Here is a 144179-nt window from a genome sequence, read left to right as displayed (position 1 = left end):
TATTCGTATGTAGGCTTGACGGTCTGTAAGAAATTGTTTTATGTAGGTGAATGTTTTGTGGCCACAGTTGGTGTTACTGAGGTGGTCCAGGATTACTTCGTGTTTGACGTTGTCGAATGCGCCTTTAAGATCCAAGGCCAGGACCACCTTGTCGTTGTGGGGAAATTCGACAGGATCTAAGATGTCGTGGTGAAGCTGCAGAAGTATATCCTGTGCAGACTTGTGAGGGCGAAAACCGAACATGGTGTCCGCGAAAGTGTGCTGTGTTTCGAGAAAATCGGAGAGTCTGTCGCGCACCGTCTCCATCAGCTTGCCGACACAAGACGTGAGGGAGATGGGGCGAAGGTTCTCCACATCAATAGGTTTGCCGGCCTTCGGAATAAAGGTCACGAGAGCCGATTTCCAATCGAGAGGGAGAGGAGTCTGTCCGTCCCAAATGCTAGGAGCGCGGCGTAGGCTGCGTCGGGAAGGTTGGCCAAGAGCTTGACTGTAACCTTGTCGCGCCCGGGTGCAGTGCGCCGCTTCATTTTGCTCAAGGCCGCCCGGAGGTCGTGGAGCTGGAACGGCTTGTCCAGCTCCGTGTTCTCTTCGCCTGCATACGAGTACGCCGCCTGCCGGGGGTCCTTAGTGGTGTACAGGTAGCGATCCCTGAGCGTGTGCGCTAGTTGTTTTGTCGTTCCTGTAAAGTTGTGCAAGGCGCTATGTAATTGGCGTTGGGTTTCCGTGCGTGTTTGTATTTGATCGCTGAGAGCGCGGAACAGGCGCCACGTGTTGCGGCCAGACATCTGGCGAGCAGCCGCGTTGCACCTGTCCACCCAGTTAGTGTCGGCTAGCTGAGTAGCATATTCCGCTGCCTGTTGTGTGAGTTCGAGGATGCGATTCTTTAGGCGTCTGTTATGTTTCTGTTTCTTCCATCGCTTCGTGAGGCTGCGACGGGCCTCCCAAAGGTGGAGAAGGTGGTTGTCCACGTCTGTTTGTGTTTCTGTGAGCTGTATCTGCTGTTCGTGTTGTGTGAGTGTAGACGTGAGCGATCTGGACCAGGCGTCGTATCCCGACTGGAGGGGGTCTACAATAGGTAGAGAGGTGCGGAAAGTCGTCCAGTCAGGGATACGAGCTTGTTTTAGTGGGCGTTTCAGGGGACGCATGTAAATGGTTGTGGTGATTATACAGTGATCACTACCTAGAGTGTCCTCTGTATTCAGCCAGTCGGCATGTCGTATGTTGCGTGTAAATGTGAGGTCCGGGCAAGTATCTCGTTGAATGGAATTGCCGACACGTGTTGGGTTGGCGGGGTCAGTGTGCAGGGTGAGTCCAAGTGTGGAAAGAAGTTCCGCAAGCTTCCTCCCACGCCTGTCCTCCTGGGGGTATCCCCATAGCCTGCTCGGGGCGTTGAAATCGCCGACGATTAGGAGGCGATCCCTACCCGCCACCTGCATAGCTTGAGTGAAAATTTCATTGAACGTGACGTTCTTAAGTTTCGGTGGGCAGTAAATATTTAGAATGGGTACAGGTGGGTCAGACCGCTTTAGGGGCAGCACTGAAACCATCGTGTATGGGAAAGACGGTGTTGTGGGAAGTGTGACCTCCTGCGCAGTGTATCGCTTGTGAACAAGTATACATGTCTGCGGGTTGTGTTGAAATGTAGTGTAGTTTGTTAGTTTGGCACCGGCGCCGGGTTCCTGAAGGGCAACCACGGCGACGAGGAACTCAAGGTTCTCAAGATAGAGGCGGAGATGAGTCCGCTTCTTGTGCTCCTTGAGACCTCGGCAGTTCCACTGCGTTAGTGTAAGCGGCTGAGTTCTTGCTCGCGACTTAGGGTTGGGGGCTATGGTCGGAGGCGGAGGGTGGGGTCACGTTGTTAAGACTCCCCAGTCCGCTAGTGCCCGGCGCAGACTTGCAGGAGTCTTCCGAAAAGTCAAACTCATCGGGAATAGCTCTATTGAATTTTGAGGGGCGGTTAGCGTCCCTGATGGGTCCTACGCGTTTAAGGACGCGCGGATTATCTTTTATCCATTTTTGCATAATGTGCGTTACGGCTTGTGTCACCTGTGCGATGACACTCTCCACCTGACGCGCGATGGTGTCATGGATAATTTTGGGGAGGTCAGCCAATTGTGTTTCAATTGCGGTCACCCGGGTCTCCAGGGCCGCGGCGCGACTCTCGACAGGAGGAGGGATCTCCCTGTCATGTTTTCTGCTTCGTCGCTCGACGCGGGCGGAGTATGGAATTGGGATTTGAGCGAGTTAAGCTCGCTGGCTAGTTTTTCGTTTTGAGCTCGCAAGAGGGCGAGCTCGCGCTTGAGTTCCTGTGTCTCGGCGGTGCTGGTGGGGGAGGGAGGAGGGGAAGGAGAGGAGGCGGCCCTCACCCAGCTGCCTACCTTGGGTTGGTTGCAGGCGGCGCCGCCAGATGAAGCGCTGAGAGCTACTGCGGGGATCTCTTCGGTGGTTTGTAGTGTTGTGACGTGTTGTTTCTGAATGTTGTATATGTGGTTAGCCCACTCCGCGTAGCCGCCGGAAAATAGTACGGGAGGGATAGTGTGATTCCGGAATTTGTGCCAATCGGTCAGCTTGGCCTGACCCCATTTTTTGCGCGATGCCTTTGCCTCAAGTGTAATCCGGAGAAGTAGGTGATCGCTGCCTAGAGAATCCCCCAAGTTCTCCCAGGCAGCCGCTGTAGCATTTTTAACGAGAGAAAGTTCCCCACTCGAGTGGGATACGCCGGGTCCGTGAGCAACGTGAGGCTGAGGGTGGAGATGAGCTCCGCCAGCTTACGTCCTCTTGCCTGTTCGAAGTGGTAGCCCCAATGAAGGCTGGGAGCATTGAAGTCTCCAACGATCACTAGAGGCTCTTTGACTGCCAATGTTATCGCGCGAAGGAAGGTTTCATTGAAAGTTACGCGCGGCTTCCGCGGAGGGCAGTATATGTTGAGGATATGTATTGACGGGTCGCGGCGTCTGAGAGGCAGTACTCGGACCATTGTATATTCTTGCTCGGTACTCAAGTCTAAGTCGACCTGAACCACGGTGTAAGCCTTATTCACCAGGATGCACGTAGAGGGGCCCCCCTGAAAGGTGCTGTAGCCTGATAATTTAGCGTCTATGCCGGGCTCCTGCAGGGCAATGAGCGCCGGCATGTCACCTAGGGACTGCAGGTAAAGCTGGAGGTGTGACCGCTTTTTCCAAGATCTGAAACCCCTGCAGTTCCATTGGATGATCTGGAATTTTTCAAAGTTTTTAGCATTCCTATTACATCTGCTAGCCATCTTGTATTTATTTAAGGGCGATAGGATTAGCTCTGGCCGGGAGCCGGCGCAACCCCAGTGAGGGGCCGAAGCGACCCACCAGCTGCCGAGCCTGAACCATGTTCCTCCGCTGCCTGACGGGAGGCTGTCTTACGTTTGAAGTGAGGGGATTCGCAGCTTGTGGCGTTCTTAACTTGGGTTCTGACCCAGGGCTGCACGGCTTTAAGGACCGAGTCAGTGACCTGGGCCATAAGGTCGGGAAGTGCTTGCGTTAAAGCTGCCTTGAACATGTCCTGGAAGGACTCTCGGACTGCTTACATGATTTGATTCGGGAGGGCCGGGACTTGCTCCTCCAGTTGCTCGGTTTGGCGCTGCAGTGCCTCTAGGCCGGCAACGCGACCAGTAGATCCAACTACCGTGTCCCCGCTCTGCCGCGAGACGTTAGTGAGGCAAGATGTTACGGATGATCCGTCATCCTCGTCGTCTGGCTCAGCTTCTTGCATTGGTTCAGATGATCCGGCCTGTTTGGCCTCTAATTCCTGAATTTTGCGGGCTAGAATTTGGTTCTGGCGCCTGAGCTCCTCTACCTGCTGCTGTAGGGCGGTTTCAGTAGGGGAGGGACGGGTAGGGAAGGGACGGGTAGGGGGCCCGGAGACTGCCCTACTCCAACTGCTCACCTGTGGTTGGACGGGTGCCAAGGGCGGGAAGTCCCTGGCGTTGAGGACCGGGGGCACCGCCTGGGTCGCGGACTTGACAGGTTTCGATGGCCCGGTTTTGGCCTTGGTTTCCTGATCGGCTGGCGCTTTCTTGGCCTTCGGCGGAGGAGCCTGCTTGGGCCCCGTCTTTGTCTTCGGTTTGGATCCTGATGGGGAGCTGGGTTTGATGGGTTTCCGGAACCGCCCGGCACAGCCAGGAGCTCCGGTAGGGTGGCCGCCCCCGCAGATGAGGCAGCTCGGAACACAGTCATGTTCCGTCGGGCCGTCAGGAGTGGCATCGGGAACCTGGACTCCGCAGCGTTTGCAGCGCCCCGGCTGCGGTCGCGGGCACGCATCGGCCTGATGGCCCACTGTGCCACAGCGGTGGCATGCAGGCACTGTTTTCTTGTACAGGCGAACAGGGAGCCGTTCTTAGCTGTACAACACCGTCCGTGGCACCTTAGTCCCCGCGAAGGTGATCACCGCAACCGGGGTTCCCCCCAGCTTGCGCACAGACACCACATTTGGTTCCGCACAGAGTTTTCTTTTAACGCTTTCAGACGTTTCGTTAGGCGAAACACTCACGACGCCGCGACAGAACGCACCGGAGATTTTGGGGTGTCCCCGGAACGGTAGCTCGCGTTCGCCAACCCGCAGCACAATATCCCGGAGTAGCTTCTCCGCGGCGTCGACTGATTTCAACGCACATACTAGCACGTTTTGGTCCCAAACAGGCCACACCGCAAGTCCTGCATTTGCGTCGTCCCCGAGGATGCTGCGGATTGTAGCGCCGGCTTGTCCGGGACCAAAAGTTGCTCTGAGGTCGACCGTGTTTCGCGGTTTCAGCACCACGACGATGTCGTCTTTTTCGATACGCGGCGTGTTCTGCGGCCGCCACCGGAGTTGGTTGGAGCGCTTCGAGGCTGCGTTCAGCGCACTCCCGCCCTGCGTATGCGTAGAGCTAGCCGGCGCCTGTTGCTGGGTGGCACCAGCACCAGCGTCCCTCGATGCCGCCGCCGCGTTCTTCTTTCCGCGCCAGACGCAGACCATATCTTCATGGTAATCGTCCTCGGTTGGTAGAGGATCCTCGCCTTGAGTCGTACCCTCGGATTGGTTTGTATCCATTGTTACGATCCGCAAGGACTGCGGGTCGTACCCGGTGACTTGATTTGGAGCCGTCGGAGCCATGGGATCCCCGACCGGGGCCATCGCAGGCCCCGGCGCCGTTAGGCTTAGCACCACCGCGGCGGGACGAAGACTTCAAATGGCCGAAAAGTGGTCAAAAATTGGCCCCACCTTTATAAACGTGGTGTAGACGGGTGCCGCTGAGGTTCCTGGAGACGATGGTACCAGGCTTACAGGGAGAAAATCTGATGTATCGCAATTCATTGCGAGCTATCACGGAGCCGACGCGGCATGCAACCGCTCCCGTCACCGACCGCTATCCCACCTCCGAGAAATTGCGTCCTACGATCGCTTACAGGAATACGGTGTCTTTGTTCACTCCCATCTTCCTCCATTTCCTTATGGCGAGGTTCAAGTGTCCACGGAGGTATGCGAGACAGATACATTCGCTTTCCTCAAAAAACAATTTAACGACGAGCAAGGCGTAGAGCCGAACGGGCGATGGCGTTCTATGGACTCCCTGGCAGCGTTGCAAGACGCTGTCGCATTCCACTCTTAGACGCGAAACTTAACATCTTAAACACGTCAGTGACACAAGCAGCAACATTGCGCTTAAGGCTTTCTCCTCATCGCACTTTAGGTAAATAAAGTGCCCCCCTGTATTTTTTGGCACAGCTCATGGCATTGGCAGACACCTATAGGAGATACCTATGCATCATGACTATGAAATCGGAGCTAATTTATACGGCTTAACGCCTGGACGAAGACTGTCACGGTAGCCACGAAGTAAATAGATGGAAGCTGCAAGCACTGTTAAATGACATGCTCACGCGAGTGGGGTAAGTTTGTTTTTCCAACAATGCAAGCAAGATCATGCACTCCCACTACGCTGCGCATCCACAAGTGCGCATTGGGCACCTCTGAAACTGCAAAACTGTTATCTCAAATATCATGAGGCAGCTCACGAAAATCGAAACGGAACCAGCTTAAATTGGATGCCTTCAAAGGCTCTTCAACTCCCTTAAGGCTACGGTCGAGGCCATCCACCGAGGTCTGAGAGAGTTACGGCACCATTTCCTTTCCTCATAAGCAAATTTAATAATGTTGTTATGGTTTATGGGACTTAACGTCCCGAAACGACTCAGGCTGTGGGGAACGCCGTAGTGGAGGGCTTCGGAAATATCGGCCACCTGGGGTTCCTTAACTTTCACTGACATCGCCCAGTAGAGGGACCTCTAGTATTGGATGGATGGAAACAACTTTATTACACCAAAACAAAAATCTTCCAGTGTGTTCCCTACTGGTCCAGGAGTCCACGGGCTTGCGCTTCACGTAAAGCCCGATCCATCAGCCATTTCTGGCCGGCGCGCTGAGGGGCCCGTAAAGCAGCTTCCCAGGAAGAATGAGTGGGATTGGGGATGGGGGGTACTGCCTTTGGGGAAGGACATTCCCAAAGGTAGTGGAAAAGTGTAGATCTGGGCACGCCACAGGTGGTACAATCAGGAGGAAAGGTGGGGTGAAAGCATGAGAGACAGTGGGGGGAAATAAAACAGCCTGTCTGTAATTGTCGCCATGTGGCGCTGGATGAGGGCGACAAGGTACCGTGGGGTGGTGGCAGTGTCATGCGGCTGAGTTTGTAGAATGTTGTAATTTGATGATATGTATACAGGACCGATGTAGCCTCTTTCGCAGAGTTGGGTGCCTAATCATTCGGGGTCCGGGAGGAGAGTTCTCGGGCCAGCGCATGAACGCGCTCATTACCGGGGATCGAGGCATGCCAGGGACCCACGACAGAGTAACCGTTCGGTCGAGAGGGGTGACTGTGGCAAGAATACGATGTGTTGCCGGCGTCGCCACGCCCTTTAGGTAGTGGCGGTACGCGGCCTGGGAATCTGTGCAAATTTCGGTTACGTTTTTGTGAATGGTGGAGTGGGCCAGAGCAAGTCCGCCTGTGCAGGCGAATTAGTTCGAATAGTGGCGGCGGCCCCAACTGTGCCGTCTTCATAGTCTGCGACTGCCGTGAAATATCCTGGTTTCGAATTGTGTGCCGCGTCGACATAAAGGATATCGGAGCGGTTGCTGTATGTTTTCGTGTAATAGCTCGCTCGGGCCTGCCGCCTACCCTGATGGAGACTAGCGCTCATATTGCGCGGTAGGAGCTTCTGATATATGTGATCCTGAGTGCGCAGAGAGATCATGTAAGGTGTAGGACTTGTTGGGGTGGGAATGGGTGGATTGAGACGTAGCTGTCGCAGTAGGCGTTGTCCTGTTTCTGTGCGACTAAGGCGGACTAATTGGTTGGTGCGTTGAGCCTCTATTAATTCGGTCACTGTATTGTGGGTACCAGTGGCCAGGAGACGTTTCGTGCTAACCGTCCGTGGAAGACGTAGGGCGGAGGTGACAGCCGTGCGTATTAGGATGTCTGCCTGTTGTGTTTGCCGCTGAGTGAGTATGTGGTATGGGAGGTGGTATATAATGCGGCTAATGATTAGTGCATTTGTCATATTGAGGGTCTCCCGTTCAGGCAGCCCATGATTGCGTGCTGCCACCCGCCTGATAAGTGCAGCGACCTGTTTGGTCTGTTTTTGCAAGAGCTGAAGGGTGGTGGTTGCATCGAGTGTGTTGCTAATGAGAAGGCCGAGAATCTTCACCTGAGGCGCAATGGGAACTGGATTGCCGTACATGTGTAGTTCGATCTGAGGGTCACTGGGGAGGGGCCTCAGTTGCAGGAGTTCCGATTTATTTGGAGAGCAACGGAGGCCTGTGTTTGCTAAATGAGTGGTGGTGATGTCTATGGCAGATTGCAGGATATCCTGGGCTGTTCCAAGGGATCCTCCTGTTGTCCAGAGGGTTATATCATCTGCGTATATGGCTGTGTGCAGCCCTGGGATAGCAGCAAGGGCCTTTGCGAGTGGCGCTAGGGCAATGTTAAAAAGTAAAGGTGACAGAACCGCCCCTTGTGGGGTACCCCGGTTAGGCAGTAGGAAAGGCTGGGAAGCAATATCCCCAAGGTGGAGTGCTGCCGTGCGTCCCTGAAGGAAGGCCCGAATATATTGCCATATGCTAGTATTTTGCCCCCATCAAAATTCGACCGACGCGGCCTGGATCGAACCCGCGTCTTTCGGGTGAGAAGCCGAGTGCCATAATCATTGAGCCATTGCTGCGGCTGCGACCATTTGCCTAAGATGAAAGTGTGATAAAATTATGACGCAACCGTCAGCCGCACACCAATGCGGGTGGTGTCATACAATATCCCCCTTCCCTATAGCATACGTCTCAGACATGTTGGTGGCTAGCTTGCACAAGTATTCGAATAGAGTGCCCAGGTGTTTAGATCGGACCTCTGTGCATTCAGCTTTTTTGCACAATCAGCGGAGACGCTTCGCAGTTCAGTTTTCAAGCAAAAGCTTCCCTACGCTCGGTAAAGCCAGTTTCGCTGTGCCTGCAAGTTCCATCTTCAAATGACCTTGATCTCCGAAATCAAATGCGCTTAACTGCCCCCTTAGAAGAGTGGACACCTCAGTCGTGCTTTGAGCTCTTTAAGCTATGTGGCGGGGATGATAGGTACACACTGCATGCATAATGCATGCGTCGCCATCGACAACATTGGCGCTGCTCCTTTTCTGAAGTTCAAAATGCACCAACTAGCCCAAAGAGAGAGAGAGAGATGCAGAGAGGGGGAAAGGCAGGGATGTTAACCAAAAAGGTTTCTAGTTGGCTACCGTGCACTGGGGAAGGCAAGAGGGGATTGAAAAGGAAAGAGAGAAGGAACGGGAAACACATTCACAATCTGTCAATGAAGGCAGTCTCTCATAAAAAACAAAACATTGCCTTGTAAGCCTGGATGGTAGTCGACTGTGTGGCCACGGACCGAGGATCTTGGCCTCTGTAAAAGGACGAGGATCAAGGCGGTCCAGAGCACAACGCAGCTTTCGTCTTTCGTTAACGAAGACAGGGCTCAAAGATATGATTGACTGTCTCTTCACAGGCACAGTTTACACAAGAAGGGCTGCAGTTCATCGCGATCTGGAAAGCATACTGATTCGTGAAGGCAGCGCTGAGCCATAGACGGCACAGTAATGTTCCTTCACGACGTGCTCTATGCAATGGAAGATGGAGGCGCAGTCCAGGGTACAATGCCTTGAGGCGGCGGTTGCAGAACTCTCCCGTGTTCCACGCTGAAAGTGAGAGCTTCAGCCTCAAGGAACGAAGCCCACACGCTGCGTCAGCTCTCGTTACAGGGATAGTGACAGGGATTCCGTCACTGTGGGCAGAACGGGCAGCTTCGTCGGCCTGGTGATTGCCATGAATATCGCAGTGGGCCGGCAGCCACTGGAAGATTATGTCATGTCCTTTCAATGTTTCTCTAAAATCATAGTTATTATACATAAACCACAGACTGGGGTATGTGCTCTTGATTGGCTTGTGCATTATAGCCTAAGGATTTATGCAATTGGTATAAATATTTATGCTGTATACGAAACATTATTGCGAAAGCAATACTACTTTCACTTTCAAGCCTCTGCGGTGCGACGGCGGTGCACATGACCTTTCGCATGACCTCTGTGTGACATCACGCCGAAGAGCTGGGCGACCATCTCGCGCCGTCCGTGTGCGACGGCGGTGCACATGAACGGCGGCCTAACTCCCGCTCTCTCCGCCAGGAGCGCCACAGGTGTTGTGACGTCACGCCGATGAGCTGGGCGACCATCTCGCGCGCGCCGTCCGTGTGCGACGGCGGTGCACATGAATGGCGGCCTGTCTGGACTGGATTGGATTGGATTGGATTAGATTAGATTAGATTAGATTGGATTGAATTGGATTGTATAACCGATGAAGCGGATTGCTTGCTCTGCAAAAATTCAGGGCGACGAGAAGAAGAGACGGCCCATTCCATGCTTAGCATGAATTACCCAACCTTCCAGCTGAGAGTGCAGGAAGAAAAAGGAAAAATTCTGCAGAGACTAAACTGAAACTCTCGTAATCACCATGGCAGGACAACAAAGAGGTCAGATCTCAGAAGAGAGGAAAAAACGAGAGACCCTAGAGGGAGAAGACACTACAAGGAACAACATTAATAGAATACAGGCCAACCTCGGTAGATCGTTTAAAGCGAATCAGGCACTACAAGACTATCAGGATGAACATTATCATAACATTTCCGTAATTCAAGAACCGTATCATTTAAACAACGAAGTTATCCCGTTTCACATTAAACACAAAATAATAGCATATAGTAATAATCCAAAAGTGGCAACAATTCTTCATGACAAGGACATAGAAATTTTTCCGATAGTAGTTAAACAATGTCTGGTTGTAGTTAAAGTTGCTAAAGCTGATAAGACAGTCGTGATTATAAATTCATATTGTCCACCGAATGACGACATAACACCCCATTTAAATGAAATAGAACAAATATTAACTAAATACAATCAGGAACAAATTATAGTAACGGGGGACTTCAATGCAAAAACAGTTTGTGGGGTAGTAGAGAAAACGATGAAAAGGAGATCAAGTATTTGAATTCATTACAAGAAATTCCCTCATACTACTTAACGAAAGTTATTCACCACCGACCTTTAAGACGTCAAGAGCTAAAGGTTGGATAGACTTAACAATGACAAATCAAGCATTATACGGAACTATTGCTAAATGGGAAGTATTAAAGGAAGCCAATTACAGTGATCATAGATATATTCAAATAATCATGGAAAATATGAAACAAACCAGTAACATACCATATAACTTTGAAGGGAAATCAAAAAATCCTGGAAGAACTAGGTAAAGATAAATGGTTCGATGAACCATTCAGTTTATCAACCCCAGAGGAAATAGACGAAAACATAGGAAAATTCTACGACAAAATTGAAAAATTACAAGAAAAGCACAAAGCAAAGTGAAAGGAAAGTAAACATAAGTTAAACGCGTGGTGGAACACAGACCTGGAAATAGAAAGAAAGAAAGTACGAGCAATGCGGAAACGATATCAAAAAGCGTCAGGAGAAACAAGGCAAATGTATAAAAAGGTATACTACGAAGAGCACACTGTGTACAACGGTATGCTGAGCGACGCCAAGAAAAAAGCATGGATAGGCTTTGTGAACAAGTAGAGAGCAATCCATTTTCGCTACCGTATAAGATAGCAAAGAAGCAACTAAAAACTCCAGTAATAGTTACAAGTATGACCAAACCAGACGGGGAACAAACACAAACATTAAATGAAACAGACAGTTACATCTTAGATACTCTTTTTGAGACGGAGGAACTCATAACCAGTACAACACAGGTAAACAGTCAGAACAACACGACACTAGAAAACATAGGAAAGGATTTACCAATACGAGGAACAACAGTAGACGGAACAATGCAGTATGGAACAGCAGCAGATGATATACCTTTCTCAGAAGATGGAATAGATGGAGTAGTTGGATCCTTAAGGAAGGATGTAGCTCCTGGACCAGACAAACTCAACACATTATTCGTACAACACATATACAAATCACATAAGAAATACTTTATAACTTTATTTAACGCATGCCTTTCTCTTGGGTATTTTCCGGAAAAATGGAAAATATCTCGATTAATACTCATTCCAAAGTCCGACATACAAAATAAAAAAGGAACAGAGAAATATAGAGCAATTGCAATAAATTCAATATTAGGAAAAATATTGGAAAAAGCATTAAAAAATAGATTATATAATTTCCTCTTAAGAATAAGCTACTTGAAAAACATCAATATGGATTCAAACATCGAACATCCACAGCAATGGCACTGACAGAGATTAAACGAAGAATAACACACGCAAAACTAGATCATTTGGGAATGGCAATAATATCTCTAGATATCAAAAATGCTTTTAATTCTATTAAACCGGAAATAGTAGCTAAAAAATTGAAAAAATACGAATGCCATCAAAACTTAGTTAAAATATCAGATAGCGTATTAAGGAACCGGACAATTCAATATGAAACAAAAACAGGGAAAATAGAGAAGAAATTGAACACTGGGTCCCCTCAGGGCTCTCCACTCAGTCCATTATATTAGAATTTAACTATAGGAGATGTCTTCACAATACAAGCACAACAAGAAATACACATTCAAGCATTTGCCGACGATTTAACAATATTAATTAAATTCAAGTCCAGGAAGGAATTAGAAGAAAAAGCAAATAACATTTTAAAGGAAATAAATGATTGGAGTAACAAACAAGGACTTAAGTTCAACCCGGACAAATCAAAAATTTTAACAATTGGAAAAGAATATGGAAACCATCCACCAACAATAAAAATGAATAACAACAGAAATCAAGGAACACAAGAGCTGAAAATATTAGGAGTAATCTTTGATTCGAACCTTTCATTTATACCACACCTAAACTACATTAAGAGCAAAATACAAACACTCACAAACAATTTAAATAGATATTCCAGCGCCCAACGTGGAATAAAACCATAAACATTGCAGCAAATATACATACGAGGAATAGAAAGACATATAGTGTATGCAGCTCCAGTTTGGTGTGAAAACAAAGTCCTAATTAAAAATAAATTGAAATCAATACAAAGAATACCATTAGTTTTAATAACAAAAGCATACAGAACCACTCCAAATATAGCATTAAATGTATTGGCAAACATTCCACCAGTAATTTTAAAAATTGAACAGAAAAATGAATTGTATTACATCATTAACACTAGTAAAAGGTTCACATGGAAAGACAAAACATTCACGGGGGAACAAATAGTAGACAAACATGATCTTTGGGATTATCATCCAAGTAAAAAACCAAAATTCAAGTACTTAGATAAAATCGATCAACTTTGCGATTATAACATTTACACAGATGGCTCAAAAGATAAGGAAAAAACGGGAGCAGCATTTGTTGTATTCAATGGAGCCGGAAATATAGTTCATCAAAAACAATTCAAGCTCCCAAGCTATAGTAACAATTTTGAAGCAGAAGTAATCGCCATTGAGAAAGCAGTAGAATACATAGTACAGTGTGAACACACACACACATTTCAGATCATTACAGACAGTCTAAGTACTTTAAAGGCGTTGAATAATTCAAACAATGCAAACCCTTTTGTACAATCTGTCAAAAAGAAATTAATGGCAAGTGACCATAACATAACATTTGCATACATTAAAGGCCATAGTGGAGATATAGGAAACGGTAAAGCCGATCAATTGGCAGGGACAGCTTGGAAAACGGGAGAGGAAGTAGAAACATCGCTCACAAAACACTTCATAAAGCAGCAGTTAAAGAAAGAGATAGCAGAGAAATGGAACAATGAATGGAGAGAAAATGGAAAGAACACGTACACATATCAATGGATTAAAAACATCAAATACATTCCAACTCATTTCCCAACAAATCACTACATATCACAAGCAGTCACAGGACACGGAAGATTTCCATTTTACCTATCACGATTCAACATCATAAATAATTCAAAATGCACATCTGGAACAGAAATAGTAGATTTTGATCATTACCTAGATAACTGTCCATTGACACTACAACACCGAAAGAAGTTGGAAAAAATTCTAGGCACTGAGGTAACAAAGAGAAAACCAGAAATTAGCAAAACAACAGCAACAACCCGAATTTTAACTGAAATGATGAAAGTAATTTTAGAAAAATCGTATGACTAATTCCCGGTCCTGCCCCCCGAAGTATAACACCAAAGCCGGGAGGCTGGTGGCGCAAAGACTTTCAGGGGGGCAGGACATAATAATGTAATCAAGTTCCACAACAACACGAATGCCACTCCAAAAGGAATAATAAAGAATGTCCATTTGAAGTGCAATTTTTTAGTAGTTTTGCAGATCCAGGACTTCCAGGACTTGCAGAAGCATCAAACGGGCCACAGGAGAAAAAGCGTACGCAGCTTGGAGCAGCGGAGCCAGAGGTCACGAGTCATGAATGAAGGTCCAGTGGCTGAGGTCAAGTCAAGGACGAGACAACTCATACAGCGGTGACAACCGTCATAAACCTACAACAGTTCCAGAACTTTCAAGAATAGTCCAGAGGAGTGCGCATAAAAAAATGTAAAAAAGAAAATAAATGCCGCTGAGCTCGGCCTGTCCCCTTGGCTGCGGGTCGCTGATGGTAGATCTTCCCCCCTCCTTTTTTTTCCTTTCTTTTTTTTTCTCTCACTTTCTTTCTATACATCCTTCTTTTCTTTCGGAACAAATTCGTTTTATTTTAATGTACTTTTCTTTTCAATTTCCTTCTACCTTCCTTCTAATTTCCTTTGAACCTCAATCTACTTTCTGTATAACCGATGCATCGCCACAAGTCTAACCACAAGCACCTCCACCACCTATACTACCAGCTGAACCATGGCGTAGGTACGGATATTGCTTTCGCAATTACCGGGCTTCACCAAGCTAAGCCACAGCGAATTTTTTAACCGTTATTAATCTGGTATAATATAATTCATTAAGCAAAGTAATACTTCATCAGCATTTGTACCGAATGTCAATTATGTTTCCTATGCGTACAGAACAACTAGCCACCGGCTCTGTATTCTTTGTACGCATGAGATGTAAGTTACTAAACTGAAACCGTAAACAGACAGTAAGCGTGGGTACGATACTAACCAATGCATCGCCAACCAACAATATTGAATGAAAGAAGCCGACCTCCTTGGTATAGAAGTTTGCCACAGCGACGTCATTGTCTTGTGTTAATGCTTGTTTGCATTAAGAGCGAGGGAAGTAACGTATTTGGATGCAAGGTAACCGCGCCGCTGTTGCAATCTTCAACAGTTGTTAGCATATATCCGTCGTGGCTGTCGTCATGATTTCTTTGGTTGGTTGAGCGCGATGTTTTTATTTTCGCCGGCCAAGCAATAAAGTTTCAGTTGAAAGCCAGCGGTTGTCTGTGTTTTTCCTACCTGCGCGTCTTTTTAGCGCGGTCTGACCATGGAGTGCTGTTGTTCATGGAGAGGTATACATTGCTTCTTACGTGCAGACGCTCTCACGGCGCGCATCGTGGGCAGCGACATTTGACTAAAATGTTCTGTAACGCTATAAACTGGAGCACGGGACTTATCCGAAAGTTGCAGTCAAGCGGACATGAAGGAATGCTAATAGTGTGATGGTTCAATAAAAGTCGTTGTGGCGCGAACGGCCAGCGTTCATAGTGGTGGTGAAAATATTTTAATTAAATAGTTTAGGAGCTTGTAGCGGCAGTTGGAGCTCTCAGTCCGGAACCCTATTGGCGTAGGCTGCTGTCCGGGCTCTTTCGTTGAGTTTCTTTTGACTCTTTTCGTCCGAGCTGGACAGAGCTGCCTCCCACCCCTCCTGCGTTGGCTGGTTATTAACAGTGATCGCCTGATTTCGTTGGCAGGCCCATACCATATGGTACAGGTCCGCCTTCTCCCCGCAGAATTTGCATTGTGAGTCAAATGACTCCGGGTCTATGGCATGTAGTCTTCGTGGGTTGTTGTAAGTGTTGGTCTGTATAGCTTTCGAAGGTGCTGTTCCTCCCCTTTATCTAGTGTCTTAGCAGGCGGAGGGTATACCCGACGGGATAATCTTAAGGGCTGAAGTATGTCATTGTAGGTTAGTAGTGGGTAGGAGGTTCGACGGCATCCGCACTGGGTGCCCGGGGAAGAAATGCTTCGGAGCTGGTAATTTGACAAAAAGAACTGTTGACTGAGATCAACTGCTTCGTGCACACGCGTTTCTCGAGAAGCTGCCAGATGACAGCTGCCTGCTTGCACCGTTATCATTTTCCAGCGTATATGGCTGAGCAGCTTGGTGCTACCTGCGAGAACCGCGAACGTTTTCTCGGTGCAGTTCGGCGTAATTTTCATTTGTGCAGCATCTTGAGCAGTCCGTTTAGCCAGTTTTGCCAGTCAGACAACTGCAAAGAGAACCAGTTAAGATCGTGTGCTCCTAAAATTTAAATGTGTGGCGTGCTGCGCGCCCAGGCGTTGTGAAAAGCTTGCGGGCAGTTAAAATGTAAATGGACAGAACAGAAAAAGACTACTGAATTTTTGAGTGTGATGACGATGATGGCCCGAGCAGCAGCAACAGCGACGAAGAACGTTAAAGCTATCCAGAAATAGGCGCTAGATAGAGCGTCGAACTGTAACGAACTATAAAGTAGTCGTCCGAGAATTTCGCTCAAAAATTGAACTGAATATTCCGTTCTCACGGAGGGGCGGCACATTGTCGAAATTTCGAGCCACATAAATACGGTTTTTAAATGCGGTAACGTTTAGGCTTACATTCTCGCCTTCTCCGCAACGGTGTTCCCTGATTGGTCGATTCCTTGATAACTTGGAATAAAGGCCCTTTAGTGAAAATAATTTTGCAAGAACAAAAGAGACGAGGAGAGAGCGGACGGGCGCCTGTCCGTTGTCTCCTCGTCTTTTTTGTCCTTGTGAAATTATTTGCGCCAAGGTGCTATTATTTCAAGTTTCATGTTGTTAACCCAACTGGCCCGGCAACATGCCTTACTGAGCTATGTTCCTCGATAATGTCACCAGAGTCACGTGGCCGAAGTTAACCGATCAGAGAGTGCCGCAAACTTTGAAATTCCCCAGACTCCAAAATTCGAGGCTCCTCAATTTTCAACTTTGGTAATTTCCTCTGATTGGCCTAATGCTAGTCATATGTTGTAGGTGACGTCATAACCTTCTCGATCCAAAGCAAAGATCGCGGGGAATCTTAACACTCCTACTGGCACAGCGGTTAAGAGATGCGCAACTGCGCCGGAGGGTGCCTGTTTTAAACGCAGCCACCGATGTAGCTTGTGAGACCTAGGTTTCTCTTCTCAAACTGACGTAAGGGTCATGCGCGGCGCCACAGTGGGAGGTGGTGGCAACTACATAATATAGTACTCCTCGCAGCTTAGTACGCAACGGTTCCTTTGCTTAGAAGAGCTCATTTTCTACCATTTCTTGGCTGTAGGCTGCCTCAACCATCCACACCAAGCGCAATGTATTCAGTACGTTACTCCGTCCGACTTCGCAAATAGATCGTTTAAGGGACCGATTGTCACAATTTTTAGCCTTTTAGGTTGATACGTTTTAAAAAGGCAGGAGAACAAAGCACCCGAATTACTCCGCTTTTTTAGAACGCATGTGTGGCAGTTCGCAGAATACAGCCACATGCGATAGCTCGGTACCACGTATTTCTAACTTCATTGTTGAACTGGTTCGGTGTGTTCTAACTAGCAGTGTACTGGACCAAATGAAACAGGTTGACGTACTAGGGATTCTTAAAAAGAATGTATTAAGCTGCATGCTACTGCGCACAGAATTCCTGCTCGGAACAAAGCCTTTCGGGACAAGACGCAATCCTCGATGCCCTGACCATACGAGGACTTGACTTTAAGACCACGCTAAAACTTTAACTTTACTTTTAACTCCACTTTGTTCAACCCTTTCTTCACGGCTGGATTTAGTTGTTTAGTTAAGCCGATGCTATTATGCGCCTTTCCCTAATTTGCAACGTACCCGGCCACTGCTTGTGGGATGGATGGATGGAAAACTTTATTACGCAAGTTATTTTGGACCGTACAAGGTCTCAGGGCCACCGCACAGCCCTCACATTACGCGCATGTGTCCAGGCCAAGTAGGGCCATGGCACTGGCACCCCGGTTCACACAGCGAAGTTGCGCGTCCGGGTCCTGCGACGCAAGGAGGGCCTCCCATTCCTCCCATGTACCGATGCTTGTGGGAATGACGTTCGCTTCGGCACGAAATATGTAAACGGTGCCCATATTCTGTACGATTTAAGCGCGCGTTAAAGAAGAATCCCAGCTGGTCGTAATCATTCAAGAGCATTTTACCGCGGCGCGCCTATGACTCTACTTTTTTCTCCCCCTTCCCTCACATAGTAAGGGTGTCCACTGAGAATTCAGGTAGAACCTACGTCTCTTCTTTCTTAAATCATGCTTAATTTTAATTTTCTACGTAAAATAGGAAACGTTGAGCGTGCGGCCCCTTCCGCACGCCCTGTGAAATTTCTTCCTAAACCTTATTACAGAGCACTCATCCACTAGACGAGTAACGCTCACAAGATTACGACACCACTTGTGATGACCACGAGCTTATGTAGGCAATGGCGTTGTGTCTAAGCACAGGTTAGCAATGCTAAAACGGCATTAATTTGGTTTTTCTTGATGACGTAAGAAGACGCAAGCTACCTCTGCACGAAGGCGAACAGGGGAACGAAACAGGGACGAAACAGGTAATGTATTACGCGTACAACTCTTTATTACTAGCACGACGGGGACACCACATGAAGTAGATTTAGGCAGGTCCGTCGGTGTGAGTGACAGACCTCCGGGTACAAGAATGCTGTATTTTAATTTTTTTATTTCTGTCACTGTAATCTTTTTGAAATTTCTTTTATAGCTCAATGCATGCAAACCGTAAACCGCAGTATTTAAAAAAGTTTCACCCTTTGGCCTGATAACCGCACCTGACACCTTTTATCATACCTTGATGGTTGGTTGTGTTATGGGGTTTAACGTCCCAAAGCGACTCAGGCTATGAGAGACGCCGTAATGAAGGGCTCCGGAAATTTCGACGCATCCATATTTTTCTCTGCCTGGAAAGACATTGTTTATAAAAAAGAAACTCATTGTTGATGCAAGCGATTTTCCAAGGGGAATATGAATAACCTGAGAAAATTGCGGTAGCTTCTGAAAGTAAACGAGACGCGAAACTCGAACTTTTTGCGCCGTCTTTGTGACTGCTAGTAGCCTTCCTCTAAAATCCTTTGCATCACTCACTACGGAATGGCAGAAATGCGTGTGACACGCTTAAAAGCACGAAACTAACTTTTAAGGAGTTCTGTGTATTGCCACCCATTTTCGTAATTCATTTCGTAGTCGCAGATCACAGCAGTAGGTGCTCCTAGCAAACGCTAATCCTTTACAAAAAAAAATCCTGGGATATCCTTAAGCTCCAAATTAAAGGTGCACTAAAGAGGAATCTGAACTCATCTTTTTACCGGGCGAGGTCTATCTACACGTTCCGCGCAGTCTTAGAAACTTCAAATTATTGTCCTTATGGCCGATTTTCCTAATTTAAATGGGATTAAATGCCCCGGCTCCCGCCTTTTTTTGAACTCGCCGCAAACGGTAGGAGGAGTCAGCCAATGCGGTGAGTGCACTTTCAGGCAGTCGCGGGGCGGCTTCGCTTTCGCTTTTGTTTTGTTTTTTAGGTTTCCGTGCATAAATAAATCCAGTCATAGGCTACATAGCCTACATTAGGCCCACATAAATAAAAATAGTCGTGGACTCTTTGCTTTCGCCGATCACTACGTATCACTCCACCGATGGCAGAGCGGAAAGCCGCCACGGGACTCGCTGAAAGGTTGGTTCACTCTTCCTGCCGTCTGCGGAAAGTTCAAACAAGGGCGGGAGCCGGGGCGCTTAATCCGATTTAAATTATGGAAATCGGCCGCACAGGACAAGAATTCGAAGCTTCTATAATGCTCGGAACGTTTATATCGAGTTCACGCAGTAAAAATACGAGTTAAATTACCTATTTAGTGCACCTTTAGGAGTGCAGCGCGTTCTCGCAGTCGAGCACCCGTCGATGTAGGCGGCGCATAAGGATTTAGGGACGACCCAGACTCAGAAGAAAGTTCCGCTCTTGTAGGCATAACCTGCTCCATCACACACATTTGCCAGGAGCAAGCAACCGCCCGCTATTTTCATTACTCACGTGACGGCATCACTCCGCACCGTTCCTAGAGGCCCCCGCGAGTAAGCCAAATTGTGGCTTACGCGCAGGCTTACCTCTCACTACGACGGGTGACAAATCTCGGGTGCCTTAAACAATAAAATTCCACCTTCACAGTCCAGGTTCAACGATGCGCCACACTAAATCCGCAACAATACTGAAATTTATTTCCGGGAAATCAGAGAGTAAAGAAATGTGGTTTTTGCATGTTATTTCGAAGAACTGTATTAGAACAAAACTCAACAAGGGACCCATATGGTCACTTTTACGAGAAATGTTTTCTGAGCTTTTTATAATTTTCCGCCGTGGAGGCTAGTGGTAATGGCGCTCGGCTGCTGGCCTGAAAGACGAAGGTTCAATCCTAGCCGCGGCGGCCAAAATTCAATGCAGGCGAAACTCCAGAGGCCCGTGTGCTGTGGGAGGTCATTGCACGTTGAAGAACTACAGGTGGTCGAAATTTGCGGAGCCCTTCACTGCGGCGTCCCTCATAGCCTGAGTCACCTTGAGACGTTAAACCCCAAAAACCAAACCAAAACCAAAACTTTTTATAATCTATATATTCAACTCTAACCATCCAAAGTATCTGCTGTTACAGGTATTAAATTCTGCTCTAATGACACCTATTACGGTATGCATGAACCTCACTTAATTTATTTTTTCGTGCAGTGGATGTTATAAGTTCGGTTTGATTTGCTTAACGAGTTTGTAAGCTTGTTCGTCAATAGTTGTTATGGGACCTAAATTGGGAATAAATAGACGTTGTTCATTGCATCGCTTTGAGTTTCTTAAATATATCATGACTATGAAATTGGAGATGTATTTTGTTATATAAAATTTGTGTTTCTCATCCAGTGGGCCTAAAGGGACTAGCAATAAGTTAATTGAGATTACGTAAAGCAGACGGGAGATAAGCATTCCATCCCTCGTCACCCCAGCGCAAGACTTTTTGAGCTAGCAACAATAACAACGAAGTTATAGGCGGTTAAAAGTTGAGCTCCTCCTCTCCCCCCCACTCGTACACGCGGGGAACCAGAAAAAGTAAAGAAAACAACAGCCCTCGGACTGGGCCCCGCCCATGATTGCGTCATTCCCTGACGTTCGGTTTGCGACTTCCCGCTGTGGCACCCATTACCCCAGCAGCAGCGTCGGCAGCGTCTCTGCGCTCTCTTTCCGCGTTCCTGGATTGCGGCGTGCATCGGATTTCTTTGCTTGTCACTGCGACAAACGCACTGCGAGTGGCTCCCCAACTCCCGACAGAAAGAGGCGGTAGAGGTAAACCGAAACCATATGCGCGAAGGCTCGCTCATATAGGCTCACTCATGCCCGAGGGGGTCGCGCGGCGGAACGAGCAGACAATTTTCACGGCTACCGGAAGTGTGCCCGTTACGTCATGGCAGCCGTGACTCCAGCGAATGACAACTTGTGATGTCCTGCTGTGTCACGGGATTAGTGACGTCTATTTTAACGATTTTAGTTTCAAAATTGTTCACTACGAAGACACCAATCGGCCCGCGAACTTAAAAAAAAAACACGGTATTAAAAATGCATAATAAATTGCCGGGTTGGCTCCGAAGGCTCATACTTGGTGAGAATGCTGCTTCTTCGCATCGTTATTAAGCACTGAAAACATTTACAAGCGACTTCAAATTCGTTGCATAGTCCCTTTAATATGCTTTCGGGGACTACTGGCTTCCGTCATATATGTCAGAACGAGCCCTTTTATTTCTTTTCCCATGTCTCCTCTGATGAAAGTAGGTGGACCATTCTTGAGAGGCAAGGAAGGTTGTTAGAGATAAGAGCCAAACACCTTCGGTAAAAGAAGTCATTTAAAGTTGATTAAGGTAAGTTAGACCTACTAATATTGCTGTCGTTTTTAGCGCGCCTAATTTAGCCTTTTATGCTCGGGCCGAGTAAGAAAGAGGAAGAGAAAATTGTGACAGAATAACGGTACTACCTGACAAGGTGAAAATTCCCCAGTGCCATCACAGCAGTGCTCGACAACGAACTTGTTTTTCCGGTCTGTCATGATAGATACGCTTGTGCCGGACTCGGAGTGATAAAGTGCCCTACGGTCGCTTCGCATTACGTGGAGCATCTAAAATAGGCTATCAGATACGTGGTGCCGTAGGTGCCATAGATACGTAGATAGCACGAAAAAGGTTACGTGTTATCTATGCGGTCGGTCTGAATGTCGCCTTTCACGTCTTTGTGTCCGGATGTCCATATAATCACATGTTTTGCCTGCGATTGGTGCTCCGTTCTGAGGATACCTTTTCGCAGTCTGCCGTTCATAGAACTCCGGCACACGTCGTGGGAATCCGTAATAATTTTCATCGACTTTCGGTTTCTGTGCACTTAGAGACCGCTCGAACAACTGCGGTCTCCTCAGCGTCCCGAAGCGTGAAACCCCGCATAGATGCACCGGCCAGTTGCTTGTATCTGCGGTCGATTACCACAACCGCTGCATTCCTATCGTTTTTGTACATTGCTGTATCCAAGGACAGCAGCTTGGGCGTGTTGGCTATTCATTTGTGACGGAACAGCGCAAAACACCGGGACAAGAGACAAGCGCTGACTTACAACTCTACAAGTCAGCGCTTGTCTCTTGTTCCAGTGTTTTGCGCTGTTCCGTCACAGCTGTATCCAAGTATCCACAGCATTTCCGCAATTTCCACAGACCCGCTCAATCCACCTGGTCCTAGCCGTAGCCTGCCTTTTTCCCATGTTGTGGGTCGAATGTATGTGCTTGGGTACTGGCGCAACCTTAAACGTGGTCCTGACTTCATCTGGCACTTACACCATCCAATCGATATCACTTAATCTGTCGATAGCCCAGTCGTCTCATGAGAGCTCTCCCAGTTGTGGGCTGGAGCCTTTCCCTCGGTTAGATTAGCTGTGCTTCCCTAAGCTTCTCGTACATGTCCGTCAGTCATGGTTCAGTCAGTTTGGTCGTAGTCGTTCGTATTGACAGGCGCAGGGCTGTCGTATTCTCCTTGCTAAGAAAAGCCTTCACGTTCTCCCTTTCCCGTTGATTGAGGAAGTGAGAAGGAAGGCTTTAGGTGGCTCTTCAGTTCACGAGAGGCGTAATCGCCTTAAGCATGTCCGCCTCCCACATTCATTTCATCGAGTTGGTGACTCTTCCAACAATGTTCACACTTCTGCCGCTGGCGTGTACAGGTGCCGTATAATGTGATCTGCTCTATGTTTGTGTTGGATCCACATTCCGAGCATTTTTAGCAGAGGGACCTTTGGAGTTTGAGTTCCCGCAAGCGTGACCTGAAAGTCAGCCTCATTGTGCCGAGGGCTGTGTACACGCACAATCTGGAATTTCTTGGAGGACCACCTTAGCCAGCACGATCAGACATAGCGGTCCAAACATTCAGCCACGCGCTATAACCTCTCATCTTTTAGGTCGGCCGATCATCCAGTCGTCCAGATCGTGATATCACCAGCCCACATTGCAGGCGGTATCCTGTCGAACCGTCTTACCGGCTACTTCTACGACACACTCTGTAATGATACCCGTGAGATTATCGTTCATTGTTTCAACATCATGGTCGTCTTCCTCAATTAAAGCAGAATATCAGTTCTACAGCGAAATCCTGAATTCCTCTACTTTTCTCTTACATGTAACTCGTTAATAGGCTTCTGCTTCACTAGTTTCAACTGTTCCCGCTTCAAATCTAAGCAAATATCGCACCTTAAACTTCTGTGGCCGCTACAGCGGACCTTTCCGAGGACCCACACAACCTCTACGATGCGAGGGTGTATATTGAAGGCTACTTCATTTTAAGTCTCACCAATGCGGCTCTTCTACGTCCACTCCCTGTTTTCTCCTTTGCGGAAGAAGGCATTCATAATCCGTAAATTATTTCTTTCTGCAAACTCTACTAATAACTCTCCCCTGCTACTACAGGAACCTATGCCATAGTCACCTACTGCCCACTCATCAGACTGCTTCTTGCCTAAAGCCGCCGCGGTGGCTCAGCGGTTATGGTGCTCGGCTGCTGACCCGAAAGACGCGGGTTCGATCCCGGCCGCGGCGGCTGGAATTTCTTTGGAGGAGAAATTCTAGAGGCCCATGTACTGTGCGATGTCAGTGCACGTTAAAGAACCCCAGGTGGTCGAAATTTCCGGAGCCCTTCACTACGGCGTCTCTCATAACCTCAGTCGCTTTGGGACGTTAAACCCCAATAAACCAAGCTTCTTGCCTACCTTCTCACTGAATTCTCCCATCAGTACACTGTGATTTCGCTTTGTTCATTGCCGATTCCACGTCTTCATAGAAGCTTTCAATGATCTGGCCATCATGGCTTGATGTAGGCGCGTAGGCCTGCACCACTTTCAGCTTGTAGGTCTTGTTAAGCCAAATTACAACAGCTGTCAACCTTTCGTTAATATTATAAAACCCCTCTAAGTTTCCACCTATATCCTGATTGATGAAGAATACCGCACCTAGTTTTCGCCAGTCCTCTGAATCACCTCGCATCAATCTGTTAGGCAAGGAGACACCTATTCTCGAAAACTGCATTCGTTCCGGAATATAGAATGGTGGTTGTCTACTTTCAAGGGTTGCTGCTTTAATGCCTTGTAAAGATGAAAGGACTTGCCTTCTTTGTGTACGAACGGTATAGATTGCCATTGGATGTTCTTTGGTATTGGGTGTTTTCTTAGCGTTTATGTGTTTTTTTTGCGATATGTAGCCCCTATATATGTATATATATATATATGTATATATATATATATATATATATATATGTATATATATATATATATATATATATATATATATATATATATATATATATATATATATATATATATATATATGTAGCCTGCGCTTGTGTTGTCTTCAGTATCCCAATTTTTGTGTTTCGTAAACTACATACAAATCAACACCCCCAGTTTCCTGTTCTCTTTAGTACAATGTTTCTCTGTTATTCGCGTCAAATTTCTTGAGCGGAACTTGAGCTGACTAGAATGCTTTATGTAGAAACAAGTTCCCCAGCAAAAGTGTCGTGCCTGTGTGCCTTGTTCTCAAATCAGGATATATTAGTTCTCGAATTGCGTAATAACTGCAGCAGGTTCAGCGGGCCTGTAAGAATTTTTGCTGAGGACAATAAAGTTCTGAAGGAGCTTTTCTTTCCAGAAAATTTTGTAGTACTAGAGGTGAAAGCGGATAGTGCCGCTTGTACAACACAGCCGAGCGGTGCTAGGGCAGGTGGGTCTCTTCATTTTCTGTCGCTTTGTGAAGAAAATAGTTGCTCGATTTTCTCGAGTGCGTTTGGTAAACTGGTCTTTATTATTCTTACATTCAAGTTTTTATTCACAGCATTCATCCTCCGGTCACCGACAAACACTAGTTTGCGTGATGCAACATTCGGCGTAGGACAAGCTCAATCAAGTGCGTGGGGCTGTCAAAAACAGTTGATGGTGAAACATCGCATGTGCATGCCTGCGCAGTCGATAACGCCGCGATTTATGTTTAAAATCGGTAGCCTAGGCAAACTAAGAACGAAGCCCCACCCGCCGGAGTGATCAAATTGCAGCCGCGTCAGCTCGCGCAGCGGTCCTGCAGCAGACGCTCGCCTCGCCGCTAGAGGCACCCCCGTCGTCTCCGAAGTTACATTCGCCTGTTTCCTATTGGATTAAAGGCAAGCGGGGAATGTAAGGCCGCTATCAGACATTTCTTCGTAGAATAAGGGTGATATGGAATTCGAATCATATCGTTCTGTCTCGCTCCCGCCGCTTTCTGTGTATAAGAAAGGATCACGTCCGCCTAGACGCATGACGTAATATTCTCGGTGTCAAAGACGCTTTCGAGTAGCGATGTCCCATAAAGACGCGCAGATACTTACGAGCCTATACATCAGGTGATTCACCTTTTCTTAACTATACGCAGGATGACTGATAAGAGCTGCGCTGTGATGGTCCGCAAGCGTTCCACTAAGGCATGTAAAAATATCTGGTTCCATGCTGTTGCTGTATCAGCGGCACCAGAAAATTTAAGCAGTGCCACCTAGCGGCTGTTCCATGAGGTTATCCAGCAAAAATTCATCTAACAGCTGTCCTAATACATATTTTTGGAGCGAAATGCTGACCAAAACGTCTGAATAAGCCGGCACGACACTCACAAGGAGCAAACAACGTTGTACCGCTTGTAACTATCCTACTTGGAATAGTGCGTGGTTCCTCCATAGAGTCGTCTCAATTTCCTCAAAAACCACGAACAGGCCGCTAAGCTCAGCGGCACTGGCTGGCCGCTTGGCAGAATTTCTGGCGATGGTTTCTGATGAATCTGCATAGATCACATGCAGTCCGCATATTTTCCACGTTTCGGCATTCATTTCTGGTATAGCGCGTCTGCAGTCCATACGCTTTATGTCGTGTACGATGAGCCAGGCGAAAATCAATGATTAAGGGAATCGTAGAAAGAAATGTTTAACCAGATGTTCTTATCGTTAAGTGCCTCCTTACGCGTAGGCTCTCTTCTCGTGGCCTGATATCACAGTCAATTCTGTCTACTCAGAGGCTCCTCTATTGAGGGCAGTGAACGACCCTGTTATCATATAGAAACGAGTATACCTGCCCTTAAAAAGTGTTACATCGAAAGACGATTTCTGGCGGGCGGCTGATATGGAAACTTAGTAGTGCGACCGCGCCTTCCAGGGGCGTTATATAAAAATAATTCAGCCGCTGTAGCCCAAGGATCCCTTCAGCAGTAGCATGGACCGTTTCATGGCCGCTCCATGAACGTGTTTTAGGAAGAATGGATCCACTCACAGCTTAAAATGTTAACGCTTAGCAGAGGTAAAATCTCGATGGGACTCAGTCCCTAACTTTGTCATCGCCAAATGTCTAGTGTGAAATAAATCAACAAAAAACACTATTCTAACTACTGTGAAAGGAAACAGGAAATATTTTCCAGCATTTATTCTGTCTGAATGTAATGTTAAATGAAACAAATAAAAAACTTACATTTTGTAAATTTAGAACATAGGGTAATCAGTAAAGATCGCGGACACTTTTTTATGAATGTCTTTCGTGTCTGCGATTCGAACACTCTTTTTTGTCTTGCGATTTATGGAAAGAGAGATAAAAACCCCTCCAAAAGCAGGTACTTACTTCTTTTTATTTATTTTGTTTATTTATTTATTTAAACACACTGCAAGCCCTTTTTGGCCCATGCAGGAGTGTTTACAATGCATCAATGAAATCAAACAGAATAAAAAAACATACCGATATGTTCTCAGATCCAAACATCAAAGAATGGAAGAGAAATAAACAGAAAAGACAATTTTTTTAATATAGTTAGCAAATAATTTCATGGAGGTACCCTTTCACCGCATCTTCAAGTAATTTATTCCAATAAGATATAGCATTTAGAAACCGGGAGTACTTGTTGATATTTACCCGGCTTACCGGTTGACGGTCTTTTTTACTATGATTAGTTCTAGACTAGTGTCAGAAAGTGGGGTGGAAGTATTGTGAAGTTGTTACTTTGAAGTGGCCGTCAAGAAGGGGGAACAAAAACTTTAATCTTGAAATAGTTCTTCACTGTGGCAGGCTTTGTAAATTATGAGATTGTTGCAATTTACGGGTTTGCCTCGTCTCTGAATTTTGTGGGCTATCAAAGTAGTATTTAGTCCACAAGGCCGTTTATAATTATTTGCATATTCCAGTATTTTGTTACCAAATCTGAAACTCAAGATAACATTAGAAAGTTTTGAGGAAAAACAGGCTATATGATGTCTTTGAAGTCTTAGCTTCACTACGGGACCTCGGGCTTTTTTCGCGGCGCTTGCGGTCTTCGTCTTCATTTGACCTTCAAATAAAGCAAAGGAAAGAAGAGTGCATGCCCCTTGGGAGAGTCGATAGCTTAGTCGAGCTTTAAAGGGATACTGAAGAAAAATCTTAAAATTGAGCAAAAACACAGAAAATAGATTTTCGGAATGTGATTGCACCGAAATCTAGTCGTCACTGCGCATATTTTTCAGCGGATGGTTTTATTTTCGATGTTTCACGAGCGCGCGCCAAGCCCTGCCGGCCGGCGCGAGGCGAAGAGCGTGACGTCATGGCACCCCACTAGCATTCCCGCGGCGACAAATATGGCGGCGCCCTTCGATGAATGAAGCCTCGCTTCGGACAGGATTCGTCGTTGTAACTGTCTTCTTCAGCGCAATCAGTGGCCATAAATGGGCCACTGGTCTTTCGCTTCGTCTTCTGACACCGATAAGAAAACATACGGTTAATAAGTTTGCTTTATTTTTTTTTTGTTTACAGTGACGATTCTGCCCCCTTTAGGCTTGAAGGGCGTCGTTTGTTGACAACAATGGTTCCCCTCCTAACCATCAGATGGCGTCACTACTCTAAACATCGTCGCGCCTCTGTTTTAAAAGTGAGAATGTTAGAAATCGGGTAAGGTCGGGAAAAAATAGCTGCATTCAGCGCACGTAAGCGTGCATACGGTTATTATATGTAGGCAGCATCGATTAACATCTGGACATATCTGTGTACGCCGTGACAGACGACAGACAGACGACAAGCGGCCGACGCAAAACTAAAAACTGGAAAACAAGCGAGTAGTGATTGCAGTAGTGCTCCTGCGGGAACAGTGGTTGCGCGGGTGTAATGTCGTCTAGTCGCATCCACAAGCGGCCGCCAGGTGCAACGATACGGCAATAAATCGCGAAAAAAAGTGTTATCCGCCATTTTCGCTAAAATGCTTGTCGCATTTATCAGTTTTAGCAGTCAAGCTCTTGTTTACATGTAAAAGAGGAGCTCCAAAAGTTTGGATTAGTATCCCTTTAAGCTACGAAACCGACGAAGAGCAGGAGCTTCGAAAGCAAAGGAAAGGCGCATAACTGGCCCCCTGGGAGAATGGACACCTCAGTCGTGCTTAAAAGGTACAGTGAGGCTAGATCTATTGATGTTTTGTGTAGCCAAAATCCGATAGTTCGGCATTTCATGGTTCTGTTGCCTCTTGTCGGGCAGTGAAAGATGCATTTATTTATAAGAAATTTGGATTATAAGTTGAAAAACTTTTTGCCGCCCCTCTGATTCAAACTCACGACTCTCTGATGACAACTTAGGACAATGTGACGCGAACCTGACATGAAACATGTCGTGCACACGACGAAAACGCAGACTCCGTGATTTCTGGCGGCTAGCTGTGCGTTCTAATAGCAGCCGAAATGAAAGCTACCACCGGCCGCCCGTTGAACGCATCTATTGTCCGTCGCTACAATTGCTTCGTTTACGTTGCCACCGGCGTTTTGCCAGCGTTGCGACGGATCCCGTTCCCGAACGCGACAACGAAGTTTTCGCAAAGAACTCCGGCCTGGACTTCAGCGACCTCAGCCCCACAGTGCGTGCGATGATTTTTGAGCGCTGAAGTGGCTGGTGTGGCCGAATAGCAAGGATGTGATGTCCAGGCGCCAAGGAGCAGGCGTTGTCGGCAGCAAATGCGGGAGCAGTGCGGCGCCCCGTTTCATGGTACAGTAGGCGGCGGCGACTACCTTTCCCACGGTTGCAAAGGGCCAGAGGTTTTTGCCACAAAAACGGACGGATGCTTAAGGGTGCTCGCAATTAAAGTTGGCGCCTCGAAAGTGAAACCGACGCAGGGCACTTCAACAGGTTACATGAAAACACCCTGCGCGCTCTCTGAGGTATGTCGTCCACCTGATCTGGCTATGGCGCCCACTTGCATGCACCGTAAGATGTGTACTATAAATGGATTAAACTGAGCGAGAGCACGAGCAGAACTGCTCCTCCCAACATCCGAAGCTTTTGGATGGAGCCGCAAACAAACGAGTTGGAGGAGCACGCCGAGTTTAGGTCTCGGCAGCTTCCAGATCGCTTCCAGATATATACTGCCATGCGTGTATCTTCTCTTCCGTCCCTGAAAAACGATTTCCGTCGAGTAGTTCAAAGTTGACTGGCACAACCGGGAACGTTTCGCCGGTGAGCGTGCGATGACACAAGGTGCTCCTCATACTGTTTTTCATCGACCGTGGCGATCATCTGACCAGCTTTAACAGGCTCGTTCAAAAGTTAACTAGCATTTGGAGCGCCACTTGGAGTTCCTCTTTTGTTCCGCGCTTGTAAATCGTTGCGCGTCAAAACCGAAACCGTGAGCATGCAAAGCGCATAGACACGAAGCGCCATAACATACGGAAACGCACCTGGACGCCTGAGGCGTCGCCAAGTATTTGTACTTCGAAAATTCAGGTTTTTTTTTGTCTGTCTTCCCCGTGATAAAAGTGCACTATCGGTTTCAAAACGTAACTTACTTCAATATAAAACGGCGCAACCTATCTTTGTCAGTCTCAGTAAAGAACCAATGGTTCTAGTAATACTGTCGTCTCCTATGACGTCATTACACTTGTACTTGCGAGATTGGCCTGTGGCGGCGATACCTGTATTTTGGTTCTTGCTTTTTTCTACCTTACAAGAGCTTTGTTGTCAATAAGAGTGGCGTTTTTGTGATCAGGAGTGGGTATCCTAACGTTACAAGTTAACTTCAATTTCTCCTCAGCTTTAAGCTACGTGGCGGTCGTGGCAGATGTGCGCTGCATGCGTTAGCGCTGACAACGTTGCCGCAGAAACGCGGCACTGAAGCCGTAGGCCGTCGGCGTGCATTGTGTTCATTGACGTTAGCTTTGACAACGTTTGAGACTCCGACGATTTCAAGGAACGCAAGTGCGGATAACTGGCTCCCTGGGTCAGTGGACGCCTGAATCGCGCTTTAAATACGTGGCGTGATGAGAGAGAGAGATATGGGATGCAGGCATTGACAACGCTGTGCCAGAAACGCGGCCCTACAAGAATAGGCCGCAGCGTTCATTTTCTGAGCGAACTGCCGCGATCAACCATTAACTGCTACTTCCAGGGCGGCAGGGTTGCACCGTTACCGAAGCCAAGCCCCGTACACTTACCCGATACGCCATACCTTTCACTCTCTACCAGATTCAGCAGTAGTTAAACCGCAGCTAAATTTTTATTTATCACTATTAACGTTATTCAAATAAGGCTGATGCTGATAAGGGTGCAGGACATTGCTTCCCAAAGACGCCACAAGATTGGTGATGTCACGATATTAAACGATGTTCCATGCCAGATTATCTTTGGTTGTAGGCGCGAAAAAAGACAGAACCCAAGGCAGAAAGAGGGGACGAAGCGCCTCTCACAAATGATTTATTCGAAGGCAACATGCATAAATATATACCGTCTTACATGCAAGGAATACCATCAACTTCAAAGTTGATATGATAGCGAATGGGTCATAAAATTGTTCTCAGCCTTGTACAAGGATATGGATGTGTCGCTAACGCACATGCTTCCTTTTTTTGTAACCAAAAAGCTTCGATTAGTTCCTTAGCTTTTGTATCTTTGCTTTTTGATAGAATTCGTACACCGGAAAAACATAGCCCAAAAGAGCGTGACGGGCAGGACCTTATATGGTTAGGCAAATTTGGGCTTTATTTATTTTGCTCAACGTTTGTTTCGTGTTCCCTGATTCGCTCGTTAACGCAGCGCCTAGTTTGCCTTATATAGGAGCGGCCGCAGGAGAGGGGAATCTCATACACATCCCCTTCGGCGCACTTCATGAACGATCGCCCATGTTTCGTGCCGCACCCTCTCTCTTCTTTTCGTCCCATTTCAATACAAGAGCAAAGGCTTCCGAGCTTTTCAGGGGCTGAAAAAACAAGCGGCACACAATGCCTGCTCGTGCCCTTTTTCAAGTTGTGGGCTAACTTGTACAAGTAGGGCACCACCACAGGTCGCACCACCTCTTTTCGAGGGATATCTTCCCCAGCTCTCACAGCCTTTCTCTTCATTTTCTGTAGGAGGCTTTCAGCGACAGCCGTTACGAGCGAACCAGGGAGCCCAGCTTAAGACAACCTGGCCAATTGGTTTTGAACGCTTAGATGCATCTTGTGGGCGCATGATTTTCCGAGGGCGGATTCAAGGCAAAGTGAAGCAATCCCCCTTTTAATTAGCTTGGAATGAGCTGAGTCATATAGCAGAAGCCCGTTTTTTGCGCGCAGAGCAAACGCCCAACAAACCTGTTCCTCTAAAAACTGTAAAACATTACCTTCAGGTATTTCACATGTAAACCTTAAGCCATTTCCATATTGTCGAAACAAGGATAAAACATCCTGCACACTTTCTTCGAAGTTCAAACTTCCGTCCGTAGTAAAAATTATTAAAAAATCGGCCACATATCGGAACACTTTAAAAACGTTGCTATCCGGTAAAACCTGGGGCAAAACTTGATCCATTTGTGAAAGAAAAATATTACACAAAACGGGTGCAACACAAGATCCGATACATATGCCAGCTTTCTGCAGAAAACATTGCTCGTTAATTGTTTCAAAGGTGGGGTGTAAGTGAAACTTCAAAAGAAGTAAAAACTCCTCGATGAATACACCAGCAGTACTTTGAAAAGAAACAGAATCTTTACTCTTAGTACACTCTCTGACTGCAGTGAACAAGGCTTCATGGGGGAAAAAATAAAATAAATCCACAACATCTACCGAAAAGGCGCGTCCAACATCACGATGCGATTTTAAGAAGTCACAAACTTCATCCGATTTTTTTGGTAGGGAAAGGATCTTCTACATCAGGCTTACCCAAATTTTCCAACAAGAACCGGCTCAGCAGCCTCTGCCAGGACCCTTTTTCAGTAACAGATAGTTCTAAAGGGCATTGCTTCCTCGTGCGTTTTAAACGAAAAAAAAAACACTTTCAATGCATTATTGTTGCATTTTGCAAACTGTTTACAAAGACGGACTAAACCTAGCTGCTCACACATTGCAACAGCTCTGTTCTTAACTTTCGTAGCTTTCACTCTGATAGGCGAAAAATTCTTTTCAATCGCCCGACCTGCACATTCCGAGAAATTATCTTCAGATAAAACTGCAAATCCGCCTTACTTATCTGCTTGCAAAAGCCTTAGGTTGTTTTTCTTAAAGAAGGCCAGAATGGCTCGGGTTGAAGCTCCCTTATGATGAACAGGTACCTGGTTGCAGGTTTTGAGAAGGCAGTCAACGCTCTCAAGAAGGCACTTTTCATGCTCCTCCGAAGTGGCCTTACTGGCGATTCGACGATTGATGGCAATCAGTTCTTGCGGCGGCACTTGTGGTTCAAGACCATACTCGGGTACCTTCCGAAGAACTGATGACATTTCGTCAGGCAGGTGAATGTCCCCCACAACCACTAATCCTCCCTCACTTAGTCCCGTCTGTCTGCCTTGAGTTCTGTCTTTTTTCGTGCCTACAACCAAAGATGAACAGTTACCAACTTGCCCAACAAGATGTTCTTTCATGCCAGATTAAAGGGAAACAAAGTCTATTTACAAGTTCCCTGATATCTTTGGTCCCACGGAAAGCAAAGTGTGCATTAGTAAACTCGCCCACACTACGCTCAGTTTCAGTTTTATTCAGAATTCAGCGATTTCGGGGTATTTCATAGCTGAAAAGAATTATGAATGGGTACGATGGCAATCAGATACCGGAACAATTAGAGTCTTTCCGGCACTAACCACCTGAAAAGTTAAATTTATTGAAGAGTATCACACCACTCGCGGCCCATATGTTGCCTTTTTAATCTTGCATTACTTTCAGCTTACAGTATACATTATGTCGCTACAACTGATGCGGGCACAAGCAAAAACACGTTTTCGTTTCCTTAAGCATAAAGAACTGCCGCTCATCTCTTAGTCAGGTCACCGCCACGTGGATGCAGCTGCTTTTCAATTGGAACAAAATTTCGACTTAAAATTTCTAAGAAAAGAACACGAAATCTTCCTAAATACAAATTGAGGTTTTAGTGCATACACACAATGACTTCACAGGCAGTTCGTGTGTATTCGTTTACTTATTTTACAAGAACTGTAGTAGGGTATTCCCTCCTATCAGTTCAACTTTCTCTAGGCTGAATTAAAACCGGAATAATGCTGTGGGTTTAAGAGAGACCCGAAAGCTAATAAATGCTTGCACTCCAATTAAAACCAAAATGCGTGATAAGCCCTGGAAGCAGAGCCAGATTTTATCGATATAAAGGCACTATGTACTTTCTTTTATTGTGAGCACGATACAGCCGTCCCCCCTTCGGGAGTGTCCTCATATGTAGCTGTGCTGAGCTTAGATCGCCTCTGTGACATTTCCAGTCTTGGCAAACTTTGTTTCCGCTCACTTTTATCAGACACTGATTGCTGTGGAGGCCATAAGGAGATAGCACTATCTGACATTTCTCGGAAGCGGGAACTATTTGTTCTGGAAGATTGAGTGTGTACGGCGCTGGTTACCGATAGCACGGTTCCTGATAAATCTCGAGGAGCGAGAGTTTACGTGCAGGAGGAGTACTTTCAGAAAACGTAAGTATTGCTTTGCACAGGTACGTGAAAATGGTAACAACTGAAGCACGCTCTTATTCTATCCTTCAACAGCTGAAGCATTGGCATTAGCACAGAGAGCACGTTACCTGCTAATGCTTATTAATAACAAAAACATGAAATATTTATGCCGGTGTTCTTAGTTCTCGATATTTTATAATAAAAATGGCTAAATTACCTGCAAGATTTGTGCCATCCCTTAGCAAAAACTAATACGTTTGGAATATACGGAGGTCTATTTAAAATGTATTTTAAACATATTTTGTATTCATGAATGCACTAAAAATATGTAGGAAATACGTTTCTGAAATTTCATGCTTGGTATTCGAAATATATTTTTAAAATGTGCCAAAAATACCTCACTTAAAGCATACTTCGAGCACTTTTCAAATACATGAAAAAATATGCATGCAGTTTTCGCATCTTGTCAGTGTATTAAAAGTGTATTTTCGGAAATATGAAATTAATTCATCGAAAGTGTACTTCAATTCTAGAAAACGGGCAGCCCTTGTAAACGTATATGTATGCAGTTTTAGCATCTTGTCAATGTATTAAAAGTGAACTTTCGTAAATATGAAATTAATTCATCCGAAATATATTTCAATCCTAACAAACGGGAAGTCCTTTTAAACGTCTTTGCACACTTCTAGCTGCCATGAACAGTCGAGTGCTCGAAATCGTGTTTCGGGAAATGGCATTTGCGTGTCGTCAATGTATTTGAAGTGTACTTCCGTAAATACGTAATTAATTCGTCCAAATAACACTGAAATTCTAGCAAATTGGCAGTCCGCATTAGCATATTTGCAGCGCACTACAAGCTGTCGTTGAACAATCTAATGCTCAAAATCGAGTTTCGGGACATCGCATTTTGGTGCTGGCCATCTATTTAAAGTGTACTTTCGTAAATACGCAATTAATCCGTCTGAAGTATATTTAAATTCTAACAAATGGGTTGTCCGCGTAAACATATTTGCATTACACTTCAAGCTACCGTGGAACAATCTAGGGCTCGAAATCACGTTTCAGCGAAGAGTGAAAACTTTCCCTTTCTTGTCATCCTTTCGTTTATGGTAACTTCTAGCAGGAAGGTGATCACCACTTATACCCCTGCTACACGGGCGCTTCGAATGCCTTCCAGCCGAATGTCATCTAACGATGCTACACGCGTTCTGTCTAAGGGAGTGCTTGAAGATAATATTACGCCAATGAATATTAACCGCGTCAGCATGAAATTTCCCCGGGAGTGCGCCGATGAGGACGACTGCACTCATACTGTTGTTTACATCGCTTGTTTACATAACATAAAACGCAATCTGCGCTTTGGTTCTAATAAACAATCTGTTTTCTTTTTTACTGGTTGTACTCGTGATTGTTTACGCAGTGCTACAATGTGTGGGAAGCGATGATGCGATCGCACGCCTGAGAAAGCCGGGTTGTTGGCATCGCGCAGGACTGGCGCTTCTCGCTTCTTGTCCCGGCTTTCTCCGACGTGACCAGTACTTTTTTTTAAACTACTTTATCCAGAAGTATGTATGGCGACTGTTCGCTTTAACTGAAACGGCCTAACTTGTTATCCACAAGCTAGCGACGGGGACGACTGCTGCTGGCCGTAAAGCACGGCTCGGCAGTCTGGGTCACACCGGCGATTCCCGTTCATCGCACGCGTGCCCTGCGATGTAAGCAATAGTTGATTTCAGGTCACTGTTGCCAAAACTACACCTGGTGACCATTTGCATTCGCTAAAGCTTGTGATTCGCTCTTCACAACCGCCGAAATCACAGATCCAACCCTGCGAACTCGCTGGGCCTAGTCGTCGCGGAAGGGAACAGAGCCGTCGTCGATTGAAACTGATTTGGCAAGCGCTAATCGCTGGTGAGTGTTCAGGTATGCACACGTGAAATATAGCCGTTCGTTTCGCTCATTTAGAAGCGCGAGCATACACACACCGCCGCCTCATCACCGTGCTCTCGCTCAGCCGCCGACAAGGCTGACCGTCCGCTGACCGGATTCGTCGGTGTCGTTGGCCTGAAAAACGTGTCCCTCTAGAATCATATTATAGTAAACTAGATATTTCACTATAATTACATGCTGTTGCTCAGCGTGATATATACTGTCGTTGTCGGACTAGTGTGACCGCCGTCGTCGTCGTCGCTGTACACTGAAAACGAGCTGAGGCTTTCGAATGCGTTTCGAAAGTGTCGTGCAGCACCGCGGCAGTCCATCGAGTCCGAATGTCATTCCTATTCTCGAATGCCATTCCACTCAATGTCATTCGAACATTTTCGTGTGAGAACGTGATAGCATTATACCAGCAAAAGCGCCTTGGGTACTTCTGGGTCCGAATAAGCCAGCGGAAAGGACCCCGTGTGGCAGGGCAGACCGGCTCCCTTACACGCCCATGTATCTGTTGGTTGACAATTCGACTCCTGACCTGTGCGTGACGCAAGTTTCAACTAGCAATTCCGTTCTCAATTAATCCCAGATTCGAACGCGACCAGTAGGGTACTTCTGCGATAATTTGGAAGCCCACAGTATTTGCGCAAAAAAAGGCATCACCGTGCAAAATAGTGCGTCGCTTTCGCTGGGTATATATACGGCAAGCCAAGTATAGCGCTTGTCGTAGGATTTGTTGTTTGCTGTCTCTCTGTCGTCTTGGTATGCTGTATGTAGGTATCTGCCGTTCCCATTCAATCACGTGACCTTATAATATCAGACTCCTGTTGATTAATGATAAATACCCGTGTACGATTTGTTCTCCAGTTGATGAATTAACCCGTGTCATTCCATGGAGCCGCCCAGTAGACTCTTTTTAAGCCCGAGTAAACACATTTTTTAATGTATTAAATGTATATTTTTAGTATATTTCTAATGTATATTTTTAATATATTTTTAATGCATTATAAATATGCTAAGCGGGCAAAAATGTACTTTTCACGTATTTTTAAGAACGTTTAAAATATTATTCCTAGTATACTTAGCAAGCATTCGTATTGCAGTTTAAGCATAGGGACAAAAAAATGCGAAATAAATATGAAATTAATACAATACGTTTGAAATGCATTTTTAGCACATCCTCTTTTTCGCTAAGGGATGTCCGTGTGTGGCTGTAGTTTCAGTTTTTCCACAACTCCCTGTGCTCCCGCTGTCTTAGTGAAAACGACAACCCGAGCGCACTCTGACACCTTGAGCTGACACATTACCATTTGTCTGCAAGCATTATGGAGGAGGCATCGGAAGAAAGTTGCTGGTCAGATGTGCGCGCACGTTTTCATCGATGGTTAGCACGCTTGGCTTTAGAGTTGGGGCTTTCAAATAAGCGACAACTTATAAGGAAATACACGAAACACTCAGTGTGTTTTTATTGGCTAAAGTATCCAAAATTCACAAATCATTACCATAAAACGTTAAAACTCTCTGCGTTTTGACTTGATTGAACCGATGGATAGCAGATTTTCTCTCATCTAGAATCCAGTTCACATCAGTTAACAACTCTAACTCATGTTACGCTAATGTTACGTCTGGAGTTCCACAAGGCAGTGTACTGGGACCTTTACTTTTCCTCATCTATATTAATGACTTCCCCAATTGCGTGACGTCCAGAATCAGACTATTTGCTGACGATTGTGTGCTCTATCGATGTATAACCTGTAACACTGACAGCCAGCCACTGCAGTCTGATATTGAAGCGATAAGCACATGGTATTCTAATTGGTTAATGCCTTTCCAAAACTAAGCTCATGTCTTTCACCAACAAACCACGTATTCCTACCGCCTACTTTCTTAATTACAATAGTGTAGAATTCACCACAAGTTACAAGTATCTTGGCATTAACCTTCAATCCGACTTATCATGGAATCATCATATTAATCTCACTCTTGCCTCCGCTAACCGTACTTTCGGACTTCTCAAACATAATTTAAAAGAGGCCGCGACACATGTAAAAAAACTAGCGTACACCACATTAATCCGTCCAAAACTCGAATACGCGTCTGCCATTTGGGATCCTCATCAGAATTATATCATCAGTAACATCGAAGCCCTGCAAAACCGTGCTGCGCGATTCATCTTTTCTGATTATTCATGTTACACCAGCGTCACCTCATTGAAGACTAAAGCCGAGTTAGATAACTTAGCACTGCGCCGAATAATTTCCCGTCTATCACTCCTCCACAAGCTTTATCACCATCCTTCCCTTCATGATGAATTCTTTCAGCCACCGCCAGTTATCTTTCCACGTCGCGATCATCCTTACAATGTTAAACGCATTAACTGCCAGTCATTTCATTATGCCTATTCTTTTTTACCACGCACAATAACCGAATGGAACGCTTTGCCATCAGGAATTGCCACATAATCTAATCTAAATAAGTTCCAACATCTTATGCACTCATGTTTTAACAACTAAAAAGTTATTTTTTTCAGCGTTCTTTCTTCCGCCTTGTCTTCTTATTATTTTATATTTTTTGTTTTGTACTTCAGCGCACTTTTCCCAGTGTCGTCTTTTTCTTTTTCTAGCGGTGCTGTTATTTATTCTCAAATTTTGCTGTTATGTGCATTGTTGCGACCCTTTCTGTTAATGCCTATTTATGATTAATACTTTGTGATTTCTATTTTTTTAGTGCAATATTTTTAACCTTATAACAATGCTTTGTACTTACTCTCCCCCCCCCCCCCCATGTAATACCCTCAAATGAGGGCCTTTGGGGGTATTTTGAATAAATAAATAAATAAATTATAGTGCCAAAGCACTGGAATTTTGGTACTGTTCGGCCAAGGTAAAATTTCTAGGGTTGCCAGGGCCAATTTTTTTAATTACCTTGGCCAAACTTGGAGATCACATTTGTGTTGGGCACGCTCAATTATAGTTGAACATTAATTTTGGTGTAAATCCGTCAAGTCAAATTTTGAGACTGGCCCGGTCAAAATTTTTGAAATGGCCAGGGTCAAATTTTGAGGTTTCCATCGTGTTGGGCGCAATCAGTTATGAATGTATATTGATTTTGGTTGAAATCGGCTAAGACGAATTTTGGGGTGGGCCCGGCTAACGTGTTGAAATTTCCAGGCCCAAATTTGGAGGCCAATCAGTCAGTAAGTTTTCCTTACAGGAAAATGGCACCTTCTTGCGGGCAGCAAGGATTAAATGCACGATTGTCTGACGGGCTCTCTGCCCACGTGACAAAGGGAGCAGCCTACAGCTGTACATCACAGAGCTGGTACGACAACTGACATCAGTACATATGAAGAGAGAAGCCTCGTTACAAATACACACACGCGTTCTATACAGCATGGCTGTAGTTGCTCAACTACTATGAAGTGGAGTGCCAGGAGTGCCAGGTTCTGTTAGGCGCCCGTTTCTGTGTTTCGCGGCGGCACGTCGCCTTTGCCATAGCTGTTCTCCGTTGTAACCAGCAGTGGACAACTTTTAAGCTGAGAAAGAAAAGGAGCTGGAGCTTGGAAATTAGAAAGTAAAAGCGCAATCTCCTTCCCTCCTTAGCAACAGGCGCGCCAGTGGGGAACGCAGCACTGCATTGCAACCGTGACGTCATACAGTAGCGGTAGAACGAGCGCGCGCCCGTCGGCGGTGGCAGCTACACCGCCGCTCCTTCGCCAGACGTCTCTCGTTGTAGTCGAGTGAGTGAGACGCATGGCTCCGAAACGGTCCAGTGATTCCGTGCCAAGCGGTTCGGGAAAGCGGCAGTGGGTTGACCACAAGGCTTTCGCCAAGCACAGTTTATAATTTCCAAAGTGTCTTCGGTATTTTTTGAGGAAGGGAAATGCGCAGTGTCTGTCTCCCACAGCTGCGAATCCAATGGAGCGGGAGATTGGAAAGCAGAGTGTAAATTTTGTAAGTTGGTTTTTGAGGAAAAAACTGAAGGAAGTTGAACGCTTTACGTGTTCAACTTTAATATCATACCCAATTATGACATAACTTTTAGGTGCATTATAAGGCCATTAATTTTGGTTTCGGTAACGGCTTCCAATACGAATGAATTTAGTCTGCGAGAAGGCGAGTAGTGCCAATTTGTTTAACAGACGGCTTAGGTTTAATAGATGGCTTAGGTACGGCTGCATAATGAATTACTGTCGTGTGTGGCATGGTCAGTTTGAAGGTGTCTACGTGCTATGCCTTTTTTAACTTATCATCTCGTCGCTATTGTTAGCCGACATCACAAGATTCGACAATCGAGGTTCTTGGTCGGTATTGGTGAACACAGTGTGCTTTCGCACTAAACTCACACTAGTGAAGCGAGTTAAAATGCTTATCGAAGAGTACATTTATGAACTCGGTATTCGCTCAAGTAAATATAGGTGAGCGAGAAATGAAAGTGCGGAAACGAAAAATAAAGTAAGAGAAGTGAAATTAAGCGCTGCGAACGTTAAGAACGCATAATTGTAAGTGAGCAAAATGAGGTCAATATAAACCTCTTTGATCTAGCCGTCCTGGAGTAAAACCAATTTGGTCTTCAAATATACGTACAAATATATAATAAAATCTAGGTCAGCGGATGACCACCTTTAAAGTGGCTTTTAGGAGTGACGTTTGGAATATATTTAGTTGGCCTCATCCTAGAAAAAAATGTCCCTAAAAAGGTTGTAAAATACGGCCATACACATTACGCACCATTTTCGAACTGTGCGGTGTATACCACTGCAGATGTCAATAAATTGAAGCTTACTTTGTCAAACCTGAGCTATTACTTTCGAGGCTATCGCACTGGCAAAAAAACTACCAACAACACTAAAGTCGCTTTGCGTGCTATGAATGCGAAAAATTGTGTACTACTGCTGTTTCCATTGGTGTTTGGGGTTTCTGCATTTGTGTAGCTTAGCGTTGCTCATCAAACCGCACAGCACTCGAAGCTCCGTGGGTTATTGTGCATATATTCAGAATTGGTCATTCTCTATTTAACATTCATAACTAGTGGCCAGTCCTCACACCTCGACCAGCGCAGTGGCGCAGCGGTTTATTTATTTATTTATTGTACACTCAGGGCCAAAGGCATTACAGAGGGGAGTGGGTTAATTAGGATAAAGAACAATGAATATAATACAGTGAAAACAGGTAGTACAAAATAAATTTTCTCCAGATTAAAACAAACAACATTCACAAAGCGTAAATAACATAAAATCAATGTACATAACACAATAAAATCATCAATAAAATCATAAATCATAAATGATGCACCACTGCACTGGCAGGTGTCTGTTCCTGTCGCACCCACCCATAAGGATTGTGCGATTTATCTCGGTCCGAACTTACCCAACCTTCCTCCTTTGGTGGCAGCTTGTGTGGAGCTCCTCCGAACTTACCTCACCTTACATCTATTGGCTGGAGTTTCTGCGGCACTCCTCCGAATTTACCCGACCTTACCCGAGTTGCTTCCGAGTTAATCGGGTAAGCTCGGGTAAGTGTCACCACTTTCTGTTAGCGATGTCTGTACACGCTTTCTGTACACACTTTTCGTGGACGCCACGCGTTAAAAGCCTAATGCTGAAAACTTTTTTGATTTGTTTGATTGAGCTGAGCGATTGCTCCTACAAGCGAGCCAAGGAAAACTTGAGCAACACTTGTTGTTGGGCTAGTTGATAAGGCATGCTTCTGAAGGAACCAGCGCAAAAAACACAACGGACAAAAAAAAGGTGGAACACGACGGACAGCGCTCCTGTCCGTCGTGTTCCGCCTTTTTCTTGTCCGTTGTGTTTTTTTTTTTTTTGCGCTGGTTCCTTCAGAAGCAAGGAAAACTGCCTCCTCAAAAATATGTTACAAAAGTAGATTGTTCTTTATCGATTCCTAACCTTCTGATTGTGTATTTTATCCATTGTTCGTGCTTACTTTGAGTGATAAGATATTTTTGTTCAGTGTCAAGTGGCTGGCAGCACTATTGCGAGATGGAAGAGAAAGATCAAATTGCGGGGCTTGTACAATATAACACAATAGTATGATTGTGTGCAGTATATGGCGACACATAATTAAGTTAAGGAGCAGTAAAACCACACGTTTTCCGCGTGCAAAGCGTGATCTGTTGTGGTATTGACACATCATTTATAAGAGCTCAAATATCTCCTGAAGTGTCATTTGTAATTCGCCATATGAACACCATGTGCTTTACTAGAGATAATGATCCAGTTCCACTCCATATTTAGAGGATTTCACTCTGAAACGTGTTGCGACCTGGCGCAACGAATTGTGCGTTAATTGATCTCACTCGGTTTTTTGTACCTCAGGTCATGCGCAGTGCATTTCGAAATGGTTTCTACGTTCTATAGCTTTGACACCGACACTTATTATTTTGCTGAGTTCTCTCACAATTACGAGATTGAATATGGTCAACATAAAAAGCTACTGAAGTTTCTCGCCCGATCCGGGTGCACAGAAAAGCTGGCCACACACCGCGTGCCTCACCAATCATGCTTATTTGCGTGAGTTTTTTTAAAATGAGAATTCGTCACCAAACGAAGCAAAAGGCTCTGCAGAAGAATGTTACCACGAAGTATTCAGAATATTTTCAAGAACAAAGTTATATAAAATACAATGGAGTTGAAATTATCCTGAACACAAGGGCAGCAGCCGCAGCTGGTTTATGAAAACCGAAAATATTAATATTATTTCTGGTGTCACCACTGTGTCGTGGACAGTTGCGTTTATCACATACTGATTGCTCATGTGTCAATGGAAAACACGAAACGACTTTTAGTAATGTAGACTTCATTAGGGCCGAAAGGGCCCTTGTGAGAGCTAGTCTAAGATGTAGTTTGGGTATTGGATTTTCCTTTTTTGGCATAAGCATCTGACTGTTACTTTTTGCCTGACACACTCTGCGACACTCTTTTGCTTTCACTGAGTAAAATTCATGTTGTTGAATTTTTTTTTGTTAAAGCGCCGTCGCGATGCTTCAGTGGTTATGTGTTCGGCTGCTGACCCAAAAGACGCGGGTTCGATCTCGGCCATGGAGGTCGATTTCCGGTTCAGGTGAAGTTCGAGAGGCCTGCGTACTGTGTGACAACTCCAGGTGGTCGAAATTTCCGCAGCCCTTCACCGCAATGTCTCTCATAGCCTGAGTCCCTTTGGGACGATAATACCCCATAAAGCAAACCCAAAATTGAGGTTAAGTATAATGTTAGTGCCGGCACGGCGCGTCTTATAAGGCGCTAGGATGTCCAGTGAAACAAAAAAAATAGCGTCAACGACAGTCTGTTCGTTCCTAATCGAGTTTGGGTGATGGCTTTGATTATTACCAACAAATTATTAAAAATTCGGAAGCCGTTACTCTAATGACTAAAACGTTAATTCTAGTAAAAATGTCTACGCGGCAGAAAGTTCATTATGCGAACAGCTAGCGCAAGAAACGGTTCAACATAAAGGGAAGGACACACCCTCAGCGCTACTAGCAACAATGATTTATTGCAACGCGGCAATAAATAGGAAGGTTGCGTACACGTAAACGAACAGAAAACAGAACCTCAATCGTGGCAGTCAAAAGTTAAAAGCTATCTAAGAAGGCTCTCTCTTAGCCAGCAAACTGACAGATGGAGCACTAACACAATCCGCGCCTCTTTTGCAGATTGCGAAGGCTTCTATAATTTCTCGCGTGAGTTGTACCCTATGACTTTTCAAGACCTCGCAGTGACGTAGGTCTGGCTTTCGCGCGCCTTCTTGGCAATCACGGCAACGAAGCGTGAGGTTGCTGCGTAGGGTTTGTCATTTTGCTGTCTAAAGAGAGCCTTCTTAAATAGTTTTTAACTTCTGACTGCCGCGATTGCAGTTCTGTGTTTTTGTTTATGTGTACTCAACCTCCCTGTTATTGCCTCGTTGCAGAAAAGCATTGCTGTTAGTAGCACTCGTGGTGTGCCCTTCTCTTCCTGTGGACCCGTTTTTTGCGCTAGATATTTACAAGGATAACCAACAGGCCCAAGTTGAGGCCTTAACGAAACTTCACTATGTTTAACCTGCGCGGTTCGTGCGAGCCAGTGCGTGCATACCGGCGGCTCCGTGAACGTTCTAGGCACGGCCGAGGTGGCAGGAAGCTCGAGTGAGCCCCTGTAACTGTTCTGATACTCCCGATAATATGCGTCCTCCACTTGGCAATGATGTCGACATGAAGCGTAATGGCTTCGCGTTCTGCCACACGTACGGCTTGACTTTGCCGTGGCCAGCAATTTTTCTCACGATGAGGAGGGCGCCGAACTCTGCCCCTGTGTTCGGCCTATCTGACGGTCCCATGGCCGCCAAGGCAGCAGAGCCGTACTCTGTAGTAATACCATAAATGTCGGAGTGCTTAGATTTTATCTTCTTTACCAAAGAGTTCTTTGCGAAGTAACTAGCTCCACCATTTTTTTTTACCAAGGGACGTTGGTGTACATCTTCGCACATGGATACGTCAATTTTGGTTTCTGGAATAAAACTTCTGCAGCATTCCGTATTTTTGTATACAAGTAATAAAACTGTTGAAAGAGAACTTTGGTTGTGCTCTAGATTATGATCCGGAGAAGCCATTTAGCATTTCAAACACCTCGTGTCGACAGAGAGAGAAACGAATTTTAATGAGAGGTAAAAGAGGGGAGGTCGGCCTGTGGTAACATTACCCTGGCCTGTTACTCCACACAGGGAAGTGGAAGGGGAGGAAGGGAAACTGCGAATGAAGGTTGATGATGGCAGAGCACAGTGAGTTTCACGGGTGATGGCCGCACACGCACACACTGGCTGGCACTCGCATCGCGGGGAGTGGACGCACGTGAAGTTCATGTCAAACCGTAAGCTCAGCAAACTGTGTAAACAGTGTGAACCTTGTAAGTAGGGCACAGATAGTCTCAGAAGAGTATCTTGTGTAGATCGTCGCCGTATCTCTTGAGTAAAAGGCAGGCGCGTCGAGCGATTTCATTATGTCTGCCTCATACTCAACAGATATGGTGACGACCGCTTCTGTGTTGCAAACGAAGGTGCTGACGTAACCTGTGGCCGAATCTATAAATCGGCGGTGGCTTACCTGGTCAAGATGATTGAGAACACTCGGTAAAAACGCTGCAGAGAGCAGTATAATACAGTAGCGCAAGTGCGCACAGTCTCACGGCTTTTCGCGTGCTCTTTGAAAGCGAAAAAAAGACCATGCATGAGGTACACTCAGAATAAATATAAGAGGAAAGAAAATATTCCTAGAAAACTTCGAATTTTCTCGATATTTCTGGTCTGAATTTGAGGACAAATTTTGGATATTAAACGCAAAGAGAAAAGTTAGTTTGAAAAAAGAAAAAACTAGTGCTAGTCATGCATAGTTATAGAATAAAAATAATTCAATGCCGAAACAATATTTCATGTCACATTTCTCACGACTATGCGTTGTGATGAAATAAATGAATCGGTTGTTTTTAAGCTCTCACCACAAATTTGCTTCATATGTTTCTACCTGCAATTATTAGTTCATTCGAATGAGTAGGCATATCTAATCAATTCATGGTTTAATAATTGCAAAAAAAATGCTCTGAACTTCTCAACGGGAGGGCAAATGAGTCTTTGCGTTAAAGTAACCGCTCACACCTCCTGTGATTGAGCAGAAAGTAGAACACTGCGGATTAATTTAACGCTTCTTCAGTGAACCACTTTATTGAAAGCCTTGGCTGATGTATCGTCGAATGCCGTGCGTATATCGTCCACAGCGTGGGCACAAACCGCGAGATAAGGTTTCGAAGAAAATGATACAAACGCCTTCCACGAACACTCCGATTTTCATTGCTACTCATCTTCAAACAGGCAGGAAAAAGAGCAAGTGACGGTTCATCTGGGATTTTGATAAAGACGTCAGTCATAAAGGAGTTCTGTAACTTATCCTATAACAAAGAGCGCAACGAATCAGGGTCCATAAAGGAGCAGTTGATACTCTTACGGGGACACACATACGGCTCATATAGCGGACGCTCCTGAACGCACGCCGATAGATACGCTATCTATTGTCACATATAGATAGGATTACAGACACTCGCAGGTGAGATAAAAGCGCAGCTTGTGGCTAGGCCACTCTACTTCTGAACACGCAATGGCACCATACGGCATCTCCTCGGCAATGGCTATTATCTCCGCCCCGGCAATATTTCTGATTCTTGTCGACGTCGCGGCTTCGGCACAAGGTTGGTGCAAGGAAGAATTGCTCGCCAAATTTTTAATGTATTAAGTCTACATTGCTCATTATCATTAACTTAGAATGAAAGTTACTATTTTTTAAATGTGTAAATGACTGCGTTTGGAGTGCATTACCACGCCTGCGGTGTTTCAAATATTCTCCGGAGAGCGCATTGTTCCTATGATACTTTGAACAAAAGTAAGGTAGAAAAGAAGTAGCACTGACTGAAGGTGTATTTCATGCTTTAGGAAATCCTGTGTAATGCTTCCAAAGTGACCTCTGATTATCATGCGAATGTGTGACCGAATAATGCAGTCTTCTGTAGCAATCATAGAAACCTACACCTAAGCTTATCGTTTTCTATTCGCGTAGTTTCGTCCTACTCTCAGCGACCTCAAGGACTAAACTCGCCAGGATAGGAATCGAAGCTAACTCAGTTTGCTGCTGCTTGTTTCTGTTGTACTGTCTGCCCTTACAAGTCTCTGTGTTTGCCTCTTCTTGCCTTCCCGCTTTACCGACATCAGGCCATTCTACATTAAATCCTGCGGCCTCATTTGGTGGTAAAATTATTGTACATTCAGGTGCAGGGTTTGACGTACAGGACACATTCAGGGTTGGCTTTCCATCCAACTACGTAGTCACGTATGTCGTTTAGTTGACAAAGCCTAACTTATTGTTATTCCCTCCTTTTGTAAACGGGGCATTTTCTGCCGCGCCCATAAGTTGTTCACATGTCAGTTACAGCCTTGGGTACCTTGTTTCGATCAGAGGTACGAAGCTAAAGTTTTTTCCTACGACGTTCTTTGGGTAACAGGCTCTAAAAGCCATTAATAAACCAATGGAGGTATTGAAAGCTTCTCGAAATGAACCACAGTGTATTACATATGATACAGCCAGTAACAGCAGCGCTCTTTATCCTTTACTGTTTGGTATTTCCAGTCTGCAGTTGTTGAGCTCCTTGCTCATTTTGTAATTCCCTCAGTACTTGATGGTAACAACAATATTTTTATTCCTTTGAAGCGAAGGAAACTAAACGGCAGTTATAAGACATTTTTTTCCCGGGGTGGTTGTTAGCACAGGTCCTCATCGAAGATACGAATTCCTTGAAACAATGTTGGAATTTAAAATGCCTAGCTGTATTCGCTGGGGTGTCTACAAAAATAGAAGTGTAGGGGTGCGTTTATTAGGCGTCCTCAAGAGACCGAACCGCCGTGCAGGATCTGGCAGCGTAGACGGGCGTAGCCAGCACCAAGAGAGCGGGGCAACTTCGTCGTCGTCAGGCGCAGCGTAGTGTCGGCGCATAACTTCGTCGTCGTCAGGCGCAGCGCAGTGTCGGCGCATGGCGGTAGCGGAACCTGTCACAGTTGGCACACTACAGTTTCCCCCGGGTGAAAAGGAGCCATCCTGGCGTCTTAAGGGGAAGGAAGAACAGAGGGGTCGTAGTACGGCTTCAGTCGGTCGACGTGGACGGTTTCGCGGCCACGGCGACGCAAGTCCGCAGCGGGTGCAACAGGCTCAACAATATAATTGACCGGAGATGTTTGCCTGAGAACCCGGTAGGGACCATGATACCGATGCAGCAGTTTCCGCGAAAGGCCGGGAGTTGTGGGAGGCACCCAGAGCCACACAAGGGAGTCGGCAGGGTAGGAGGTAGAGGCCGCGGAAGTGTCGCGGTCATGTTTTTGCTGCCACTGGGTCTGCGTGGTAAACGAGCGAGCAAGCTGGCGGCATTCTTCGGCGTACCTGGCAGCGTCGGACAGTGGCGTGGACTCGGAAATGTCGGGTCGGTAGCGAAGAAGAGTATCCATCGTGCAGGGGGGCTCGCGGCCGTACAGAAGAAAGAAGGGAGAGAATCCAGTGGTGGTTTGTGTCGCAATGTTATATGCGTAGGTGACGAAGGGAAGAACTTGGTCCCAGTTGGAGTGGTTGGCGTCGACGTACATGGACAGCATGTCACTGAGGGTTCGGTTGAAACGCTCGGTCAGGCCGTTGGTCTGAGGGTGGTAAGACGAAGCAGTTCGATGGATAATGCGGCATTCCTTGAGGAGGGCCTCAAGAGCGTCAGACAGGAATACGCGTCCACGGTCGCTGAGCAGTTCTTGAGGAGCACCATGGCGAAGAATCAGGTTCTTGAGAAGAAAGGAAGCCACGTCGCGGGCGGAGGCAGATGGTAATGGAGACGTTTCAGCATAACGTGGGAGATGATCCACGGCCACGATAATCCAGCGGTGACCAGCGGGAGTGGGAGGGAGGGGGCCGTAGAGGTCTATGCCAACGCGGTCAAACGGGCGGGCAGGGCAGGGTAACGGCTGCAGTGGAGCAGGCGAGGTGTGAGGCGGACATTTACGCCGTTGACAGGATGGGCAGGATCGCACAAAGTGGCGAACAAAGCGGTACATCCCACGCCAGTAGAATCGGAGACGCAGACGCGTATAGGTTTTCAACACGCCGCCGTGGGCACACTGGGGGTCCGCATGGAAAGCGGCACAAATGTCGGTGCGTAGATGGCGGGGGATCACTAGGAGCCATTTGCGTCCGTCGAACAGGTAATTGCGACGATAGAGGAGACCGTCCCGAATAGAAAAGTGACGGGCTTGACGTAAGAGGGATCAGGACGAATTATCAGTCGTAGGACTCGAAAGGAAGTTAATAAGAGAGGCGATCGAAGGGTCTTTCCGCTGCTCGGTGGACATGTCGGCAGTGGCAAGCGAGGACAAGTCGTAAGCAGACACAGGAGCAGGCGATGAAGCACTAGGTAGCGGCGAGCGGGAAAGAGCGTCCGCGTCATTATGCTTGAGGCCAGAGCGGTAAATGACATGAATGTCATACTCCTGCAATCGCAGAGCCCAGCGAGCTAGGCGCCCTGACGGGTCTTTGAGAGAGGCCAGCCAGCACAGGGCATGGTGGTCGGTTACTATACAGAACGGGCGACCGTAGACATAGGGACGAAATTTTCCAATGGCCCAAATGATGGCCAAACATTCTCGTTCGGTAACAGAATAGTTGGCCTCCGCTTTGCTCAAGGTCCGACTGGCGTAGGCGACCACATATTCACGGAAGCCAGGTTTGCGTTGGGTGAGAACGGCACCCAGTCCAATACCGCTGGCGTCAGTGTGGATCTCAGTAGGCGCAGACGGGTCAAAGTGGAGCAGGATGGGAGGCGAAACCAAAAGGCGGCGCAAGGTGTCGAAGGCATCATCGCAAGCAGGCGTCCAAGCGGAGAGGCTGGAGCTGCCTGCGAGAAGCTGGGTCAGAGGAGCGATGATCGTGGCGAAATTCAAGATGAAGCGACGGAAGTAAGAGCAAAGGCCAACGAAGCTACGGAGCTGCTTCAGTGAGGTGGGCTTCGGAAATTCGGCAACTGCACGAAGTTTGGCGGGGTCCGGAAGAATGCCGTCTTTAGAGACTACATGTCCTAAAATGGTGAGTTGTCGGGCAGCAAAGCGACACTTTTTCAAATTCATCTGGAGCCCAGCGTCAGTAAGACAAGTCAGAACGCGCTCGAGGCGGATGAGATGAGAAGAAAAGTCCGCAGAAAAGACGACGATGTCATCGAGATAGCAAAGACAACTCTCCCAATTGAGTCCACTAAGGATAGTGTCCATCAGGCGTTCGAAAGTTGCCGGGGCGTTGCAAAGGCCAAACGGCATGACGTTGAACTCATATAAGCCGTCAGGTGTTATGAAGGCAGTTTTTGAGCGATCAGCGTCAGCCATGGGCACCTGCCAGTAGCCTGACCTCAAATCCAGCGAGGAGAAATACTCAGCTCCCTGCAAGCAGTCCAGGGCGTCATCGATGCGTGGCAGGGGATAGACGTCCTTGCGTGTGATGTTGTTGAGCCGGCGGTAATCAACACAGAACCTGATGGAACCATCTTTCTTTTTTACCAAAACAGCAGGGGACGCCCAGGGACTGTGGGAGGGCTGTATGACACCCCGACGGAGCATGTCGTCTACGTGATCAGAAATGACGCGGCACTCAGAAGCCGAGACACGATAGGGGCGCTGGCGAAGAGGGGCGTGTGTACCGGTGTCGATGGTGTGCGCAACGACAGACGTACGGCCCAAGGCAGTGTGAGGAAGATCGAAAGAAGAACTGAAGCGCTGCAGGAGAGCGACGAGTTGATCACGTAGCGCGGGTGGAAGGTCGGCGTCAATGGCACGGTGGAAGATGTCGGAGGGCGGTGGATCATTCTTAACATCACAAGAGCTGAGCACATCGACATCGAAGGAAGCGGTGGTATCAAGAATAGGGTAGGGAAGGCAGGAATCAAGTTCTTCAATACGCCCGAGGCATTTACCTCGGAGCACTGCTGACGGGCACGAAGATGGGTTCGAGACGTAAATTGCACTTTGTCCATGGCCGATCGTCAGAACAGCAGAGGGAAGCAGGAGGCAGGGATGGCGGGAAGCGGTTTCGGAAGGCGTGAAGAAAACAGTTGAATGAGGGACGCCGACACAGGAGAGCGGCACGAGGGCAGCAGAAAACGGAGGAATGTCGGTATCAGTCGCGACCACAAGTTTGGCAGACTGCGTAGGTACGTCGTAAAAGGGAGCGTCACACAGCGGAGAAAAGGCGATTTCAGCTCGAGCGCAGTCAATAACGGCACGATGAGTCGAAAGGAAGTCACATCCCAGGATGATGTCGTGTGAGCAGTGAGACAGCACAATAAACTCGATGGTGTACAAAACATCTTGAATGAGGACACGGGCCGTACATGCGGCTGAGGGATGAATGCGCTGTGATGAGGCGGTGCGAAGCGAAAAGTCAGAAAGTAGGGTAGTCACTTTGCGGAGTCGGCGGCAGAGAGCTTCACTTATGACAGATACTGCAGCGCCCGTGTCGACGTGGGCGAGAACCTTGGCACCTTCCTCGAACACTACGATTACATTAGCGGGACGATACGGAGGACTTGAGGAGTTCGAAACAAGCGCAGTTCTTGCCCCCGGAACTGCGGCTGTTAGTTTCCCTCAAGCGCGGAGCTAGAACGTCGCAGCATCGGAGAAGGGGACGGCGTCGAGGGGAAGGCGATCGGCGAGTGGTGTAAATTTGGCGATCAGGGGAAACAAAGGGGGGACCAGGTGGCCGTCTCGGCGAGGATAGTTCGGCATCGTACGGGTAGGAGCGCAGATCAGGTCGAGAAGGCGGAAGGCGCTGGCGGCAAAGCCGCGCGACATGGCCGGGCAAACCACAGGCGTAACAGATGGGTCGGTTGTCTGCAGTACGCCAGGGATTCGTAGGATGTGGGCGAACCCTTGAGAACGGAGCTTGAGACGGGGGCTCAGACGGCGGTGGAGGACGGAAAGAAGGGGCGGCCTGGTAGGAATCGGGTGCCGGCGTATGTCGTGGCCTGGCCACCGCTTGGGCGTACGTCAGGGGTCCTGTCACAGGCGGGAGCACAGGGCTGGACGGTAGCAGATCAGCGACTTGGTCTTGCACGACACGGCGAATGGTAGGAGCCAAAGACGGGGTCGAGTCAGGAACTTGGCGGGCGGGGTCTTGAAAATGGGATATGAGGGACAGCTGGCGAGCGACCTCTTCACGAACGAAGGCTTTGATTTGGTTGAGAAGAGGGGAGTCCTCAGGATTAGTACCGCCCAGGGCCAGAGTGGAGAGGGCTTCGTCGCAGACACCGGCACGCCGTGTAGAAGCGCGCTGCTTGCGGAGCTCGTCGTAGCTCTGGCAAAGCTTAATGACCTCACTGACGGTGGTGGGATTTTTCGCGAGGAGCATCTGAAATGCGTCGTCAGCGATGCCTTTGAGGATGTGGTGGATCTTGTCCGCTTCTGGCATGGCGGCGTTGACACGTTTGCAGAGGTCAACGATGTCCTCAATGTAACTTGTGAAGGTCTCGTCGGTGTGTTGAGCGCGGTCCCGTAAGCGCTGTTCGGCACGGAGCTTGCGCACCGCAGGGCGGCCGAACACTTCCGCAAAGCTCTTCTTAAATACGGGCCAAGTGGGTAGGTCCGCCTCATGGTTTCGAAACCAGAGGTTCGCCACGTCCGTGAGATAAAAGATGACGTTACTCAGCTTGATAGTGTCATCCCACTTGTTATAGCTGCTCACTCGCTCATACGATGACAACCAGTCGTCAACATCTTGGTCGGCAGTCCCACTGAAGAGGGCAGGGTCACGCTGCCGGATGGCGCCAGAACAAATGACGGTGGTTGAACTGGCCGCCGGTGTTGGGGCAGTCTCATCTGGCATGGTTGACACAGGCGGCAGCGTACGGCTCCGGAGTTCCAGGTTGGTAGGGGACGAACTCAGCACCTCCACCAATTGTAGGGGTGCGTTTATTAGGCGTCCTCAAGAGACCGAACCGCCGTGCAGGATCTGGCAGCGTAGACGGGCGTAGCCAGCACCAAGAGAGCGGGGCAACTTCGTCGTCGTCAGGCGCAGCGTAGTGTCGGCGCATAACTTCGTCGTCGTCAGGCGCAGCGCAGTGTCGGCGCATGGCGGTAACGGAACCTGTCACAGTTGGCACACTGCAGAAGAAATGTTTTCCAAGGTGAAAGCCAGGGCAGTGTATTCACACCCATGAGGTCCGGTTCTTTAGAAAGCGACACGGAAACATTTGCATTTTGTATATACTTTCGAATCACTAATATCTTCCTGTGCAATCGTGTACGCCGTTGGGTATGTAGAAGGCCACATCAGAAGCTGCCTACGAGACATAACGTCACAGGAATACTCAGGGAGCGCTGCATCCTTTGGTGGTAGCCTGTGTGCCGCGCAGTTGGGTCCGAAGGACGCCTTCCCTGTTTAATTAAACGAGCTTTAGAGGAAGATTACGATTGTTCACCCTAGAAGCAGAGGCGAATCAAAATTATCTAATCATCTTAACATCGATGTCATAGATTTTGGCGCTTTTACAGGACCAGTTGCAGCAAAACACTTAGTTCTCCTTAAGATTGTAACAGCCTAATATGAGAAAAAAAATACACTTCTTACACTTCCGTTAATTTGCTTAGACATCTCCACATTAAGATTCTCTGCCCAGGTTGCAAATATATTCATGGCATACAATTCTTTGTTCTGATTGCAGTGCCATCCCAGCCAGATGCTTGTTCGTGGATGGGGATGAGAAAATGTTACTTCGAGCTTGGTTTTAGCAACGCCATGGCAAACTTGGGCCCAGGCCTACAGATTAATGACAAATTTTTCACCGAGCTTTGCAAGTAAGAGCACGTTCAATCTATTTTGCGATGCGTTGCACTGTAAGTTCCATGTTAGATGCGCGCTGTGATATTAGTAGATATCATATTTGAGCACCAATACAAGAGTTTTGCCTTTAAACTGCCGGCTACCATTGCAGAACGCTTGCTACCAGTAGCTGAATGGGGGGGGGGGGGGGGCAGCAAAGTGGTGTTACCAGTCGTGAGCTATTCAATACTAGAAATTGCAAAGGCAAAACAACGTAGCCGCTGTGATTAAGGGACACCGGAATGTTTCGCCTAACATACTCAGAATAATGAAAAATTATAATTCTGAATTTTATTTACAGAAAGATGAATCTGCCATCCCAGTGTTACAACCAACTCAGTGCCTGTCCAGCTGAAGTGAAGGCCAATCTCAGCTCTTTGGAAGAGGGCTACCGGCAACTTCGGGATATACATTGTGACAAAAATGCCTACGAAAGTAAGTGAACAGAAAGATACGCGTAATCAATTCATTGAAACACCCGCCATAGTGGTTCAGAGGCTAAGCTGTTCTGCTCCTGAGAAGGAGACCAAGGGATCGAACCCCTAAAGCAGTAGTTGCTAACGCTAGCCGCTCGTATTCGATAAGCATACATACGCCTCGGCTTCTGTAATGTCTTCGAGCAGATTCTGGACGCTAAAACCCTCATGCGCTACGATACCATAGCATTATTTTTCTCAAACTATACTATCCGAGGAACTAGTACGTTCTGAACTTCTTTTATTGGCAACAAATATATTTGACACCGTAAGAATGCATAATAAGTGTGAACGCCTAGAAAAGTACAAAAAACAAAAGCGCAGTAAAAAAAAACATCACTGCGCCATCAAGCACGTCGTCTTCATATGGTCTTCAACATAACTATTTCGTGGTTTCTGTGCTATTCAGCGGCACAGCGAATTTGAGTCAGAGTTTGGGCCAGGCACAAACTGATTTATCGCGCAAGTTCTGAAAACAAGGAATTGGAGAAGAAAGAACCGCACAATGTGCCAGTAAGATGTTATTTTTAAAACATTTGGTTCCCAGCTTTAGCCTACCATTCCCACAGGACGCCAACTAGCACTCGTCCAAATTGCAATCGAAAGCCTGAACACAAGGCAGAGTGCAGTTCTCGAAGTGCAGCATGCCGTTTCAATTTGAATTTGAGTGTGCCCACAACAGAACAATTCATGAATGCTCAAGATCAGTGCTGGAATTGATCTAGTATGAGTTAACTTTTTTCCGGCCACGTGCTTTCAAGCGGCGCCTATGTTCAAGTGATACACCAGGAGTTTCAGCGAACACTATCAAAAATGATGAAAAATAGGCTATTTAAGGTAGAATTATAGCTTGGACGGCAAAGTATTACTAGTATTGGCGGACACCAGAAAATATTTTAATCGTCTTAATTATTAGGCTGATTAACTAATTTTTGATAATTATCTTTATAACAAGTAGAGTTGGGCGGCTGGTTGCAATTAGATATTTGAAGCCTGTCGTAAGTAATAACCATATAAGTTTTTAGAATTTCGGAAACTTGACTACCCTCGCCGCTGTGGCACGACAAAAATTGGCTGCATTGCAGGGAAAATACATGCGCTTTCGAAAGCCTGCAGGCAACCCAACCCCTCCAGTGCACGTAACTTTTCGAAAAAGGCAAAGTTTGTCGAGCCACAGCGCCAAGGATAATATCGTTTTGGAAATTGTAAAAACTGATGTTGCGGTTACTAACGACGAGCTACAAATCCTTATTTGCAACTAGGCGCCTAGATCTACTAGGTAAAAAGTTAATTGTTAAAAATTAGTTAACCAACTTACTTGTTTACCATTCACCCGTTTTCTGGTGTTCCGCCAACACTGGCAATACTATGCCGAAAAAAGCCACATTTTTACCTCAAAAATCCTATTTTCGAAAATTTTTGAAAGAGTTCGCTGAAACACCTGGTATATTAAACGGTTGATATTTCAATGCTGCGGATTTGCACACTGTATTAGGACTTGCTAGTTGTACTTTTGCGTTTGAATCGAAAAGAAACCTGAGGTTATGGGCAGCATTATTTTTTTCTTTACCCACCGTAGTGCAACTTGCTTTTATGACATCCGCTCCCTGAGAACACTATATATGCTTGATCACAAGGCGATATACTCTCAGTTGCTGTTAAAAACAAATGAAAAATGTCTCCAGCACCTGTGTTTAACTTTCTTTCACTTTTCCAGATCAGCTTAAGGTTCTTTCTTGCATGGATCCATTGTCATTGGCAGCGTGCACTCAAAAATATATCATGAAACAGTCCGACCCACTCAAGATAGATGAATGCAGGTAAGCAGAGTCATAAATATACATGAAAAAGTTTCAACCAAATAAATCTGGAAGATCCGAGCGCTGCACGATGTTAGTAACAATATTAATTTAGTCGCTGAGAGAATTGAATCCTACTACTACGCTCTATTCAAACACTTTGAACTAATTTTTCACATCTCACTTACATGAGTAGACGGTTTAAGCATAGAAAGAGCAAATTAAGCCAAAAAACGTCCATGTATGGAGCCGAATGCCAACACGGAGTGTCCAGACATGACTCCGACTGGCCTTAACCTTCGCAGCTTAGTGCCTGTAATCTTAATGTTTTTGTTCTTTTTTTACCACCTATGCATGAAATCTTATGCCACTCATTTGTAGTCATATTTCACTGCAAGTTATATGTTACTTGGAATCTTTAGGCATTTATATTTAGGAGGTACGCCTCGTAGTCCCTGGCAAACTACTACAAGCGGCGCCAGTGAGGAAAGGGTGTTATAAATATTGGGGTCATGATTGCGTCTCAACTTACCAACATGCACATGCTGTGAAACTTGACCGCTTTTTATATTTAAGGTTACCCAGAACCTAATCACTTTTTGACTGTAAATAATAAAATTGACAAATGCTTTCCTCTTTTTTGTTACCTAGAATAAAATTCGATTGACCCCGCATATCAAGCAAAAAACTAAATTAGAATGCTTCGCCTGTGTTTTGAGTTGGCTAAAGCACTTGACTATGCGGCAGCTTTCCACCTTCTTTATCTGAAATTGCAGTCCTTGAAATAGTGCAACAACTTCCTTTTTTTATACCCCTGTTCTTGCCAGTTGCTGCTAATTATCTTCGTTTCTTTTAGTTTTACACCATATGGCGCAAACCAGCTTCAGCCACCACTAATCACTTGTGATTTAAATCGATTAAAGAACACAAAATGTCACCAATGTGCAAATGGTGCTGAAGACTAACAAATTTTTATGTCAATGAAGAGTACAGTTCAACCTTGATTTTAGGTTTGTAAGGGACCGAAAGCTTGTGAAGAAATTTTGAGACGTCAAATCACTTTAGCTCTTTCCTACAATCTGGATTCATTAGCATTTCGCATTGCGCATAATTGCCTTATTCAATATCTGCTAAAAACTCAACAGCATGCACACACAACACAGGAAATGACTGTGTAAGCGAATGGCCTGTGTTTTTTTATTTCAATAAATGTGAAATAATGTGTCTTATTTAAAATGAACCTTATTCGTACCTCCAGTGCTAGAACAGCATTAATGTAATGGCTGCGGCAGCACTATACAAATATTTATGAGACCGCGTCAAAATCAATAGCTTTTGAAAAAATACGAAAGCTTTACTGCAACATTTTATTCTCGCTCAGTGCGATTTACGCACGCTAACTTCGAAATTAAATCTAAAAGTAGTAAAGTAGTCTTTTTCACTATTATCAGACCTCAACTTAGGTACTTTCAGTCTGGCTTTCTCTTCATCATTCCTTATTCGCAATACTTATGGAATGAAAAACAGGTTAATTGTCGGCTGAGCATTATCCTTTTATCTGCGCAAGTTCGCCCTACGGCATAAATTAAAGTCAAAACTACAGGCTGATTTCGTTGATGAAGGCCAACTGGGCTTGATGCCGCGTTGTCTAAAATAAGCACAACTTCCTCTACAACCGCTAGCGTCGGACCCCATATTTTCTTTCTCTTTCCACTTAGCCGTAAAACAACCTCACCGCACCACTCGTTCTCTCTATAGACTCAAAAAGAAGCGTTAATTAAAGCCGCATTCAAGGCATTACTCACGCTTGGGACTTTATTGGGCTGCCTTGTAATACTTGTCCACGAGACGGAATTGAAACATGCATCACATAGCTGCAAATTTTGGGCGCACATCGTGATCCCATAGTCCAAGGTTTTGTCGTCTATTAACCCACGTCTTCGTTCTTCCAAAATGATGTTGTGCGCCCACCGAACAACCCTCGGTTACTAGCTTTACTTTTTTTTTAACTAGATAATTAAGACTGATAGCACGGCGAACAAGTTTTTCGTCGCGCTAAATCCCTGAACTATGTTTTTCTTGCGTCTTTATCCGTTTAGTTCGGCGAAGACCATCTTAACGTGTGCCGAGGAGATTTTCCCCAAGAGCTGCCCTGCCGACCATAAAGCGGTCACAGCTTTCTTCAAGCGGGCCATGACTGCATCACTGCTGATGAACGGCTGCGAAAAATCATCGCAGGCTGGTCTTGTTCCTATGAAGTTCACCATGGCCCTTGTCGTGTCTATTATTCTAATACGTCTAAAGGCAACATAGATCCATCAAAGCGTACCTGCCCTTGTGGTGCTGTCATTTTGTCACGCGTTGAGAATTTACAAGCATTATTACGTTGAAGTTGCAGATTATATTTTTCGTTATCACTGCATACTTGCCGGTTATTTTGTGATTATGCGATTTTATTCGTTTTACTGACCACTGCCGCTGCATGCTAGTTGAATAGGTGGCTTGAAGCTAATCAAGCGGAATCTTACGCTCTTTATTGAAGCCGTCTTCCTCCTCCTGTTGCTTTATTGCTGAAGAAATAAACGCATTGTTTCATTGAGTGATTTGTTGATTGAGTGGTCGTATTTTTGCCAAGAATTGTAGATACTTTCATCAGCTTCTACCACAGGATGTTGCATGACTTGAACGCTAACTGTTGCTCCCATGAGCACAAAAGAAGGGAGTTTGGAACACGAAGACACATACGTTAAAAGACATTTTATTGCGCTCTGACAGCAAAAATGAACACTAATTCCAAAAATTGTGCTTGAAAAGCAGCAGCTAAATAGTGGCCTGTAAAGGAAGGAATTTTTTCATTGTGCCCTTCAATGGCAGTTCAGTTACTCTCAATGCCGAAAATAATGTAACCTGAAAATGGAATTCACTGCCAGTGATTTTTCATAATAAAACCAACGAGGAAAAGGCGGAATAAGACGTCAATAGATAAAATGCTTTCTTTTTCTCCGATAATACGATCTTCCAAACTACAGTTTGCTTGGAGATCACTTTTAATAGTGAGGGAACTATGGCATATTATACGGTACTGTTGAGATCACATTTATGCGAAAACATCGCAAAATATTGGTTTTAAAGGTTGCAATAAAAGCCAAGTGAAAGCCAACGGGGTGGGTTTTGAAAATAAGTACCAGAAAACTACAAGCCTCCCGAAGAGTCATGTGCGAATAACATTGATTCTGTGTGGTGCAGTCTTACGACATGGAGGCAAACTCCGTTCACAAACAACTTGCTGTTGAAAATATTAGCTTGTCCAGAATTTCTCGGCGAGTGTTCCAACAACAAATAAAGTACACTCTTGAGGCACGCCGCGAACAGTGCTTTGCATCCTTCCGCTTTACGCCGACTGAGAATATCAGCAGGGTCATTAAAACATAAATCCAAAACTTTGGAACCTCCTCAAAAGCCATTGCTGTATCTCTATCTGCCTTGCAATGTCGTCTGGAGAGGACAGAATGGATCGAATTATATATAAAAGAAGGCACGAAACAAGAAAAACAAAGCACCGCATTAGAAGATTCACGAAACCCGGCCCCCTTGAATAAAAGTCTGCTGTATTATAAATGCACATAAAAAACACTCAAGGCGGCAACAAGTTTTCATCATAAGTGATACATATAGATTTCAATGTCAGGATGTCGTACATGTGTTGCAAAAAGTAATCGGTTAAATTAATGCACTATACATAAAAAAGATGTAATGAACGCAAAAATATAAGCACAAAAATAAGGGGAGAGGCAAATGGAACAGACATTTGGGTTAGGGCAGCAAAAGTAACTGAAAATGGAGACATTGCTTAAGAATCTATCCGAAAGAGGATGCATTACCATTCAATTCTTCTGAGAAGTGACCACGTTCACTAGGCCGGCGATGTGGCACATTATGAACTGATTCCCTTATGTTGTGTAGCATAAATTTTGAATCGAATAATTGTTTTGTGCGGTGTTATGGATATGATTTCGAGTAGCAAGGTTGAATAATTTAAGAAAAGAGCGATTCTGAGGGCGAACAGCAGCCTTGTATAGGCAAATAAAGGGGGATGAGCACACGGATTCAACAAGAAGCATGCCTTAGGATGCGAAATGTATTGGTGGTTTAACGTCCCAAAGCGACACAGACTATGAGAGACGCCGCAGTGAAGGGCTCCGGAAATTTCGACCACCTGGGGTTTTTTATCATGCACTGACATCGTACAGTACAACGGCCTCTAGAATTTTGCCTCCATAGAAATTCGGCAGCCGCGGCCGGGATCGAACCCGCCTCTTCCGGGTCAGTAGCCGAGCGCCGTAACCACTGAGCCACCGTGGCGTGTGGGTGCGAAGCAGTCGAATGTGGGGTCCGGATATGAAATATTCGCAGTGGCTCTAATTGCGCGTTGAAGGCATGATAGTTTATGAATGTTTTCTTAAGATGCCGCGGCTCATATAAGACCAGCGATTTCACTTGCGCTTTTACCTCAATTCATACTCTAGGAATAGGTTTCCTGTGAGAGTGACAGCGGTGTTTCTTGTACGAAAAGAATGATGCTTGTGGCTGCTTCGTATTTATTCTCGTTGGTTATTTTCGGACCAATGCTTAATAAAGTGCAGTGTTAGGTTTCCCGTGCATATAGTTTTTTTTGCGTATTCATTCGAGTCAACAATGAAACTATGAAATCAATAACACACTTAGGAAGCCAGTACCGGATTTAGGAAGCTAATACATTATAGCTGAACACACACACAGGGTAGTTCAGTTTGTTTGGCAGATGTTAAAGAAATGAAGAGGAACCAAAACGCGGAAGACTCCTGCCCTTTGTAGGCAATCCACGGCATTATCAATTCAGGGGAAAGGGTAGACTATTCTTGCGTGATCTCATTACGGGAGCATTAATGAATGTAGAAACAAACGGAGCTACCTTTGTATTTTACGAGGTGAACGGCTGAGTCCTACGGGTGTTGATCACACCGCTTTGAAGCATGGTGGCACCCTGTTTCTTACACCTTTTAGGCCATTGGCGAAGACACAATATCGGCCTGACGCAGTGGTGCATGGCCATGATTGTCGGTGGAGCGGGGATGGTCTACGCGCGGCTGAAATCGGGATGGTGAAGTCTGGAGCTGTAGCAAACTAGATAAATCAGCGCATAAATGGTAAGTTGCAAGAAGAGGGACATGGATGGAGCGAAAGAAAGCGTCTGTAGGGGAAGCTTTAAGGCGGGAACAGAACGGCAAAAAGCATCTACATCGAGGGACTGTGAACCGTCCTTCTGACCGCGATGACAAAAGGAACCAATGCGCTGTATGATGCCGAGACACCACGGCGCAGGCCGGAAGAGTAGTAAAACGGTCGAGCACAATAAACGCTCCAAGGGCACCTGATAGGTGACTACGGCGTAAGGTCGGGGTAGGAACATGCAGAGGAGAAATATGAGCGAAAATACATTGACGTCGCGAACAATGCCACGAGTGCTAGGCACAAAAGCAGAAGAGCATACTGAAAAGTAAGCGGTTTCGGCAACGCCGGTTTCGGGAGAAACAACAGAAGCGGCAGCGCTCGAGGGGGAATTCCTGAACGCAAACAACTCCGCTGCGGCGCAATCAAATCATCTATGCTGCGCCGCATTTCCTCGCGGCATCTGGCTCCAAGGCCGGCTTCTGAAGCATTGCGCCAGGGATATTAAACTTGACGGGGCAATTAAGCTCCGCCTTAAGGGCATGAAGCGATAGCGTTATTGCATCCCTTAAGCGGCCTAAAGTCCTCTTTTTGTGTTTCACTGCGCAGATGCAGCCGTTCTCTACTTTACATTCGCAGATCGCGGAATGTACTCATGATGCAGTGGTTCCACGGTTAAGCGATGGGTCACTGGCCCGCTAGGTGACTGTTTCAAAGCCACCGAAGGGGCTTGCGAGAACCAGGCTGCTCTCGCCGAGCCAGCTCTTGTGAAAAGTCATTGTCACATGACACTGTCGCCAGTTTGCTCACAATCAGTTTAGCACGTTGCCTCCTTCCATGGAGGGGAGTATGATCCACCAGATAAGGAAGCCCCCTACTCCCCGTCCCCGGCACGCAGGCCTTGATGACGGGGGCCAGGACCTCCGCGATTAGGAGCAGGCGAAGAGGTCTTGACTCCTCGCGGCTTCTTCCGCCAGGCGGATGGCTTGTTGCTGTGGAGCAGGGGCCTCGCTCCGCAGCAGGGCTTCCCCGTTTTTCTATTATTTATATGGACCACTTGCTTTTCGCACAGAACGGGAACCAAATGGTCGCGTTTTCTGCAGAACGCGAGCCTCGAAGCCATCGCTTCAAAAGTAGTTGAAACCTGCACTCCGCCAGTTTGCTTCCGCCATTATGGCGCCCGTTATTGCTTATGGAAATAAGGCGCCGTCTCTCCACAGCATGGTGAACCCGGACGTGAAGGCCGTGAACTGCGCCTCCACAGGTTCGGAGTCCGTTCCCCACATTCTGGCTCAGGCATCGTCTGCAGGGGACATCGGCACCGTCCACGTTCTCATGTCGTCATTTTGACCTCGGAACCTCGTCGTGTTGCTCACGCAAGTCAAGGCTATGTTCGACCATAAGCGCATCACTTCACAACACATGAAGTACCTTCACGTCCTCTAGAAACTCTCTCCTGAGCTGATTGACGAGTTTGATAACGTTTGGAGACTGAAGACACTTGACCGCTCCTTCTCGTACGGCCACTTCAAAGCTACGGTTCTCACCTATGCGACCATTATCGAGCGCAGCCTCCTGCAGCAGTTGCTCCGTGCCGTAGAGGTTGGCCACCACCGACCATCTGAGTACCTGCACCGCATCCATCAACTGCTCCACCGAAAGCCCGCAGAACGTCGGCTGCATTTGAATTGGTCGAGTTGGAGTGGTCGCCAGTTTTGAAAATTCAGCGCGAAGCAAAATGCAGATGCAAAGGAGGAACGCCTCCTCCTTTTCCTTCTTCCGCCTTTTCGTCCAGCTCTCGTGTGTATCCCTGCTTTTCGGCTTCGTTTTGCTTCGCGCTGAATTTTCTAAACTTTCGTCTACTGCCCGCTATTCTGCGAGCAGTTCCTTTATCGCCTTGCTCTAGACCTTGTAGCCATCCTAGCTGCTACAGGGGAAGCTCCCTTAGAGAAGCCGGTAGAATTGGTAGACCACGTACCCGACTACATCGACCCAAGATCTTTTGCTGCTATCGCTTCCGTTCCTTCATCTAGTCTCGCGAACGAGCAGTCTCGCCTCGAGGTTAATATCCACCAACTCGTGGGCACCGCCCTACTGAAAAATCCCGTATGAATTTTAAACCGGAACCGCATACCGGGTTATTGTACAGGATTTGCGATACCGGATTACCGGAATATCCTGTATAAAACAGGATACTTCGGTAATCCGGTATCGCAAATCCTGTACAATAACCCGGTATGCGGTTCCGGTTTAAAATTCATACCGGATTACAGGACAGTCCTGTATTCTACAGGCTAGGCCCGTATTATACAGGAGGGCCCTGTATCACAGGACAAAGGCAGGAATAAAATGCTTGAATATATTCCACTTGGACTAAATCTGCCCAAAAACTGGGGCCATAAGTGTACATGCCAAATGCTGCAATATACAGAGCCTCAGACACTGGTAATCTGCGATTATCAGCGACTCGTATTGCAGTCGATGTGCAATTGTGTTATTTGCTCCCAGCTTTTACCAAGTATTGGTAGCTTGGTGAGTATTATAATGCATCAAAAACTCCAAAAGATGTTTATTTTTTTTGCATGTCTTGAACCAGCCCACTGAGGTAATAATTTAACTCTTTGCGGCGATCTACCGGCGCTGGGGTCTCTACAGGGTGCTGGCCAATGAAGTAGTGAAAAGCACCTGCAGAAAAGAAAATATGATTGGTAGTACATAATGCCCCCACCTTATCATTTAATTGGGCACTGACACACAACATAATGCATTGAGCACTGTGATATGCAACTTACGGCCAATGGCTTGTAGCTTTTCAGGGGTCATTGGCTTCCTGCCCACTGTCGAGGCTTCTGACTTCAGGTTCCGATGGCAAGCTTGCCCTGTAACGCGCCTTTCCAGGAGTTGTGGAGTCGTCGAAGGCTGCGTCCTTGCAGAAACGCGAATCTTTGGGTGCCACCATAACTGCTGCCCACGTTGCCGAAGGAATAAAAATTCCATTCCCGAGGTACACCTGTATGCAATAATTACAAATGCATGCCCTAGCAGCACAAACAGGGCTCTGAATTGCGGGCCCTCGTGGGCCCAGACAAGCCACAGACTAGCAAGGCGTCTCAAGACGCCAGGCCCTGAGCATTTGCAATGCTCAGTATCGTGAATGCACCTCACGCATTCCATATTTGAATCAATAATGTATTGAAACTCTGCGTCGTAACATTGTTGGTGTGTAAACAGGTTTGCTCGGACGTTTCCGATGCTTGCGTCGTCATCCTCCATTATTTACGGCACATACCGCAGCATCGATGCGATGCTTGATGTTTGTTCAAGGGCTTGAGCCGCTCCCCCTCAGGACGCTTATCGATGATTGCTCCCGCACGTGTACACCACATGCCTCTGTAAAGAAAGAATACAAACTATAAAACTAATTTTAGTCGTGTTATCATGAAGGACAAGCAATTTCGGTATGTAACTGAAAGAAAATTTTGCGCTATTTCGTCCCTCTACGCTGTGCAATCTACAAAGTTTTAGTTAAAAAGACACTGGACAGTTAGAACGTTTCTGTTGACGCCGAGCATATACCCGAAACGGAGGCAGTACTTAAAGAACAGAGTGATTTAAAATGCGTACTTACGTCCTAGCAGCACGACGTCGCCGTCATAAAATCCGCCTTCACCGCCGTGGCCTCCACCGGTCAAATGTTCACCACTCACGTCTTTCGGAGCGAAGTCATTCATCACTGAGACAAGGATGATAGGGTTCCACCATATTTGCACTGGACGTACGCATTGAAGGCGATGTCATCTTTGATCATGGATTGATCAAGGCAACACGAAGAAAGGCGCAAAAAATTGTATAACACAAATTCAACGCCAACGAGCGAGTGCCAGCGTGTTTTCGCGGCTACCTTCATCGCTTGACACTCAACCAGCCGGAGGAGAAAAAAACCTGTTCCAAACAAAATCAGGAAAGGTGGGGGCGGACTTCTGCATAAAGTCACCGCGCTGCGACCGGGCACAGTGAACAAGCAGAATCGGAACCTCCTCGCCACTTCATGGAAGCCTCGCGGGGAGCGTGGTCGGGAGGGCGGCTTAAAATGCTCGGTCGTGGGTTGTAGAGTGAGCGCCCCCGCGCCGCTTCGGGGAACGGCACTGGAAGGGACATGACAGACACAGAGGAGCCCAAGGGGAAGGAACAAAGGCCGATAGAAAAGCCAGGAATGCGCAGGTTTTTTTTTTTTTGCGACCGGACCCAGGAAAAGGCAAGGCGGTGAGGAGAGAAAAGAAAAAAGCTTTAAAAAAATTGCGCGAAGACGGGTTACTCGTGGCAGGTTTCTACAGGTGGTTTTTGTTTTTATTTTGTTCTCTCGAGCGCTGTATCTTTTAGCTAGCACGAAGCGTCGCCCTTAAGGGAACACCCCAAGCTGCCGGCTCCGTTGAATTAACCTTTTCTTGTTCGTCGATAGAAATGTTCTGGGCGATTTGTGATTAGTATGTGTTCCTGATAGAGTGAAGGGTGGGGCCGCTGGCGATGACGCTTGGACAAGTTGCGTTATCAGTGGGCGATCACTTGAAGAAGAAGTGCAAAGAATTCCTGCACGAAAACCAAGAATTTTCTTTCTTCATCGGTGCGTCGCTAGAGGCTGCCGCTAGCGAACATTAAGAAAGCTGCTGCAATGAACTCGACAGTAACAAACCTTTTTGAGCCTCTGGCGCAGTCACCGGAGGCTCGCCATGTTTATCAGCCAGTCTTGAAGTTCTGCACTGTGAAATCCAGAGTAATCTTCAAAGGACTTACGAAGGCTGCCGTTTGCCCGCACACAGCCGCTCTGGCTTTGTCAGGGTGCTGCACAGGAAGCCAATATGGCGGTTGCCCGCAATTCCCCTTCATGCAGCCCCCGCCTTTCATGCACAAACTGCATGTTTTGCCACTGCGAAGCTCACGCTTAGCCCTTTTCTTTTGCTAGCCCTTTCAGCAAAACCGTGTGTGTGTTGATTATCGCACTTATGCGCACGCTGCCCCCCCCCCCCTTCCCCTAAAAAATATCTGCTGGCGTACAACAGTCAATCTGCAGACCAAGCACCAGAACCGCAGCACATATCGCTCTGAATACAGGCTGGTATGTCCGGTTTGAGCTCCGTACCGGACTAGTCTGTCCGGTTTGAGCTCCGTACCGGACTGGTCTGTCCGATTTGAGCTTCGAACCGGGAATGGACTGCCCGGTATGAGCTCCGTACCGGAACGGTCTGTCCGGTTTGGGATCGATACCGGACCGGTATGAACCGGTATAGCGATCTAACCGGACGGGTCTCGCCGGTATGAGAGTCATACCGGACCGGTATGAAACCGATATGTTCCGGTAAAATCCGGTTTGCCGCGATACCGGATTTTTCAATAGGGCGTTGCCGCAAAACAAACACAATACCTCATCACTGCCCACTTTTCTCTTGCCGATCGTCGCGCCATCGGTTCCTGGCCGTGACGCGTTCTACTGGTACCAAAAACAATTATCCACTGCCGTTCGCCGGAACCCCCTCCGGATGTAGGTACATAGTCCAAGTTAAATCCATAGAAATACGCAAAAACAACATTTTCCTAATAGTCTTTCGTTTCAGAGTTTACCCATGGAGGCAGCCAATTCGCTAGCAATTGCGGTGGGTTTGAAAGAACAGAGCGACAAAGTATGCAACTTCATTTTAAAGCTATCATTCAAAAACGTTACTACAAGTGTGTGTTGTGAAGTCGAAGATAGCCCCAAACGAGCGGTCCATCACATACGTGAATTTCCGAGTCGCACACCCTCGCGTGGACTCCGACATGCCTTCGCATGGACAGCATTTAATCACTAATAGGGCAGTTAAACCTAGACATCCCTGGCAGCTCTACATGAAATGTAGTTCTCAAACAGCGTAATATACCTAAAAAAGCGAAAACCGCGCTGTGGAAGACAACACCCCCTCCCCCCCCCCTCCACATCCGACGACCGCGAGCGCCCGCTATACTTTTAAATGCTTGCATGCGCGAGATGCGGGGTTCAATCCCCTGTGCTGCCAGGTACCCACTCGGGAAACAATGGGTAGAAGCTTTCCAATGCCCCTTGCTCGGCTTTTTTAAGTTGAAATGCTTGGCAGATGGGTGTTTGACCCCACCTCGAGCAGAAGAAACAAATTTGTGCCATGGCACTCTTAAGCCACAGATGTCCTCGGCCATAAAAATTCGTCATCATCAGTTTCATATTTGCAAACACGCTGTTTTTCTGCACTCACGAAGCTCTGTGACGATAATAACACTCGAATACATGTAGTGGCAACATGCCTGGATTCATTGAACAAGTAATAAACAAACATTTGAAAGTGATTTTGAAGTGCAATATTATTAGTGGTCGCATGATAACTCCGCCGATGTGCTGGACAAAATTGGCTCACTGGTCCAGTGAGATCACGTAACCTTGTGACGTCACGCAGCCAACCAGGATAGGCCGCCCTAATTAGTGTAGAGTAGATACGTCACCTTGCGACGTCATCACAATGTTCCCACCGGGCAGCCGGCAAACTAATTCATGATCGCGCGAGAGAGGTCACGTGACTGTGCGTAATCACATCCTGCTCACCGGGTTGAGCGCAACTCAGTTTCGAGACAGCAATTCGGATGCAGAACTGACATCGAAAACTAGAAAGCGATATATGAAATTTCGGCCCCGTTGCATCACAGCGGATACCTGCGAATACCAGGTAACAGTGCGAATATGGCAATTGACGGAAATTTCAGCAGAAGCTAGGAAAGAAGCGAAATTTAATGCCGTCGCATTACAGTCCCAGTTAACGTAAGCGCCCTATAGCCTATCAACGGGTCACCTAGAATTCCAACCAAAGAACGCTCAGACTTTGTGGCTGAGGCATGCGTTGCCAGGCTGCATATCAGTTGAGGTACGGACAGAAAAATAGTAGAGGAAGTCTCCCCACGCAACTGCAGAGGGACATCAAACCAGCGCCCAACAAAGTGTTCCTCTTTTAAGAACCTACTAGCATGGTTTCGGTGGCCAAAGAAACTCAAGAAACTTGCATCGAATCTTGCCTCACAAAATATGTTCCGCGCTTGGCGTATGTCACGCTGGTTAGAAAAACTACATAAACTGACGGCGACATCGTACGGAATGGATCGACGCTGACGGTCGCCCATCTGCGAGACAATTCTTCACAAGGTCGGCCACTTAAAGCAAGTAAAGGCCACCTGTACCTATATTGCCATTACTGTGCATTTCGGGCTTTAACGATTTTTATCGTTACTCGACTGTGCTACTTCGAACTAGCTCCTGTTTTCTCACGGAAATCTCTGCTTGCGATCTAAAAGGTCAAGTAAAACTCGAGTTTGGGCGAGTTAGTTCATGTTGAAAGAAAAAAAAAACTGGTAATGGCGCAAGAAACGAGGACACGGAGGGCACACAAAAGACAGGACTGACGCGCACTTGCAAGTGGAATTTATAGCACCAAGCCTGCCTTTCGTACTACCGGGTTATTGTTGGTCGTCTATTTTTCATTTTTCACGCGGCTTTATGACATATTCGTTCATCCTTGCTCTTTTTCGCTTTCACCACTCGTTTCATAATTTGTTAGGATAGACTTGTCATGCCCTAGTGCCCTGTTTTTTGCTTTGGTTGATGTTGTTATTCTTTCTGCTGGCCAGGAAAGAAGTTGGCATCCCAAGCTCTGTTTAGGGTAGATTCTGTAGTGATCAGCGATACTGTGTTAGCAGTGTTCGCATCAATTGCCGATTGATATGTGCAAAGTTGATGCATTTGTTGATACGGCTTGATTGTAGTACAAAAGGCAGGATTGGTGCCATAAACTCCAGTTGAAAGTTGGCGTCAGTCCTGTCTTTTGTGTGCCTTCTTTGTCCTCGTTTCATGCGCAATTACAAGTTTTTCTTCTTTCGATCGAAAAGGGCCTGGAAGTTCTAGTGCACAGAATAACGTTAGTCATATTGCCGCAACAGCAAAACACATAAGAGCAGTCCACGATGAAATCAACAGGAATCTCACCGGCCTTCACTTGGAGGTATTTTAAACTTCAACATTATCCTGAAACACAAATTATAGCGGCCCTTGTATTGTGCGATGTCAGTGCTTATTAAAGGACCCCTGGAGGTCGAAATTTCCGGATCCCTTCGCTACGGCGCCCCTCACAGCTTAAGTCGCTTTGGGACGTTAAATCCCCACAAACTAAACTAAACTCAAACACATCACATTCTTGGCGCAATCATTCTATCTCCGAAAGGCTAGGCAAGTTAAGGTCGGTGTAAATAACCAAAGAAAAACAACCTAATCAGTGGTTCTCGAAACTCCATTGTAAATGCAGCACGATTAACAATACACTTAATTATGAAACCGCAGCAGCACGCAGAGTTCACTGCGAAATATTACGACAAAACAGGCCGGAGAAAGGCGAAGCGTAAAGGACGACCGCTAGTGAAACCCACGCTTTTGTGACACGAAACGTTCTCGAGCGGCTGCGGGTTGAATGATCAAACTGTGGGCAATTTCAAGGCAATGGCTGAAACATGTCCCGACGCACTACTAGAGCAAAGATAAGAGACGGCAGGATGTTTTTTTTTTATTCGCTGGGCAGCCTTGGCGAACCATTTATCTGTTGGCCTAGGGTGACATCCACGCTTATATCTGCTGTGCCTTCCCGTAGTCGGATTCTGTCCTCTGTTTGGGAGACAATCATTTGCAAGGAACGATTTCCTACCTCCTCTGGTTCTAGGGAAATGCTCGGCAGAGGGCAAGTGGCAAAGCCATGGCCTGGCCTAAAAGAATTGTTTTTACGCTATATTATAAGCGCCCAGCATAGGGGCGCAACAAAACCCACTTTTTTCTTTACGCAAGCATTACCATGGAAGAACCAAACCTGGAAGCGGGTGTGCCTTTTGAGTTTTATTTGAGCCTGGAATAAAAAGTATGCCCAGTCAACACGACGAAATTGAGTGTGACATTCGAAATTCTAATGCAGCAAAATAAAAAGAGCAGCCCACTTTAGATGTTTTTAAATTTTATTCACTGCTACTTTGTCTGCATAATAAGTAACTCGTAAATCATGGCAACGAAGTATTTGTAATGATGGCGTGTTAGTCATTATCGTCGAAAGGTATGTTCTGAAAGGGAAAACGAAAGAATCGTTGTAAAAAAAAACAACAACGCTGAGGGAGCAGCCAATAAAATTCGGCAAATACAGCGCTCACTGCTGTACAGCGGTGAGAATTCTGTTAGCATGCAATGCCTGGAAACTCCTGGCTTGTCGCGTTGGAGGAGCCTGTCACAGGAAGGCACAGCTATAGCCGGTCCGTACCGGTCTAAGCACATTAGACCTAAAGTGCCTAATCACCAAGTTGAATTAAAAAAAAAAAACACCGACCACACTCTGGCACCTGCGTGCGGCTGTTTCATAGATACTGTGTTTCTCACGCAAGCAGAAGATCTCGCACACAACGCCGCGGTGGGTCGTTGCTGATGGTGTCCGGCTGCTGAGCTCTGGGACGAGTGATCCAATCCAGGGCGCGGTGCCCTTATTTCAATATAGGTGGAGTGTGAAAACGTATGTGTGATGTCTGAGGTAACTGTATGTTAAAGAACCGCAGGTAGAGGAGATACATACCGATAAGTTCACTAGAACTTTTCTCATAGCTAACCGCGCTTTTGGGACCTTTAATATCGCAGACCATATCACACCACAGTGGCGGCCTTTATAACCTCTTCAAAGCTTTGAAGGGGCTAGTTGGCTGTACATCTCAGCATAGGGGTGCGCTAACTATAACAGAAGAGACGACACAAGACGACAATCGCCACTCCTAATGGCCAGATTATGAAGGAACCAAAAAAACATTCATTGCCTGCTGATTATACTTCAAACTGAGCGAATATCCAAAAGCCTAGTAATATTTCCATAAGCGACGATCCGTGGTGCTGGTCCAATATTTGTGATAGGCGAATTCGACAGCCTCAGACCTGCACAAAGGCCCGGACACTGAATATAATTTTTTACCCACCCATATGTTCCTACATTTCCCCAACAGTTACCAGAAAATGAGACGAGGAATCGTATGATGCTAGCTAGTCGTCGCGCATTCGAGTTCGTTTTTTTTACACTGTTTCCTCTCAGTAGCACCAAACACAGCAACTGGAATGCTCTGGCTAGCGTGGACATTTTGATATCAAACCTTTATACAAAATCAAATCAGTAACGACTGCGCGGGGTGCAAATCGCATGCCGGGAATACGCAGCAGTGCTAAAACGTGTGTGCCCACTCGTTTTGTTTGCTACTGCTAGGATAACCTTAAATAGTGGACAACGTTTCGTCCTGCGGCAGACTTAGCTAGCTGGAGCTAGCTGCAAAGAGTGCCTTGTTCTTTCAGGGGGACAAGGATTCTCACTTCAGGCGCAGGGGAGAGTGCCGCGAAACGCGACACGAGCCGAAACGCGACAATTTTTCACGTAGCGCCCCCTCACTTATCAATGATATCAATACTGACTCACTATTCAGGCGGTATGACTACTAAAAATGAGTTGACCATGCTGGCATCTTGTGCGCATAGAAAAGGTTTCGCAGAAAGTTTTTGTGAACAAGAAAGCGGTTAAACAGGCGGAGGCCAATCACCCTGGCGTCTTAGATGAACGCAAGCACTTAGCTATTACAGTTAGTTATTGGTCTTACAGGTATGTTATACAAAGTTAAATGTTTCTTTTTCGTTGGGTTTAAGGGGAAATTCTTTTAGCAGTGGGTTACCAGTAGGGCAAAAATCGACGTCGTGATGTTCTGGAGTAGCTAAAGCATATGTGATGGTTTTATTAGTTGCTCTAAAGCTGTACTAGTGTTTTTTCGCTTTCTGGGATGGACTCAAGATACAAGAGAAAAAGAATGATTGAAAACTAGGCGGTACACAATAAGAAAAAAGCTCTGGAGAAAACCAAGCAGCGCCGGTGCCGTCAAGGGGTATGGAGACGCCCAAGGCGCCCAAAACAAAGCAGTAAAAAAAACGAGAGACCCTCTTACGAGCCTCAGAGTCCCACTTTGTATGATGTGCATGGGCATATATTTACAACACATTCTGACAATGGAGCAAGCTCTGTTCTGTCTCTGCTACAATCGCGTTTAAGAACTCGCGTTGACGCGCTACGAATCGAAGCAAATTTGATGTCCATTCAACAAGTCTCAGCAACAAAAGCAACAACCGTGACAACGAAACAGAAAAAAACCCCGATTAGGGCACGAAATTCAGAAACATCGCTTTACGAGAATAGAGTCATATCCCGGTGGTAGAACTGCCTGCACTGCAAATCAGAGCCCCATCATCTGGAAAATGCTTGCCCTTCAAAAATAAATTTACTGTTGGAAAGGGTTGGATGTCGGATGGCGCGGGATCGGATGAATTAGGGAGATGCGGTAGAATTTAAAGCCCGCAGCAGCGTGCTTCTATCTGGGCAACATGTGAGATGTGAATTGGGGGACGCCATTCAGAAGTGGGCACTCCCTAGCTGAATGCGTGCAACTTCGGTGAGAACGCCACGTCTTTTCGTTTCGAGGGCCGCTCGCTATTTCCGCAGAAGTAAACAGTAGTATGCTGAAGTAACCGTGATGCCCTTTGCTAGAAAATCCACCCAGACTACCTCATGCTATTCCCAAAAGAAGGTGAAGACGACCTTAACAGCGGATGTTTGGGCTCGTGCCTTCTTTGGAGGCGGTAACTCCAGACACTTCCATTACATACACTGAACTCTGGTCTCATGATTTTATTAAATGACCGAGCTTTAATCCTGTATGATAAGTCCATTGAAAATGTCGCCATAGATTATGTGGCATGCGGTCAAATGAACCTGAGAACATTCTGCGCATGCCTGCTTTTGGAAAGGTGTGAGCACACGGTGAACCCAGGTATCTGACACTTTACGCATATGAAGAAGGTCTTGAATTATTTATGATGCGAAAAAGTGCTTTCAGTGGGTCAACCCAGAGCAAGATCTTGAGATGTTTCTATGCTAGCGCGGTTTGGAGGTTTGTACCTAGTGAAACTAATAAATAAAAAAAACTGAGAACCGAACAGGCGGAAGCGCGAACAGATTAGCTACGCAGGCGGCTGCGTGAGAGCACTACGCTATCATCGCTGAACACGCTTCGTGTTAAACTTCAACACACTCGTCCCCTGGGCATTGTACATTGTGCTCTTCATCAACTAATAATAACACTACTATCGAACTAATATTCGCGCTTTGAGCTATGCGGCGGTAGTTACAGAAAAATGTGCGCTGCATGCGTTGGCGTGGGCAGCGCTGTGGTAGAAGCACGGCGCTAGAGCAATACGCGTTCGCACTGAAAACATTGCTGCAGAAAAACGGCACTGGAGCGTAGGCCGTCAGCGTGCATAAGATAAATTGGCATTGGTAATAAAAAAGTTGAAGACGCGCGCACATAGCTCCAAGGGCAGTGGAAACCTCAATCGCTCTTTCAGGTACTTGGCGGCGGCGTCCGTCAGCAAAAAAAGAAAATGTGGTTTCGCACAATATTGTATGCTTAGGAGTCCTAAAGCGACAGCTATTTAGTATCCACTGACACACAGTAACGATGACATTTTGATCATTTTGATCTTTGTCTGAATGGTTACGTGTCCAGTTTCCAAACCAGCGGCATACACTTGCTGGATGATGTGTTCGTGGATAGCGCAGCGAGGTTTCTCTGCAATTGGAGTACTATCTACGGAGGGGCGGCCATATTTGGACTGACAACGTGAAATCCTGACAACCCTATATGATGGGAAACCCTCCCCTTCAACCTCTTTCATGTCATCGAAAGCCTCTGTTGGAGTGCGGTTTTTCGAGTAAGAAATCTTAATGATTGCTCTGTAATTGCTTTTCGCCCCACTTCAACACCAGTAGAATGACGACCGTTATGGATTCATAGCTGTAAATTGGCGGGCAACATATAAAAACAAATATATTTACAGATGCACTCTTGCCGTACATTGTGACAGACAGAACCGGGTCAGAGCAAACCTTTACTGAGCACTCCTCGTAGATTGTTGTCTGCATTCATCTATTTAAAAAAAGCTGCCTATTCTTGTCACTTAATACTGCTGTAATCAAATGCCGTGCAACTCACGCCTGCTTTGCCTCTAAGAGAAGACACAGGACTACTTGTAAACAAATACGTAAATAAATTAAACAACAAGGGTGGCGTTCGACGACAGTCGAGTGGCGTGGCGTGCGTTAGAACGTAAAGCTATTAAGCCGTTTTGATGTTTGTGTGTAATAGACGATTTTAAATACAAGAGCAGATCTTCCCGATTTTTTCTTTTTATCGCAAGGGAACGCCCGTATTAAACGGTTCTAAATGACCACGTAAGAAGAGAAAAAAAAATTAAGTTCTTGTGCTCATCCCTTCACTTTAAAATCACACAAACGTTTCAACTGGGATCCTTTGATGAGATTTCTCTTCTATCAACTAAATGTACGGAACACATTTCAATTATTTTATATTCAAAGCTATTTTGAATACACACTACAGTGTGAGTGGTTTCACCCAAATCTAGTTTTTGTTTTCCTGCTAGCATTCTTACCTCTACCAAATATAGTCATCTCACGACAGATAGCAGAACGATGTGATAGTTGTTTTATTTTGTAGTTACGACAACTGGCGCTGGTGACAAGATCTATGAGAGACTTATACGCATTCGCAGCACACGTTGTATATCAACATGCGTTGGTGTAACAACAATGCTGCCAACCCAGCAGTTTCATAATTGAGGGAATAAAGTAACAACTTTAAGGTGCTGCATTAGCCTATGCAGAGACCCCCGCTGAATGGACACTTGAAATGAAGAGCAGTGTAGACTTACCAGGTAGACATTGTTGACCACGAAGTTGGAACTGAAATGGGGCACATATTGTGCACCATCCCTTGCCAGCTCATTTTGAGGGACTGTCGTTGCCATGGGCTCATAATCAGTCATGATCACGAAAGATCCGACGTTTCTTCTTACAGTAATCGGTATTTCTGTTTTGTCTTGTGGGGAACCGATGCTCCTATCTTTTCCAGCGATTTGGGACTTGACCATAATCCTGGAGTGAGAACAGCAAAGTCGTTCAGAGAAACGTTTAGCTTAGGCACCGTGTCAGTTTTAGAGTGGTGTTTAAATTGTCAACTCTGCGAAAGTTTCTCGGCATCCCAGGGTGGTCACAAACAAGCACAGTCCGAATCAATGTACAAGTATTCCAAAAAAAAAATAGAGCACACAAACGTGGAGCGAACGATACGCGCAGCAACAATAGACGGTTTTTGGCAACCTACTTTCCTCGTTCCGACGACCAGCGTGAAATTCGACGAGGGACAGAAAGACAAGACAACAGAGCGCAGAGAAACAACTGAAAATTTACTGCAAAGGAACGCGAATATATACGGGAGCGGATAATCTTCAAGACAAAAAGGAAAAAATGGCTGAGGCTTAGCTAAGGTTAAGCCTAGTCAGATGCGAAGCATATTGGTGGCTAGGCTTGGTAATACATGGCTTTCCTTGGTTGAATACTTGGCCATTTTAATACCACTAGAAGCCTTCGTCGTGGGGGAAGACAACGGCATGGCTACAGCGGAACGCCGACTAACCCCGAGACGCGCGTTGGGTGAGCGCCTGGATTGCCACGGAAGCCACGTCTGCCTGCCCGGTGGAGCGAGCGTTACACCGAGTGTGAACGCGCGTTCGAAATGCGCGGGAATGCCGCTCCGGCTTCTGTGCGATGGCATCGTTCTCCCTCTCCCAGCGCGTGACGGCGATCTGTCGTGACGTCATGTGTCACGTGGTATGTCACGTGGTGTGACGTCACTGTACCACGTGGTCTGCACGGCGTGCAACCACAGCGACAGCGCGAGGTGCACCCCCGTCTTCCTCTGTCGTGACGTCATGTGTCTCGTGGTATGTCACGTGGTGTGACCTCACTGTACCACGTGGTCTGCACGGCGTGCAACCACAGCGACGGCGCGAGGTGGACCCCCGTATTCCTCTGTCGTGACGTCATGTGTCACGTGGTATGCCACGTGGTGTGGCGTCACTGTACCACGTGGTCTGCACGGCGTGGAACCACAGCGACGGCGCGAGGTGGACCCCCGTCTTCCTCTGTCGTGACGTCATGTGTCACGTGGTATGTCACGTGGTGTGACGTCACTGTACCACGTGCTGTGTACGGCGCGTAACCACGGCGAAGGGCTGTAGTGTACACCTCTAGTAATATGCTTCGCATAAAAGGAATATCATTCAAGAACGTTATCGGAGACAGTAATGCAAAAAGGACAAAAACTCTTTCTCTAGCAGGGCGACCAAAGGTTTCGCCACGCACTTGGCCCGACTTTAGGCATGACATAGGCTAGAAATTTGGTTGCTGTTACTGCAAGTTGTTTCAGGAATTACGAAAAGACAAAGGCGCTTGGTTCATTTCTTGCAATCACGGTGGTGTAGCACGAGATTGTACGATGGGGCCTTTTTTCTCGTCCAAAAAGTCGTAGTGACCTATAAGCCTCACATTCAAGAATTTTCCCGTCTGCCCACTCTAAAATCGTCCCCAAGACAGGCGTAGAAATTCACCGACGTCAAAAAAGGACTCGTGTACAGGGTCCTGTTTTCTTCCGGTAGGTTTTACCGAGGACAGACAAGAATATGCTTGGGTGTGAACATCAAAGAAAGCGCCAGGATTTTTTGGACAAGGAAAAAGCCCCATCGTCCGACTTCGTGCTTCACTGTCGTGATTGCAAGATGCAACTAAGCACCTTTGACTCCCAGACCTAAGGAATTCCTTAATAACTTATTGTAACAAGAAACAAATTTTCAGGAAAATCTTTGAAGCTCATGTCTTCTACAAAATTCAGGACAAGTGCGTGGCGAAGAAGCCTTCGCTCACCCTGCTAGATAACCAGTTATAGTTTTTGAATGAGTGTCTCCGATAGCGTTTTTCAGTGATATTCTCTTCTTTTCTGTCTTGTAGATTATGTTTTCCCGTATCCAATAAATTTTTAGCTGTTAGCGCACGTGTCCTTTCTTTCTGTCCCCTGTCGAATTTCGCGCTGGTCGTCACAGTGATCACAAACCAGCTCGCCCACTATAGCGTGCTTTTTTGCTCTTTAAACACTGCAATTTGCCCCAAAGTCAGCTTTCGATTTCAATTTGAAGGTAAATAAGGTTGTTGCCAACTGGAGGCCGCCTATTGTTACCACCGCGAAGGAAGGAAGCCTGGCATACCGCGTTGCGGCAGTAATAGCAGTTGCAAGAAGGACCCTCGATAGCGTTTCTTATCACTATATATAGGCTATGCACTACTACACAAATAAAATTAGCGACGCTTACAGTATGAATGTACTGAATCAACAATGGGCCAACTCCGGAGTTCATACTTCTCACTAATGTTAACAGACATCATAAGCAGGTGCACATGACCGTTTTCTAATCATCATTGGTATCCTGCTGCTAGCAATTCAAAGATCTATGCGGAGTTTTGCACTGGATTTTACTGGAACAAAGTAACATGACAGCTCTTCAACCTTGTTCTTTTATCTCGCTTTAAACAATGCTCACAAATCCTTACAGCTGTATTAGAAGAGGCAGCGTGACCATGTTACCAACACGACATGCTCAGAAAAGGAAACGACTGTTATAAACACTGGCGACTCCTCAAAGAAGCTTCGAATGCTAATTACTGGGATCAAATTACCACTAAAATTAATGATGCCTAATGAAAGCTGAAAAAAGACATTAACATCGCTGTTGCATTTAAGTCATTCTTCGTAAGAAGTAGTTGTATTCCAGCCGCTAATTCTTACCAGAACTGTTGTTCACACTACTTTTACATGATATCTATTACCCCAGTACGGGTTAATTCAGGCATGCAGGCTATGAAAGATACCAGACCAGTCGGATATAGTCAAAATATCATTGTCGACCTTTTAAAGGGCAGTCCTCGTAACTATAATATTCCACACCACAGCAATTCGAATTTGGCCCTAAATACTCCTCAAAAGATTCTTTAGTGTAACTCACCTACAATATTGCCGCGAATATTTGTAGCGTTTGTTTGTTGTGTTTATTTATTCATGCTTCAAGGCTGTAGGCACACCGCTTTATCGCTTCGTATGTGGCACACGACGCGCCTAGATTTATCTCGATTGATTGCATCCAGGCAAAACCGATTCTACTTTGTGCCAGAATGTTCTAGTAACTTCCCAAGCTTCATCTCGAATGTTCGCTATCAGCTTTAAAGAGAGCACGGCCGAAAGTGCCGGGCATTCTGTTCGACGACCGCCGACCACGCTAGTTGCTGCCCGAGCTCGTCCAGAACCAGCGAAGTTTTTTTCGGCGCTGGCTTCCTGAGAAGTTTCAACGACAAGTGCAGGCGGGCCCCGGATCCACTGCGACCCGGAGGTTCCGCAACCAGCCTCCCCGCCCAGGCGCCGTGCCTTTGCCGGTGCTCGGGCAACTTCGTGAGCTTCAAGCTGCAGCCCAGTCGGCCGCCCGTGACGTCATGGGAGGCCCGGGACCTGCTGCCCCTCCGGTGTTCCGTGCGCCGCCCCGAAAGGCGCACTATTTCCAGTTTTCAGTTACTTCCGACGCGACTGCTGACGACATCGTCGACGGCATCGAGTCGGTTGTCGGCCCGAAAGGGCTAGAGAGCCTCCAGCACCATGGAGGCATGAAGTTCTGCGTCGCCATGGCCTCGGCTGCGGCGGCGGAGAAGATGCTCGTGGAAGGCGCCTTCAACGTGAACGGCACTTCCGTCCCAGTAGCCTGCGTGGGTCCTGCCGTGGTCCTCGTGACGGCTTTTCGTGTGCCGCTGTTCGTGGGAGACGCGGCGCTGGCGGCGGCACTGAGCTCCTACGGCAAGGTGCTTGACATCACCCATCCCGTCCTCAAGGGCCGTCGTCACGTAGGCAACGGGACGCGCGTGGTCCGGATCGAGATGAAGCAAGCGGTGCCGAACTTCTTGACCGTCCAGGGCCACCGCGTCATGTTTGACTACAGAGGCGTCCGGAAGGTGTGTTCCCGCTGCGGGCAGGACGGCCACATCGGCGCGGCGTGTCGAACGCCGCGGTGCGCTCGCTGCGAGGTGTTCGGCCACGACACGGCCGGATGCGGAGCGGCTTGCAGGCGCTGCGGTGGAAGCCACGCCACAGCGGACTGCCTGCGGCCACGGTCCTATGCGGCGGCCGCCGCCTCGAGGAAAGACCTCAGTAAGGACAACGTGGCCGCAGAAACACGGAGCACACCAGCCGTCCGGACGTCGGTTGCCGACGAGCACCCAACGACCAGCCGCCCGAGGGAGCCCGAATCCGCTACCGCGACGGAGGTGCCCAGGAAGGAGCAGCACCACGAGGGGTCACCTTCAAACAAAGTGGAGCCGTTCGCTGCAGTTTTCGCCGAGCCCTTGGCGCCGCTTCCCAGCACAGACAACTACGACACCGTGAGCAGCAGCGATGAGTCGAGCGTGGCGTGGGGCGACCTGGTGGACGTACCGGACAAAGTCACGCCGCTCCGCCTGACAGGCGACTTGACGTGCGGGCAGGTGTCAGGGCCGACGACTCCTCGAGGTGCGGACGACGCACGCTTCCCGTCACCAGCCAGCCACACACTACCATCGGCGACCCTGGCGTCGGCATCGGCTTCAGCTGCGAGCGTCGCCTAGACAACGCAGCAACCAGTGAGCGAGGCCACAAGCGCCGACAACCCCGAACAACTTCGACAACTTCTCAAGACCCGACTACAAACGTGCCCACCCCCAATCATCGGAATCCGAAGGGACTGTTAACGAACGTTCTAGCAAAAAAGTGCCGCGCGCGTCAAGCGCCGCCCATGGCAGCGCTCTTTAGGTTGTATGCTATGCCGTCGGTGCTCTTGGCAGTCATGGCGGTTGTGCATCTCCTCTCCCTGAATGTTCGGGGATTTCAATCCGTAGACAGACAGAGAGAGGTGATGCACTTTGCCAGGGCTAGGGGCGTCGACATCCTGCTTTTATAGGAATGCAACTTCCGTACTTCACTTCATGTGCTGAATTTCACCACCCGGTTTTCTGTTTTTGCTTACTTTTCGTTGACTGATTTTCATATGTGCGGTGTTGGTGTCGTTTTTGTAAACCCCTGCCTGCGCGCGGGTGCTCATTGCACTTTCGGGCTGGATGGCCGCACTCTTGCGGTCGACTTCAAACTAAACCAGCGGCGGGTACGTGCGTTGGTTGTATACGGGCCAGCACTGCAGACTAGTAGTTCAGATTTTTTTGAGCGCCTCGACTCCTTCCTCCTTGATCCTTACCCCATTTTCATCGTCGGTGACTTCAATTGTGTACTTAACATCGACCGTGACGTCCGCGGACCGGGTCATGGTCGCCGTTATTCCGGTGCCCCCGCGCTCCGCGATCTCGTGACTCAGTTCCGCTTGTCTGACGCGTGGGTGCAGCTTCACGGGGATGCCTTTGGAGTGACGTGGGAGAGAGCGCAGTCAGCCAGTCGGATAGACAAATTCTATTTTCCACCAGAACTCGCTTCTTTCGTCGTAGCTGCGAGGTTCTCCCGTTCCCTGCAGGCACGCCGGTAAAATCCGATCAACACCCCTTGTCAGTCAGGCTCGACTTTGGTGAGGACACCCCACGTACTCTTACGTGGCGCATGGACACGACCCTACTGGCAGACCCGGAAAGCGTGGCGTCGCTGCGTACGGCGTTGGCCTCATCGTGCAAAAGCTTCGCTGCGACTGATTCATGGGAAACACTCAAGACTCGTTGGCAGGCAGCTCTGGTGGCGGCCGGTCAAGACCGCAGACGCCGGGTAACTCATGCACTGAATGACACCCTCAAGCGCATCCGTATAGTGCAGAGGGGAGCACCCTTAACCTTAGCAATGAGCGATTACCTGAGCCTACTTAAAGCACGTTACCACGTGTTGCTCTGCCAGTCATCACGGGCAGCTAGTCGCGCACACCAGCTCGGGCGGCCTATATCAGACCCGGCTGTGCTACGACACGTACGCGCAGGCACGGCAGAGGAATTCGCTCCCGCTACTGTGCCTTTCGTGACACTCCCAGACGGCACCCAAAGCAAAACCGCGTCCGATATCTGCACGATCTTTGCAAGTCACTTCTCGAATCTGTTCTCTACGGACAGTTGGCTAAATCTTCAAGATGGTTATGACGGGCTTCTACAAAGCTTTTTTGGAAACTTGCCACGAGTAGCTGAAGAGCTGCATGAAAACCTTTGCGCACCAGCCACAAGCCAAGAGCTGCACGCCATCCTGCAGAGTATGAATGCAGCCTCTGCCCCCGGTCCAGACGGCATTCCAACAAGTTTTTATTCAACGATTTTTAAGAGATCCAAGGAGCACTGCTGAAAATGGTCAACGGCTTTTTCGCAGATGGGTTACGTCCGAACTCTTTCCGTGAATGCCGCATCATACTCATTCCGAAAGCGGGCGGTGACCCCTCCGACCCGCAAGCATGGCGGCCCATAAGCCTCTTAAACACAGACTACAAGATAGTCGCATCTTTACTAAACAGAAGAATGCGGACGACCCTGCCTCACCTAATCCACCGTGCTCAAACCAGCAGCGTGTCTGACCGCTCTGTGTTTTCTGCATTGGCACTCACATTTGCCAGCAGGACGGGCTTCACCGGGTGTTTTGTTTCACTCGATCAGGCGAAAGCATTCGATCGGGTGGAACACTCGTATTTGTTCGGAGTCGTCGAAGCCTTTGGATTCCCGCCGCAAATTGTCAGCAGGCTGCGCCTACTTTACGGAGACCTGAACGCTCATCTCTCCGTAAACGGCCACCAGAGCGCTCCCTTCTCAGTCACCCGGGACATAAGGCAAGGATGCCCTCTCTCCCCAACATTCTTCGTGTTATGCCTGGATCCACTCATCCGGCGCATTAACGACAGTCCATCCATACGCGTCTTCCCTCTGCCTGGCCAGGGCCAAATCAAAGTTTCGGCCTACGCCGACGACGTGTTGCTTTTCCTCAAGGACGAGGATAGCTACGCCGCTTTTTCGCGGCTGTTTCTCGAGTACAGCGAGATATCAGCGGCCCTATTGAACAGGGGAAAAAAGAAGGCACTAAGGTGTGGCACCTTCACACCGAGCCTTGCGGGCGAGGTGGAGTGGGTGCAGGGAGTGAAAGTCCTGGGAGTAGTATTCCTCGCCAGCGGAGAAGTAGCCCGCGAAACCTGGACTAACCTCCGCACGAACGCTGAGAAACGCCTCTCGGTGGCATCAACGTTCCGCCTTTCAGTGGCAGAGCGCTGCTATATAGTTTAGCTACAATCCTAGCCGCATGTTTTTTTGTCGCCCGCGTCGCAAACCCACCGCGCACGTTTGCTCGCAGGCTAACCTCGGCCTGTGGCTCTTTCGTTTGGGCGGGCAAAACCGAACTTGTGTCACGAATGTTCATGCGCCTTCCATCGTACATGGGTGGGTTTGGTATACCTTGTATCCGCACTATGTGCAATGTGCTCGCCTTGCGAGGAGTACGAGATCTTGTACGCAACCCAGACTATCCCGGGAGAACACTCCTCACCTACTTTCTGGGTACAGCGCGTAACGTGTTTTTTACACAACGCGTGGTTGGCCCTACAGAAGAGCGGCCGCCGGTATTTTTCGTTAACGTGCGTCACACACTGGCGTCGTTGTCTGCCAGCGTGCCCGATCTGGATGTTGATGAAACCCCGCCCTCCAGGATGTGTGAAGCACTAACGGTAGCTCAGCTGACACGCGAACAACTCCCGAAATCGAGACGGGCACGCTGGCGACAACTGACCTCAGCTGCGCTTCCTGCAGATGTCAGGGACTTCGGCTGGCTGCGAGGCTGGCGGGTCCTGCCCACAAGAGACCGCCTTGCGGCGTGGTTCGTGGCGCCCTCCGCCCATTGCCCGCAATGCGGTCTTTTAGAAACGTTGCGGCACGCTATGTTCGACTGTGTAGTGGTGCGCACCTTTTGGGTACTAGTGTCACGGATGTTTTTAACCCGCCTCGAAGCGCGCACTAGTTCACGCGAACTGTTTACAAATATGCTGTTGTGTGTCGGCATGTTCGTTTTGTGGCGGCAGCGTGGAGCGGCTTCCTTAAATGGGCGTCCGCGAAGAGCAATGTTTCCAATGTTGCAGCGCCTCCGCACGCGCCTCTTTGAGCAAGCATGCGCGGACGCACTGACAATGAGCGAGGCTGAGTTCTTGCGCAAATGGTCGACATACTTTATCGTCCTGCGCGGCGGTCGAGTGTCGGCTTTCATACTGCCATACTGACGTGCTCAGTGCTGCGTCACTGCGCATGTGCTTGAAAGATCAGACTTCAGTTCAACTGTTTTGTTTCGTATTTTTGTTCCTTTCGAAAAAAATAAACTCTTTCTATGCCCGAGCTCGTCCAGAACCAGCGAAGTTTTTTTTCGGCGCTGGCTTCCTGAGAAGTTTCAACGACAAGTGCAGGCGGGCCCCGGATCAACTGCGACCCTGAGGTCCCGCAACCAGCCTCCCCGCCCAGGCGCCGTGCCTTTGCCGGTGCTCGGGCAACTTCGTGAGCTTCAAGCAGCAGCCCAGTCGGCCGCCCGTGACGTCACGGGAGGCCCGGGACCTGCTGCCCCTCCGGTGTTCCGTGCGCCGCCCCAAAGGCGCACTGTTTCCAGTTCCAAGTTACTTCCGACGCGACGGCTGACGACATCGTCGACGGCATCGAGTCGGTTGTCGGCCCGAAAGGGCTAGAGAGCCTCCAACACCATGGAGGCATGAAGTTCTGCGTCGCCTTGGCCTCGGCTGCGGCGGCGGAGAAGATGCTAGTGGAAGGCGCCTTCAACGTTAACGGCACTTCCGTCCCAGTAGCCTGCGTGGGTCTCGCCGTGGTCCACGTGACGGCTTTTCGTGTGCCGCTGTACGTGGGAGATGCGGCGCTGGCGGCAGCACTTAGCTCTTACGGCAAGGTGCTGGACAAGACCCACCCCGTCCTCAAGGGCCGTCGTCATGTCGGCAACGGGACGCGCGTGGTCCGGATCGAGATGAAGCAGGCGGTGCCGAACTTCTTGACCGTCCAGGGCCAGCGCGTCATGTTTGACTACCGAGGCGTCCGGAAGGTGTGTTCCCGCTGCGGGCAGGACGGCCACATCGGCGCGGCGTGTCGAACGCCGCGGTGCGCTCGCTGCGAGGTGTTCGGCCACGACACGGCCGGATGCGGAGCGGCTTGCAGGCGCTGCGGTGGAAGCCACGCCACAGTGGACTGCCTGCGGCCACGGTCCTATGCGGCGGCCGCCGCCTCGAGGAAAGACCTCAGTAAGGACAACGTGGCCGCAGAAACACGGAGCACACCAGCCGTCCGGACGTCGGTTGCCGACGAGCACCCAACGACCAGCCGCCCGAGGGAGCCCGAATCCGCTACCGCGACGGAGGTGCCCAGGAAGGAGCAGCACCACGAGGGGTCACCCTCAAACGAAGTGGAGCCGTTCGCTGCAGTTTTCGCCGAGCCCTTGGCGCCGCTTCCCAGCACAGACAACTACGACACCGTGAGCAGCAGCGATGAGTCGAGCGTGGCGTCGGGCGACCTGGTGGACGTACCGGACAAAGTCACGCTGCTCCGCCTGACAGGCGACTTGACGTGCGGGCAGGTGTCAGGGCCGACGACTCCTCGAGGTGCGGACGACGCACGCTTCCCGTCACCAGCCAGCCACACACTACCATCGGCGACCCTGGCGTCGGCATCGGCTTCAGCTGCGAGCGTCGCCTAGACAACGCAGCAACCAGTGAGCGAGGCCACAAGCGCCGACAACCCCGAAAATATGGACTTCTCAAGACCCGACTACAAACGTGCCCACCCCCAATCATCGGAATCCGAAGGGACTGTTAACGAACGTTCTAGCAAAAAAGTGCCGCGCGCGTCAAGCGCCGCCCATGGCAGCGCTCTTTAGGTTGTATGCTATGCCGTCGGTGCTCTTGGCAGTCATGGCGGTTGTGCATCTCCTCTCCCTGAATGTTCGGGGATTTCAATCCGTAGACAGACAGAGAGAGGTGATGCACTTTGCCAGGGCCAGGGGCGTCGACATCCTGTTTTTACAGGAATGCAACTTCCGTACTTCACTTGATGTGCTGAATTTCACCACCCGGTTTTCTGTTTTCGCTTATTTTTCGTTGACTGATTCTCATATGTGCGGTGTTGGTGTCGTTTTTGTAAATCCCTGCCTGCGCGCGGGTGCTCATTGCACTTTCGGGCTGGACGGCCGCACTCTTTCGGTCGACTTCACACTAAACAAGCGGCGGGTACGTGTGTTGGTTGTATACGCGCCAGCACGGCAGACTAGTAGTTGCGATTTTTTTGAGCGCCTCGACTCATTCCTCCTTGATCCCTACCCCACTTTCATCGTCGGCGACTTCAATTGTGTACTTAACATCGACCGTGACGTCCGCGGACAGGGTCACGGTCGCCGTTATTCCGGTGCCCCCGCGCTCCCCGATCTCGTGACTCAGTTCTGCTTGTCTGACGCCTGGGTGCAGCTTCACGGGGATGCCTTTGCAGCAACGTGGGAGAGAGCACAGTCAGCGAGTCGGATAGACAAATTCTATTTTCCACCTGAGCTCGCTTCTTTTGTCGTCAGCTGCGAGGTTCTCGCGTTCCCTGCAGGCACGCCGGTGTTTTCCGATCACCACCCCTTGTCAGTCAGGCTCGACTTTGGTGAGGGCACCCCACGTACTGTTACGTGGCGCATGGACACGAGCCCACTGGCAGACGCGGAAAGCCTGGCGTCGCTGCGTACGGCGTTGGCCGCATCGTGCAAGAGCTTCGTTGCGACTGATTCTTGGGACACACTCAAGACTCGTTGGCAGGCAACTCTGGTGGCGGCCGGTCAAGACCGCAGACGCCGTGTAACTCATGCACTGAATGATACCCTCAAGCGCATCCGTATAGTGCAAAGGGGAGCACCCTTAACCTTTGCCATGAGCGATCACCTGAGCCTACTTAAAGCACGTTATCACGTGTTGCTCTGCCAGTCATCACGGGCAGCAGGTCCCGCACACCAGCTCGGGCGGCCTATATCAGACCCGGCTGTGCTGCGACACGTACGCGCAGGCACGGCAGAGGAATTCGCTCCCGCTACTGTGCCTTTCGTGACCCTCCCAGACGGCACACAAAGCAGAATCACGTCCGACATCTGCGCGATTTTCGCAAGCCACTTCTCGGACCTGTTCTCGACGGGTAATTGGCTACATCTTCAAGATGGGTATGAGGGGCTTCTACAAAGGTTTTTTGGAAACTTGCCACGAGTAACTGAAGAGCTGCAGGAAAACCTTTGCACACCAGTCACAAGCCAAGAGCTGCACGCCATCCTGCAGAGTATGAATGCAGCCTCTGCCCTCGGTCCAGACGGCATTCCAACAAGTTTTGATTCAACGTTTTTTTACCAGATCCAAGGAGCACTACTGAAGATGGTCAACGGCTTTCTCGCGGATGGGTTACGTCCAAACTCTTTCCGCGAATGTCGCATCATACTCATTCCGAAAGCGGGCGGTGACCAATCCGACCCGCAAGCATGGCGGCCCATAAGCCTTTTAAACGCAGACTACAAAATCGTCGCATCTTTACTAAACAAAAAAATGCGGACGATTCTGCCTCACCTAATTCACCGGGCTCAAACCAGCAGCGTGCCTGACCGCTCTGTGTTTGATGCACTGACACTCACAAGAGACCTGTTCACATTTGCCAGCAGGACGGGCTTCAGCGGGTGCTTTGTTTCGCTTGATCAGGCGAAAGCATTCGATCGGGTGGAACACTCGTATTTGTTCGGAGTCCTCGAAGCCTTCGGATTCCCTCCGCAAATTATTAGGAGGCTGCGCTTACTTTACGCAGACCTGAATGCTCGTCTCTCCGTAAACGGCCACTAGAGCGCTACCTTCTCAGTCACCAGGGGCATAAAGCAAGGATGCCCTCTCTCCCCAACGTTCTTCGTGTTATGCCTGAATCCACTCATCCGGCGCATTAACAACAGCCCATCCATACGCGGCTTCCCTCTGCCTGGCCAGGGCCAAATCAAGGTTTCCGCCTACGCCGACGACGTGTCGCTTTTCCTCAAATACGAGGATAGCTACGCCGCTTTTTCGCGGCTGTTTCTCGAGTACAGCGAGATATCGGGGGGCACCTTCACACCGAACCTTGCGGGCGAGGTGGAGTGGGTGCAGGGAGTGAAAGTCCTGGGAGTAGTATTCCTCGCCAGCGGAGCAGTAGCCCGGGAAACCTGGAATAACCTCCGCACGAAGGCTCAGAAACGCCTCTCGGTGGCGTCAACTTTGCGCCTTTCAATGGCAGAGCGCTGCTATATAGTTAAGTCTACAATCCTAGCCGCATGTTTTTTTGTCGCCCGCGTCGCAAACCCACCGCGCACGTTTGCTCGCAGGCTAACCTCGGCCTGTGGCTCTTTCGTTTGGGCGGGCAAAACCGAACTTGTGTCACGAATGTTCATGCGCCTTCCATCGTACATGGGTGGGTTTGGTATACCTTGTATCCGCACCATGTGCAATGTGCTCGCCTTGCGAGGAGTACGAGATCTTGTACGCAATCCAGACTATCCCGGGAGAACACTCCTCACATACTTTTTGGGTACAGCGCGTAACGTATTTTTTACACAACACGTGGTTGGCCCTACAGCCGAGCAGCCGCCGAAATTTTTCGTTAACGTGCGTCGCACACTGGCGTCGTTGACTGCCAGCGTGCCCGATCTGGATGTTGATGAAACCCCGCCCTCCAGGATGTGTGAAGCACGAACGGTCGCTGAGCTGACCCGCGAACAACTCCAGAAATCGAGACGGGCACGCTGGCGCCAACTGACCTCAGCTGCGCTTCCTGCAGATGTCAGGGACTTCGGCTGGCTGCGAGGCTGGCGGGTCCTGCCCACAAGAGACCGCCTTGCGGCGTGGTTCGTGGCGCCCTCCGCCCGATGCCCGCAATGCGGTCTTTTAGAAACGTTGCGGCACGCTATGTTCGACTGGGTAGTGGCGCGCACCTTTTGGGTACTAGTGTCACGGATGTTTCTAACCCGCCTCGAAGCGCGCACTAGTTCACGCGAACTGTTTACAAATATGCTTTTATGTGTCGGCATGTTCGTTTTGTGGCGGCAGCGTGGAGCGGCTTCCTTAAATGGGCGTCCGCGAAGAGCAATGTTTCCGATGTTGCAGCGCCTCCGCACGCGCCTCTTTGAGCAAGCATGCGTGGACGCACTGTCAATGAGTGAGGCTGAGTTCTTGCGCAAATGGTCGACATATTTCATCGTCCTGCGCGGCGGTCGAGTGTCGGCTTTCTTACTGCCTTACTGACGTGCTCAGTGCTGCGTCACTGCGCATGGGGTTGACTAATCAGAGCATTGAGTTCAGCAGTTTTGCTTTGTTTTTTTTTGTTGCCATTAGAAAAAAATAAACTTCTCTTTCTACGCCGCCGCCGAGTGATTCAGTTCATTGCTGCCGCAAGTCAGCCCGAATAAAGAGTTTCGTTTCGAAGACATTCTCGCTGTGTACCTGATCGCCGGACTGCAGTCACCACTAGGTGACATCTGTTAGAGGGGCTGACCTGCTATCCAGCTATTCCCCTCACAATGGAATCTGGTGCACAGCCAACGCCCGTGGTGTTTCGCCAGCCCCGTGAGCATCCGTCTTTCCGTGGAAAACCACACGAGGATGTAGAAGACTGGCTGGACATGTACGACCGTGTGGCAGCGCTGAACGCCTGGGACGACAGCAGCAAGCTACGAAACGTTTATTTTCCATTGGATGGCACTGCGAAAACGTAGTTTGAAAACGACGAATCTTCCTTCACGACTTGGGCGACCTTCAAGAAACAGTTAGTGGGTACGTTCACTAGCGTCGTACGGAAGGAAAGAGCGGAGCTCCTGCTGCAGTCACAAATTCAGCTTCCAAACGAGACCGTGACTGTGTATGCAGAAGAAATGAAACACGTTTTCAGGCGCTCCAACCCTGACATGACTGAGGAAAAGAAGCTCAACTTTCTGATGCGTGGCGGTAAGGAGGAACTGTTCACCGATTTGATCCGATATCCTACAAAAACTGTCGCCGAGTTTTTAGTTGAAGCTTCCACCATTGAAAAGGCCCTTGACGCCGAGACCCGTCACTACAATCGACCACTTCAAGTGCTGACGGCAAGCCGCCCTGAAGATACCTTTGCAAGCGGGGATAAGCTGCAAGAATTGATACGCGAAATTGTTCGCGAAGAACTCCGTCGTCTGCTGCCATCCCCAACGCAGCAGACGCAGCAGACTCAGGGGGCGTTGCCCACGGACATCATCCGTGAAGAAGTGCAGCATGCACTTGGCTCCCCGTCACAGACGACACCAACGGAAGTTGACGCCATGAACTACGCCGCCGCATTACGCAGTCCTGCGCCCCGACGAGACCGACCAAGCCCTCTTCGACAGTCACCAGCTTTACAAGAACGACGACTTATTGCTCCCGCCCGCCCACCATACGAGCGAAGCAACGAAACTAGGAAATGCGACCAGTGGAGGACTTCCGACAACCGCCCACTCTGTTTCCATTGTCACCATGCCGGGCACATACTCCGCCACTGCCCGTAGAGACGCATCACCCTGCGAGGTTTCGCCATCGACGCCCCACGACCGCTCCCCGGCCAGCGACCACGGGAAATCGACGACTACTTGCGCGGAGGGGAGTACGTGTCGTCAAGCCTTGTTTCCCGCTCCCCGTCGCCGTCCACCGCACGTTTTGCATCACCGAGCCGCACCTGCACCGCGGCTGTCCAAGGAAGGTCCCCTATCACCCGTAGGGGAAACTAAACAAAGCAATCTGTGGAGATCAGGTTGCTTGCCGAGGAAATGACGAAGATTCTCCAACGATCACACCGTATGAAGACGCCGCAACCATTACGCCAAAGCCGCATACGACAACCTCGACTACGACGCGAATTACCTTCAAAACGACGCCGCCATCAAGAAAAGCTTCGACCACACGCTCCACCCACGATTCACATACCCGATGAAGCCGTGACCCGACGCCGAGGACGACGTGCAACTGCACAGCCAGGACATCCTACTTAGAAGTGGTTATCGACGGCCGGAAAGTCACCGCCCTAGTTGACACAGGAGCCGATTATTCGGTGATGAATGGACCATTCGCTGCGCAACTGAGGAAAGTAACGACCGCTTGGGATGGCCCACAAATTCGCACCGCAGGGGACCACCTCATTACGCTCTCAGGACGATGCACAGCGCGAGTGACTCTCAAGGGGCATACCTATCCCGCGACCTTCGTAGTGCTACGGCGATGCTCCCGCGAAGTGATCTTGGGCGTGGATTTCCTTAATGATCATCAAGCGATCATCGACCTGCGATCAAAGATGATCACGCTTTCCACGGACGAGGTCATCCCGTCGATGAGAACTGCGGAACATCACGTTACGCTTAGTTTTCTGGAGGACCAAGTGATTGTCCCACCCCGCTCAAGCGTCATCATCACCGTAGGCGCCACGGAAGCAAATAACACTGAAGCCATTATCGAGGGGAACATGCAGTTGCTTCTCGGCCGAGGAATGGGCATCGCAAGAGGCATCGCACATTTCCGCAAAGGACAAGCCGAAGTACTGCTGACTAATTTCAGCGAAGAATACCGGCACGTTAACAGAGGAACGGCGATTACATTCCTCGAAGAAATATCTGACGTGCGAGACTTCTTCGCGCTCTCCTACCCATCCGTAGAAGATTTGCCTGACCAAGAGTATTCGGCCACTTTCGACATAAACCCAGCCCTGCACCGGAACACACAAGACCAGATCCGCAATCTCCTTCGAAGCTACAGCGAGTGCTTCTCGTCACCGCCGAAGGTCCGACAAACGCCGATTGCCAAGCATCGTATTATAACCGACCAGCCCGCCCGACCTTCTCGCCAGAGAGAGAGAGAGAGAAACACTTTATTATAGCAAGTGTGTTAGACCCCCTTTGGGTCCCTGAACCACCGCACGGAGCCCCTACAGAGTGTCGCCTCGAGAACGACAAGCCATTCGCACCAAGTGGAAGAAATGCTGCGCTACGACGTTATTCAGCCTTCAAAGAGCCCCTGGGCGGCACCTGTTGTTCTGGTGAAAAAGAAAGACGGTGCTCTTCGATTCTGCGCTGATTACCGGCGCTTGAACAACATCACAAAGAAGGACGTCTACCCCCTCCCTCGCATCGACGACACACTGGACCGGCTCTGCAATGCCAGGTATTTCTCATCGATGGACCTCAAGAGCGGCTACTGGCAAATTGAGGTCGATGGAAGAGATCGCGAGAACACCGCATTCTTCACTCCAGATGGCCTCTTCAAGTTCGAGGCGATGCCATTTGGTCTCTGTTCCGCACCAGCCACATTTCAGCGAGTAATGGATACAGTGCTGGCAGGCCTGAAGTGGCAGGTTTGTCTGGTATATATAGATGACGTCGTTGGCATCGCCTTTAACTTTGAGGAACACCTAAAAAGGCTGCAAATAGCACTAGACGCAATAAGATCGTCCGGCCTAACCTTGAAAGCAGAGAAGTGCCACTTTGCCTATTAAGAGCTGCTGTTTCTAGGCCACATCGATAGCAAGGAGGGAGTACGGCCGCTGATATCGCAATATTTCCATCCTCGGCCGATAAGAAAGCTGTTCGCGGATTCCTCGGACTGTGCACGTACTACCGACCACTTATGAAGACCTTTTCGCGCATCTCCGAGCTACTGACCCACCTGGCAAAGGCAGACATGCCATTTAAATGGGAAGCGCTCCACGTGAAAGCCTTCAAAGAACTTCAGTGTCGTTTACAGTCTCCACCGACCCTCGCGCACTTCGATGAAAACGCCGAGATTGAAATCCATACCGAAGCAAGTAGTGTGGGCCTGGGCGCTGTCCTCGCTCAGAAAATTGACGGAGCGGAGAAGGTCATCGCGTACGCCAGCCGTTCCCTGTCCAAACCTGAAGCTAATTATTCTACTACTGAGAAGGAGTGCCTTGCCATCATCTGGGCTACATCGAAATTCCGCTCATACCTGTACGGACGACCGTTCAAGGTGGTCAGCGATCACCACTCACTGTGCTGGCTCGAAAGTTTGAAGGACCCCTCTGGCCGCCTCGCTCGATGGAGCCTGCGGCTAGAGGAGTTTGATGTAACCGTCGTTTACAAGTCCGGACGCAAGCACTTTGACGCCGACTGCCTGTCACGAGCCCATGTAGATGCGCCACCGCCGGATGACGATGAGGACGCCTTTCTGGGACCCATCAGCTCCAGCTCTTTTGTAGAACAGAAACGCGCGGACCCCCACATAAAATGGCTCAACGAATACTTGGAAGGCAAGGTTTCTTCACCCCCGGCCTCGTTCAAGCGAGGATTGTCTTCGTTCTGTTTACAGAACGATCTCCTCGTGAAGAAGAATTTTGCTGCGAACAAGACAGCCTACCTCCTTGTTGTACCTGTAAGTCTGCGCGGAGAAGTTCTTCAGGCCTCGCACGACAAGCCGACAGCTGGACATCTCGGGTTTTCTCGCACCCTCCACCGCATTCAAGACAAGTATTACTGGCCCCGACTGTCTACCGATGTCGCACAGTATGTGAAAACCTTCCGAGATTGTCAGCGACGAAAGACCCCTCCAAGCCGAGCAGCAGGATTTCTGAACCCCATTGAACCCCCCTCGAGGCCCTTCAGCACGTCGGCATGGACTTGCTTGGCCCTTTCCCGAAATCAACATCTGGAAACAAGTGGATCATTATAGCGACTCCCAGGTGACGCCATTTAGGCTCGTCAATGGCAGAGAGACCACGACCACGGTGGACGCCATGCTGCCGAACGTTAGCGAGGAAGATAACGTCGACGTCGCCGCCTACCTACCACGCGCAGAAGAAGCCGGAAGACTTGCCCGATTAAGGATCAAGGACCAGCAGCGGACCGACGCCACACGCTACAACCTACGAAGACGCAACACGGGATACAAGCCACGAGAACGAGTCGGTTTGAACGCCTATTCGCCGCCGAGGATTGAGTGAAAAGCTTTTGCGCCGTCATTTCGTCCCGTACAAGGTCCTTCGTCGGCTAAGTGAATTGGACTATGAAATCGTTCCTAACCAAATGACTGCATCCCAGCGACGCCGCGTACGACCACAAGTAGTCCATGTCGTACGCCTAAAGCCCTATCATGCACGCTAAAAGACATTCCACATTCGGTGTTTATTTTTGCACAATCCATTTTTTATTGTTAATTAGCCGCATTACGAGGTCTGTTAGAAAAGTATCCGACTTTATTTTTTTTGCGAACACCTGATGGATATGAAACAAACGCGCTTACAGCAGCCGACCTTGAACCCTCGTGCGCATGCACGAATTTTTTCCCGCCTGCCGATAGCGTCAGTAGCTGGGAAGCAGCGTTTGAGTGAGGCAGTGCGCAGTGCTCTCGTCGGTTTTTTGTTGCAAGAAAAATGGCGGCGCGAGAGGAGCAGCGTTACTACCTCAAATTTGGCCAGAAACTTGGCGATAGCCAAGTGGAAACCATTCGAAATGTTCAGGCGGCTTTCGGTGATGATGCTATGAGCAGCACACAGATTAAGCAGTGGTGCAACTGGTTTAAAGACGGCCGCACATCCGTGGAGAGAGAGCCACGCTCCGGTCGGCCATCAACATGCCGAAATGACCAGGTAATTGCCGAAGTGAACGCTGTGGTGATGCGGGACTGTTGTGTGACTATCCGAGAAATTGCGGAAGAGGTGGACATCAGCGATTTTTTTGCACATTCCATTATCACCGAAGATTTGGCCATGGAGAGAGCTGCGGCGAAGTTCGTGCCGAAGCTGCTGACGGTGGAGAAAAAGCAGCTTCGTGTTGAAGTCTCACAGGAGATGCTGGATTCCACAAACAGTTACCTTGACTTTACCGACGCCGTAATCACTAGTGACGAGTCTTGGGTGTACGGGTACGACCCGGAAACCAAATCCCAGTCGTCACAGAGGACGCATTCCACGTCACCAAGACCAAAGAAGGCCCGCCAAGTGCGCAGCAATGTCAAAGTGATGCTGACTGCTTTTTTGACTCCCTCTGTGTGGCACACCACGAGTACGCACCCCACAGGGTCAAAGAATGACTAAAGAGTACTACAGGAATGTCCTCCATCGCCTACGTGGTGCTGTGCGGCGCAAGAGACCGGAATTGAGGTCAACAAGAAATTGGCGCATCCCTCGCAGCATTGCTCCTGCACATTCCTCGCATTTGATTCAGACTTTTATGACGAGAAACCTGACTCCTGTAGTTCAACTGGCTCCTTACTCTCCTGATATGTCCCCCTACGACTTCTGGCTGTTTCCTAAAATCAAGATGCCATTGAAAGGAGCGCGATTTCAGAAAAGAATGGACATTATGGCTGCAACGACAGCAGAGCTAAATTCCATTCCGAAAAGGGCCTTTTCAGAATACTTCCAACAATGGCAGCACCGCTGGGAGATGTATATGGAGTCCCAAGGAGACTACTTTGAAGGTTATTAGGTTTTTAGCGCTCCAGTTAAGCCAGTTTTTTTTCTTCGGGCAAAGGTCGGATACTTTTCTAACAGACCTCGTATGTTCTAAAGCGTCGAGTCCATGCTTCTTTCAGAGGAGAGTAATGCCGCTCCTTAGTGTAAAGGTGCACTTAAAAGTAAATGAAAGGCAATATTCACGAATAAATTTAATCATTGGCCCCCCATTTCAAGCATCCTTGAATACATATGGGCAGCCTGATTGTGATTTTGCGAATTGCAATGTGCACCAACAAGCGTGGACCACTATGCTGTACATTTAAAGAAATTAAATTTTTTTCACAAAGTCGCCTTTCATTTACTTTTGCCTGCACCTGTACAACTAAGCAGCGCAGCATTTATGAGAGAGAGAGAGAGAGAGACATAACTTTTATTTTTCAGCTCAAGTCCGAGCCTTCTTAGTTGCCCGTTTGGTGGGCGCTATTTATCGGCGGTGGCAGAGTAGGGCCACGTGTCCCTTGGATGCGTCGGATGTAGGCGGCGAGGAGCGGCCAGAGGGTGGGCTGCAGAGAGGTTGGTGGAGCGGTCCATCGGGCCCACGTGAGGTGAAAGGGGGGAGGCAAGGTATGCGAGGAAGGTATGGTGGGAGAGTTAGTTGCGCGGGGGCATAACCAATATGTATGAATGTTGGAGGGATGCTCTCCGCACACGAGACAGGCGGGTTTGCCAGGTTTATGAAGGATATAGTGGGAATACAGTTCGCAGGGAAGGGAGTTAGTCTGTGCCTGTCGAATTAGAGAGGCGTCAGCACGGCAAAGGAAATGGGAGGGTGACGGAAGGGTTCGTCGCATGTGCCGCAAATTGCGAAGGTGTTCGCGGCGGTCCTGTCGGTGTGTAGCGCGGTCTGCCTTGGGATTATAATGGGCTGGCCAGGCAGTCGGAGGGCCCGGTGGTATTTTTTCACGGGCCAGAGCATGAGCAAGCTCATTCTCCGGTATACCTTGATGACCAGGAATCCATTCAAGGCGGACATGGAGCGTAGGGTGGGCTGTTAGGTATTGCAGCAAAGTGTCTAGGATATGGGGAGGGAGTTTTTGAGATTCGAATGAGCGTATGGCAGCCTGAGAGTCTGCACGTATGGTGATGGTGGAGGACAGGTGGTCGTGAAGCGTAATCGCCTCTGCTATGGCCAGAGTTTCTGCGTCGGTTGAGGAGGGCACTCCTGTGTGGAGATGTGTGGAGGTGCTTCGAGGGCCGACTACTGCAGTAACTACTTGGTGCTCGAGGATATGGGCATCGGTATAGTAAGTGTCGTGGCCCAGTACGGGTAAATGGTTCGCCAGTGCTTCACGCCGCCCGGGATTTATCGTTGGAGACATGTGGCGTGGAATGGGTTTTACAGTAAGACGCGGGAGGCTTTTCCACGGGGGAGCAGATGGTTGAAGCGGGGGTAGTTGGGAAATGGTGTGTCCGAAAAGGCTGAGGAGGTCTCTGCCTTGCTCGGAGGTAGAGAGACGGTGTATCTGGGCTCGGTGGTGTGCATTTATGAGAAGTAATGCCACGAATCTTTGTAGCGTTTGTTGGTTGTGTTTATTTGTTCATGCTTCAAGGCTGCCGGCACGCCGCTTTATCGCTTCGTTTGTGGCGCAAGACGCGCCTAGATTTATCTCGATTGATCGCATCCAGGCGGAGCCGATTCTATTTTGTGCCAGAATGTTCTAGTAACTTCCCAAGCTTTATCTCGAATGTTCGCTATCAGCTTTAAAGAGAGCATGGCCGACAGCGGCGGGCATTCTGTTCGACGACGCCGAGCACGCTTGCTGCTACGCCACCGCCGAATGATTCAGTTCTTTGCGGGCGCAAGTCAGCCCGACTAAAGAGTTTCGTTTCGAAGACATTCTCGCTGTGTACCTGTTCGCCGGACTGCAGTCACCACTACGTGACAATATTACACAATTTCTTTACAGGGAGCGACGCGCAGCTGCGGTATTTATCTGCTTCAGAGAGGCGCCTTGCTAGCTGGCGAATATCTTCGGGACCTTGTAGAAAAGTGGCGACGTGACATCGAGCGTTGTCGTTACCGTTTATCAGTAAACTAGGCTGAACGGTGTCATGCCGATTGTTTTTTTCGATGACTGTATTGTACGCGGTTATGACATAAAGTGACACTTCGTTCTAAGTTTTATGGTCCACGTTTACGTAAATCGACAGAATGTCTGCAAGTGCCTTCCTTAGACGTTCCGTCAGTGCGTTTGTTTGGGGGTGGTATGAGGTCGTCCTGAATTGGTGTGTGCAAATTAAAACAGGAATGTGCCGCATTAGCTCAGCAGAAAATGCATTCGCTCGGTATATAATCAGAACATCTGGTGCGGTGGGCCCCAGTACAAATTTGATGAACGAAGAATTTGGAGACCAGGACATCTCGGTTACTGCATTGCTCTTCGGCGAAGTTTGTGCGACTGAGTGCATTCACAAAGGCGTCGTCGTCAACAGCGGCTTCCGGAGCTGAATGAGCCGTCACGGTAATATTATATTCTTGGAGTCGGAGGAATCCTCCGACTCCAAGAATATAATATAATCTTGCGAGACGCGCTGAGGGATCCTTGAGGTTAACTGGCTATCGAAGTGCCGGATGGTAGGTCATGACTTTGAAAGTTCTACCTTTGAGGTACGGTCGAAACCATTTACCGCAAATTTACCATACGATGGCGAGGTGTGGCAGAGTAGCTGACTTCGCTCCTGCCCAAATCCTGGGTTGGGTTGTCAATAACACCTTGTTGTGATTTCTGTACCTGAACCAAAACAGTGCCGAAACCTACATTTGTCGCATCGTGCGTACATTGTCAGCTTTTTTTTTGTGAAAATGCGCCAGAACAGTTAGTGTCTGAAGGCCACATTAGAGTTTTTGAAACGCCTGCATCTTCAGGTCACTAGAAGAACGGCACATCAGCCTCGGTCAGGAGGGTAAGGGGCGTGGCGATTTTCGACTATTTTTTTCGCAATCACTGGCGCTTCCTTCGCTCATAAGACTAGGAAACGCCCAAATTGTTCGGGTCACGCGTGACCGCGAAATTTGCAATGGAAGCTGCTTTATTTGGATACTGGAGGACGCCGCCCGACTTCACTACTGAATAAAACTTCAGTTGGGCCTAGTTGGTACATGTTGTGTTGAAGGTGTAGGTTGCGCAAGCACGAGACCAACCACAAAGAAAAGACACAGAGACACACACAAGCGCTTGTGCGTGTCTCTGTGTCTTTTCTTTGCGGTTCGTCCTGTGTTTGCGCAACCTTCACCTTCACTACTGAGACCTGAAATCTTCAGCTCCCAGAACGCGAAATGACATTTTTGGTTTCATTGTAAGGCAAAGTGACTGCGTGAAGGCAACGTCAGGATTGCATCAAGGCGACGAAGTTGCTCGTTGAAGTTCATGGCGAAGCCAATCACGTCAACCAGGTATACGAGACAATTCTGCCACTTGAGATCGGCAGCAACGTGTTCGTTGCTGGTGCGGTCATTGCTGGTGCAATGGCGAAAGAGAAGCAATTGGAACTCTCAAATTCTGTCTGATTCGATGAAATACGTCTTATCTTCGTCCCTACCGTCGACCTCGATCTGCCAGCAATTCAGGTCTAAGCAGGAGAAATATCTGGCGTCAAAGAGGCGGTGCAAGGCGCAGTGAGTTCTGGGCACGGAATAGACACATTCTTGTGACTTCGTTATATGACGATAGGAGGCGCAGAACCGCAACGTCCCATCTTAATTCTTTACTAGGACTGCATGTGCTGCCCATGGGCTTCGATATTGTAGAATGACGTCTGTATCCAGCTTTGCCTGGACTTGAGTCCTGATAGCGGCGTCTTCTTTGGGAAAATCCGCCAGGATGACGGACGAAGCGGTCAGACAGCTTCTTCTGTCAAGACACGATACCTCTGCAGAATGTGTGCTTCCTACGCGTGCCAATAACGCAAATGTGCTGAGTTAACGGTTCAGTATGGCCCGCAGTTCTTTTTGGCCCTTTTGGTGTAAGGCCTAATTGACCTCGTGTTTCAGGCCAACAGGGACGTTGCATTCCATTGGCGATGCGCTAGCTAAACTGTGCACGCATTTGTGTCCTGTGTTTACTTCAAGAAACGTCGTAGTCCTTCCCTTATTCAGTGTTGGTGTTCATTGCTGGAACTGGTGAGGACAGCAGTTTTACCATCTTCGAGGAGGACAACTGCCAGGGAAACTGCAATACTTCTTTCCATAACCAATACCTGCGTTCTATAGACGACACCTTCAAGTTGCGGTCAATTCAGGTGTTCCATATCTCCAGCGCGATAATGATCTTCAGCGGTGCGTATCTGTGGGCTGTCCCAAGCTGTGGTAACATTTTTGATTGTTGCGGCAATACTTTCCTTTCGACATACAACGTTAAACTCTACTTTGAGTGCTCGATGCAGTTCTGTAGAAGATGTTCCACGTTTTCCTTGCGAAACATGTTGGCGGAAGCATGCAGAAATTCCGCCTTGAATGTTCATTTTGCTACGGGTCGACTCAGAGAAGATGAGGCAGACGAAGTGAGAGGGCGCTTGGCGCGTGCTCGGGCTCCGAATCCTGGGCAGTGGCCTGTGTTTTGGCATCCGGTGCACCCTGTGCTTGTGTTCTGTTCAGCGTGAGTGCACCAGTGTTCTGCGTGGCATGAACGCCTCCTGCCACGTAACATCTTGGTGGAGGTGAGGACTTTCCCGTTCCTCTCGTTCTGGCCTATCCCAACACGGAGCTTCGCAGCGGTCGCTACACCGGGACCGCTACAATGAAGAAGCCCGGCGACTGGCCAAGTGCCACTGCCACTACATTCATGGTCATGGCTCATCCCCGTGACCCCGACATCTTTTCCGGTGCCTCAACTGGAAACGTCGAGAGATGGATCTCCATGTACGAACGTGTCAGCACCCATAACAGGTGGGACCCCACCGTCATGCTGGCAAACGTAATTTTCTGTTTATCTGGCACAGCAAGGCAATGGTACGACACCAATGAGGACGAACTAACCAGTTGGGACATCTTCAAGGAAAAGCTTCGTGCTCTGTTCGGACCTCCAGATGCTTCGAAGCTCGCAGCCCAAAAACACCTTGAGTCGCGTGCTCAGACCTCCAGTGAAGGTTACGTCACGTACATACAAGACGTACCGATGCATGCTTCTCAATTTAGAAACCGCGTTCTCGCAGTCTGCAATCGCAAGGTAACTTGACACTGCTTGGAGTTAGCGTCCCAGGCACTGAAAACGGCCATGAGTTGCATTCACTGCAGCAAGACCTTGGCATCCTTATGAAGAAGGGCGGTGAAGCGAGCTGGTTCAGCGCTGATGGTGAAACAAAAACAGCGCTCTCAATGCTGGCGGATGCATTGTGTCAACGCCTGCGTTTCTGGTTTCATAGCGGTCAGGGAGATGTCCAAATTTGGGTGACAGGCCTTTCAGTCCGTTACTGACCTGATTGACTCGGTCTGCGCATTAGGGGTGCGTCCTTGACTGGATTCGCGGCTTGTAGGGGGCGTCTGGTGCATGAAAGTGGCACCAATAATCTCGACCAGTATGTTCAATAAAGTGAAACTGAAACTAACGTCACTGTACAACTAATCGAAATTATTAAACATAAAAATAAAAGTGGATATAAAAAAAGGTTGGTGCGTGTGATACGTTTTTGAAGTTGACTGTTTGGAGGCACTTCCTCTTGTCGAGAATTAACATCATATCAGCCAAGAAACATCGACCACTGAAGAAAAATAAAAATATTGTCAAGCAGCTAGTGCAGAGTCTTTAAGCATTTGCTTTTATTCAGTGGTCGATGCTTCTTTCTTAATCTTTCTGACAAAATTCTGAGAACTCCTTCGGGGCTAACTTAACAGATGGTTGCCTCGAAACCACGGCGAAGCCGACGAAAGATGCACAAGAATTCCTTATTTCATAAAAATTAGTTTTCCTAGGTGTCGAAGTGTCTTCTAGATATCAGGGCACTTTGCAAGCCCTATACGCCCGTATGCCGTCATGATTCCTCGTTTTGTAAGTCATTGCACTGATTTGTGGTGCTTTCTATAGCAGAAAGAAATGAAACAAATTACTCCCATGCTAATGCCTATGATTAGCGCAAGTTGGTCGGAATTGTGCTTTGACAGCTGCTGCATGTCATTTCAATGCTGCTGCCACGCAGGAAAGTTCGAAAATTGTGTTTGTTTTCTATAGGTGCCAGATTTTTTTGTACCAGTGAAATTGTGATGTAAACCGCATCGATGCCCTTACTTACGGCCCCGTGCCCTTCTTGTATGTCCCTTGATATAGCGCCCAAGCGAAGGGTCCAAACCTAATGAAAATGTCCATTAAATGGTCCTAAGAACAGAGAGGAAACACAAACAGGAGTTCTTTTAGAAAACACGGTGCACCAAGCGGGCGAAGCGAGAAAAATCCTGCAATTTCGCCGTACTGTTCTCAGCGTGAAATGTGATTAATCTTCGAAATAAACAAAACAATCCATCGAGGGACTTCTTGAAGACAGCGCAGTATATAAAGGATGTTACACCTGAGACTTTACACAGCTTATAAAAATGGGCTTTCTGAGTTAGAAGAGCACTTTTTTCGGCATAGCATTGTCAGCGGTGCAGAGTTAGTACATCAGAATACGGATAAGACGTGCTAACGAGAAGGTTCGTTAACTGAAATTGAATAGTTAACTTATTAACTACTTCCGTCAAGCTCTTTTTTAATGAGGGGCGTGTAGCCCACCACAAGTAATATCCATATAAGCTTTTAGAATTTCGAATACGCGGATAGTCTCAGCGCTGTAGCTCAACAAATTTTGGCTGTTTCGACTTCCGTGCACTGGAGAGGTTGCTTTTCCTGCATGCTTCTCGAAAGCGCATTTCAGCCCGATATAGCCAGAATTTTTTGCCACATATCGCAAAGGATAACCGCATATTCGAGGTTCTGAAAACTGATATGGATATTAATTACGGTGGCCTCCAGGCGTATCAATAATTAAGAAACCTACCGGTAATAGTCAAGAAGTTAACTATCAAATGTTACTTAAGCAGCGTGCTAGTTAGCATGTCTTAACTGTATTCTGATGTACAACTCCCTTGTCAATGCTATGCCGAAAATGTGCTCTCCTGACTGAAAACGCCGATTTTTAAAAATTGGGAAAATCTTAGGTGAACTACCTTCTATGAGCGCTTTGTGACGTATTTTTTCGTGCACAGCAAAATAACATAAATTCAAGTAACAGCAAGTCTTCCGCGAGGGATTCTTCGGACACTCACTCATTTCTGGTTTTACTCATGAATATCAGTCATCATGTCACACAGCATTTCCGGATTGGCCTAAAGAATTCAACTCTGTTCTTCATCAGAGGTGTCGGAAGAAACTAATAGAGCTTAATAGTCATCCTCATGTTCTGGCTTAAAGGGAAGGTTTGTTCTGGTGTGGAAATCAGTTGAGATCATTGGCAACACAAACGTATTTATTCATATCACGTCTCCAGTAAATGAATATAATGTGCTTGAGAGCTCGCTTTTTCTACTCTACTAATCATCTATCCTACAAAGCGATACGTCGTATTTGAATATCTGCGGCATTTGTGTCATATACAGCAACATTTTTTTGTGACAGTACTGAGTATCCTTTCTCAGACCTTCATACAGTGAGCTCATCGTTCTCGGCCTGGTTAATTTTCCACACCTGTCTAAACGAAAAGTGACCTTTTTCCACAGCGTATTCATTTCAAACCGTTGAGTCCATTATAATAAATAATATGTAATTTAGGAATACATATGTGTACTTTCTGTTGCTCTTTCTATTTTGCCGAAAGGCACATTTTCATATTCACCTGACCCTAACACATGCTAACTATTCCCTCGGACTTCTCATACGTTACCTTGAATGAGACCCTTACAATCGATTCATCTAACTATTCTTCAAAGCAAAAATTGATTGCCTTTCTATAGCATAGGGCCTACTTGTGCGGAAGTAACAATTGCCCTTGTTGCGATCAACCCGTACGTAACAACCTTTTGATACTCAATCCCAGCTCTTCATCCATGACTGTGAGGAAGTTTCCGTGGACACTCCTTTACAGTGACTGCCAGTGTGCAGCTCAGTGATCCGCACGAAAATTGTCACTGCCAGGTTGCTTTGATGGTAACCGGTGGTAGCAGCATTTGTGGTTCATTTTTCGAGCCTGTCTGGCTTCTCGAAGCTGTGTTTTCCGTGAAGGAGCGCCTTTGAACGAATTAATGTTGCACGACAGGCCAACATAGATTTGTTTTCAGTGACTATTTAAATGAGCTTCTATGCGCGTAAAACAAATTTGCCTACAGCAATCTCTCCCACTCAGCAATAAATCTGACTATGCTGAAGCCCAAGAAAGCTTGTCAAACGCTTCGAGTATGCGCATCTGGCATCTTATGCCGCGCGAATCCGCAAACTCAAGAAATGAAGATAATTACTAAAGAAACTTTACAGAGATAGTACAGTGCTATAATTATGAGTATGTAGCTTTGGATACTCGCTCATGACATCGTAACGCAGAAACCGTGTGTTACAGGCTTTTGTTTCCATGTTTTTTGCATAAATACTATTTTGTACATTTTTTTCCACTGTAAATTTCTGAAATGTGACCAAAGAATTTGTTCTTCGTAAGCAATATATCCTAATATTTATTTTACGGCTTGAAAAAGAGACCTCCTTAGCTGCACTTGGATACTCTGCAATGAATTAAAGTTTTTATATTTATGGGTAAATAAATTACTTGCGCCCGATAACGAGGAATGGCCTATTTTCCAGTGGTATGGAAAGATCTAAAATACTGAGATAGAGCAGAGTAGTTAAGAGAACAAACGCGAGCTGAATGCATACTAGGTGAAATCGGGAAAGGTAAATAGACATAGGAAGAGCATGTAATGCTGGTTACTAATTGAGTCTTAGCGTAAGCGACTGGATTTGAGCACGAGGCATCCGTAGCAAGAGGTGGCAGACAATTTCTTGCGTTAGAGGGGCCCCATCTTACTCCGGACGACGTGAATTCTAGATAATGGAGAGAGCCTGTTCTTCTGCAGTAGGCGCATAAGAATTAATTGTCATCATTACGCTTGAAGGTAACGCAAATTCAGGAAGAAAATTGAAATGGAAGATTTTAACATATTGATCTTTAAAATGACAAAGCTTTTTTTTTGCCCTTCGCTTAGCACTGAGAAAGTGTAATGTTTTACGTTTTGCCAATGTTATGATCGTAGTTCCTCAGAGACACGTGGAGCGATTGCGCCAGTGTTGCTTCGCATAAAAAAGTCCCACACCCCCTCAGACACCTCGCATACCAAATTTCCGCATCCTCTAAGGAAATCTGTAATTCCTTCTTTTTTGATGCAAGGTCGCAACACGACTTCTCTCCTCTCTGGAAGCCTCCTGCCTTCCAGACATACAGCGGAAGCGAGATCCGGCATTACGGAAAATGATAGCCTTAGTCAGGTTCTGGCGTTTGTCGTTGTTCGGCGAGACCAGTTGTTTCCTTGAATTCCGGTACTGTCATGGAAGTAGCTTTAGTTGTTAAAGAGCATACAAGTGTTGTGCTTCTTGAGAGTGACCAGGGTATCTGTAGGGATGAGGCAAGGTTGAGCACCTCCTAGTCTAGATATTGCCGCCTATTGAGCAACTGCCGAACGCTGGTAGATGTTCCACCTGATCGCATGATGTAGAGACCAGCCCCTAGCTGAAGAGATATCATAGATTGAAAAAGTTATGATAGGAACTGTACTACGACCTAGATAAAAAGATTCGAGGAGGGCCTCATTGATCGTAGATCTGACGCTGAGGCTGCGGCTGCGGCTGCATAGTGCTCACGCTTCTTACACTCTCTCTGCTACGCGGCCTTTCAACAACGGACGTCCTCGCAGATGTCAGTTCAAGGTCTACCCCTTTCGGCGTAGAGGGTGTGTGGATGCGTGTGTCGAACGTCATTGCATTTTGAGCTGCACATCAGTAATGTCTGCGAGGAACTATACCATGCATGTTTTGTACTTTTTCAAGCGCGACAAAACGTTCCTCTAAAAATGATCAGAGTTGTATACTTCGCAATTCATTCTCATCTCACATACTGCGTTGAATCATGTGGCTGTACCTATCCTTCTTATCTAGAAGCACGCATCATTCTGCAAAAATATGGTCTGCGCATTTTAACCTTTTCAGGTTACAGAGAAAACACTGCACCACTTTTCCCGAACTCAGATTATTCCATTCACAGTCGCACGTGATTACAAAACGCATGTGCTGTGCATACAATTGTGCCAAGTAATAACCTGTTTCTCTCCACCATCTTTATACCCCAAAAAAGGCACGCACGAAGTGAGCAGCGTTACAATTTTAACATATCCGACGTTTGTAACATGTAAAGCAGGCGATTATTAACATATACTGGCACAAAAATCTGGTACGCGCTTCCAGTAATGTTAAATGAAGCCCAAATTTTTCTTGCTTATTAAAGGACATTATCTATAAATTTAACTTTCAATCCCTTGCCGAAATTTAGTGTGCCAAAAAGTGTATTACTTGGCTTGTATAGAATGATCTAATAACTTCTAATACTCTTGAATCAGTATTTACGTACTATTCAATATTTGTAACGAAGGTCCTCTGTTGTCTTTTTCTTGGTTGCATTGGTTGCATATGCTTACTTTAGTCGATTGTTAGTTTTGTGTAACATCTTCTACGCAATATAAATGTACACATTTTTTTTACGTTGACGATTGGGTACGCACAGCGTACGCTGTGCACTTAGTGGATGGGCCCGAACTAGAAGCTTGCTAAGCGCCCACATGCTTTTATCACCTTCTTTTGTGTAACCCTCACCCAAAGTAAATAAAACTGAAACTGAAAAACTGAACTGACGCCACAACGAGCTCGCCATCGATGGTAGTTGCACTCAGCAACTGGAGAAAATTGTAACTGCTAATGCTTTAAGTTGGGCTAGTTGGTAGTCGGTATCACACATATTGACTAGCGAAATTCACACACTGGACAGAGAAGGCGACAGAACACACGCTAGTACGAGAAACAGTAACTGCTAATGCTTTAAGTTGGGCTAGTTTGTAGTCGGTATCACACATATTGAGTAGCGAAATTCACACAAAGGACAAAGAAGGCGACAGAACACACGCTAGTACGAGAAACAGTAACTGCTAATGCTTTAAGTTGGGCTAGTTGGCAGTCGGTATCACACATATTGAGTAGCGAAATTCACACAAAGGACAAAGAAGGCGACAGAACACACGCTAGTACGAGAAACAGTAACTGCTAATGCTTTAAGTTGGGCTAGTTGGTAGTCGGTATCACACATATTGACTAGCGAAATTCACACAAAGGACAAAGAAGGCGACAGAACACACGCTAGTACGAGAAACAGTAACTGCTAATGCTTTAAGTTGGGCTAGTTTGTAGTCGGTATCACACATATTGAGTAGCGAAATTCACACAAAGGACAAAGAAGGCGACAGAACACACGCTAGTACGAGAAACAGTAACTGCTAATGCTTTAAGTTGGGCTAGTTGGTAGTCGGTATCACACATATTGACTAGCGAAATTCACACACTGGACAGAGAAGGCGACAGAACACACGCTAGTACGAGAAACAGTAACTGCTAATGCTTTAAGTTGGGCTAGTTTGTAGTCGGTATCACACATATTGAGTAGCGAAATTCACACAAAGGACAAAGAAGGCGACAGAACAGTACGAGAAAATTAGCAGATTTAGAACGCAGTTGTGGGTTTTGAGGTTCTTCTTTTTGAGCACGTTTCTGAAAAACCAGGAGGCTACAGAAGCAAAGTTGACGGGCCGTTGTACAGAGGGTCATAAAGCAGCTAACACCAGGGAACCGATAGTTCAGTGGTTTCTATGGCTATTTTATGAGGCCTGGTAGTGCAACTAATATTCTCCTTCCCTTCCCCACTCTCCAGGTGGAGCCCTTCGAATGGGTTCCTTTGGAAAAAAAAACGATGGAAATTGCAGGAACGGCGGTTAGACGACAGCGAAAAGTTGAGGCCTTGAAACGTTGCTTACTTCCCGCTAAGCACAACCAATACGCGGGCTCCACGGGTTTACTGAAAGGCGTGAAATGTTGCAGTTCAGTGGCATACCGCGTGACGAGGACAAGACGTTCGAGAGCTGAACAGCGAAGAAGCAAGCGCTGACAGAGCAGTCGGTGTGCGCTATCCAGGCTGCTTATTGCTCCCTTGGGTTGCCGCTGTCGCTTTGAGCGAGTGGTTTGTTGTGTAACAGCTTGTAAATGTCTACGAGGAATGCAAGCGGCGCTCGCGAGTGAACACCCTCGTGCTGCTGATAAGGTGACTTTATGGCACCAAAAGGGGAGACTCGACTCTGCTCTTAATGGAGTGACTGTCAGAGCGCGCAAACCCAAGCTTGGTGCTTCAAAAAAGAAAAAAAAAGGCGTTTAAAAGAACTCACGGCTTAATGAACTGCAAAGCATTCGGTTAAAGGGTGAAACGGTAACACTCATACCATAACACTGATTCCATACGCTTAAGCCCAGTGAGAGGCTCGCAGTCTCTGAAAAGGCACTGTAACCTGCATTCTTCTGCTGCTGCGGCAGAGCAGCATTAGCCCAAGGAGCGACAGCGACCTCTAATAGGCCAAATCGATTGCCTACAGTGCCCCAGATGGGACGACGTATCTTTTCAGACGCATGGATTGTTTCAACGGCTGGCGTCACAGCGAATATGGCTGACGATAGGCCGCTAGCTAAGAGAAATTCGTCGTGTTTTCGTTCGCATTCACTGCAAGCTCTCCTTCCAAAAAGATAATAATTGTAAACAGCTCAGTTTGGAATGCATGCGCAGCTTTTCTATATCACGCTACCTCTCTAGCGTTCGAACGTGCCATCCTGGCTTCAAACGCACGCACTTGTCGCGCTGGTACGCGCTTGCTTCCCTTTCAGTGTGCGGTTTATCTATTGCCGAGAATTAAACCTTATTGCATGGGCCAACACCGGCCTCCTCTTTCGCTCTCTCCTCCGTAACTGGCTCTTTCACAGTGTGACGCGAATACACTTGACCGCGTGTAACCGAGACTTCTCACGCAGTGCACACACAACCATTATATCGGCGTATTCGGACGCCCAAAGTACCTTCCTTTCTGCTGATTCATTACTTACTATGCTGGCCGCACTCATAGTAGCCTTTCCCATCTCCTCACTGATGTGTATGGAGATGTAACTGGTGGCTCCGTTGTGAAGGTGCTCGCAGGCCCGCACACCTGGAAACGAATGCAGAACAGCACTTGGCAGGAGCTAGCTGTTGCATGTGCACTTATTCTGTGTAGCGATTGCAGGGAAACATGAACGGAGCTATTTTATTGTTTATTCCGTTGTTGCAGAGGAGTGCCATAATCTGATGCAGACGTCCCTGCCTCAAAGCCATGGCGAGCAGAATGCTTATAAATATAACTTAAAACAACTTAGACATACTTTCAATAGCTGGAAATCCAAATATGGCTGTTCTGCAGCACTGAGCCTCTGTGCAGGCGCGAGTAATAAAGATTGGCACAATAACGTCACCGGAGGGCCCAAGATCATACCGAGTGGCTGGCATGGTGCCGTGCTTTGGGAAGAAACCTGACACTTTCGTTTTCGGGCTGCTTGTGATGGCAGTGCCGATTGTTAATGTCTGCCGCTTTGGTGGCATGTCACTAGGGCTATTTCTTTTCTTGGCGAGGGTACATATCACCAGCCGCCCTCTCTGCATAACGGGAGTAGTTATTATTGAATTTTCCTGAAGATTTCTATATATTTCGTTTATTATTTGGAAAAAAACTCAAATTAATAGATCTGCTGTTTATAAGTCCAAGTATAATAAAAAAGACCCATCTAGAATAGTTAGTTTTGATATAATTCGCATTCTTTGTTTCCATTTTTCAAAGGTTTCTGAGGCAGCGACTACTTCTTACCTTTCCAGGGTAGATGAACTGTATTGACTTCTTCGTCTTTGTATAAGCACTGAAAAATAACAATCGGGTAATAAATTTAAAACAATATCACCTGACGTTCAGTTGGGAAGCCGGACAACTTTGCCGGGTAAGATAACGCTGCTAGGATTGGATTGGATTGGAGTAAACTTTATTTGTGCCTGCAGTTGGACGCTCGCGCGCCCCGACGAGGGCCTACGTCGTCTACGAGGCTGCCGTTACTCGGCGCGGGTCTCCGCTCGCCGTTGCCGGCTCGCTGGATCCCTGCCTTTCGAGCGCTAGGAGAATGCCTGCTGATCCTATAGCTAGATAGAAAGAAGGGAAGAAAGAAAGGAAGAAAGAGAGAAAGAAAGGAAGAAAGAAAGGGAGAAAGAAAGGAAGAAAGAAAGAAGGAAAGAAGGAAACAAGGAAAGAAAAAAGAAAGAAAGAAAGGAGAAAGAGAGAAAGAAAGAAAGAAGGAAAGGAAGGAAGAAAGAAAGGAAGAAAGAAAGGAGAAAGAGAGAAAGAAAGAAAGAAAGAAAGAAAGAAAGGAAGAAAGAGAGAAGGAAAGAAAGAAAGAAAGAAAATAAGAATGAAAGAAAGAAAGAAAGAAAGAAAGAAAGAAAGAAAGAAAGAAAGAAAGAAAGAAAGAAAGAAAGAAAGAAAGAAAGAAAGAAAGAAAGAAAGAAGCTCGAGCTACCTCCACGAATCAAGATGACACGTTCTTCACAAAACTGTTCTTCTGCTGGTTATCTGCCGACTGGTGGCTCAATGTGACTGGTATAAAAATAACCCTATACAGCTGCTTCATCTCGGCAGCAGGTGGCGCCTGTGGCCTTTTTGTGTTTTTGGAGGGATCGGGAATGCTTGTGCAGGTCCGTCCTTTACATAGACATGTCGATCTTTTTCTTTTTTTCTTTATTTTTTTCGCTGTTACTCCGTGTTCAGTTCTGCTCTAGATGCCGCGATGGTGCCTGCTTTCAACTCGCTGAATACATTTATTCCGTCCAATATCTGTCATTGCATTACGACGTTGAATTGAACCCGCTTTGCTCTGGTGGAATTTCAATGGAGGCGAAACCAACACCCACGTATGCAAAGGGATGTTTCAACATAGGCGGTTCAAATTAAAGTAGAGCCTTCGACGATAGCGCCTCTGAGGCCATCACTAAGGCATCTCTGATAGCCTATGAAGGACGCTGTCGTTTTCATTTCATTTTCAACACAGCGCACTTGTGTGCCCGAGTTGTAGCCAAATTTCACGCAGCCGTCAGAGGATGTGGCACATACGGTCGTACTCACAGCAGCTTGCACCTTGGTCGCTAGTTATGTCCTATAGCATGTTAATTTCTACCACTGCTTTTTGATCGTAAAGACCTTAGCCGAATATATAGTCCACCTTACCCACCACCTCTTTTTCACGCACATACATTCATAGTGCTCCCATTCCTTATGGCTTAATTTTCTGTAGCCTTCCCATAGAAAGATTCGACGTCTAGCAGGTTAAACGTCTTTCCTTCTCGAGCCAAGAAACCCTTGATATCGCTACAAAAAAGGCCTATCGCGTTCATTTCGCGACAGTAGGGTGGAAAGCGCACAGCGAGGTGGCCAGCAGCTTCGGCAATGCAGTTCAACTGGTATCGGTCACCGTCTGTCTTAGTGGCTTCACAAACTTCATCAGTTTTACCTTCATCATCTCGACGTTGCATGCAAACCCCTTTGCTGAGAGCCTGTAGAGAGTATGTCGTTTCTGGGGGTGCTTCTACGCGGCCCCGTATCTTGCTTAATCGATTGGTAAGGCGAGTAATCTACTGCAATAACACTGTTTACTAGTACTCGAGGCTTCACCCCAGAAGCACAGCTAACCGGCACAATATTCGAAATGTATTGGTAAAGCAGGCCGTACGAAGAACCACACAAAAGAACAGCCCATTGCCAATATTGGGCTGATTGCCTGTTCTGCTTGGGCAGGTCCTGTTTTAACCACTTATCGTAATGGCCGCCATTCATTTCTTTATTGTAGTTGCCCTAGATTTTATTGGAATGGAACGTTTCACCTGCTCCTTCCGCAAAAATACTTTTTCTGCCCCTGTGGATCACAATAACCCGGCCCCAATTCCTGCGGAATTTCTAAAGGCCTGTTAGCTCCCTTCATTACGTGATTGGTGAGCAAACTTTACAGTCCCTTTCACCCTACTCGACCACACGTGGCGGGTGTGGACCCACGCTTTGTTCGTGTTCGTGAACAGGTCAACGCTGGCGTCACATATAAGTTATGTAGCACAGGTGCCGGCAGTGATATTGCACAATGTGCGTCGATTCTATATGCAGTCCGTTCGTGACACGCTTCTTATACTGATTCCAAGTTTAGTCGAATTCCTGTGCATCATGGCTGTGGACACTGACGGAAGCGTGGTGCACATTTCAAAGCGTCGCATCAGCTTGGAGACAGGAGAAAAAGCTGCCCATAACCGTCTGCAAAACACTAAGGTCGAATTCGCCCAGCTTTTTTGCCCGAACACAACCTCTTCCTTAGGAATACTTGTTGAGAGTTAGCACTGTTTTTTTCTTCTTCCTGGGTGCCCACTGGTAGAGCGTTCGCTCGCAGACCTCGATGAGTTCTGTAGTCCTTCTGATCAGCGAATGGATGCTTGGACTGCTTCCGCACTCCATGTGGAGTGCTTCTAAAACTATCATTACAAGGTGCATCGCCACCTCGGAAAGGCAGTGCACTTTCGACGGACGATCATAGGAGAAAAGACCGACTCGTCGGCGCGTCACTTCGCAGTAGCAAGTTTCCGCGGAGTTTTGTCAGTGCATAGTACGGAAGAAGCGCAGCTTGCTGGGCCAGTTGGTGCATGGTAAGTAGGTAACCAGCGAAAAGGACGCATTCACAAGGAGGAGAAGTACACAGGACAACGCTGGAAACACAACTGAAAATTCTTTACTTGGTGGATTGCCAACATCAGAACAGGGCGCACATGCGCGAGAGCACCACAAACGCTATCAAAACAGCAAACACAAAATTGATTAAGCCAGCGAAGATTGCATGTGGCAACCTATGTCACATTCAAGAAATTGTACTCTTTTGCCGTGAACCTAACAGAGCTGTCGCTGACGCATTCAGTTCCTAATTGCTTGATTTTAAAAGCTTCTAAGATTTCTCGTTCTATCTGTGTTTTGCCGCGGCCGATGATTTTGACATCATCGAACAGAAGGGTGCCCTTTTTGCAGTGGTTGCAATGTCTTGGCAGATTTGCTGTGTTCATGGCTGCAGCGAAGTGCGATGCTGCCTCATACGGTAGTTGACGCATTGACCTGTTTGACCTATGTAGGCCTTGCCACAGGACAGTGGAAGCGAGTAAACATCGGCTGTGCATTTAGTGAACTTGGTCTGGTGCTTGACATTACATTTATTTTTTCTGCTAATTTTAGAGATACGTGAACAAAGCGACGGCAGTTAGGTGGGCGCAGGAAAGACAACCTTAACACGTATTTCAAGCCTACCGTCTTAACGTTATGCGACACTTTATGCAGGTATGGCATTACAGCGGGTCCGATTCTTCACTAGGGGTTTCAACTTTTTTGTACTGTGACTTAAACTTACTGGTCAAGGTATCAGCAATAGAAACGAGGACGTCTTCAGGGTAGCCCGCTGTCCTCAAGCGGTCAAGCTGCGCTAAGAAACTCTTCTGCATATTGTGTGTACAAGACATGCGCAGAGCATTACCAAGGCAAAGGTTGGCAATTCCTCTCTTCACAAGTTTGGAATGTGAGGAGGAGTAGGGCAGCAGGCTTTTCTTGGTCCGTGGAGAGTAGCTCCAGCAAACATTGCTTTCTTAAGGAAAGGTGACAGTGAAATCTAAAAACCTAATCGAGACATCAAGAGGCAATTCATGAGTAAAACTCAAGTCAGGACAGGTATCGGTAAAGAAGGTCAAAATGTCATTTGCGGCGGCTTCGACACTGTCACGGGAAGTTAGTTTCAAGAAAAGTAAGAAATCGTCTACATACCTAAACACTTTCGCTACTCGATCGTCAATAAGCATGTCATGCAACACATTGTCAAAATGAGGTAAGAATATGTGGCACAAAATAGGAGCTACACACGAGCCAATGGGAACGCCCTGCTTCTGTATGTACCTGCAGTTTTCATGTTCTACCACAGTGGAAGAAAGGTAGCAACTCAAAAGTTCCTAAAAGGAATTCACCGATATGCCCGAGCAGTTCTGGAAGACCACTGAACCTCGGTTTTCGATGAGATCTCGCCCAGTAACCAACAAGTCCTTTTGGGGAACTGAATAGAAGAGGCCTTCGATGTCCACGAAAAACGCGGAATTGGCACTCATACTGGTAGTGGATAAGTAGTCCACGCCGTCCGTCGAGGTCCGAACAATGAAGGGGTCGTCAGGTGCCAAGGGCTCCAAGGATCGTTTCAAAAACTGGCCGACTAATTTCTGCCACGAACTGTCCTACGAACTGTCCTGGACTACTTATCCACTACCAGTGTGAGTGCCAATTCGGCCTTTTGCGTAGACATCGAAGACCTCTTCTATTCAGTTCCCCAAAAGGACTTGTTGGTTACTGGGCGGGATCTCATCGAAAACCGAGGTGCAGTGGTCTTCCAGAACAGCTCGGGCATATCGGTGAATTCCTTTTTTGAACTTTTGACTTGCTACCTTTCTTCCACTGTGGTAGAACATGAAAACTGCAGGTACATACAGAAGCAGGGCGTTCCCATTGGCTCGTGTGTAGCTCCTATTTTGTGCCACATATTTTTATGTCATTTTGACAATGTGTTGCATGACACGCTTATTGACGATCGAGTAGTGAAAGTGTTTAGGTATCTAGATGATTTTAATTTTCTTGAAACTAACTTCCCGTGACAGTGTCGATGCGGCCGCAAATTACATTTTGACCTTCTTTACCGATACCTGTCCTGACTTGAGTTTTACCCATGAAGTGCCCCTCGATGACTTAATTAGGTTTTTAGATTTGACTCTCCCCTTTTCTGAAGAAAGCCACGTTTGCTGGAGCTACTCTCCACGGACCAAGAAAAGCCTGCTGCCCTACTCCTCCTCACATTCAGAACTTGGGAAGAGAGGCATTGCCAACCTTTGCCTCGGTAATGCTCTGCGCAGGTCTTGTACACACAATATGCAGAAGAGTTTCTTAGCGCAGCTTGACCGCTTGAGGACAGCGGGCTACCCTGAGGACGTCATCGTTTCTATTGCTGAGACCTTGACCAGTAAGTTTAAGTCACAGTACAAAAAAGGTGAAACCCCTAGTGAAGAATCGAGACCCGCTGTAATGCCATACCTGCATAAAGTGCCACTTAATGTTAAGAAGGTAGCCTTGAAATACGGTGTTAAGGTTGTCTTTTCTGCGCCCACAAACTGTCGTCGCTTTGTCCACGCATCTCTAAAATTAGCACAAAAAAAGAAATGTAATGTCAAGCACCAGACCAAGTTCATTAAATGCACAGCTGATGTTGTTTACTGGCTTCCACTGTCCTGTGGCAAAGCCTACATAGGTCAAACAGGTCAATGCGTCAACGACCGTATGAGGCAGCACCGCACTTCGCTGCAGCCAGGCAACACAGCAAATCTGCCAAGACATTGCAACCACTGCAAAGACGGCACCCCTCTGTTCGATAATGTCAAAATCATCGGCCGCGGCAAAACACAGATAGAACGAGAAATCTTAGAAGCTTTTAAAATCAAGCAGTTCGGAACTGAATGCGTCAGCGACAGCTCTGTTAGGTTCACGGCAAAAGAGTACAATTGCATGAATGGGACATAGGTCGCCACATGCAATCTTCGCTCGCTTAATCAATTTTGTGTTTGGTGTTTTCATAGGGTTTGTGGTGCTCTCGCTCATGTGCGGCCTGTTCTGATGTTGGCGATCCACCAAGTAAAGAATTTTCAGTTGTGTTTCCAGCGTTGTCCTGTGTACTTCGCCTCCTTGTGAATGCGTCCTTTTCGCTGATTATCTACTTACTTTGTCAGTGCATTTTTTCTCTGTTGATAAATCGGTCATCGGAGAAAACCCTGTAGTTTAAGATCACTAGCGTGGAGAGCCTAGTAAGGCATTCGAAGAATTGATTGAAAAAAGTCGAGGGGACATTCAAGCTGGCCTTAAGGGTGTGACCTGATAGCTTTAAAGTGTTAAAGCCAGTGTATGTGGATTTAGGTATTGGCTACATGTGTTGATCCCTGGGAGGTGCTCATATCCTTCCCGGAGCGCTGGTGCAATGGTTAAGTGATAAGCCACTAACTACCCTGCGATGGTAGGCGCTCCGACCGAGGGTGCTTATATAGGCCTGGTTTCTCTTCCTGAGGAACCTGTGGCGACCAATCAATAATTTAGCTGTCACCTGATAAGCTGGACAGTTTGCTCACATTCCGGCGGCTAGGCTGTGATGAAAACACAACAATTCGTCAATTGGCTGGAACACCTGCCACCTAAGTTGCTTATTTGAGGAATTTTCAAGGATTTTCGCTCACGGTAAATGGGATTTCCTGCGGTATGGGCTCCCTAACGCTCTCGCGTTAAAAAGTGTGTTAAGGGAGCTCGGGAAAAGCAGTTACGCTCACACAACACCCACCGCGGATATGAAATTATCAGCGCACAGCCTTCCTGAGCAGTGCCGCATCTCTGAACCGCTGTCCACAGCGCTAGTAGTGGTATTGTGACGAAGACGAAGCTGGCAGTGGCGCGGGACGGCACGCTCGCGCTAGTCCAGCGGCCATTAAATCATCTCTTGTTCATGGTTCACCACGCCTCATTCTTGGACTGGCCGCCATGTAACATTTGGTGTGAGGTGCTGGGGTAATCATCGGCATCATGGTCCTGGGGCTTCGGCGTCCTGTGTCAGCCGTGGTCGTCAGCCGTGAGTCCTTGGCCTGCGTCGTCCGGCTTGCCCCAGCCTCTCCGACCTGAACCGACCTCGCCTTTGCTCCCCCGCCCCGTCCTCCGTCCTGACCCCCAAACACGACGAACTGGAAGCGACCCTTGACCGACGCGACCTGCCGACCCCACCGACCCAAGAGGCTGCACACTCATGAAGACACCGTTCCACTGCCCCGGCCGTTCGGCGCGTCTTAGAGCCATGGCTCTCGGCTCCTGGCGACCTGCGGCCCGGAAGCTTCATGGACCGGGACTCATTCTCTCATCTTTCTCATCGTGGCGGCCAGCACTGCACCATCTTCTACATACTGTTCAACCCTCCACTCAAGACCATCGCCATTTCGCGCGTCTGTTCGTCATCGATCGGGACGATCGCTCGGTGGCCCCGGGTAGCGTGACGAAGACGAAGCTGGCAGTGGCGCGGGACGGAGCGCTCGCGCTAGGCCAGCGGCCATGAAATCATCTTTTTCATGGTTCACCACGCCTCATTCTTCGGCTGGCAGCCTCGTAACAGTATGGCGACTCCCCGAGATCTGTGACTGTGTGAAAGAGAAGCACGTGCGCGGGAGGGATCTGCAAAGCCATTGCATTGTTCTGCTGAGGTATGTCAAGCGTCGTCCCAGCACTTTCTGTCACTTGGCACTGATTGCACGAGAGAGCTCTACCTTCCACAGCAGTGCAAACGACTTGGGAGATGAAGACTATGCTGTTTTCATTAAAAAGACACGACTATACTGTGTAAACGATTCGTCGTAGACATGTAAATAAATTTGTATTGGGGCTATCAACCCAACGCAAGGACCTTCAACTGCATTTCACCGATTCCACAGACCCAAACGACCCTCTTAATTTTCTTCATGAGCGTCATAAGCCCGAATACGTCGACTGCAGCAGAAACTTACCTTCCATTGACCTCAAATCAGCTCTCGCCTGCCAACTGAGGACAATCTATTTGGGTATCTCTCCCATGGCGCCCTGGCGCCTTCTTTCGGCGCGGCACGGAAAACTTTTTCAGCAAGGCTGGAAGATGGTAGAGATTTTGGACATTGTACTCGGCAGTTCGAGCGACGCTGAGGATGAATAGTTTTGCTCGCACGAGACTAGACCTTTCCAAGCAACGACTTTTTGTCTATAGGTTGTGCTACGCCGGTACGGCAAAGCATTTTATGCAACTGTCTAGAACGAGATACAGATCATTTCGTTTAGATATCCGTTAACTTTTATGAAAATCGTGAAGTCTGGTATTTTTGTATTTCACGCTCTCTTGATCATAGGTTAGTGAACTACAGTACTCACTTTGAATGTCTCCTGTCGCGCATTGTCGTACGCCGCTCTCACACCATACGTAAAATACTCTTCTGCTCCAATCTGTACGTTTTTCATCTTGGAATCCTCCTCTTCAAAGGGTTCTCCCTCAGCCTTCACAGTACCCCGGGGCTTCCCACGAAGCATCTCCATAGTAGCGTACCCCTTCATCTTGCTCGCTATGGCTAGCTGGTACCTGCGTGAAGGAGAGAGGCATGCTCACACGCGTTCAGCTCGCAGTCGCCGCTGTTCTCACCTGGATCACTGTCTCTTGGCAAAGGTGGCAGACTTCAGATTTTTAAAAACAAACATTTAGTACGCGCAGCTGTCCTTAGATGCCTATAGCCTCGTCCCTGGAGCCGAGGGGCAGTGTTAAGCACACAATGATAAAACAATAGGCGAAATTAATAGAAGGTTCCCTGAAACGCTCTGGAGCAGCCTAAACAAGGCCGGCACGCGGTTTATGTGCCTGCCTTCAAACCGCTCACCGGCTTCCCGCTTACGAAAAGCATCCTTTGCTGATGGCGAGCTCACGAATTAAAGAGATAAGTTCGAGGTTGTTTGAACCCAGCCGCTATTCGAACAGCGCGTTTTAGGCCCGAACTGTTCTGAGACTACGCTGGTTTGAAACCGGCGCCCGAGACGAGCAGAGGTCACGCCATCGCCTCGCGCTGTGTGGAAGACAGCGCCGCATGAGACCCTACTTGCGTACTCTACATGTAGGCGGCCTCTTTCAACAGGCCGGCGGCCTCCTTGGCACTACGTAACCCTAACTTGCTTCGCTCATGTCAAAGAGGAAAGGGGGCAACGCATTTCCCCTTAAACAGTGTCGCATTTTTTTGTAGTGAAGACTGTTTCACCGCCTCCTGTTCAACTTTAATTGAGGTAAAAAGTTTAATTCAGTGGTTATGAATATATAAATTGTGTTTTCTCTCATAGACCGTGTTTCTTTACTGAGTCGCACTCTACACAAGATTAACGTCATTTCATTTGATATTTTCACAGTTATATTTGTTGTAAAAAACATGTATCAAAACTGACAGTAGCGCCAAAAATGGCAAGTTAGCTCTAAAATGCTGAAATAAATAAACTGTACGGAAATACGTAGCTGTACTTGAGAACTATTTTAAACAAGGAGAACAGCATTGCAACCAATAGTGAAGTCGGAAAAATTGAACTGCTAAAAAGTGAAAAAGAAACCTGGTATGATCACACCTATTAAAATAATGCATGCTAACGTCATGATGATGGCCCTGATGTCATACACTCCAGTTTCTTGCAGGAATTTATCTGCAAGTATGCCCCACAACTTTTCTTTCCAAATCTTTTCCGGAAAAATGTTGAAGTTACCATAACACGCTGTTGAGGAAAATAATGTTTTGCAAAGAGAACAAAACAAAATTGATGTTTTGAAACCACTTATAAAGGGCACAAACTGATTTAGGTAGATGCCAGTTGGGAACCACTCAGACACTGCAAGGCCTTGTTAAGATCGACGAACACGGGCCTGGGAAGAATTAGTACCGTACGTGACTCATGCACAACGCAAGATGCAGATGCAAAACGCTACGTGAAATCGTGGGATGCCTACCAACGCGTCGGTAAGTTGGAAGAGACCTGGAAGGCTCCACTAGAAATTGTGCCATTCATCTCGGAACCTTTCCGCCGGCTTATAAGTGTATTATAAATGGGGCCTTTGCTTAAAACAAACAGTACACCTGCTCATATGCTTTGTCCCGCCACAAAATTTCCCGAAGGAGTTCCTTTGAAGGATTTGAGCTCCGGAGAAATAATTGCCGCTCATTGCCAGTGTTCGCGCGAGTAAGATTTCCGGCCGAAATCCAAGCCAATCAAGCGAAAGTCTTTACAAGCGCTTTTGACGACCACGTTCCAAGAAAGGTGCGGACTAAAACTGCTCTACAGCTCGGTGTATCATCCGCAGTCTAAAAGTGTAGAGAAATGGCATTCAGTGCTGAAGCGGATGTTACGTGCTCTTTGTTTCGAGCACAAGGCCGACTGGGAGGACTGTCTGCCGGCCACACTGTTCCCTTTACGCACAGTCATCCCCACGAAGCCACGGGGTTCACCCCAGGAGAACATGTATACGGAAGAACCCTCCGCTCTCCCCTCCGAATGCTGATAGAATTGTGGGAAGGCACAGAAGAGAACCAGACAGTGGTTGAGTACGTGCTTCAGCTACTGGACCTCCTTAACGATACAAGGGAGTTAGAAAACCAAAATATGAAAGCTGCCCAGGAGGCCGCCAAGGACTATTATGACGAAAATGCCCGCCTTCGAGCCTTCACCGCGGGCGATCGCGTGATGATACTCCGGCCATCGAGAAAAAACAAGCTAGAACTTCACTGGGATGGTCCAGTGGAAGTTCTGCAGAAACTTTCAGACACTGATTATGCGCTAAAGGTTCCAGGCAGAAGAAAGCAGGTGAAAATCTATCACTGCATTCTCATGAAGCCGTTCGTGGAACGTAGCGGGATCGCCACTCTGACGCTAAATGAACCAGAAGAGCTGGACGGCGGGAGTCAAGATTAGAACGAAAGTGCGTACGCTAATGGCCATGTGGAGAACATCTTGGCTCTTTCCGTAAGTGCAGAATTTCTAAGCTCGGCCCAGATCGACGCACTAAAGCAGTTGTTGAGTGAATTCGACGACCTATTTAGCAGCCGCCTAGGAAAGACACTCCTCCTGACGTACGAAATAGATCTCACGTCTGATGAGCCGATTCGGTCGAAGCCCTATAGGGTATCACCTCGGCAAAAAGAGATAATTGAAGGTGAAATTCAGCACATGTTAAAGGTAGGGGTTATAGAGCCACGCGACTATACCTCACCGCTGAATCTTGCTGAAGCCCCAGGGAAAGATCCTCGCTGATGCGTGGATTAGAGAGAGCTCAATGCGATTACCAGGTATCAGCTTTACCCGATTCCCAACATAGAGGAAAAGTAAGAAAGGCTGAGCTGCGCCCAATTCATTTCCACCCTCAATCACGTACGTGGATATTGGCAAGTTCCCCTCTCAGAAAGCGCGAGCCGATATGCTGCTTTCATATCTCCAGCAGGCACATTTCGACCCTTAATGCTTAGTTTTGGGTTGATGAATGCCCCCTTCAGCTTCTCGAAACTCATGGACATCGTACTAAAGGATAGGCAGGGCTTTGCACTGCCTTATTTAGACGATGTCATTAATTTTTCAGACACCTGGAAAGACCATGTAGAACACTTAAAGAACGTGTTTTCTAGTTTGCGACAGGCCGGACTGACGTTGAAAGCGGAAAAGTGTAGGTTTCGTTGTGGTCATGTGACTTACTGTAGGCCAGGGAACTAGGAGCCCATCCGAGCGAAAAATTGACCCGATCGTGGAATTTCCACAGCCACGGACGAAGACGGACATTCGCTCCTTTCTGGGATTGGTTGTATATCACCAGCGGTATATCCCGAGGTACTCACAGCTGGCAAATCCCTTAACTGACGCCTTACGAAAGTGAGCACCAACTGGCGTACACTGGGATTAACTGAAAGAAAACTCTTTCAGGAGCCTGAAGGAAGCGCTTGTGTCCCGATCCTTGCTTTGGACCCCTGACTATAGTGGGGACTTCATAGTCCAATGTGACGCCAGTGATAGAGGATTGGGTGCTGTTTTGAGACAAGTTGGCGACGACCCCAATGAACACCCGATTCCGTGCGTCAGCCGCAAGCTCACCTGTAGAGAGGAAGCGTACAGTACACCAATGTTTTGTGCCTGCACGTCCATGCTTCAGGCAAATGCACGGCTTCGTTGTCAACTATGCGCAAGAGTGCTATAAACACACATGGACTCATCCACAGAACAGCTAATCGCTCTGTAGGTGCCCGTTCAGACACAGCTTGTCGACTTGTTCGTACTGACTTGCAACCTCGGCTCCTATAGCAGGCTCAGTTTCGACAACTTACGAAATGACAGTGGTCCACACTTGAAACACTCAACCGCGAAGCCATGCGAGTCATTACTGGCCTACCCCGAGCAGCTCTTATTTGTCTGCAGCAGGAGTATGCGCTGCTCAACACACTGGAAGATTTAATTGCCCAGAGACAGACGAATAGAGCACGTAAAGTTTCTCTTCGTCCGATAATCGAGCCTCAACCACCTCCATGGGACTACTGTCACATGACATCAAACAAGCCTGCTCGTCATAAGAAGTCGGAGTTCTCCTCACCGCCGTTACCACAAGCTTTTCTACGCAACGTGATAGCTGTATTCTTTAGACAGATGTCGCCCTAACCCCAAAAGGAGGATCAACTGCTTCTATAAGCCCCACATACCCTGAAATATACAGCCGACAAACCTACTGAACTAACACTTCATCATCTCTTCCTGGAGCTGCACGCGATATTAAATGCCATAGCAGCTTTTCCTGACGGCCCTCCTTATAACCAGGTGCAAATATGTACTCATTCACAAGAAGCTCTGAAGCACCGAAAGAGAGTCCGTGCTACCCTTCGGGTTTCCCAGGCCATACATGCTGCTTGTAAATCTTACGCGGTCCCTTACTCATTCACTGGGTTCAAGCTCCCACAGATGTCCATAACATCGCGCCGGACATGATAACTCGTTCGACTGATGTTCCACAAACTCCACCTGCCTCTTCGGCACCAGATCCACTTCTGACACATCTAACATCTTCAGCCTCCCTCAGGCAGCGTACATGTGCTCTAATTCCCCCGTTTACCTACCCCCTTCCCCCCAACCCATCGCGGGTGGAGGAGGTCTCTCTGAGGCGTCTGCGGGTCGGAGTGGTACTTACGCCTGCAGTTCGCAACCAGTGGCAAAGTGAGAAGATTCCTGCTCCGCAAAAATTCCCCCACTGCGAAGCACCCGCTTCCGACACCAATGTGCACCACCTACTGTGGACATGCCCCGCAACTTCGCTGGTGCGCGCTCGCGTTCTTCAAGAGGCAGGCCTTTCTTCAATCAAACGACTCAAATTTGCACTTGTGGCTATGAAAAACATTTATGCCCGAAGCTTATGTGACTTTTTACACACAACCGGGCTTTATACTTTTTTGTAACATATTATACCGTTATTCACTAAAATAACGTTTTATGCCGTGCCGCACACTTAGCGCCACAAATAAAGAAATAAATAACTACCCTGCCTGTAACTCTTTTATCTCGTAGGGCATAGTATGAAAAAACAAAGTGGAGGAAATAAAGGAAATGGGAGGGAAAGTGCTTCCCTCGCTCCGGCTATGCAACATTTTTTTCTGGTGCCTTCAACGTCAAATGGTGACTCAAAGCTGTAAAGAAATGCTGAAATCGTTAGGCCAGCCACCTGAACAGAAGGCGCGCGCGCCTCGTGTTCCTGATCCCTGATATGCACGTTGAGCTTCGTGAATCCAACCAAAAGCTGCGCTGCTATCATCAAAAAACTAACACGCTAACCAACCTATTATTAGTAGCATCAGTTATCTACATAGTTAAAGCATGTTAATCAAGGCCCCGCTTAGTACTAGACTGTGTGACCTCGCATCGTATGTAATAAGAAACTGAAAATCATTTATAGTCTACTCACGGCATATCCGCATCAACTGGGTAGGCGAACACACGGAACGTGAGTCCTTCCTGAGCGTCAAAACTTTGAGGGTACGAAATTGGGTATTGCCTCGTGTTCTGCAAGCAACAATCAGATTTATTGTTCCATGAAACGTTGCTTTCCCTCACTGTAATATTGAAAAGGTGCTACAATTGCGCCTTGCAGCAAGAAAATAGGGGTAAACGCGCTAAAATTGCAACGCTAATTCCGTATGAACGGAGTAAACAGTGATTGTAATGAAGAAAGCGAACCACATAGAAATATTTTATTGGCAATTCCTGTGTTGATAACCAGTAAATTATTATTTATCCGTTTTACAGCTGAGGAATAGTTATTATAAAGCAAAAGGCAATAAACCTTTATCCTTCAAGAGAGATCCGAAACCACAGCGTCTGCTTGTTGTATTCGGCTCTCTACCAACAGAGCTAGGTGGCGGCTGTGCGATATTCTGCATTCGTGAATATTCGTTTTGTGCGCAGCGCAACTTTGAGAGTGTTCACCAGCGCCATCCTGAACCAATACGGCGGACGTGGAACGCAGTACACTGCGTTCCACGTGCTACGCCAAGTGCTACATAGCACTACATACGCCAAGTGCTACATAGCAAGCGGTCGACCTCGCAGCGTTGGAGCTCTCCACAACTCCTTCATGCTGCCTATACATACTCGATATGTGCACTTTCAGTAGCACCGCTAGGAGTTGAAACACTATGGACCTCCCAGCGGCCACGAATTACAGAAGGTAGCACCAATTCATCCTAATGACTGTGGGCTCCAATGTGCTCCAGCGAAATCAGAGCTTCTGCATGTCAGAGCGAACCCAAAGGATATGACAGCAATACACATCTCTCTGTCAGGAGGTCCTATTAAAGAGGTGGAGGAGCTCCGTATTCTGGGCCTTTTCATTCACCAGAGACTCAGACCGGACTCCACTATTGCGAAACTCAAGAGAGTAGGCGAACAGGTAGGGCGCATGATCCGCCGCGTTTCCAACAAGCGGGGTGGTCTGCGGGGCAGGGACGCGCTTCGGCTCGTCTATGCCTTCGTGACTAGCCGGATCCTCTACGCCGTGCCATATCTCCGCACTACTAAGCAAGACGAGGCGCGAATAGACGCCATCATCCGCAAGGCAACTAAGCGAGCCCTGGATCTCCCGGTGGCTACCTTTAATGCCAAACTCAAGGCATTGGGGGTGCTAAACTCCTACCAGGAGCTGCGGGAGGCCCACCTCGTGAACCAATACACGCGGCTCACGCAGACGGCTCCTGGGCGCCGCCTGCTAAACCGCTTACACATCCAACACGACTGCACTCCAGAGGAGGCGGAGCGTATCCCAGTACTATGGCGCCATATGCTCTGGGTCTCCCCGCTCCCCCGTAACATGGACACCGACATGCATGAAAACAGACGACAAGCGCGGGCTCGGGCTCTTGAGAGACAACACGGCTCCCGACCCGGTGTATATTATGTAGACGTAGCAGGGCCATCGCCCACGGGATTTTACTCGGCCGCTGTCGTTCACCAGGAAATGCACGTTGATGGACTCTCCTTTCGAGCCCCGAATTCAATGCGGGCCGAGGAAGTAGCGATAGCGCTTGCTGCCGCCCACGCCAATTCGAGAATAATCATCCCGGACTCCCGAAAAGCATGTGAACATTACTTGGCAGGGGAGATCTCCCCCTTAGCTGCTTGTATTCTACGACGGACTGCCACTGATCCAACACCCAAACGAATCATTTGGGCTCCTGGCCACCAGGGCTTACGAGGTAATGAGGCCGCTGACGCGGCTGCCCGAGCGCTTACTCACCGGGCTCCTCATCCCAGCTCTTCTGGCTCGGAGACTAACCAGCCGCTGCTGCGATTCAGGGAAATATTAACACATTATAGCGACAACCACCGCCTTTTCCCGGCCCCTGCAAAAGGGCTGAGTAAGACGGAGGAGCGAACTTTAAGGCGCCTGCAGACAGGTACTCTACTCTGTCCTGCAATAATAAAACATTACGATCCTAACACGGATGGGCGATGCCCACACTGTGGGGAGACCTGTGATATCTTCCACATGGTGTGGGCATGTACTCAAAATCCCCACCTCCCCCCTTCCCCTACCCCTTCCAGAGAGGCATGGGAGACTGCCCTCCTCAACTGCTCCTCGCTTGAGTCCCAAAGGGCTCTGGTGAAACGGGCGAGAGACGGGGCCTCGTCGTGCGGTGTCCCGGACTAGGGACGCCGACAATGTAGCGGGGCCACTCTGTGGCTCCCAAACTCTTTTTCATAAAATAAAAGTTTTCACCACCACCACCAATTCATCCTTCAGTTGCGTTCATAATGGTTGGCGGCGGAGTTAAGGTGTATTAATCCCCATGACAACGGACGACAGAAACACGCGAGCGTGGGGTGTGTTCGCATGAGATCTGCTTCACGCCCGGACTGGTCCAAAATCGGGGCCGCTAGAGGAGGTAGGTGATTTATCGTTTTCCGCCTGCTACGCACGCAGCCGCTCACCGCGCTTTACTTGGGTTTTTGTACACGCTTTCTCTTCTGTTGTGGCTTGTTAGACTTAGTCGCGCTGCTGGTGAACGATGGTAACCGCAGCACTGGGCCAATGTACGGAAAACAGAGAATATATTTTTCATGGTTTTATCGACACATATATTGTTCCCGTTACCTTCAGTCTAGAAGAGAGATTTCTCAAAATACACTATGTCTATGTTACAGCATCCCGTACAATACAGATAGAGTACAATATTTCGTACAATATTATTTATAGTGGGTTGTGATTCTTGTTTTGCTTGTCTGTTTGTTTTTCACCCTGCTAATCTATTTCATTCTCATTATATAAATATTACTTATTTCAATTACCATTGTTATTACTACTAATTGTACCTGTCTGTGATGCTTTTTTTATTCAAGTTAGTATTAATCAACCGGTGGTCCCGTGACAGTCGCTTGACCTTGGGACCCTCGCCTGTATACTGAATTTATGTAACCAATAAGTACCCAATAAATTCTGCTTACCTTAAAAAAAAGTGTGTGGATGCACCAGAGGTTTAAGTTTATCTCAAACGCCAGAGCTGACATTTTCAGTGCATCGTTTCGTGCATTATTCACGCGATAATTCTGTGCTCAGTGGTTGCACGCAATTTAATGAATGCATGTAGCAGCTTAGAATAGGATATAACTGCAAAAAACTTGTTTAGTAATTATGTGTGCGCGTGAAGACAAACTACTACCGTGCAGTAGCCTTCACTGTCCAAGCTAATGTGAGTGACACCAATACAATTCAGTTGTCATGCAATCGCATATTCGGTTCCTACTATGTGCTGACTCTTCTGCTGACCAAACACGATGACTGCTTGGTCAACAGCAATTGACCAACGGTACACGGCGCCGAAATGAGCCATGGTTTCTGAGAAAGCGAATGGAGGTAGCAGTTCCCGTCCTATCGGTGCGGGTCTCAATGCACTCTTCGAAATTTCTACCGTCACGACCGCGAAACCAAACACCACCGTATTATCGCACCACCGACATCTTCAACACATGGAGGAACGCAAAACCAAAGTATCTGTGACCGGCTCCGCAACGCGGGCGACACCCCCCGTACAACGCTGCTGCACATTGTGACGAAGCACACTTGGGGAAAGCTCAATTTTGAAGAAGGGGCTTAGGAATTTGATATCTTAGCAAGTTTCCGCGGTCATAACCTGCAGGAGAACTGAAAACGCGGCCGGCGCGCACGCCGTTGCGCACGCCGTGCCTCTAAGCTGCGGTAAGGAATATATCTGCCAGACAGGTCAGTGCTTCAATGAAAGAGTGAGGCAGCACAAGATTGCTGTAAAAAATGGCTATGGCAGACACATGGCCACACATTGCAAAAGCTGCAAATGCCGTCCTGGTTTTGAAAACACTAAATTCATGCAAGGTCTAAAGCCAGAATAGAGCGTGAAATAATAGAAGCTTATTACATCAAGAAGAGGGGCCGTATCTGCATAAGCAAGCCATCTGTGTCACTGTAAGATAAAGAGATTAGTTTTCTTAGTGGGTCTTTTTCAGCGTTTTAATCATTGCTTTGGTCCTTTTGGCACGTGTGTCTTTGTTAAATCACCCCTTGTATCTGGATCGTCTTTATTTTTTTCCCTGCCCGTACGGTTATTAAGTGTTTTTTTCTGTGAATAAACTTAGTTGGAAGTTGGCGCCAGTCCTGTCTTGTTGTGTGTGTTGTCTCTGTCTTTTAGCGCCAGTAGGCTTTTTGTGTAAACATGCCATCTAATGGTTTGGCCGGCTGTACATTCCACTCCATGGTACCGCTCGCTCGTGGAATGAACACGTCGATTATCCCCAAAATCTTTAGCTCAATAAAGAGGGAAACTAAAGAAAAGCACCACACTTTAGAGTACGTTATTATTTTAGCTGGTTTAGGCAGGCGCGCATAGAACACTGCAGGGGCGGGACACATTGAAGAAAGCAGGTAGCGGCCCCGTCTTCGTCCTTAAAAAGTTTCTGAAAATGTACAGAGTTCCTGCTACTATTCCTGACAAACTGAACGATTGCCTGATATTTCACTCCTTTTACAATAAGTTAAGCACTTGCTAAGCTACAGTTAGCTGGGGAGTAAGAAGCTATATCTAGGAGTCAAACACTACGTCAGTGGAAGCTAAAAACTGAAACGCCGAGTGGGCAACCGCACCGCGGAACCCGTCGACAGAAACCGGTTTCGTTAAATCTCTAATGTCGCTTTTTACACAATGTTGTTTTTTTAGGTGAAATTAGTTTTAAACGCAGTAATTTGGACCACAGCAGAATGTGTCAACCTACCTAATAACCCAAATTACGTCACTGCATGATATCGGCGACAACTGAGGAGGCGATAAAAATGAGCGGTCTAGCAGGGCTTAAGGCCTATTTGAGCGTACATTCCTTTAAGTAAACAGTCATTCAGCAAAGCTGCAATCATGAGGAAAGAACAGGCTACCAAAGGCGGTCTACCCTGTGGGTTTCTGGAAAGCGGTAAGGTTCAAGGCGGAATCTCTCTAGTGGTACAGCAATAGAATACAGTATTCTACGGTGACACACCGTATTCTATTATATATTCAATACTTTCTGCACATTGCGACAATTTATGTGATTTATAGTTTTACTAACGTCCCAAATTCGACCGTTTACTGGCGACACAAAGGTATCTATTAAATGAAACCATATTCTTGCGGGCGAGGTCTCAGAATTAAACTTAGGAAGCCTTCTTTCTTTCTAATACACTTTTAACGGACTCGTTCAGGTAAGTCATATTCCGACAGGTGAAAGAACATGAAGCAATGCCGCAGAGCACAGCATAGTGGGGAGACCATAGAACCTAGGCCTTTGTGCACGCGTTTATGCGCCACTGAAAACTGAAAAAAAAAACTTTGCAGAAAAACTAAAACGTATTAAGCGAGTGCAGAAATCCGCATTATACCTGAAGATGCTTTACGAAGAACGAATTAAAATATATAACGAAGAATGGGGGCGGCCAGAGAAACAGGATGTTCGGCAAGGCGGCATTGCCTGTCGGTTGTCAAGAATCTCGAAAGGAGGCCAGCTGTTTTGGAGGCGTTAAACAGGTGGTCTCTCAGCGTTAGCCAGCACCGAGAGACCACAACAGGTTATCACGCCTCGTATACTGAATAAAAAACCCCAAATTGGAAACGTGCATTATATTGCTTGTTGTAAAGTTTGATGCATAAAAATATTCACATTAAATTATTACAAATGTACTCCACCTTGGGGAATTCCCCTAAACATTGGGCCAACATTAAACTGTCTTGGCGAAAAAATAATTTCGGTGCTATAGCCCCCCCCCCCCCCCCCCCCCTACCATGGCAGACGACGTAAGGGAAAGTTGGAGAAGTGTTGGTCAAATGTTTAGGGGAATCCCCCTGCGATCTCGGTGTGACTTACTTTCACTAATCCCCACTATCATTTAGAACATTCTACGGAGTGCAAAAAATACTTAACTGGCACAATTGTCCAGGCAACACATGAATATTGGGCTAGTGCTGTTTCCCAGAATGCACACCCCGCATAGCAACTCTTAGAACGAATCGTCTTGTATCCTTTAACCAGGCCATTTTTTCAGCTAATAAAATAGCTTAATCAATATTTGATTAAGAAAACACGCCCTAATAAGCGAAGATACATATGTCACGAATTGCACATCTATTGTGAATCCTTGCTAAGTTTCGTTCTATATAAAGTTTCACCGCTAAAGGCCGATTCACACGACGGTCCGTTCGCCCATGGCCCACGCACTACGTGTTCATGCGTCACCACATTGGGTGGCGCGGCCTGGTCAGCGCGCCTCTCAATGTGTTGACGCATCAACACGTGATGCGCGGGCCGCGGGCGAACGGACCGTCGTGTGAATGGGCTTTAAAGGGAGAAGCGGGAGATCTTTTTTTACAAAGAAAGAATGGGCCCCACCTTTCACTGACAACCATACGAGGTCTGTTAGAAAAGTATCCGACCTTATCTTTTTTTTGCGAACACCTGGTGGATATGAAACAAGCGCGCTTGCTCCAGCAGACCTTGAACAATTGTGCGCATGCACGAATTTTTTCCCGCCTGCCGATAGCGTGAGTCGCTGGGAGGCAGCGTTTGAGTGAGGTAGTGCGCAGCGCTCTCGTCGGTTTTTTAGTGCAAGCAAAATGGCGGTGCGACAGGAGCAGCGCAAATGCATCAAATTTTGCCAGAAATGGGGCGACAGCCAAGTTGAAACCATTCGGAATATTTAGACGGTTTTCGGTGATGATGCTTAGAGCAGCACACACATTAAGCAATAGTACAACTGGTTTAAAGATGGCCGCACATCGGTGGAGAGCGAGCCACGCTCCGGTCAGCCATCAACATGCCGAAATAGCCAGGTCATTGCCGAAGTGAACGCTGTGGTGATGCGGGACCGTTGTGTGACTATCCGAGAAATTGCGGAGGAGGTGGACATCAGTATTTTTTCTGTGCATTCCATTATCACCGAAGATTTGGCCATGAAGAGAGTTGCGGCGAAATTCGCGCCGAAGCTGCTCACGGTGGAGCAAAAGCAGCTTCGTGTTGAAGTCTCACAGGACACGCTGGATTCCACAAACAGTGACCCCGACTTCATCAACACCATAATCGCTGCTGACGAGTCTTGGGTGTACGGGTACGACCCGGAAACCAAATCCCAGCCGTCACAGTAGAAGCATTCCACGTTTCCAAGACCAAAGAAGGCCTGCCAAATGCTGAGCAACGTCAAAGTGATGCTGACTGCCTTCTTGGACTCTCGCTGTGTGGCACACCACGAGAACGCACGCCCCAGGGTCAAACAATGACCAAAGAGCACTACAGGGATGTCCTCCGTCGCCTACGTGATGCTGTGCGGCGCAGGAGACCGGAGTTGTGGTCAACAGGAAATTGGCGCATCTATCACGACAATGCTCCTGAACATTCCTCGCACTTGATTAAGACTTTTTTGGCGAAAAACCAGACCCCTGTAGTTCAACAGGCTTCTTACTCCCTGCCACTTCTGGTTGTTTCCCAAAATCAAGAGGTCATTGAAAGGAGCGCGATTTCAGACAAGAGATGACATTATGGCTGCAACGACCGCTGAGCTAAACTCCATTCCGAAAAAGGCCTTTTCGGAATACTTCCAACAGTGGCAGCACATCTGGGAGAAGTGTGTTGAGTCCAAACGAGACTAATTTGAAGGTAATTAGGTTTCCAACACTCCAGTTATGCCATTTTTTTTTCTTCAGCCAAAGGTCGGATACTTTTCTAACAGACCTCGTATTGCCGCGATTGTTTGTAGTGTTTGTTCATTCTTCAAAGCTGCAGGCAGGCCGCTTTATCACTTTGTGATGCAAGACGCGCCTAGATTTATCTCGATTGATAGCATCCAGGCGGAGTCGATTTTATGTTGTTCCAGAGTGTTCAGGTAACTTTCCAAGCTTTATCTCAAAAGTTCGCTATGAGCTTTAAAAAGAGAACAGCGGAGAGCGGCGGGAATTCTTTTCGACGACCGCCGAGCATGCTTGTTGCTACGCCGACGCTGAGTTATTCAGATCTTTGAGGGCGCTAGTCAGCCTAAATAAAGAGTTTTGTTTCGAAAACGTTCTCGCTGTTTTCCTGTTCGCCGGAGTGCAGACACCGCTACGTGGAAATTTTATCAACCGAGCACTTAGAGATGTATTGTAGCTAAGTCGTATTTCAGTGTCAAACATGGAACAGGAATCCCTGATTTGAACGATCTTTATTTTAATGTTCTAAAATGAAACACAAGACTTCACAACAATGAATGAAAACATAGGCGCGTCTGAAATTACACCGCCTGAAGGTTGTTTCTTTCGCATTAGAATGAAGAGTCAATAATAAATTGGTTGTCCAGCGCAAAAAAAAAAGTTCAAAGATAGGAGGGAAAGAGCCCGTTGTTTCAAAGATGCTGATTTTGGCTGTCGCTTCAGATGTTCTAGCGGGGGCTCATAGAAAAGTCACTCAATGAGCGCCTGCGCACGCAGGTACGGGGGAGTAGTAAACATCCATCGGTGAGAGTAGGTACCCATCGGCCCAGGGGGAAATCCTCGATGCGTCCTACCATCATCGCTACCATATCTCGAATTCCGTTGTCGGCTCCTGGGCGGCACCGTAAACCGAGCCTCCTCGCACACCGACACCTTTCTCAGCTCGAGAGTTGTACTTCGCTCGTATGTTTTGGTGGTCGCGGATTTCGGGGCCGTGGGCCTCCGCGATGGACATTAGAATTTTAACCTCTGGGTATGTGGCCCGCTGAGTGTCGCCGAAACTGTGTTATACATCTTGGAAGCCGCATTAAGCATACGTGATTAGTTTTCTTAACGTGCCAGTTGCAATCTTCATTAAAAGGGACAGCCATCGAACTAGAACAGTATATTTGCGCACTAGAATGCTGTTTACTCCTATAAACTTTCCTGTAACCTGCCAGTAACCTTTGTTAAAGCGAAAGTAAAAAAAAATTCTTTACAGCCACTGTAGCAACAGTAACATCGTTTCTTGTAACTGGCATGCAGTCTGCAATCAGGTGGGTGTTCCCCTTGTTGAAGCCGACACCCACTCGGTTTCAGCCAGCTGTTCTGGAAGAGTGCAGTGACTGCGATGTATGAAGATATTATGCTAAGCATATTAACGTAGGTTTCGGACCATCGCGCGACGCCCGGCGGTGGTCACCATTGACCTTCAAGTAGGTCACGTGACATGACGTCACGTGATGACGTCACACCGGCTGCAGATGAGGCCTCATATCGCGCCGTCGGTCGCCTCCCGGCGGTGGCCACCATTCACCTTGAAGTGAGATCACATGATGTGACGTCACGTGATGACGTCACACCGGCTGCAGATGGGGCCTCATATCGCGTCGTCGGACGTCGCCCTGCGGAGGCCGCCACGCCTCGGTTCGCGCCGTCGCGCGCGACGCGGCGGCGGCGCCACCATCGCTGCATCACGTGATATGTGACGTCACGCCAGGGATGAAGCGGCGCGCGCCCGCCGTCGCGTCAGTCTCTGTGCCCGCAACCGCGCCAGCGTCTTTGCGCCGGGCGTGTATGCGGTCAAGATGCCTCCAAACGCTAAGGACATGCTTCGCATCCACTGGGCTTAACCTTGATAAGCCTCCAATTTTTTCTTTACGTGATAATGCCAGGTAGTAAAACTTTATATACTTTCATCTCAAACCACTTTTTTTTCCTGTAGCAAAAGCCTTATGCATGGGTTGCGCAGCGGTCAGGTGCAGTTCGCGATCAAAAGCATTCTTGGTCCGGGCAGCCGTGAGCAATCTTTCTGATACCATTCGAGTTGGCATCTGGCTTTAGTCCTCTTCTCTGGGCATACTGCTGGATTAAGCACCATGGACTTTTCCGAAGTCTTTCCCGTGTTAAGAGTTCCTCTCTGAAAACTACGTATTGAAAATTGCCATGAAGACGAATATATGAGCAGGGTTAGAAGATCGCCACTGCCGACCTATTGTACTAAGAGTTTTTTAGGGACAATTATTGGTGTTTTCTTGGTCTCAACGTCACCTTTACTACAGTGCAGGAAACGAAAGGCTGATAATTTTGCATCTTCATCATGCAGGTGCCTTTGACAGGAAGGTATGCAGATTTCTGGAGGATAGATTTGAGAGCAACGAAACAGATATACATAGAAGCGCACACGACGTTGTGGTTCAGCAGTGCAAGAGCAGCTGAGAATGCATGCCGACGTGTCCATGATATGAAACAGATGTTTTCACTATGATTATCGAAAGCTGACTTGTGCAATTTAAGACCAGCTGTATTTATGCACTCGCTGCAACTCTTGCCGATTATGGTTCTTTGTAAAGTAGCAAGAACATTTTACACATCCAGTATGCTTCCCTGCATGATCATTAGCTGCATCGAGATTACGGCGTCTTTAGGACAATGGCCTGTCCATCTGATCTTCATCTAGACCAATGGTCAAAAAATTATCCTTGGGACACGAGGTCACATCTTGGAAAAAAGCAGGCTGAGAGTTCCAGCTTCACAGAAAGTACGCAGTGACAGCACACTGCGGGGAAAGCCACCCGTTGCCAATCTAGCCTAGACACGCGAACTGTTGATGTGAAATATGAGAAAGAGCTGAACTCATTAAAAAAAGAAGCCATATTCATGTTCGTCACATATTCGAGCTTGCCGTGAATTACAAAGGATGTATTACGCAAACGCAAGAGAACATCAGTTTCGCGCCGTTCCGGAACCGTTGTTTGAGATGTGCTATTGCTGCATCAAGTGGTTTGTCGATAGACAATATCTCATGGCATGGCTTTTGACAGGTCCTGCTTTGTTAATTTCTGCCGGATGAGAGGCATGTGGAAGTAGCTCATAGGTTACTAATTGTAATGACCATTGCTGTGCTCATAAACTCATTTCAATACTTGCTTACTCGTTCTAGCTTTAGGTAAACAAGCCATAAGGCGTCGAATCTCCAACATATGAGCTCTGAACGGCAAGAGGAGTGGTAATTTCGCCAGTGCTTTATGTCAAGAATTTTTTAGATACTTTTTGCATGTATTTTGGAGAAAGGAAGTTTGGGGATTTAGGCGTTGTTAGCTAGAGTAGAAGCACTTTAGAAACGCTCTTCTTGCTTTCAATGAGATCTTGCCTGCCTTTTTGACAGCGAAAAGCCTTGCCTGTATAGCTAGTACTGAGCTACCCCCGTACTAATGAACGCATTTTCAAAGCGGAGCCTGCGCTTCATTCGAGAACCATGAATTTTTATACTCTACGTTTAGTGAAAACGGTTAATGACCAAATTCAGAGGTGGGCTATGTTTGTATAACTTTGTGCTTAACATGTAAAATAATGCTATGTTTTAGCCTTTTCTAGCTGCCTTTCGGGACTTACTTGAATTATATAAATTAACAAACAAAGCCGCAGAGACAGCCCGAAACAAATCCCAAATATAGCGCTGAATTGCGTCTTTAGGCGCGTAAACATCAGCACCATTGTTGTCGTCTGCTTCGGCGGCGCTGTTCTTTTCTGGCTCTGTCGTCTATAAATTCGCGCACTGGCAGAAGTACACGTGTTTTAACTTCGTTTTTACAGGGTGTTCAACTATCTGCTTCGCTTCTACGCTTTGTAAATACTTCCCTTGGGCACGTACAAAATAACAAATCCCGTCGGGAAAAAAAGCAAGCGTTCTCTCACTCACTTCGTAGTTGACGTGTACGCCGTTCTTGGCCATGATTTCTAAGCGGTAGGTGAGCATTTCGATTGGGAGAAAAGGCAGCCCAGGTTTCACGGCCATCTTGCTCTGTTTGCAGCCTTTTCTGTGCCCTCTTCAAAGGATAGACGATAGACAGTTGTGTCTTCTAATGTGCACGGTGCTGTCTTACGGGGGCAGAATCTCAGTCTGAAGCTTGTCTCAAAGACCCGTTGAGGAATCGATGGCCGATCTTTCCAGAAACCTTAGTCATCGGCTTCAAGCCGCCTGCATTCTATGATATATCGCTTTCTGTGCGCATTAAGCCCTATCATACCCATAGGTGAGCTGCCGGACTTACGATGCCGTCTGATTGCGTTGTCAGTACCATAGATCCAGGAACAAAAACTTAATAAAGTTCGCTAAGGACCATACTTTCGACCAACTGAGGAGCCCGCCTAGTGAGCGAGAAGGCGAGAGACTGCACTGAGTAAAACCCCCTCAGCCAGGAAGCGCCTGCAAGGCAAACCCACAGATGGCCTGGAAGTTGCTTGGCTTGATGCAGTGGCTTACACCTCTTTGGCCGCGAATAACTCAAGGCACGCCAAGCTTATTTGAATGCCCAGAAATAAGCTTTTGCTGGCACCTTTATGAGAAATATTTATGGCCCTCTCCTCTAACCCACGACGGACAGAACGCTGAGGCATCTGAAATACCAAATGCCGAGGTGGACGATATGCTCCAACTCCTAGATTTGATGCGCGGTATCAGTTCTTCATTAAAACAAACACTTGTTTCAATTTCTTCATTCCTTACTTTCTCTTACTTTATGGTCCCATTGCTAACCAAACAAGAAAATAATTTGCGATTACATTCTTAGAAAAATCCTCTTCATTGTGCTCTTGTGGGCATTTGTCGCGATCTTAAAAAATGTGTTTAAGAAAGAACCTTTTAAAACTACCCTTCAAGAATGTATTTTAAACTTGCTGGGAACTTGTTCTTTTATTCTGCATTCACAGATGGCGCTGCAAACGCTGTTTTTCGACACCCGTGCAGGATTATTCGGTAGAGGCTATTCATTGCTATTCAATGGACACCAAATGCTCGAGAACCATCTTGTCTAGATGCCATTACACATAATTATTCCGGAGACCTCCACCGGGGCGTCCCAGATAGCCTGAAGCGCTATGGCACAATAAACTACATAAATCAAAACGTCTTCTAAGATTTATCATAATCAGACGGTTCTCTTTCATCAAAAGATACTTAAGCGAAATGAGAAAAATTGATGAAAACTATAAACGTCAACTCAAAGTAGGTGATTCCACGAAGATGAAATAATGTAGCCGATATCTCAGCAGATTGGTTTCCTTTCTAAATTTCCATGAGCAGTTAGTGAGCAGTCTTGTTTTACGCAAGGTGAAGAGCGCGACGTAATATCCCGCTCGTCATACCGTCAAGGCTATGAAGGTGAAGGCGCTTTAAATACACCGAAAAAGTCAAGCCTGATGGCTGCGAGCTTTTTGCCTGCACCGACAACGAGATACCGAGGATAGCGGATGGGCCGTTTGGTAGTCGACCTCTACAGCTGTGCATAATTTCATTTTATGTGTGGACAATTTCTTTTTTGGGCGCGGAGTCGATGATAATTTTTTCTCAAATCTCTACTAGAAAGGCAGTAGCTTTCTCGTTCTTATTTGCTTGTTGTTTCCACCTTAAACACCCGTTTCTTGAGAAATAGCATTGATATAAGCTGGAGTTTTGCGCCACACCTGCTTTTGTACCTAATTTCTCTGGCTTCTGTATGCTAAGATATTGTGTTGGTGCCCTCTGAAAGCCAGCTCTCAAATTTACCGAACTGATTCATAATTGCGATGTCAGTGTAATTAACTAAGTCAAATTCATTCCGCAAGTTGAAGCTGACCTGTTACATCCATGGTGATATAAAAATTGTCTCTTATCTGATTTCCTACATTACACCATCAGTCAGTCAGTTTTTTGGCCACTATGACAAGGTGACAGCACAGTATATTTGACAAGTAATTTTTATTGGAACTGTTAGATTATTTTTTACGAGAATTTCTAAAACGCGACCAGGGACGAAATTAGGCTGGTTTGGACGGCCATTATTACTGCCACCTTTTGAGCTTCAAATGCATTGACCACACTGAATATCCTCGAAAAGATTCCTATCAGAAACACACGTATATTAGGAACGGAAATTAGGACTCGATATCGCCAATAATTCTTTTCTTGACGCTATCTTGCAATTGACATTTCCAGCTTCAGCAGCGGCATCTCAGCCATTGTAAAGCTTGATATTTCCGCCGGGCAATGTCGATCGAAAACCGAGTTTGTCATGCATATTACACCAGAGTTATTTTGGTTTTTGACCTGGCCTGCATCTGAAACAGCTCCAGTTAGGTAAGATTAATTAACTACATTCAAAAGGGCTGGCGCATTTAAAGCAACATTGAAGACTTGACATTGAAGGCTCGACATTGAAGCGGAGCATATAAATAAAAAAATACTCTAGATATTTTTGCTTTTAGAACGCCCTAATATATTGGGAAATCGAAGCCCTTTCACATAAAAGTCAATTACAGTATGGAAAATTTCCCGATTATCAACGCCTTTATAGATGTGGAACGTGAAAAAATACGCGTTTGGCAACTCGTTAAGTTGACTTTTAGGGGTTACATGCAGTTAAAATGGTGTCGTTGCATGTGGTTATTATTACGGGAATCACGTCAAAATGATACGGGTACAAAAAGCCGTAAACTGCATTTTCATTTGTCTCAGGGAACGGCCATTTCAACAATGCGCAAAGTGGTCAAGCCAACTTGAAGAGCTCTCAGAAGCATTTTTGTTTCATCATCTGTATCTCCAAGCGTGATGAAGGTTCTTAAATTTTAAAAACTGATCTGTTTGAATTTTGATGTCCTTAAATTGCGGAATATATCCTTGTTTTCTAAAACCAAAAAAAAAGTGTCAGTTAATTTTTCTTACATAACAGTATTCCATTGCATTTTATGATGCTTGGTTTAGTTTGGTTTATTGGGGTTTAACGTCCCAAAGCAACTCAGGCTATGAGGACGCCGTAGTGAAGGGCTCCGGAAATTTCGACCACCTCGGGTTCTTTAACGTGCCCTGACATCGCACAGTACACGAGCCTCTAGAATTTCGCCTTAATCGAAAGTCAGCAGCCGCGGCCGGGATCGAACCCGCGTCTTTCGGGATAGCAGCCGAGCGCCGTAACCGCTGAGCCACCGCGGCGGGGCCTCATTTTATCATGCATTGTGCCCCTTAACGTAGTATTCAACAGCACACATGCACCGTAGTATCACAAATTTTAACAACAAATCTGTATTGAACAATTTCAAACAGCCGGTATTGCAATTCTAAACAATGCACTTTGCTCTCAAAGGAGCAGTAGCAGCTGTGGGCTGATGGATTGTTCTTGAAGTCCCGCTCAGGCAAACTGTCATCAGGCAGAACAATATTCGTATCGCCCACTCAGAATTGTAGGTTCTTACGTCGATCCTGTTACGTGTGTTCTGAAGTGCCACCTAATTGCTGATTTGGTGCATATTTCAAAGTAAAAACGAACAAGGGCTGCTGCTGCTGCGTACCATAGAAGTCGTGAATTTTTTTTTCCGGTGATAGTAACAGTGGTAGCATTTAGGCGAAATAATTCGGTTCTCCTTGATTCAACCATTCAGTATCTATCCTTCAGTACAGTAATTGGTTACTTTGCCAAATGAAACTGGAGGGTCACGTACAGTCTTTGTAAAAAGTTTAGAGCCCAGGGGGTTCACATCTAAGCTTTATATTAGTACTCCAGAAGAAATTATGGAAGTGCTACCTATTGCAGGAGGCAGTACCAGAAATCTTCTCATGTCCAGCAAATTTGGAGCGCTAGAGAGACATTAAGAACGATACAGTGTGGCTTAAAAGTAAACCCCCTGGGCTCCAAACTTTTGCCAAAAGGCTGTATACATACTATGTGTTCAGTAGCATCAGAAGTTCAACGGGAAAGCATTGTCATCGGTAAGCGAATATTTAAGTACTGCAAAGTCTTGAGTGTAATAAATACCTTCTGCGCAATTTTTATCAAGAATCAAGTGCAGTATTCAATCTAATGCTCACAGAAAACCTTTTCAAACCTTACACCACTGTATTAAATGCTATGTTGAATGACAATATTAACCTCTAAGATGTCTAATAAGATTTATTAAATGTAATGTTTCATAGCAGTACCCGTTTAGGCAGGAGTATTTCCCTTCTTTAGTTCTTGCTTCGTTAGTTGATTGGTACTTGAAACTTCGGAAAAACCCACGTAGGCTCAAATAGTTTCACAAGGACACAAAAAGAGACGAGGAGACAACGGACCCAAGTTTCAAGATGAAAAACCAACTAGCCCGTCAACATGCCTTACTTAGTCGATTGGTAGTTGAGCAAAGGAAACTGCGCAGTAATTGTTTCATATCTCGACGTACATCCGAACAGCACCCCTGATTACTCTTCAGGGTCGGAATTACATAGCGCAAAATTTCTGCATGAATACAAACAAAAAATCTATATTTTATAAACCGCCCTAACACGAAGCCAGGGCTGCATGATTCTTTTACCTAACTAGGGAGGAGTATATTGCGAAGGATCTGTGGTTATATGTTGAGCATTAGTTTCATTCCAGTCGCTGTGCTTTCGGCGCCATTTTCAATGATCTGCAAACGTTGTTGAGGCGGATGGCTGAAGGCCCATGGACTTTGCTGCGAGGGCAGGAAGTTACGTCATTTATTCGGCAAAAAAATTTCACTTGGGCACTAGAGACACCAACTTTTGGAATTCTTACAACTTTTGTGTTTTCCAAAGCCCTTCCGTGACAGCGGCGGGAATGTGTACTAAGTGAATTCGTTATATGCTAAAAAGTGGAGATCGACCGCTCGAATCGACACATAGACTCTGAAGGTGTCATAGTAGAGGGCGCCGGATTATACTGACCACCTGAATTCTTTAACGTGCGCTGACATCAGAAAACCTATGAATAGTTTGTATTTCGCCTGCATTGAAATACGGGGGCACTGCGCATCGAATCCGCGACCTTGTGACCAGCAGCAGAATGAAAAAGCCACTAAATCACCGTGGCAGGATCGCACTGTGTTTAGAAGCTGGAGATGTCTCAGGGTAGTCGGTTAGGAATCGCGTTTAGTCGCCGCATCTTGTGGCCTATATGAGCGAAGAGCTGAGATTTGTGCTACTCTCATCCGAAGAAACTGCAAGGCCGGTTTTCAATCTGTTATCTAAATATTAGTGACCGCTGTTCGCGACAGTCGTAACCAAGCATATTTTGGTTTGGTTTATGGGGTTTAACGTCCCAAAGCGACTAAGGCTATGAGAGACGCCGTAGTGAAGGGCTCCGGAAATTTCGACCACCTGGGGTTCTTTAACGTGCACTGACATCGCACAGTACACGGGCCTCTAGAATTTCTCCTCCAAAGAAATTCTAGCCGCCGCGGCCGGGATCGAACCCGCGTCTTTCGGGTCAGCAGCCGAGCACCATAGCCGCTGAGCCACCGCGGCGGCCAAGCATATTTTAAAGAAGCTGATTTTAAAGTCACTGCGGCAGCCAATCACCGCTATTTAGGTAGATAGATAGATAGATAGATCTTTTACTCCAAGCACGAACACATAATTGAGGGGGCGAGGAGACGCATATATAGCCTGAATCGGCCCAACCCCGTAGTCCACTTGACACAGCTACACAACGATATACATTGTGGTAGAATTTGACACAAACATTATTAAACTTTTAAATTACGAATGCAAGCTAAAATTAGGAAAAATAGAAAAGGTTGCTTTGTGTGCGTTCTAAAAGCGGCATTTTTATTATTTTTAAATAAGCGCTCGTCTGTCCATTTATAGATGAAAGCTTTTATTTGAGCGCTTAAATTTATGAAAGCGATCGCCTGGTGCAGCGCGGTCTGACAACCATAATTAGTTCTTATTCTAGGTGCCCTAGTAGACGAAATCTTACCTGGTATGTTTCTGTTGCTTAGTTCACAGAATGTGTGAAAGTGTTTTTCTGTGAAATAAGTGGTAATCATAAGTGGCAAATTACATTGTATTTAATTTATAAATATTTATTATCTCTAGGCTGACCAAGTGTGTAACTCTACCCGCAAAGCTAGGTATGTCAGTAATGGTTATGATTTCTCTTTTTTTATTAGGAACACTACTTTCAGGTTTGTTTCCAAAGTGCTGCTCAAAACTAGTAGGTACTATTGAAGAAGGAATTGCAAAATTTTGAAATAAAGTTGCCTTTTTTTTAACTAAAGTGACAAAGCGGACCTAAATTTATTGAGAATACCTATGCATGGTGAGACTTTTAATCGCACAGAGTTAGCGTGGTCAGCCGAGGGTATTGCGCAAAAAAAAGAACGCGGACAAGAAGATGAGAAGAACGGGCGCAGACTTGCGGTCATTCCTCAACAACTTTTGTTCAGATATAACGCCAAGGAAAAACTATTCACTATGCAGTCTGGATAACACAGTTTCGAAAACAAATACTCTTTTTGATATATATATATATATATATATATATATATATATATATATATATATATATATATATATATATATATATATATATATATATATAGCTTTGTTTTTTGGTTTAAAAACTAGATACGCTGTTTTATTGACGTATAATTCAAATTTGTTTACCTTTAAGTACACAGACAAATCGTTCAACCACATATTGCAGTTTGCAACTATCGTTTCAACATGTTGCACACTGGAAAACACATTAATATCTTTGGCGTTGGGTATTATTTTAAGCATGCTCGGAATTTTGACGACACCATTAATGTGTAACACAAGGAAAAGTGGCCCTTCAAAGGAGCCTTGTTGCACAGCAGTACACATAACAGTAATAGTGTATTACGATGGAATGTCATTGACAATGGTACAGTGCTTTGTCGGTTGCAGAAACTATGGATTAGTTGAAGTGACATACCGCGCATTCCGTAATTGTGAACTCTGTTTATCGTTATTGTATGATTAATGGACTCACGAGCTTTTTTGAAGAATAGGAATAAACCTAGAGCCGCCGATTTATTTTCAGTACTGTTGATTAGTTGTTCTGTTATATTTAGTCTGCCAGTTCTCCGTTTTCGAAGCCATGCTGTGCTTTGACAATGACCGAGGTTTTTGTTATCTTGCCCTCGCATTACAGAAAGTGAGGTGGGTGGATGAAATTAAGAAATTGGCTGGGATACAGTGGCCTCAACTGGCGAAGGACAGGTTTCATTGCAGAGACATGGGAGAGGCATTTGCCCTACAGTGAGCGTAGTCAGGCTGTTGATGATGATGAGGTTTTGTTTAAGAAATTCACCAAGCCAGTGCTAATACTATTGCGTGTTGCGGAAATAAACGCGCCCCGTAAAATGCTTCTTTCTGCTAAACGGGCGCATTGTTCGAGCTCAAATTTCGCATAGAAATGGCATTTTGTGGGCAGAATTGTTTAATACTACGTTTGCTTGGGGTACTTACCTGATTCGAACAGAATAAATCGGATATTGACATCGTCTGCGGCGAGAACGAAGGAAATTAAGCTGCTCTGTCAGCTATCGCACCGGTGGCGCCATCTCTTTTGTTGGTCGTGAAGATTCAGCAAAGGAGGGGGTTTGGGGAGTTTGAAGACGCTCTTTCAACTGGTTTTTTAATGCTCTCAGAAAACTTAGCTTGCTGAAAACTTAGTTTTGCCAAGCTAAGTTTTCTGTGAGCATTAAAAAACCAGTTGAAAGGGCGTCTTTTTCTGTGAGCATTAAAAAACCAGTTGAAAGAGCGTCTTCAACCCCCCCCCCCCCCCCCCTCCTTTGCTGATTCTTCACGAGCAACAAACGAGATGGCGCCACCGGTGCGAGTCGTCGCCGCAGACGATGTGAATATCCGACTTATACTGTTCGAATCAGGTAAGTACCTCAAGGAAACGCGGTATTAAACAATTCTGCCGACCAAATGCCATTTCTATGCGAAATTTGAGCTCGAACAATGAGCCCCTTTAGCTGAAAGAAGCATTTTACGCGGCGCGTTTATTTCCGCACCACGCGATACAAGTTTCGCAAATGCCGACAGGAGAGATATTGTACGATAGATATTAAAATCCCTCTGGCAACCTCCTTTGTGTATAACTGATATTCTTTCCATTTGGAATTTGTATCGAGAAATACGGAGCTGTGTTTGGACTTCAATGTTGTCCACTCCAGCAGCAGACTGGATACTTTAGATTGAATATGGGTTATGCGATTTCTGGCGCAGTTGTGAGAGCTAAAAATATTGTATGCACTTGATTGCAGGGGAAAAAACTGAACGGGTCGGGAGTGCTGTTTTGGGAATTCACGCTCTCGCCTACTGAGAGAAAGTGTTGATTAAATTTGCTCGAAGGTGAAGCCGCTTTGTGCTATAGCCGTCAACTAGGACCTTATTGGTTACGGTTGTAGTTTTACTGGTTAGTATACTGTTGAAGATTTTTCAGGTCTCTGCAGGGTGGTCAGTGTTGCAGAAACGTTCTTTCGTAGTTGTCTCGCTTCGCTTCCTTGAATTTTGAGCAAGGTTCATTTCGTATTTTTTAAACGTGTGCAAAACACCCATTTGTGTATTTCTAAAAACGAGTAAACAGTTTGTACTTGTGTGGTATCGTCAAATATAGTTGTTTGTTTATCAAAAATTTATTTGCCTTTTAAATTTAGCATGATTAAAAGGAGGTAACGTAGTGAATATCTGCTCAACTTTTTGGTGAACATATTATATGATTCATTCGGGTCACTTTTGTCTTACACGGCTCACCGGTCAGCCTCAAGTGGAAGATTGTAAAATGCATTTATTGCTTAATCCTTAATTCTTCTGCCCTTCTGAGAGTCGTTTTCCTTATCGGTTTTCTTTGGTTAGAGCGAAAGGAGAAGAAACTGAAGATAATCGATGAATTGCTACGGACGCTGCGAGGACGACGAAGTGGTTTGTAACGAAGACGACACTGAGGTGCGTGCTTGTGGGCTCTGAGACACTAAACGGCTGCCATCTTAAACTCTGCTCTTTCTCATGATCGTTATTTCTCTCCAACGAAAGCTTTCCGGAACATAGAATATTTAGCCCCGTTCTCTATTTCAGTCTCCAATCTCACAGTATATGTTTTGCTTATTTCAATTACACATCTGAATTTCTTTCATTTCTTTCCTAATTACTATTATTAACAGTATTATTTTGATTTTTCCCCCATCATTTGTTTTCTTCTTTAACATGCTGAGTACCTATCAGTTGCCGCCTGTGTCTTGGTTAATCCCCCGCAGTGGGTACGCGCCATTTTTTTAGAGGACAACAGCAACAACAACGACTACTTCAAGCCGCCGGTCCTTTGCGTAGCAGGTTACCTCTGCTTTTCCTAGCCGCCACGTAACATTTGGTGGAGGTTGCTAAATTCGATCCCCGACCCCAAGCTGGCTCTCCGCCTTGGCCGCCGTGGTCGATTCTGCTGGGATCCAACCCGACCCCGATAAAGTCCGCGCCGTGCGTTCGTTTCCTACTCCGCGCTCCTCCGGTGATGTGCGCAGCTTCCTCGGGCTCTGTACCTATTTCCGACGGTTCATCCAGAACTTTGCGGAAATAGCCCGCCCTCTTACCGCGCTCCTCAAGAAGGACATCCCGTTCTCTTGGGGACCCCCAAGCTGACGCCTTCAGAGCCCTTATCAATGCCCTCACTGCTCCACCTGTGTGGGTGTACTGTGATCCTTCAGCCCCTACGGAACTTCCGACCGATGCGAGCAGCCATGGCATTGGTGCCCTACTTGCTCAGCAGCAACGCAACCAGCTTCGCGTCATTGCGTACGCCAGCCGACTCCTTTCTGTGTCAGAGCGCAACTATTCTATCATCGAACGGGAATGCCTCGCCCTGGTTTGGGCTGTTGCAAAATTCGACCTTTACTTGTTTTGGCACCATTTCTCTGTTATAACGGATCATCACGCCTTATGCTGGCTTTCTTCGCTCAAAGACCGTACTGGCCGGCTGGAGCGCTGGGCTCTTCGCCTTCAAGAGTATACATTTTGTGTCGTCCACAAGTCCGGCCGCTTGCACTAGGATGCGGATGGCTTGTCCCGTTACCCTGTCGATCCGCCTTCCTCCAGCGATTGCGAGGCTGACGCCTCCGTTTTATCCATCTCGGCCTTC

The 144179-nt window shown here is 47.3% G+C and overlaps 2 protein-coding genes and 1 pseudogene across 2 annotated transcripts; 2 read left to right on the top strand and 1 right to left on the bottom strand.

Moving 5' to 3' along the window:
- Positions 1 to 11777: 11777 nt before the first annotated feature.
- On the top strand, positions 11778 to 15193 carry LOC149328298 (uncharacterized; annotated as a pseudogene).
- A 30985-nt stretch (positions 15194 to 46178) lies between these two features.
- Positions 46179 to 58373, top strand: LOC149328297 (uncharacterized). Its single transcript, XM_089559856.1, has 5 exons — positions 46179 to 46303; positions 53342 to 53474; positions 53801 to 53934; positions 55693 to 55795; positions 57874 to 58373. Exons 1-5 carry the CDS (start codon positions 46213 to 46215, stop codon positions 58085 to 58087), a joined length of 675 nt encoding a protein of 224 aa, XP_089415982.1. The 5' UTR covers positions 46179 to 46212; the 3' UTR covers positions 58088 to 58373.
- Positions 58374 to 70060: 11687 nt separating this feature from the next.
- On the bottom strand, positions 70061 to 134059 carry LOC149328296 (uncharacterized). Its single transcript, XM_089559675.1, has 8 exons — positions 133964 to 134059; positions 122241 to 122338; positions 116666 to 116870; positions 108464 to 108512; positions 107673 to 107773; positions 100765 to 100847; positions 74859 to 75081; positions 70061 to 70126 (listed from the first exon to the last, which is right to left on the bottom strand). Exons 1-8 carry the CDS (start codon positions 134057 to 134059, stop codon positions 70100 to 70102), a joined length of 882 nt encoding a protein of 293 aa, XP_089415801.1. The 3' UTR covers positions 70061 to 70099.
- Positions 134060 to 144179: the final 10120 nt, after the last annotated feature.

This window comes from Amblyomma mixtum, chromosome 9 (genome assembly GCF_055824585.1).
Source record: "Amblyomma mixtum isolate Tamu chromosome 9, ASM5582458v1, whole genome shotgun sequence".
NCBI lineage: Eukaryota > Metazoa > Arthropoda > Arachnida > Ixodida > Ixodidae > Amblyomma > Amblyomma mixtum.
Note: the sequence above shows the minus strand (reverse complement) of the source record. Positions and strands in the feature narration are given on the sequence as shown.

Coding starts and splice junctions, on each gene's coding strand:
- LOC149328296 (XM_089559675.1), bottom strand. CDS start 134,059: ATGGCCGTGAAACCTGGGCTGCCTTTTCTCCCAATCGAAATGCTCACC. Junction 116,871..122,240: donor CCAGTTGATGCGGATATGCC/GTGAGTAGACTA, acceptor TCCTTCACGCAG/GTACCAGCTAGCCATAGCGA. Junction 100,848..107,672: donor CTATGAGTGCGGCCAGCATA/GTAAGTAATGAA, acceptor CTCTGTTCTTAG/GACCATTTAATGGACATTTT.
- LOC149328297 (XM_089559856.1), top strand. CDS start 46,213: ATGGCACCATACGGCATCTCCTCGGCAATGGCTATTATCTCCGCCCCG. Junction 53,475..53,800: donor TTTTTCACCGAGCTTTGCAA/GTAAGAGCACGT, acceptor TTTTATTTACAG/AAAGATGAATCTGCCATCCC. Junction 53,935..55,692: donor TGACAAAAATGCCTACGAAA/GTAAGTGAACAG, acceptor TCACTTTTCCAG/ATCAGCTTAAGGTTCTTTCT.